Source organism: Colius striatus, chromosome 11 (assembly GCF_028858725.1).
Source record: "Colius striatus isolate bColStr4 chromosome 11, bColStr4.1.hap1, whole genome shotgun sequence".
Classification (NCBI taxonomy): Eukaryota; Metazoa; Chordata; class Aves; order Coliiformes; family Coliidae; genus Colius; species Colius striatus.
Window position 1 is genome coordinate 539,890 of NC_084769.1, and position 104,438 is coordinate 644,327.

Consider the following 104,438-nt stretch of genomic DNA (forward strand, 5'->3'; position numbering starts at 1 on the left):
GCATCATGGATTTCCAGCTTCACATCCCATCCCCTTCTACCAGCCTTGAGCTCCATGTTCAAGTCACTGCGCTCTCTGCACTTTGCCTCCTCCTCCCTCTCCCAACTCCGAGTCAGCCGCTTCCTTCACTCATCCTCCCCAGCCCCAAGGGGCTTCACAACAACAGACTGCTTCCACTTGGTTCTTCCTACCTTCAGGATCCCAGCAGGGGAATCTCTGCAGTAGAGCTGGATTTCCTCACAGAAAGTAATGTAAGCAAAAAATAGTTTTTCCACTGCATGGAAATCTTTCCCAAGCCTTTCTGAAGTTTCTTCTTACGCAGTAAGACAACGGCATCCATTCAGCATGGGACGCCTCAGCCTAACTGAAAACAAACCCCGTGCCTTTCTTTCAGTTGTGGCCCCTTTTCTTAGGATCATCTTCACTTCAGCTTTGCTATAATAATTTAAAAAAAACACAACAGAAAAAACCAGAAGAGAGCTTCTAGTATTTCAGTCAAAATTCACACAGTAAGCAAAGCTGTTAAGGCTTCTTGGCATGGAGGTACACGGCTAAAACTGGGTCAGACTGAAGTGTGATATTCCAATAAATCCCAAGTACATTTAGTGACTCTTCTTAGAAAGCATTTTATTGTCAGTAACAGAAATACAGTAAGACAGAAGGCACACAGCTTTTGATCATTTTACCACAGCGTGCTAAGTGCTATTTAGAATAGAAACTCACTTCTACATAAACACGGGTATTTCAGTGAGTATCTTAACATTTCCGTGGCTGCTGAATGATGTACATTCTTTTAGGCAGTGTGAACTTCTCCAAGGCAGGCTGTGGCTTTTGGTGAGACACCTGTAATGCTGCTGCATGAATTTTGTGGCTCATCTGTAACATTAAAGGGAGGGATAGAAAGAAAACCTGACTCCACAAAGCTTTCAAATTATCAAGATGCAAAACTCACGGTCACTGTACATTTAATTATAATTTATTTTTTTCAAGTGCTACTGGCCAGAATATCTTCAGTGAACTTGATTTCCCCTCCCCCTTCCTTTTTTCAGTAGTTCACAGAATGAGATATCAAGGTCAGGAAAGCAGAGCAAATAATCAGTATGCCAGAGTTCACAGGAAGCTGCTTCAAATTCTTATTTTCCCAGATTCATCATTATACTATCTAATTATCACTTTGTAAGCTACTGAGAAAGTTTCATGAGATCCTGGAAGCCAGTGGGAGAAGGAAATGGTAGGTCAGAGCAGGGAGGTGGACACAAGCGGAAGAGAAACAGGGTGAGTTGTATCTGTTCTCCTTAAACAGGTCTAAGCAAAAAGTCACGATCTGCATACTAAAGCTTTATATGCCATCTGTTGATGAAAGGCTTATGATGAAGTGATGCAACCGATGTTTTACCAAGCTCTGCCAACAAGGAACGCTTGCAGGCTTCAGAACCTAAACTGCTAGGTCTTCAGATTCAAAAGCTGCTTGTTCCAGCAGCTCTTGCAAAGCATAGGTGTAAGTCTGAACCAGCAGCCTGGCAAGAGACATTGGACAGTAGCTGCAGGAGCCATGATGGATAGAAGGGTCCATCAACAGCTCTGTGACACAGAACTCTGAATGATCTCGCAGTATTCCCAAGGGAGAAGGCAACATGATGCTTAGCTGACAGTAGCTGGAAACTCGCTTGCCATCTCGGTAGCCACGGTGCTCTTGCCAGTGACACTACCCACCTCCTAGAAGCTCTCTTCTCACTTCTCTGAGCTGAACCCTTACAGAAGTTAAAGCCATGTGCACACTGAGATAGGAAGCTAGGAGAGCGGGTTTTGCTCTGGGTTGTAATCCCAGCCGTGCCACAAACTTCCCGTGTCACTGACAATTCTTCCCTGCATTCCAATAGATGTAAATTGGCACATCACTTCAAGAGAAAGACATCTGAACACGTTGCTGTACTGCTCGGTAACAGCTGCGTGTAACTACCCTCGGGCTGCTTCATGTTAGACGGGAACACAGAGGGGAGGGAATGCAGAGCAAGGAGGGAAGGTAAGTTACTGCTCAGCCATTGTGCATTTTTGCCACACAGCCGCTAAAGCAGGGGCTCCTCTCGGGAGCACTCAGTGCTACGTAACAAACCTACAACTGTCAGATTCACTTGTTGATTTTCCCCCCCTACATTTGGCGTTATGGAGATACCCTGACAAGCACGTGTCCGGTTCTCTCAGATGTACTTACTTTGCTGAGCACTTCTGCCAGTGAGACGCACACGTTCTGAGTCCTTGGGAAACTGGCAACAGCACTGCAAAGCAAAACAACACAGTATTTTGCACTTCCAGTTTTCCAGTGTTTTGTCTGGTTTTCTTTGGTGGTGGTGCTTTTATCTTTTAGATTGATGATTACCTCAAAGTTGCCTTTTAACTATAACTTGCACAAGTTAATTTAAGAATTAACCTCTTCAGAGATAACGAGATGTCTTTGTTTTCAGCCTTCAGCCCATTAGCTATGAACTGCAACCATGGGGCAGGGGGAATAAGCCCTGCAGTGCAATACCTCTTTTCTTTTCCCGGAGGTTTAGCATTTCTCTCAAAAGGTCCATTTTCTTGCCGTTTAGAGACTCTCCTACCTCCAGCTTTGACTGCAAGAAGAACACACAATTTATATAAGAATTACATACTACATTATGTACACTTAGAGAAGAAAAAAGTACCTATGCCTCTTGTAATTGTTAAGAATGAGTAATCTTTCAGTAGTTAACTCTATGCTTCACTTTTAAAACACAGACATACACAGAAGTAAGCCAAAGAGATCCAACAACAAACTTCTGTGTCATGGCATACTCAAACCAGCTTCCAAATATGATGCTCTAGACGTCAGAGGGGTTTGGGTCACTGCTAAGTGTATGAAACCTCCACAATGTGTGATGTTCACGTGTATTCTTCCCCCACCAGTCTCTGATGTAACAGTTTCAACTTTTAAAAAGCAAAACGAAAGAAACACACCTCTAAACACTTGCAAGTTTTTGAAGGAAGTCACTAACAGCAACAAAGGTTTCACCATTTGCTCACAGCATTCAAGAACAAGCCTAACAAAATCCGTAGGAACCAGCTGCATGCTTGTACTTTCGTTCTAACAGGTTTAATTATATTTTATTAAGATATCTGCCAATCACAGAACCAATTAGCACTAATTACGCTACAGACAACCTACGAATAACAATTAAAAGTTGAGGCACGTCAGAAAATTCGTGAAGTTATCTAAAACACCTTGTTGAAAGAAGTACCTTCATCCTGTTCACCGGGGTGGTTTATGTTCTAAAACTGAGAGAGTAAGAAAGCACAAACTTGGTAGGCATTTACTCATCTTGCAGCAAGGTTCCTGTTCTTGTCATGGATAATCAAGACTAGAGTTTTCAAACTCAGGTATTCAGGGACAGGAGTGAACTGGAGGTGGAGAAAAGCGTCAAGAATTAATTACTCAGCTACAGAGCACGAGAAATCTATTTGGCCATTTTCAGGGGAGCAGATGTGTTCGACCTGTAACTAACACCCATTTTCTACCCGCTTTGACTACTTCATATTTCCTGGTTGCAGGCTTAGTTTTAGAAACGAGAATCCTTTTTCAGTCATGTTCAAAGCAACCTCACACCGCTGGAGTTCTGCAGTAGAGAGCAGAGAAGAGAGAGCTAGACTGAAGCAGATTGTTGTGGGAGTCTAGCTGCAAAATGAAAAGTCTGCTTTGAAACAGAAGTCAACCATTTCCAATCACCTACCACTAATGAGAACTGAGACTCTAAGTACCCTCAGCTCACAAGGTGTGAAACTCTTCCTTGTCTAAGTGGGAGATAAGAGACGACTTTAAACAGGAATGATAAACGACTTTAAAAACACCCCACACAACCAAAACCAACAAACAAAAAAAGCCACAAAAAATGGAATGTCTCAAAATCTTAAACTGATGTATTCGTAACTTCATGTTCCCTGTGTAACAAGTTCATCCGCAACACCAGTGTAAGTTATCCCAAGCCTTCTTCCACAGCTGGTTAGGTGCTGAGACTGTTCAGGAATGAGTCAAATGTGAACCCAAGTAAAATTCTGCAAGTAGGCAGAAACCCTGTAGCTGAAGCTGGTGACAGGGCTTTTGGTTTGGGAGCTTCACTAAGCACACGCGTGCAGGGCTGGTGATTTCTAAGCACAGGCATTTTTTGGTAGTTTTAGTGAAGAGATGCACACACACCAGCATTTAACACTGTGAAGCTTGGCAAAAGCACACAGCGGGTATCTGAGGTGTTGAGGGGTTTGGAAAGGACAGGGATACCCAAAAAGCTTTTCGTGTTACAACAGGAGGCGGGGAATCAGACTGGAATGCACACACACAAAGTTTCAGTAGGAAGACAACCAGTACCGATGCGCTGTTATTTGGCAGCACGTTCCTGATGAAGCACGCAGCAGAGGCTCCCCCCGGCCACCGCCCCCCACCTCCGGGCCGGCCGCCCCACCGCCGGGCGCCGCGGCCGCGCTTCTCCCGCAGAGCGTCTGGCCCCGGGCGGCGCCGGGAGAAAGGGACGGGGCGGCCCCGGCCGCTCGTCGCCCACCGGCCGCGTCCTCCCGAGCGCTGGCTGCCGGCGCCGCTCCGCCGCCCCTCAGGCCCCGCAGGTGAGGCAGAGGCGGCGCCGGCCCGTCCCGGCGGCTGCGGCGTCAGGCGCTACCGGGAGCTGCGTTCGCCGAGGACGGCCGCGCCCCCTCAGACACCCACCCGGTCCCGCACGGGGCTGGCGGCCGGCCTGGCCCGGCCGAGGCGCGGGCGCACCCGTCCCGCCGGAGGAGCCCCGTCCCGTACCTGCGGGCAGCCGCGATCCCCGGGGTGCGGAGCCGCGTCCCGGCGCCATGGCAGCACGAGGCGCGCGCCGCCGCCTCACGGCTCTGGGGCGGGGCGGGGCCGCGTGTGGGGGGCGGGGCGAGCTGGGGCTGGGCGGGGCGAGCTGGGGCGGGGCGGGGCCGCGTGGGGAGGGGCGGGGCGAGCTGGGGCGGGGCGGGGCGAGCTGGGGCTGGGCGGGGCGAGCTGGGGCGGGGCGAGCTGGGGCGGGGCGGGGCGAGCTGGGGCTGGGCGGGGCGAGCTGGGGCTGGGCGGGGCGAGCTGGGGCGGGGCGGGGCGAGCTGGGGCTGGGCGGGGCGAGCTGGGGCGGGGCGAGCTGGGGCGGGGCGGGGCGAGCTGGGGCGGGGCGAGCTGGGGCGGGGCGAGCTGGGGCGGGGCGAGCTGGGGCGGGGCGAGCTGGGGCGGGGCGGGGCGAGCTGGGGCGGGGCGAGCTGGGGCGGGGCGGGGCGAGCTGGGGCGGGGCGGGGCGAGCTGGGGCGGGGCGGGGCCGGGAGGGGCGGGGCGAACTGGGGCGGGGCGGGGCCGCGTGTGGGGGGCGGGGCGAGCTGGGGCTGGGCGGGGCGAGCTGGGGCGGGGCGGGGCGAGCTGGGGCGGGGCGGGGCGAGCTGGGGCGGGGCGGGGCGAGCTGGGGCGGGGCGGGGCGAGCTAGGGCGGGGCGGGGCGAGCTGGGGCTGGGCGGGGCGAGCTGGGGCGAGCTGGGGCGGGGCGGGGCGAGCTGGGGCTGGGCGGGGCGAGCTGGGGCTGGGCGGGGCGAGCTGGGGCGGGGCGGGGCGAGCTGGGGCTGGGCGGGGCGAGCTGGGGCGGGGCGGGGCGAGCTGGGGCTGGGCGGGGCGAGCTGGGGCGGGGCGGGGCGAGCTGGGGCGGGGCGGGGCGAGCTGGGGCGGGGCGAGCTGCGGCGCGTGCGGCGGGGCTGTGGCGCCGCCTGGCGGCCAGGGGCGGGATCCGCGCGTTTTACCAAACTCCTGCTGTTTCGCCCCAAAAGCGGCCTCAGCCCGACGCACGTCCCCGCGCTTTGCGAGCATAAACCGCTTTAAAGGTAACTATTGGCATCACCATCGCCGGCACCCCGAAGCGGGCCCCCGCCACGCTGGGCCCTCGTTCAGCCCCATTTCCACACGTAAAGGGAAATTAACCACAAATATCCTGCACAGAGGATTTTAATCAGCATAGCACCGAGACATAAGGTGTAAAAACACATCAATGAATGAGACCGACGAACCCAAAAGAAAGCTAACATAATTAACTGCGTAAATAGATATTCTACAGCATGAAAGACCCAAAATAGGGGTGTTGTCCCAGGTCTTGTTGCTCTTGATATTTAAACTACCTCAGATAGGACGCAAAACCAATTCAGTCATGCAGCAGTTTGCTGAAGCGACTGCTTCCTCCTTCTTTGAGGTTACTAGCAGAGTCAAAAAAGCAAATAACAAAGGACTATGACCTTTCCAGTCTATTACTTTGTTATCAGAGGCCAATTGAAATCTTCCTGGGATGATGAAATGCCAAATAAGTGTTTTTGGCTCAGGGAGCTTATCGTCTTTAGCAGGTTAAGGTCAACATTGATCCGCATTAGTTCCACATTGATCCTCCAACTGCGCTGACTCCAAAGGCTGGCAGAACAATGGTGAGAGGTCAGTGGCAGAACTGTTATTGCAAGAAACAAACTCCAGGTCAAGTAAATGGAAACTATTTTGTTATCTTAAGAGATGAAGACGTCTTCTAAGAAAAGAAAAAAATGGGGACCTGCTCAGCTGCGCCCCACAGTTAAGACCCAACTCGCTGCTTTTCCTGCGCTATTTCTCTCTTTGCCCTTTTGCAGTCAGGGGCTGAAGTAGCCCAACCAACTAAGGGAAAGTGAATTTGCCTTTTAATCTAAACCTGGGCAGTTCTGCTTATCTTTTCTCATTTCACTGATGCCAGCAGGCTATTTGGGAAGACTGAAAATGGAGGAAAAGTGCAATGATGGGGAATGGTAATGATAATGACAGACAGTATAAGGTTACCAGGCTCCACAGCACGAGAGACTGTGTGATTGAGTTACTTCATCAAATATTTTTATCGTAACACCTGCTGGAGGGGAACCTGCTTTAGCAGGAGGTTGGGCTGGAGGAGCTCCCAGGGCTCTGCCCACTCCCACCATCCTGGGACTCTGTGCTACAAACAGGAGCAGAATGCACTCAAAATGCAGGTGGCAGCTTCTATCAAAGCAAGATCATCTCAGTTGTCTTGGAAAGAGCATGGGGAGGAGCAGAGGAGTGACGGGAAGAAAACAGGATAGCGTTCTGAAATATCCTGGATTGCCTGTGTCGGATGTAAGAACCCGAGTGGAACGGACAAAAGCACCTCAGTCACACGTTGCTCTCCTGTGCCAGCACGACCAGCTCGGGATGGATGCACTGAGTAAGCCTGGGGAAACAGCCACAATGTTTGGATGTATTCAACCTGCTTAAAAACACGCACCCAGACTTCACATTCATGGTATTCATTTCCAAATATCACACAGAGAAAACCAAAACCCAGAAAGGAACGGGGAACAGCTTTCCATGGATAAGACTTCCATATTTATTGTTACTCCATGTGCATAGAAAATGGCAGTGACGTTTCCTATGAAGTAGGCAGGGAATGGGACAGGGCTGGAGATACTGGACTGGACTTTGTGCTTCAAAATTACACTTTTCGTTTTTAAAAGGTTTTGTTTTTTCTTTTAAAATTTATAACATTTTCTTGGATACTTTTTTTTTGTGCATGACGTTTCAAATCCCTTTACAATGACACACTGCATTACAAATGGATGGCACTTGAACCAAGGTGGCATTTCCATATTTACACCCACGAGAGAAATTTACAAGACGTAGTAGCGTACAATCCTGACACTGAGTAATAGCAATAAAACAAGGGCAGCCGTTTGATCTCTTCTGTACAAACTATCAGAACAAGACTTTTATTCACATTAAAAAAAACCCAAAAATCAGCTTTAATTTGCTCTGACCTACATGCTTCCCAAATTCACTTTGCTCAATCCTCAAACCTCTCATCACGTCGCCCACACCCTCATCAGACTACAGCAGCTACAAGTAATTATACCTAACACCTAAACAGAGCAAAGAAACATCCCTTTCAGGTTTTCTTCCTGACAATTCCTCACTCAAAGAAAAAGAACCAAAACCAAAACCAAACCTAAAATCTTCCTTGTTCCTTCTTTTATTTCACTTTCACATTCATCACTGAAACAAGAAATGGGGCCGTTCCGCTTCTCCTCGGGTGAGACGGGAGACACGCCGCTGCTTTTCCTCTGTGATGCTACACCCAGGAGTCGGGTGAACCTGGGTACTGTTCTGCTCTATAAGAAGATCGTCGGGTGGAATAAAAGTCTACATAATTTGTGGCTGATTTCAGTCCGTATGGTGTGGTGTAATCTGAAGCAGCAGGAAAGTGAACTCGGTCATCGAAGTACGGGTCTTCGTAGCTGTGGGGGGACTGCAAATACAACCGGTATGCGTCGTAGGTTTTTCTGTTGGTGTCGTCTTGGCTGTAGTACAATTGCTGATGCTGTCGGCAAAAGGACAGAAAAGTAAGCTTTCAAAATGTAATTAGCAGAGAAAATACTAATTGCTCAAACTTGCACACGTGATACAGAACGTTTCCCCGGCAAGCCAAGCGCGGCTCTGCCAATGATGACAGTTACGCAGGACTCACACCCCCAGGAAATGTACCTCACTTTTAAAATAGACTAAATAGGGGAAAACCCTCAGCCTGTCTGCACGTCTCCTCCTGCATTCACTGGGAAGAGAGCAGCCCTCCAAAGCAGTACTTGCAGAGCGTAAGGAGGAGAACCTGACCACACCTACTAACAAACCAAATTGTTACATCAGAAAAGTGCTCTTGGATCCTACCATGAGAACCCTCCAAAATACATGACTATAAAAAGAAAACATAAAGGTAATGAACTGACAATTGCTTATGTACTTGTAAGTACGGTACTGCCTGGTAACAATGATGCTGCAGATACACCGTACACAAGCACTCTGATACCACAGAGTATTCCCAGGCTCCCTTCAGCTCCACTGAACATTGCACCCTGGCGCTTCCCATCAATGTCTTTTAAAAACAAAACTTTGGAGTCACCTGTAGCCGCCTGTTTTGTTCTCTTGCTGGTGAGGAATAGGAACTGATGTAAATCGGTGAAGCTTTGCTAGAACCTGTGGGCAAACAGTTCATGGCATCAGCTTCAGTCTTTGTCCTTCCATCTGTAAGTCTGCTTGCTTCTACTTTACTTAGAAGAAATGACATAGCACTCAGACAATCAAGCCTGCAGATTCTAGTGTCTACTAATAATACAGCATAGTAACACCATAAGGGCAAATTTTGCCCCTCAGCAGCAGTCAAATGAAAACCAAGAGGCTTTTTTGTGTTGCTGTTTTTTGTCGTACAGATCAGTAACCTTTAAAAGAAGGAATTTCCTTCTCGTTACTCGTTGTCATCTCTATTGTTTCTTATCAGTGACTTGTGTCAAGCAGTAAGAAAGAAAAGTGAGATCAGGGAAAGGAGTAAATTGGTATAACTGAACAATTATGAACATAGTATTATTATAATATACAAGCACATACAGTGTATAACGTAAGAACGATATATGCAATGTGCATCATTAACCAATTTTCTGAGATAGGATTTTAAACCAAAATAAAAATGCCAAATGCCAGTGCATGAAAGGATCTTCCCTTACTCTGGTGATGTGCAGTTTCAAAGACAAGAGCAGAGAGCGCTGACCAACCTGCTCTGCTCCACACCCCCCAGTGTAATGAATAACAGCAGAGAGCAACATGAGGCAGTGACAAGGCTGCTGACACAGCTCACCACGTGACGTCTGTGTAAACTCCTCAGATAAGGAGTATTTATGTATTCCAGGTAAAAGTTCCCCTAACTGGTCTCTTACCAGTGTACATGTCTTTGTGTGCAATGACGTCGCCTTGGCTACTGTAATACTGCAACGCAGGTTGCGTCCTGTCGTATTCGGAGCGGGGTTCTCTGATTCCCAGCAGAGCCGGTGATGAGGACGTGCTGCCAACTGATGGAAAAAGAACTTACAACAAAGGCCTTTCCCACCTGTGACCTCCTCTTTGTTCTCTCCTCGTCCCTTCCTTCCTCGAGGATTAACAAAGGAGAGAGATTGGGTTTGGACAAAACCACCACCTTGTTCCTGGATGAAGAGCCCCAACGACAAAGCTGACAACAGGGTACCACAAGATTATACTTTTGTACTGTTACTGCTCTAGAATGCTTACAACTGGGAGAAAACTGAACACGGAACACAGTAAAACCAGAACAACAAAACCTTCTGGAACCGGTAACTGCAGTGTGCTGGTGTGTGGCATGAGTCAAGGCAACCTGCCTGTACGTTGCACTGCGGTGGCTGGGAGCACCTCTGGACATGAGAGACATGCTTTATCCCTCCTTAAGACACTACACATACACTTTCTGTGGGAAAATAAATCCCTGGTTGAGCCCTTGTTTCTCAAGCCAGACATGTACTAAAGGAATGTGTGAGGGTTGTTACTTTTATGTAAAGAGGTAATTAAACATTGCAGGAGCTGGTCCCTTGTTTCAGCGGTCGTGGCAGGTAGATATTTCTCGACTGACCTGACTGTATGACAGGTGACATCTGTTGATTAGCTGTTGATAAAGAAGGATGTGATTTGAATCTCTCTCGCTCTAGTGTCGACACTGGTGTAATAAAATGACTTTGATTCCATCCATCCTGTGGAGTGGCAAAAGGAAAAAAGCATCACACCAGCTCGCTTTTCATTAAGCTGTGTGTCTCTGCAGAACTGTCTCCAGCAGAGGCTGACTCTGTGAGGTACCTTTTTGTAAATGCTGCGGAGATCTCGGTATTGCCACAGCGTGTTCAGCACCTGGGCAGCCGCCTTCACAACCTTCAGGGATGACCTAAGGACGGAAAGAATATCACGTTACTAGAAAGTCATTAAATTCCACTTAAAAAGAACTATGTTCCTGAGCTCCATAATAGCCTACACCTTAATGCTGTGAAGCAAGCCAGGCCATCTCTCCAGGTCTCAGCAACGCCTGTCTGCATGGCCGGAGGGTGAATGCAGCTGTGTCAGCAGCCTCGCCAAAAGGCTGGTGCAGAACCTGCTTAAGCATCAGAATCATTTCCCTCTCCAGCCTAGAAATTTTCAGGTGGCCCACGTGAAGAATATAGACAGAAGGGCTGAAATAGCTACTGTCATTATCTGCAAGAATTAAACATCACAAAAAGAAACATGCTATTTAATGCATTTCATGACAACTAAGACTGCATACTTTAAATCATTGTCCAAAATCCCTAAATGTAGAAAAATAATAAAAGAGAGCTGTTGTTGCAAGTGTCTACATATCCTCACAGTGAGCTTTGTTCTCCGCTCTGTGTTGCACTACTGAAAACTTCTATTGGCTGGGAAAACACTTTTCCACTCTCCCAAAAGCAAGGCTAGAAAAATTGCTCTAGCTATTATTAAAACTAAAATCCTGGCATCTTGTTAAAGATCAGTGGTGGTAAGCAGGCAGCTGTACTGAAACAGTGACTTGCCATTAAACGGCACAGCGTGACATCTGTGTTAAACACACGCCTTTTCCTGCCACTGCGGAGATTCATCCAAATACGGTTTTTGAAAGAAAGGACTGAAAAAAAATTGCAGTTGACAGTGTTAATCAATGAGTAGGCACTTGTAATGTGTCCACAAGATTCCACATCTGCTGGGTGCACCCTGTTGCCTCACAGCTGTAAGTGCAGATGCAACTTTACACGTTGTCTCCACAGACCGAGGAAGTGATGTAAAGCATCACTGCGCTTTTATCTGCAGGTGAAATGAGTCTGTGTCCTTTAACAGAGGAAGTACTACAAATTGTAGCTACTGAAAATCTAGCACAGTTCCTTTTGGGCCAAAGGCTTTGTTAAAAAGGGGTATATTTCATTCACACTGACCAGCTTCTCTGAGAAGAGCTCCTCTTCGCTCCTTGGCCATCTGATCAGACACTGGGAACTGTGCAAGGCTGACTACATGCCCAACTCTGCTCTGCACAGGAAGGAGATCTGTGGCCCCTGGTTTACACCAGAGTCCTGCTGATGCGAGTGGTGTCTGTCATACTGCTGAGGGGTACGGAGCAGAGGCAGCTGAGCCCATCAGGCACCACTCGGGAGCTGCTCCGTGTTCCCGCTCCCTTGTGCTCAGGTTTCGTTACTACTGAACAAACACAGTGCCTGCTCAAGCCCAGTGCTGAACTCAGCTAACAAACCCCTGGCACAGGGGTTGGCACAGACACAGTTGAGGAAGTCTGCAGAGAGACAGGTCTTCTCCGCCAACACTCGCTTTGCAGTCCTATTTGAGAAAATCCCAGTGGCTGGGTGAACTGCTGGTCGGGCCAGGCTCTCCTTACAACCCAGCAAATGGCTGTGCTGGATAGAATATGCAGCTATAGCACACATCCTGACCGAGGTGCTAATGTACTCTGCCTCTGAAAAGCTCCAAGCATTCTAATAGTCTCTTAGGTGTTTAAGAGGAGACAGTTTCTTGTCCCCATGAATAGGATTACAGCACACAGCCGTAAAAGCCCCCCGAAAAGCTTTAGACAGAGAATACACTGCAAGAGAACAGTGGCACGGACTGCCTGTCTCCTCCCAGCACGAATCAGACTTTGTCAGTCACTCAGATCAGGACTGCAAAAGCAGATCCTTTTTTTTTTTTTCACTCAAAACCCCATTTCCCGCATTCTTCAGCATTTTAACTGGAACACTGAAACGGTTCAGGTGTGAACTGTGTTGCCTACTTGCCTGTCACCTCTGCCTTTCGTTATGTTCACCAGCTTCTCTATCCCTCCGGTGTCAGCGAGGGCCTTGGCGTTCTCCATGTTTTTGCTGGTGACCTCGTGCAGGGCGCAGCAGATGGCGGCCACGGTCTCGTCAGACAGGATGCTGGAGCCGTTGCCTCCCGGCAGCCGGTTCACCAGATCTCGCATGGCATATTTACCTACAGAAACCCACCGACACAGGCTAGTGAAAAAACACATGCTGGTACTTCAAGATTTGGAATTAAGGACTCACCACAAAACTGTACCTGCAAATAATGAAAAGAAGCTCAGGATCAAAGCCACGGAAACCTTCCCAGAGCTCACATTGCACACAGAGGCAAGAGAAACGAGAGATCCATTGCTGAGGTTTTCTTTCCCCTTTGGCTTAAAAATGTGACGAGTTTCGTTTTTGCATTAAAACTCTACCATTTGTAAACAGGAATGATTTGGAGACAGCAGAATCATTCAAGGAAAAAAGTGACACAGTTTATTCTGATGGAAGGAGTTGTGCACATTGCCGGGAGGGTTAAACAAATCCTTACAGCTACTGGGAATTTCTGCTTTCAGACATTCTGTTCACTCTATTTGTTACCCTTAACAGATCAGATCTCAGCTCGCTCAGATTTCAGTTAAGGACTGGTGCCCAGGAATTATCACACTGCAGACAAAAGACATTAACTAAAGCCAAGGTAATTTTTTCTCCTGCTTAGGCTGTGCTGTTAATGGAACGATTAATTGATTTTATTGAAGACATGTATTTGCACGTAACAGTGACTGACAAGCTTTACACAAAGCCATTAGCTGTCTATTTGCATAATGTGCCTGAGGGGGTAAAAAAAACCATGCAAAAAGGCTCAGCTTTTGAAATACATTGGAAAACCATCACCACCAATGCTGTGTGCAGCAGGGCCCTGTCCCTGACCGCCTTTCAGCAAGATCAGTGACACAGGTTTGCATGTACAAGGTCATATGGTGAGTTGCTGAAGTCCTTGGTCTCCCTCAGAGCTTGGACCATGTAAGCCCAGTATTCCTGCCCCTACCACTGTCAGGAAAGTTGCATAAAACAGATTATTAGCATGTAGTAATTATTTGTGACTTACTTCGTGACTCAATGTATTTTATACAAGGATTAGTTTCAGAGTGTCTGCACAGACCAGGACTCTTCCACAGTTAAGGCTTCGACAGGGAGAGGGATCAGGTGCAGGTGCATTCCTGAACTGGAAGTTCCAGCAGGAAGGGAAAAAACCCCTGATGAGAGACTCTCACCCACGTGTGACCTGTGCTAGAGTAGGATTTTCTCTTTCCTTACGTATGCAATATGTACACTGCAAGCAAACACGTCCTGAACATCCAAGATGGAGAAGCTTCAGAAGTGTGTAATGAAATTCTGTTTACCTTTTTGACAGTAATGATACTCTTATCCATGTAAGTAGCTGTTACACACTTATCCCACTAGGCTACAACATGGAAAATGCTTCTGTAACAAAGATGAAGCCTCTTTGGATAATGATATGTGTTAGTAGTGTTCATTTGCGCCACGGCAGCCTGCATCTGGGGGTGAGGCATGTTCAACATTTGCCACAGTAGGATGAGATTCCTCTTCAAGGCAGGAAAAACGTTTAGCTTTTTTTATAACTGCTAGATGAGAAAGGAACAGATCACACAGAATCACGGACTCTTGAGGGTTGGAAGGGACCTGCTTAAAGTATTAAATATCCAAACTGACAAAAAGGGAAACAGTAAGTTTTTCTAGCAAGCACCTTTGCTGATTACTTAGAACATCTATACTGCTCTGTATCTGGGGTTTTGTGGAGACATTTTACTAGGAGAAGACTTCTCCCCTCCCTAACCAGTACTATTGAATAATGTATTTACTGATCTCCTGGCAGAGTCTGATCCTCTTGTAGTCTGTAAGGGAGCCTGACACCCTCTGAGAAGGTTACCATTTAGCTCCAAGGAAGCAGAATTGTGTTTCCTACTATATTTTGCACTGACAGTTTCCTGCCCTGTTTAGTTTAGCTGAGGTGACTTCCATCCGTGGTAAAGAGACTGCTAAGCAAGATGGCTAAAGGCAAATTCAAACGTCAATATTACTCTGAAAAGCTGCTGCTGTCAAAATTATTCGCTTCTGTGACACAACTGACATGACAGAGTAAAATGAAGTCTGCTGTTTCTGCTGGTAGAACCTGATACCAGTATATTTGCAGTCCCAGGTCTGACACATGGGTGCTTCCTTCACTGCAGCTCTGTACTCACCAATAAGCTCCTTGTTCCGAACATCTAATGCCATGTTCCTTAAGGCGGTTGCCACGGAGGAGACAACTCTATCGTTATCCATTCTCAGCAGCTCCACAAGGATCGGCAGTCCTTTCTCTTTCCTCACAGCAGCTCGGATGTACGCTGCAAACTGCAACAGACCTCCCGTTACCCACAACCTGCTGCAGTGCTCTGACTGCAGTGCTCCCCTCCAGTGCGCTGGGGGACGCTTCCCAGAGAAGAGGTCACATGATAAACGCACACCCTTGCTACTGCTACAAAGAGCTGGCTCTCTCACTTTTGACCCGTTCCTCTTACAAAGCACTGTTTAAAGAAGGTAGTCTAACAGACAAAGTACCTTCCTAGATGACAAATTATTGAAAAAAAAAACAGTTTTGGGTTTGTTTTTTTTTTTAACCAGTTTTTTAATGGTCTAAAAAGTGTCACCTGTTTTCTACAAGCAAAGGAAGCCATGAACTTTCTTTTTAAATCTCTCTGTGATAAATACATAACATTAGTATTGTGTTCTCGTGTAGTGCTTTTGTAACATACTGTATTGCAAGGGCCACAAACAAGAATGCATGGAAATAACGCACAGCTAAAAGATGCTACAAGATTATTTTGACCTAATACTCACTGTAAGAAAGATTTTTCTCTTTATTTAAAGTAAATGGTGCCAATTCCAAGGCCAGTTTCTGTATTGCCCTTCTCTGTCGTTGCCTTCCAGTGTGGAAATAACATTGCTGCAGCACATCAGCACCAACAAGACACGCTGGGGAGAAATGCTCAGATGTGTTCTAGAATATTACCTGTTCCTTCCAAACACATTCCACTATCTACTGAAGCGACAGGAGGAAGAGCAGGAGTTGACTTACCTTCCAGTTGCCTGCAGAGAGGTTCTGGAGAGACCCTGCAGAGCCCTCCAGAGTGGCTGGGTTGGAGCTCTCTGCCAGAAGCGTGAGGTATGGCTTTACCACAGACGGGTGCCAGAGCATCTCCACCCCTTTGGGGGACTTGGAAAATCCCGGTATGGGGCCAACTCCATCCCACTGAGAAACAAACACACGTTGTGCCTGCATGAAACCGCTGTATTTTCATTCAACATACGATAGCTTTTCCTCAAGCTACGCACTCCTCCCCATCAGCAGCTCAACTGCAGCTGATATATTTGTGATACAAGGAAAAGGGCAAACCTGATCCTCCTGTGAAGTTTTTTTTTTCTTCTTCTTTTTTTTCCCCCAGCAACTTGGCTCTGAGTCTTTGCTAGGTGATTCTTTCCCTAACAAGTCATCCAGCTCATTGATTCCTAGCAGACGTGCCTGAGGTACCTCCAGTTCCAAACGGTAAGAAAGGTTTCTCAAGGTACACACGCAGTTTTCCACTGTCTGAAGCCAAACCAGAAAGATGTCATGAAACTAGTTACTTCCTTACAAAGTGATAAAGCAAACCAAACCAACAAAATAGAGGTGAAAAGGCATTTGGAGCACAAGCACTACATTCTAATTCTGGGCCTTGGGCACTGCTTTGTCTGTTTCTCTGGGAAAACTGCAATCTCCCTCCTAACATCCTCAAATGGGAAAATATTTATAACAGTAATCTCTACTATAGCAGCTTTTTTTTTTAGCATTTTAGTATATTTAATACTCCGAAAATGAAAAGCACGAGAGCTTATTGTTGCATTGCATTATGCAAGAGAATTTGATGTGCATCAGTAGACTGGCATGGGGAGTGAAGGCCAGTTGAGCTATGCACACCACAGTGCAGTATTACAGTACACAAACCCCAAAAGACCCCTTCAGACATACAGTTTAGCACTAAAGATCACCTAGATGAAATACACACACACCTTGCTGTCGTAATCTGATGTGTTCACACACGTGTGGATCACATACAGCAGTGAATCAACCAGCCCTTCACAAGACCTCATCTGCTTCCGAGCCTCCTCCCCTGCAGAGCTGAGGTTCCTGAGGGGTTGAAGTGATAAAGGAACACAGGGTATTCACCAACATATCACCATTCCATTAGACAATCTGCAGGCATTTTATATACAGCTGGTTGATAGCTGAGAAGTTAAAAGTAAACACACCATTTGGTGTAGCAACCCATCCCCAGGTTTTGTATGAGAAACTGGATCCAAAGCCACTGTTTCAAGCTAGCATCGACTCCCTGACAAAACTGGCCCCTAGCACAAGCCCCTTCACACAGCCTTTTCCATTACAAGCTCTTTCTTGTATGAGTGCTAATCTATGGTTTGTATGTGCTGCAGAACAAATTGCTGTGCTTGCCTCTGTTACAAATACCCTTTGTAAAGCTGGGTCCATTCGGTGATCTGTCCTGTGGTGTGGCCTCATCAGCCTTTGGGATGGTGCTACACAGACAGAAGTATAAACGTATAAACCAGAGTGCAGGGAAGGGAAAGCTCTGCTTTGGAACAAGCAGCAAAGGATGCAGACAAATATTTTCTTTCAAAGCCCTAGTGCAAAGCCTGCGGTTTCCCCCGTGCCTGCTGTGCACGGTGCCGGGCCTGAGAGCAGCTTTCTCTCGAGGCCATGTTTGGCCCGTGGCACGAGCACCGCCCGATGTTCTAACGCTGGGTACAACTCAGCATCTCGTAGAGCAACCCCATGAACAGTACTTTATGAAAGCATGTTGAAGTGTAGAAGCAATTCCAGTTCTGATTAAACACAGTGGCCTTAGTCTGTTGTTTAAGGGAATGCAATTTGAAATCTCATAAAACAACCTACAAATGAACAGAAATAGCTCATGTACTGCCCCTGGCCCTTGAATCCCATTCTCAGATATTTTAGATTTGCCTTTTATTATTCTGAATAATTTTTTCTTCTTACTGCTGCTTGAGAAATCCGTACAGTGAATAATCAAATGCCTGTTTCCTGATTCGTGTGCACACACAAACATAATTATTTACAATAAGGAATCACCAAATGCACATTTTTTAATTCCTTAATAATATTAGTTATCTGTACATGCAATACAAAACTTGCAGTAATTAACAGAGGAAAAGTGCAGTGATTCTAATGTTTAAAACAACCAGAATGTAACTACTAGCCATTACAGAGGGAACCTCTTAGTGACTGACTTTGTACTTTTCACATTTTTCTTACATGGAAAAAACCCCAAAAGGCAAAAGCTGCCTAAATGATAGAGCTGTATGTCATAAAATGCAACAACTCTTGCCCTAAAAGTTACAGAAATGATAAGAAGGATCTGTTGGGTAACATGATTACTCTGTAAACAGGAGTCTTGTGGAAGAGCAGGTTACCTCAGGCATCCCGTGGTGTTGCGGAGGACCAGGGAAGTCTGGAATTTGATTTTGTGGTCGTCATCGAAAGAAGAACTGTTCCACCCCGAATGAGGCACGATCACAGTGCTGGTTAGCGTTGACAGAGCATCTCTAATAATTGTCATCTTTACTGCATCGCAGGAGGACAAGTTCCAGAGAACTCCTTAGGAAAAGATTTCCATTGCAGTCAAGTCAGAAAGGGCTTGGCAAGCAAACACAAAGCAATATCAGCAATATCACTTCAAACAGGAGACAGATAATTTACCTATGCAAACCCAAAAGAAACAGAATCAGTCTGCAATGTAACCTTAATATTATTCCAACGATACCGGTCAATAGGTGTTCAGCAAAGTTGTCATTAAAAGATTCACCTTACAGACAGAAATAAGTATTTGTGAACACCAGAGCTGAATGTAGTGAGAAACCTTTGCTCTGTGCCTCTGGCTGCTGTGTAAGCTCTTTGATGGAAGAGCTGGAATGCAAGATGAGAATCAGAATAACCCCAATAGATCAGCAGCTGGGTGTCCCACCATACAGGGGGAAAAAAACGAGTGTATTGGTGAGTAAATGTTCTTTTCTTAAGGAAAGACACTCAGTAGAAACACACACTGACATACAGGAGATGTTCCCTTCTTTCTTTCCTGGAGTACAGATCATTCTGCTACCTGAGAGGAGAGTGAGAAATCCCCACTGCAGCACAGGAGTCTAGAGGCATGTTTCCTACAAGCACGCAGACTCATTCCCAAAACACTTTTCTATCTCTCTGAAACACGTGTGCCTGAAGCTCACTGTATCTCTAATGCTAATGGTCCTTCTTAGGTATCTGTTGGTCAATTCCAAACTGAGCACCTGTAAGGGGAAGAAACATCTGTTTCTGTTGTATGCCAGGCAACATGCCAAATCAGTGCAAGCTGATACAAACACGCCGTAGCTGACACTTCTGTTCCTAAAGAGCTCACTAGTGGAACTGCCAGGTTAATTCAGCACAAAACTTCCTCTAAAGCAAAAAATGAAAGGCCTTTAGTCATTTACAACTCACTAGAGTTTTACTGATGTGCACTGATTTGTGCCCCTGCAGCGGGGATGGAGTGGGGCACTGAAATGCCCTCTGTGAGCGTGTAACCTCATCCCTAGTGGCGTTTTCATCTGTGGCCTCATCAGCTCCAGCCAGTCATCAGGCTGAGATGAGAAGGTGTATTTGTCAGAAGAGATAAGGCACTCTGCCAAACTCTTCATCCTACTCAAAAAAAGGCATCAACATCTGACCTCCAAAGGGAGGTCTTCAACAACTCTGTAAGAAAGAGTTGTAGGAGAGGGAAGAAACAGATTGTTAGCCTGATTTATATGAAACTTGGAGTTATAAACTACTTCTTAAAAAGGCACATGGAAGAGACTTGGCAATATTCTCGAGAGTGTGACCATTTACATTGGAAATCTCTAGGACTTTGCAGCAGAAGTTAACAAAAAGGTCAGAAGAATATATAGGAGCAAAAACAAAGCAAAAAACCAAACCTATGGAGGTCATGGCTGAAAGATCATCAGTGTTTTGCAAACATGAAGTCTTGTTAAAAAGTGTTGAAACAATGCCAAGGCAGGCAGGCTGGCAGATAGGTGGCAGCCATGGCAGAGTTTCAGTCAAGGGCCCACGTGTATGATGTGTCAGGACTCTAGATGAGGCAGAACCTGGGAAGCCAGTATCCAAGACAGAGGAATGCAAGTTGAACAATGGAGAAGAGGAATTGTTTTGGCTTTTGTTCCCCAATGACAAACGTGGGGAGAAGGGCCCACACTGACATTACTGCTTTCTTGCACTGTACAGCTGGGACATCAGATACCAAAGTGCAGAGCTGAACATACATGAGCTAAGGTAAAAATCCTACAGAAACCTTCCTTCTCAAAACTCCAGTAAGAAGCCTGAAGTATTTTCCATTGGCCTGTTAGCCAAATGAAACTGTTACCAACCTTTTATCCTCTAGCAGAATTCTACACGTCTCTGCCCTGCAGAGTCCTCTTACGTGACGTTCAGATCCAAAAGTACGAGATCCGAAGCAAATTATCAGTAGAACTGTATATGCAAGTAAGATGCTAACCATGGCATTTAATCATCTTCTTCATACTAGATGATCTCTAAAGGTCCTTTCCAACCCTACCGTCCTATGATTCTGTGACTCATCATGAAACACAGCATAAAGCTCATCTAAATTCTCACCAGGTACTCACTCTAAATATTTCTCTCGCTACACTACTTTAGTAACTCTAAAGTAGCGCAGCTGTGCACACTCAGCAAAAACCACTGAACACCATTTCCACGAGGCCCCAATAAAATTGCTACTATAAACCATGTGCTTCTCAGTTTGACTAGATCTTGAACACTTGTTTCCTCAGAAACACATTGTGAGAGGCAAGACAGTGAATATTACAAGAGTTAACAAAACCACAAGTTTATAAGACAGTAAAAGTTTCTAATATAGCCACACAAAAATAACAAAGGAACACACCGTGTCTTTTTCTCTTCAGTAAAGTAATGAAGGGGGGCTCCATGTGGGGACATGCACACAAGGAGACTTCTGACTGTCTTCATTTCTAGTTAGGGCACAGGCAGACAAAGTATCGAATGCATGTGATTCCCAGAGATTCCTATTTCTGCAGTTTAGCTCACACACAAGGGTGACTTGGCTGTTTGAGTGCAGATTATAGCTGCTAACTTGGTCGTCCTCACATAAAACAATTTTCTTCAGCAGCTCACCCACCTATGAGACAGACCTCTTGGCAATTAGGCAATAATTATACAGTAACCTCTCACAAAGGTCAAAACACCCTCACAAACCTCTCTGCTGCCTTTTCTAAATCCAGGGCGTATTTACTGGATTGCTGTTGCTTCTATGGAAAGCAGAAAGAGCCCAAGCTTTGAGATGGGGTTGTTTTGATCATCTCCTTACACTGACTTCCACAAAGATAGCTAAAGAACTTTTAAACTCTAAAGTCTCGTTTTGTTGGAATCTAAACCAGGATATCTGTCTTTTTAAATGCAATGAAACTACATAACGATGGATTTAGAAACGTTACAGACAGTTTGCTGGTTGCATCAGTGCTGGAGAATCCAGATGTGGTTTCACTCAAATAAATAGCTTTTGAGCTATGGAACCGGAGTTATAGGCAAGACGGATACAAGGCCAAGTTTCATGTATGTCACAGGCGTGTAACTGTGGCATTAGCTGGGTAACAGCGGGAGGGCAGCCCTGCAGAAAGGGCCCTGGGGGTGCTGGCTGGCAGCAGGCAGGACAGGAGCCAGCAGCGTGCCCCGGCCCCGAGAGGGCAACCCGCAGCCCAGGCAGCAGCACGTGTGGCATCAGCGCCCGCGGCAGAGCCGGGTGTCCCACTGCACCGGCGCTGCTGCAGCCGCACCAACAGCCCTGGGCAAGCGGCTGGGCCCCGGGGCACAGGGACCGGAGCGGCCCTGAACGCGTCCAGATGACGGCAACGAAGCGGGCGAAGGGGCTGGAAGGAACGTCCCGGGAGGAGCAGCCGAGGATTTGGGGCTTGTCCAGTTTGGAGAGAAGGAGGCTGAAGAGCACCGTCACTGCTCTGCACGGCTTCCTCAGGGAGTGTGTGGAGAGGGAGCTGCTGAGCTCTTCTCCCCTGGATCCAGCGCAGGACGCCTGGGAGCAGCCAGAGGAGGGTCACACTGGACACGAGGAAGCATTTCCTTACCGAGGGTGGTCAGACCCTGGCACAGGCTTCCTGGGGAGACGGTCGATGCCCCAAGCCTGTTCGGGTTTAAGAAGCATTTGGACAGTGCCATAGTAAGATGCTTTAACTTCTGGTGAGCCCTGAAGTGGTCAGGCAGTTGGGCGAGATGGTCATTGTATGTCACTTGCCACTGAACTACTCTGTTCTGCTATCAGGGGTGTGCTTGTGTGTGATATACAGTTAAGTCATCAGTCCTCTGGATGGGGCAATGCGTTGACTGGTACTGGCTGAGCTCCTGGTCACCTTACAACAGAGCTCTTGACTCACTGGTGCAGAAGCTCTACAGATGGGAATTGTTTGACTGTCCTGAAGATCTCCCCCAGTCAGCTCTTGCTGTGTCTAGAGCTTTTCTTATGTTTTAATGTATTGATTAACATCACGGGTGAAGAATCTGGTTATTCCAGAGACTGCTCTATGCTGGTCCTGTTACAGAGCTGGCTAAATACTATACATAAAAGACACTTGTAAATAATCCATAGAAATGGCATCTGCAAAGGCAGTCATGTGAGACAGCTTTCTGAACACCATTACACTACATACAAAATGTCTCCCAGCTACCTTGCGCTGGCCAATGGCAATGAGTCATGGACACACCACAGGGATCTTGTAGGACCACGCAGCAGCTGGACAGAAGAATTCAGCAGAACAGCAGTTTCAGGAGTCCCAGGAAAAATTACAACAATGGATGATTTTTTCATCATGGTTTTGAGTGATTCTCAAAAACTGTTTATGGCTTCACCAAACTTTGCATTGTGCTACAATTACACACTCACATAAGCTGAAGTTTACTTATTCATCAGGTTTAACAGTTTATTACATAAAGCAAGCTGTTTTGAATACACAAGCAATTTCATACCATAAAGCTCTTCTGTGACTGTATGCCCTAGCTCAACAGAAGTACTTCACAAGTGACTAAGTGAGAAATCTCAATGCCTCACTGGCCTGTAGCTTTAAGTTTTTGAAGTTGCCTTTCACCCACCTTCTGATGCAAACTAGAAATTAGATCTCACGTAAACCTCCCCCTGGCCCTCAAACATTTGTTCTTAAAGCAAGTTATGAAAGAGAAAAATTCTATTTTGAGTCCCGGTGACTGTTAGCTACCTAACACATGCAGGAAAGCAGCGTGTTTGATTCTATGCCACGTAGCTTTGAAAACACTACTGTATGGCTATTGACAGAGAGGTAAATCTCTCAGCCTGGCTAAGTATGACTGCCTCTGACTATTTACTGGCTAACCTATAGCTCGTCAAAGAGCTGGAGCAGATGGGTGCTGTTTGGAATGCCAAGGTAGCAAAAGAGGATGCTCTCCGTACCCCGGCACTGCTGCACCCGTGCAGCTGTAGCCACAGCAGCCCTCACCAGAGACACAGCACCCAAGTTTGCCTTCAAAGGAGCACTCTGATTCCAAGCCTTGGGCAGAAACCAGAGGAGAATGGCCAGTGGCATCTTTTTGTTATGTGTGGGCACAATGGCACAGGCTGAATGGACCAGCAGAGGAAACCTCCCAGCTCAGTCTCACCAAGAAGCCTGTGAAACTTCTGCAAATATCAGCTTGTCCACGAAGATCAGCCTGGGAGTGCTCCAAGAGCAAATCCCTAGAGCTCCACTGAGTAGCTCTGTCAAAACCTGCCCAGAAGCTGGACTCCCAAGGAGGGAGCTTTATTAAACAATTAACAACTTATTACCCCTGTTATTACATGAAGGCAAAAGGCTTCACAAGGACACTTCATTTCTTAATTTGGGGCAATTCTTGAGCTACTTATTTAACAAAGTTTCACAGAGTGGAGCCATGTATCACACAGCTCGTTATGTTAAACACCAGAATGCAATCTGATTACCTGCAGAGTGCTCCTTGTAAGATAATTTGGACCAAATTTAGTGCCTAGGAGAAATAAACCCTGAAGATAAAAGCAGTTACAATTTGGGAAGTGTCCATTCAAAGATAAGAAAGAGGAGCTGGTACAATGCTGTATTAAGGTAAGGTCTCAGGTTCTGGGATTAGGGTGTAATTTTGAATGGCATTTAAATAGCAGTGACTATTTATTCCTTGTTGCTGTTGAGGTACATCTAAAAACAAGTTACAGTCAAAACTGTTACAGAATCATTTTGCCAAACACCAAAGAGATAGTTTGAAACAGAGGTTGAATTTCCAAAACACTACTTTTTAAAAGCCACTAGCTGCAACTTCCATCATTCTGAAGAATGGCCGACATCCCATCGACAAACAACTCTGTGTAGCAAGAGGAGTGCTAAGTCCACTTACCTACCTAAGCAGATCTCTATTGTCCCTAGCATCTCTGGGTTTGGATGGGGAGGAACTCCTGCTCGCTCCTCACGTTACATTTTAGTTTGTGTATAATGCAACTGATTGCTTTGGCTGGCCTCACGTTTCTTGCTTAGTCTGTGAGTGTACTCTAAAATACAGCAGAAAAGTTAGTGGTTGACATTGTCTAGAGGTGAGGAAAACCTGAGAAGAGAAGGCTAAAGTTCAAAAGGTATCAGCATGACCAAGCATGGGTAATTCTTAATGAAGGAAGGAAATCAGCAGTAACAGCATCAGGTGGGAAGAAAAACAAAAGAGGGCAAAGAAGAAAGGTCAGTAAGCTTTGCAGGAGAGATTACAATGCCAGGCAAAAGAGCTTTTGTGATTCTAATGACAAGTGGGTCTTTTTGTTTTCTTTTTTGATCAGGGATTGCCTGACCGATTTTTGCCTGAAATTCTGACCCTTTCAGCTCTCAGAGATGACCACGCTATAATAGCATTTCTGTTAACACCGTCCAAAATGATACCCAAAGCTGTGGCCAGTCACTCAAAATTATTAGATCACAGGAATGAAAATGAAAACAACATCTAAGGAAAATGTCTGCCTTCTCACAAACAACTTTTCCAGATGATATTTAATATTACTCAGTACAGAAAACACTCATCTGTCTGGCTCCCGAGTGAAACGTTCCAACTTGTGTAACTCCTTTAACCAAAGAGAAAACGCGTTAAACAACTAAGATGTGCGTACAAAAGGTACCGAAACACAAGCACTCATACCAACCTATGTAAACTACTTTGATGAGTCAGAATATGTTTTCCTCTAAAAAGGCTGGATAGGAAAGAAAAAAAACCCTGCAAATCATGTGGGAAGATGCAAGCAGGATAAAAACGCACAACAGATTAGTCAGAGGTGTAATTTAAGTTTGAAGGTGTAGATACACATCTTCTGTAAGACTGGGTCCCAACAAAGGCAATACAAAAATCCTCACAGCTTCAACAGGAGAATCGTGATGGAAAGTGTTTAGGTTTGTGCACTAGACCTTAAAACTGGTCTACAAACAGCAGCCCTGGCAGAGTCAGGTGAGTCCTTTAAGCTAGCTAACAGAAGTTACTCGCTCATGGTATTTTAGAATCCCCTCATCCCTTTCCTATCCTGTCCTGAAACCATTTTTGTAACTGATGTAACATCACAAATCAGGGTGTTGGACAACTGTCACACAGGTAGAACATGGACATGGTCCCAGGCAATCTGCTCTCCGTGACCCTGCTCATGCCGGGGACGTGGACAAGATGATGTCCAGAGGTCTCTTCCAACATCAACTACTCTGTGATTCTGTGAAGACACAGAATTGGTTTTTGCTGTAACCGCAAAAATAAAGTAGGCAAGATAAAGAATTCTGGTTAGAACTTTAGCCATTTTACTAACAGTTGCTGGAGTTACTTGAAGCTGTAAACTTAAGCAGAACTTTGGCTGCACCTTTCTCACTGCTCATCAAAAGTAAGCTGAGACCAAACGAGTTTGTTATCTTTAGCAGCTCTTCATGTACGACAGGCTAGAAACGTTTCTTAACTGAGAGAAGCAGCTGCATGGGAAATATCTCCTAACACCTCCTGGTCTCCAACATTTTCTCCACATGTACCGAGACAATTTCGTATCGATGGTTCTGATGTACAAAACGTTTGATGTTCACACACAATCCTCCTGCACTTGGAGCTATGGACACGTCTTCAGGTGACAAATTTGTGTTTTCCAATAGATATCAGCAACGTGTGGGAATAACTATAAAACACCTTCTCTCTGATTCAGCAGCTTTCAGTGTTGTAAGGGCTTTCTTTTGTTGGTTTGCTTCTACTGGAGCCAGGCTCAATGTTGAATTGGTTACATTATCGATGTAACTTAAGCAACTGTAATGGGATTCCAAAATAATCCATTGTGGTGCCTGTGTCTCCAGCCAACAGCCTGGGTTGTTTAAAGTCAAGTCTAAGTAATATTTGCTGGTTTGAGGTTTTTTAGGGAAAAAATGAGAAGAATCTACAGATAAAATTTCTGGATGGGAAAGAGAAAAGTATGATTTGCTCATTCCGTGCTGGATGGCTTTGTGCTCTGGGGTGTTGTGGGGGCTCCACTATCCACGAGACTCTGGCATCACCAGGGGCAATCTCTTCTATGTCCAGCTGTGGGTTTGTCATGCTTCATTTTGGCTTCGAATCTTAGCATTTTAAGGCACATTTTTCAGATCCTAGGTGAGTTTGCTGCAATGAGTTTTACTGCCACTGCTCACATCACACAGGGTAGCAGCTTTACTAAGAGTCCTTCAGCAGCTGCATCAGCCTGGTGGAAGCCCACTGCTGAACATGGATGATCATATGCTACCTCTGCAGGATTTACACTGTTGAGCACAGAGTACTTTGAACTGCATACAGAGCAGAACTGAGGTAAATGTTATAGTAACATGAATATGCATTTCAGGGTGCTTAGGTTGCAAAATGGTGTGGGACTTGCAGCTGTTTCTGTATCTTCTCAAAAGAAAAGCTGCAAAACCCCAGATCCCTTTTCCAAAACCACACTATCTACAACGCACCGTGTCAAGTGCTGCAAGAATGCAATCTCTCAGGAAGATGACATGGTGTATATACAACATCGTGCTGTGGACAGAGAACTGCATTTCTCAACTGAGCTGGCTGAGGTAGCACTAATATGAAGAAATTAACGATGAAGAATTGCCAGGGCCATCAACAATCACCTCTTTTCCCCTTAAGGACAGCGCTTTACTACACAGCAAAGCTAGTGATTAATTGTTACTGGAGTTTGTGCTCATTCTTCCTTCCTTCCAGCTCCCTCAAGTTCTGCACCATCAGTTTCTTGACCTTTCAGGGAGGAATGCTGTCAGAAACTCCACCATTTAGAAGAGTGGATCAGAGGTGTTTCTCTGGGGAAGGCATGGTTTGTGGCTCGTCTCTGCTGCTGAAGATTTGATGAGAATCAATAAATTACTCTATTAAGGTAGGCACCTAACTCACTTTCTCTGTAAAACTTGCAATGGTGGAGCATACCATTGCTCCTTACATTTTAACATACTAAAGGGCTGGTCTTGAGGGTCTCTTGAAAGTAGAATCAACTGTTAGAAAGTGCTCCTGGGTTCAAGACATTTTGATTTCTACCTCATAGGCAGTTTTCTGTTGTGTAAGAAACAAGATCCTGAAATTAACAGAGTCACTCCAGGCTGCAATTCCTGCAACACAGAAACGTAATGACAGCACAGAGCAGTGCATGTCCTTCACATCACTCTGGTAGGAAACAGAGCTCTTGGACACAGTCAGAAAGGCCTCAACAAGATTTCTGCTGCCTAATGCTGAAGATCTGCTGGAATGTGAAAAGCAGCAGCCTCTAGAAAATGCTGGTGCTGAGATAAAATGAAATGTGCCACAAAAATAGCAATTTCCCTTCTACAGGTTCTTTGACTGCAGAGAACAGCACAGCGAGGCTGCCAAGGGTCACAAAGATGATGAGAGGGCTGGAGCCCCTCTGCTGTGGAGACAGGCTGAGAGAGTTGGGGTTGTTCAGCCTGGAGAAGAGAAGGCTCCAGACAGACCTTAGAGCAGCCTCCAGTCCCTAAACAGCTGAGGCAGACTTTTGACAAGAACATGCAGTGACAGGACAAGGGGTATTGGCTTCAAACTGGAAGAGGGAAGAGGTTGTTCCCTGTGAGGGTGCTGAGGCCCTGGCACAGGCTGCCCAGAGAGGCTGTGGCTGCCCCATCCCTGAGAGTGCCCAAGTGCAGGTTGGATGGGGCCTGGAGCAACCTGGGCTGGTGGAAGGTGTCCCTGCCCATGGCAGGGGGTTAGAACAAGATGAGCTTTAAGGTCCCTTCCAACCCAAACTGTTCTAGGATTCTATGACTCATTTTAATATTATGAAAAGTGATTAGCAGATCTTATTTCTGAATAACCTATAGCCACTGAAAAGATGACTTGTTTCCTTCTAAGAACATTCTTGTGCATCTCTGCATTTCAGTCTTGTCATATCAGTCACTATTAATTAATTATAAACCCCAGTATTCACACTCTTAACTCCTCTAAAACATGTTTGTGCAATTAAACCCTCCCTCAGTGTGCTAGCTTTTCAAAGTTAATCTTCAGGTCATGTTCCCAGATAATTTCTGAGGTAAAAAGCTTGCTTTTGTCTAATTCCTCACAAATTTTATATAAATGAATTTATGTGAAAAGTATCCACACAGATTGCAAGAAATTTGTTATTCTGGTTTCACTTACCTGATCAAGTTTTCATCTATCTAACTGCATAAAAGGTACCCTGGATGAATTTCACTTGCAAGGACACCAGATACATGCATTTCCTTTCAAAGGCAATTGATGTTGGTAATAATGACAGTATAGTTCATTAAGGAAGAAAGGCCATCCCCAGGAAAAAGAAAAGCACTGCAGTTCAATAAGAAATGTTACACTGGAAAAACAATTTACATGAAAAATTGTTAACAAAAGAGCAGTACTGAATGGTGCTAACTTTAATCTAGGAATTAGACATACAGCACTTCCAGCAGTGCAGACTGAGAGCACTTTCTCTGTATTTGCGTTATCTGAATCTGGGAACACGTAGAGAACTGGGCACGGTTTGCTAGATCTAGTTCTGACATACGTGGGGTTTTTTAAATTGTGAAACAAATCACCATTGGATCTTTTGTTATTTATAGAAAGTATTTCTAAATCCCTGAGCTCCCAAAGTCTGCTGTGGATTCTTCTCAAGCATTCAGCACTGGGCTAACTCTAACAGAAGTCATTGCCACTTATCATGACTAATCAGAAGCCAATTACAGTAAACACATTTTGTTGTAGCTGTGTTAAAAGAAGGAGTCTCTTTTTCTGAACTAGTTGCCTTTAATTACAATTCAAATGAAACACGCCATGTATCAGAAAACTCTTGTTACGTAGCGATGATGTGCTGTCGCTCTTCGGAAAGTGAACAGCATGGGCGGGTGGTTTGGGTCGGGCTCTTTAATAGTGACTAAACACCTTCCATAATTAAGAATTTGACTTTGGCTTTGTCTGTGGAGCCATCCCTAGGTCCTTAAAAGCACAAGTAATTCAGATGCATAAAACATGCCTTTGCAGAGCAGCCAAGGCAGCTCATGTGCGATTCTGGTTGTAAGTCTTCCATTTACACAACTTAGGGAAAAAACTGTATCCTTCTAGAGAGAACAGGAACACTGCAGGTCATCTTAATGCTTGTTTATGTAGAAAGTACTGAAGGAAAAGAGCCAGTGAATGAACTGAAAGGCCTTGGATACGTTCTGTACTGAGTCCTTTCTCTACTTAATAACTTTTCTAAACAAGGAAATCACTTGGAAAGGCTCCCAGTAGGACACCTCTGTTATGTCTAACTTGAACACTCTTGTGCAGCTTTGCTTAGTACATAAGGAATTAAGTTTCATAGCTTAACAAAATCAAATGAGGGAGCTACCAAAGCCTGAAAAAGGAACTGTTTTTAAAAAGTCATAAGTACTTTTTTCTATCCTTTCATCTTTTTCGATCCTGTAAAACCTTCATAGACAAATCACTCTCTTATTAAGAAACCGCAGATGTATGCAGTACCCAACAAATCTCATCTTGTTTCCTTCAAGTTTTAGAACTGCAAATCATTTGTTATTCTGCACTTTCTCTCTTGGCACACCCAAGTTCCACATAGCTTCATGGGTTATAAGCTAAACCTGCTACCTCCTACTCCAGAGGCTAAGAGTGTGGCAGTCACTTGCATGACTCTGCTAGCAGCTGGGCACTGAGATGCTTCTAGAATTTGTATCCTTGCAATTTTCTGCCTGTGTTTTTCTAGCTTAACATAGTTTGGGTCCATCTTTTAAATTCTGCAAGATCCTATTTAGGACAGTTGTGAGCAGATAATTAAAAAAATGCCTGTAATTAAACAAACATTAGCAGTCAATAAAGAAACAAACACCTAACCGAGACTCAGCTGTGTATGTAGGAGAATCATACGATGGAAAATTTACCTTAAGTGCAGCTTTAGCACAACTACCTCAAGATTTATGTCTGCCAGTGAACTTGTACTTCTGTGCTAAAACCTTTAACTGTCGGCTATCAAAACAAGTGATTTTGTGTTCACAGAAAAATACCAGCACCCAATTAAAAATCCAGCTGATGTATTTGATTCCAGTCACTTACCAGTTATTACAGCCCTGGTCACTTCAGAAAAAAGAGAACCCAGCAGTATAGTTGTCTGCTTGTTTCTATTCAAAACTTACCTGTTACAAGCTCTTTTATTTCAGCATCAACCGATTTCCTCAACAGTCGCAAAAGGGCGGGTATCCCACCAACATTCTTCATTGCTATTTTGTTTTCATCAGTAGACTTTCCATAAACAAGGTTTCTCAGTGCACCACAAGCATTCTTCTGAACTTCCAGGACTCTGTGATCCAAGAGATCAACCAGGTGCTTGATTCCTCCTAGCCGACAGACCTAGAAGATGGAATGTTGGGAACATCAGCACTCTTTGGTTTCACCCATTTCACTCTACAGATTTAAAAGACTTTTATTTTTATCCAAACAGCACATTCCAGTCTACTTCAAGAAGAAATATTGTTGGTAAACTTTAATACTGTGATGTTACACTGCAGTGAATACTCCTGTGAACCACTCACGTCGTGTTAAGGAGGCTGAGGGGCATTCCCAGCCATCTGCCGTGCTCAGAGATGAATCGTCACTGTAAAGTTTTGTTTCCCAATAATGCAGGTTTTAAAAAAAAATCCCGTATCTCTGAATATGTTTCCAGGGAATATTGGAAATAAGAAGTTGCAAAGATTTGAGTGCCGACTTTTACGGTTAGTCACACACACATAAGGTCAGTTCAAGTCAGCACACGTGCAGTCCTACTGGCACATCTGAAGTTCTTCTGAAAAGAAGCATCGGCTGTGCAGGAAGTTCGGAAAACAAAAGGAAAGGTTTATGTTGTTTGCTTTAGGCAAGTTGGTTGCATTTGTTCTTCACCACATATTTTTCAGAACTGTGTTTTTAGGACTGTGTTGTAAGGCTGTGTTTTTAGGTCTCATTTTCATGTGGCACGTTGTTCAAAACAACTTACAGAAACGATAAAAAAGCAAAGTGTTTTCCCATTCTGCAGAACGTACTAAATAAGAAATATGTTAAGAAGTGGTATAATGTACAAGACCACAGGAGTTTTTAATTAAAAATCACCACCAAAAGGCTACAAAAATATTTTCTGTGAACTGTTTCAAAAACTATGAGTCATTTTGGAATATAAACTTGAGCTATTATAACCTTTTCAGGTATCATTTTAGCACAGCACAGCAATTCGTACTGTGAGCTGAGGGAGCCCTGGCCCAGGCTGCCCAGGGAGGGTGTGGAGGCTCCTTCTCGGGAGGTTTCCAAACCCACCTGGACACGTTCCTGTGTCCCCTGATCTAGGTGGGACCTGCTTTGGCAGGGGGTTGGACTGGATGATCTCTAAAGGTCCCTTCCAACCCCTCCCATTCTGTGATTGTCCATGGACTATGCCTAATGAGCCAGCACAGGATCTCTTTAAAACTCTGCTCCCACAGCAGCTAAAATACTGCTGCTCTGAGATGGAGATGCCATGGTGAGAGAGAGACACCCCATCATTCCTGAACACTGGAATGTGATTCCGGGCAAAATGGAAGAGACATGAAATGTAAACAGTCCTGCACAATTCCCTAGTTTGGCACGAGTAGCACCTTTAGAGGCCCCTTTTCTACTCTAACCTGTGTAATGATTAGTTTGGCAAGCCACGAGGCTATTTGAAATACATTAATGCGTATGAATTTTCATGGATTTTTGGCTAAAAAAGTTCAGAGTCTTTTACTGGCCATAACCCAAGGAGAATAAAATTGTTCCCAATGAAAACATAACAGATTTAGCCAAGTCATTTTAACTTGCTATTTTGAAAAACAGAATCTCCTATTGCATTCCTCCTATTGCAAACTCTGGTGGGTATCAAAACAGTTCATACCTTTCTCTGCACCCTAAACCAGCCAAATTGAAGAGGCTTGGAAAAAATACCCAGTTGAACTGCAAGATCTATGACCAACACTACATGTGATTTTTATCTGTCAAGTCACCTCTTAAAGTAGAATAAAAGAAATCAAATGAAAGAATGGTGGCTTGGAAATTTTTTAGCCTTCTGTTTAAAATGTGCAATTTTTCAAAAGGAAACTTATATTTGCACACCTAGATGTATCTGCCATGTAAGTAATAAATCTAGGGAACACAGTTTGGCATTAGACCAGTCACTGCTGTGCCGTAAGCCAACAGGAATCTGCACCTAGGGGCATTCAGTGGACTTGAAGCTTAAAGGTACCTGCCTGGCAAGAGTTCTGTAGCTAGGCAATGAATATTACTTTACAGACTGTCTGAAACAGATTACATTGAAGGCATATACTGCAGGATCCTATTAAAGAAATAAAAACTGAAGAGGTGTTCTTTTTCAGGGCAAATAATTCCTACTTCTGCCACTGAAGCAACAAATAACTGCTCATACTTTTCAATCTTGGATGTCAGTACAACAGGTCAAACATTACATCTACACCACACACCTGTAATCCAGGTACAAGCTGTGACTGACAACATCTGTACTCAAAACTTGATGAGGTACATCTTTTGTGTATATAATTCAAAATAAAACTGGACTAGAAATCCATTCTCGGGAGTTGTGTTTTGCCGAGCCATTGGCTATTTAGAAACACACCAGCTGATCCTAGTTTTAACAGGCAATTCAATTTGTAAATTTTTAAAGACCCATAATTCTTGTAAAATGATACATTCATGAACTAATATATCAGCTTTATGTGTACTTACAGGTATATATTAATTACTTGGAAAGTTAATGAGTTCAATCTTTTTAGTTTCATAGCTAAGTGAAACTGCAAAGATTCCTCCCCACAATATGGAGTTTCTTACACTTACCTTTAGGTTTTAGCAAGACAAGCATTCTAGTTCATTTTGCTAGGCTTTTAATATCCTTAATAGTCTAGTAAGTTAATCTGGTCTTTACCACAATCATAAAAGAAAAGCTTTAAATAATGAATGGAACTAGAAAAGCTTTCCTCAAATACGGCTTTACTGAATTTGTCACTGGAATAATTCTGATCCTTTTCTATTCCAAATGGGTCCTTGTGCTGGCCTCTGCTGTGCCTCCCTCCTTCAAAGGGAACATGAACTTCCCTATTGTCACCGATACCATCACGTTTTGCTGATCCCTACACAGCATCCCAATGCAAGGGACAGATGCTTACTCAGAGACTGAAAGCCTCATCAGGAATCACAGAAGGGTAGGAGTTGGAAGGGACCTTTAGAGATCATCCAGTACAACCCCCCTGCTAAAGCAGGTTCCCCTGGCTCAGGGGGCACAGGAACGTGTCCAGGTGGGTTTGGAAACCTCCTGAGAAGGAGCCTCCACACCCTCCCTGGGCAGCCTGGGCCTGGGCTCCCTCACCCTCATAGTGAAGAGGTTTTTCCTCAGGTGGAACTTTTTGCATTCTGTCTTTTGTCCATTACCCCTTGTCCTTTCACTGGACACTACAGAAAATACACATTGCCCCATCCTCTTGACATACACCTTTGAAATATTTAAAAGTATTAATGAGATTCCCCCCTCAGTCTCCTCCAAGCTGAACAGTCCCAGATCCCACCTCATGTGAAAGATGCTCCAGTCCCCTGATCATCTTGGTGTCCCTGCACTGGCCTCTCTCCAGCACTTCCCTGTCCCTCTGGAACTGGTGAGCCCAGAACTGGTCACAGGACTCCAGATAAGGCCTCACCAGGGCAGAGGAGAAGGGAAGAAGAACCTCCCTTGACCTGCTGCCCACACTCTTCTTGATGCCCCCAGGCTGCCATTGGCTTCTTGCCCACGAGGGCACATTGCTGGCTCATGGTCAGTTTATTATCAACCAGCACTCCTGGGTCTCTCTCTGCAGAGCTGCTCTCCAGCAGGTCACCTCAGCCTGTCCTGGTGCAGGGGGTTGTTCCTTCCCAGCTGCAGGACTCTGCCCTTGCCCTTGAACCTCAGGAGGTTCCTCTCTGCCCAACTCTCAAGCCGGTCAAGATCCCGCTGAATGGCAGCACAGACTCTGGGGAATCAGCCAGTCCTCCCAGTTTGGTGCCAGCAGGGAACTTGCTGAGGGTCCCTCTGTCCCCTCATCCAGGTGGTTGATGAAGATGTTGACCAAGACTGGCCCCAGAACTCATCCCTGTGGAACTCCACTGGCCACAAGTCTCCAACTCGATCACCACCCTCTGGGCTCTGTCATTCAGCCAGCTCTCCATCCACCTCACCTCCACTCATTCAAGCCACACTGCCTGAGCTTTCTGATGAGGATGTGATGGGAGACAGCGTCAAAAGCCTTGCTGAAGTCAAGGTAGATGACATCCGCTGTTTATTATTTGCAGGCAAATAATATCCCAAGAATTTCTAAATAAGTTGTCATACCCCTTATAAAACGGCAAGACTACCTTGCAAGTCTTGTCTACAACTTGTTATCACTGTGATCTTTATCAGAACAACACAGAATCACAATCACCATCTTTTCATTTGCCTTCTAGCAACAGTGATTCATGTTGGACTATCTTCTTATAAAAGCTGCGTCAATATTTTATTAACTTAAATAATATTTACACTGAAAACAGCAGATACACACATATGATATGAATGAAAAAGCAAATTCCTTCAAATCAATAGCTCAGGGCTCTTTTTGCAGAGCAGCTCTTCAAATGCAAAGAGTTTCTAGAAATTTGAACAATCTGAATTTACACTCAGCTGTATCCCTCCTCCACATCATATTGACGTTAATGCTATGCTCTGTGTATTTCTAGGGTTGGGTTTCCTTTCCTTAACAGCTCGCTCGTTCCCCAACATGCCCTATAATATCTCAATCAAACCTAATGGAAAGCCTTCCAGAGTTCTTGTTTTTTGTAGTCGCCTGTGATCAACAGGTGACACAAAAACAGGCTCTGGTAAACATACTTCACAGTTTTGCTAGATTACACAGCTTGAACATATTTTCATATCATTTCCATGCAGCCTCTTCTGACAGGCAAAATCTGTGTATGTGTGTCCAGTTACCCACACCTAGGCAGTTCAGTACTGTGACACATCTGGTACCACAGAAACACAAAAAGCTGCAAAACACTGTGTTGCACTGAACGAGAGGTCTAGTTTTCCTTTTCTAGCTTCCCCAGCAACAGAAGCACAGTACCTCCATTTTCACTTTGTTATCTCCGAAGCAGAGGTGCTGCAGGTAGGCAGCTGCGTTCGCCTGCACCGACGGGAACTGGTGTTGCAGCATGTGAATGACCTCAGGCAGTTCTGGATCTCGCCAAGCAAACTCCCTTCAGTTGATGAACATATTCAGGAGAAGACAATAGTTATAAATGCATGTTTATTTACTAAGTAGGATTACTAAAGCATCTTCAATGTTTTTCAACTAATCTGCTTTTGTCTGGAGTATCAGGGCTAAGAGGAAGAACAGGTGTATTAGAACTACGAGGCACGTCACCTTTTAGTCTTCCAACTGGAAAAGGACACTTTATATCCTGATTTCTTCCATTAGCTCAGCTGAAATTACACCCACTCAAACACTGCAACCTACATGAACCTCCCCAAACTTAAATATAAAATGCAATAGATACCCACTTAACAATGCTGCTCAGGAGCATGTCTTCCACACATTTCCTTCTGTGCTCAACACTCTTCCTAGTCCAAAGTCAATTACACTCCAACAAAAGCTGCGCAGCGTGAAATCTGATTGTCATGGTCAGATGCAGGAAGTTTGCATAATTTCAATTATTCAGGCATTGCAAACTCCAAATTGTTAAAACAAAATCTCCTTCATTGAACAAAATTATTTTGCACAGACAAATCCTGGAGAAGTCATTAAACTCATCTATGCCCAACTCAGATTTAGAAAGAGACTCGTTAACGCTCGCTGGGCTCTCTTCCTTCTGCATAGGAAGATTAGGGGTGGGGAGGGAATAGGATCTAAGTTATCCCATGCTCACAAATCTAAGTAATTTTTTTTAAACAAAGACATGTTCCAAGAGGTGTATTTGGGGAGCTGGTCAAAGGCTAATGCTGGACTGGCCATCTGGGTCAGTCACCAGAGATCGGCGTAGATCGGAGTATCTGAATGACTCATGATCGTGAAACTGGAACATGGGCAACAAAGTGCCACGCTTAGCCAAGGAATGTACTGACAATCTTATGATGGCAAAGGGGTGTGATTCTTGCAAGCAGAGGTGTACTTGCCTGGGGTCCTTCTGGATGCTGTCTATGGACGGGGAGCGCGTGGTGCCATCGTCGGCGGGCGCCGCGTGCTGCAGCCGGTGGTAGCTGGACTCTGACAGGCGATACTGCATTGACCTGTAGGGTTCCGCATAGGTAGCTGTTGTGTTCAGAGCATAATTATTTCTTTGGTATGTGAGTGTGCTACGCTGACTGGATGATCTTTGCAGATTTCCGACTCCTGGTATAAAATCAGTATTAAAACAAACTAGGTAACAAATGTCTATTGAAGAGAAGAGGCAGCACGTGGTTAAAAGTGTAAGAAAAGAACAATCAGCCTTAAAACATGTACATGTGGAAAGCTACAGGCAGACTGAAGGCAGAATTACTCAATGGCCCGGGGAAGGGAGAGAGGCTTAGTTACAGAACTAGAGGTTCAGTAGAAGCAGGCTTATGCCTCAGCTTGACTCAGCAAGTATTTAAAGAAAGGAATGCATCTTGTGCCATCAAGCAGAAATCAGGATGCAAAATGTTTTCAAGTTTTATAACAAAACTCAATTATTTGCAATAATGCCAACTGCACTGTAAAGAAAAAACAAAACTAAGTAAACACAGATTTGTAACGTTTACATGATATTTAACTTTTCCCAGCCACATGTACACTTTCCCTGACAAAAAAGCTAACGAGGAGATCTCAGAGATTAAGCTGATCCTTCCAAAAACAGGAACATGTCTCTTCCCAACTCAACAAAGCTGTTGTGGCAGCTTTTTTTTGGGTGTCCCTAAGTGACATGAGGGACACAAGTAAACAGAGAATCCAGTTTCTAGTTATCTTTCCTCGTTAGCACACCCTGACAAACTTCCAGGTTTCACATGTGTGAAAACACGACCTATGAATTGGACATCTCTCTATAATTATTTCTAGAGAGTTTCTTAGTTAAATCACTCTAATAATTTGAGAATTCTTGGAAGTTACCCCAGTATACAAATTATTATTCAACCTTAAAGAACAAACTGCACTGCAACATGTATTACAGTTCTCTGTACAATAACTGTTCTAGTATTAATCTAGTGCCTATGCACTTCATAGGAGACGAGTAGCTACTCTATGAAATACTACGGAAATATTTTAGTTTCAATATATGATCTTCACACACAGCATTTTAACGTCATCCTGTGTTGATAAGTTGAGTAAAAGCATTATTTTTCTGTGAAAGGTGTGGGAGGCAATTTCAATGTGCAAGCTATCATTTTACTGTCTTGACGAATAAAACAACCGTATGACAAACAATGTCACGTGTCATGGAACACGCTTTGCTTGGATGTACCTGAGTCTGTGAAGTCAAACAGCAGACAGTCTGCCCCTAAGATGACACTGATACACAAGCCAAGTATTTCTCACAAACATCACAAAAAAGGCTTTTTAATTCCTGTTGGTTAAGTCCTTCAAACCCAGTTTCTATCTCCACTAATTTCTAACACCTAGTTTTTCCTTTTACACTGGCGTTACCTCTCATCTGTGCTCTCCAATATAGCATGGGTTCCAGAAAATTTCCAGTAAGAAAATGAAGCAAGACTTAGGGAGTCAGTTAATGGAAGAGGCGAGGCCTGGCCCCTGCACCCACCTGAGCCCGTCCGGTACAGCGCTGCCTGGGAGCCCTGGTGCAGCTCAATTGTCCCGTGGTTCGGGCTGCGGTACACGGGGCTGTAATAAGTCCTGCCTTCATAGATAGGGGTGATGTGTAGGTCAGGAGATACAGCTGAGCGCAGTTCTTGTCCTAGCTGGCTGTGTTGACTAGCGTATGAACTCCTCAGGCCTAAAACCAAGAAGAGTGAAATATGTACATACCTCGTATCAATTCAAAACAATAAAGTTATCAAGCTTGAATCTTTCTTCTTTTAGCCCAGGACACGTGTTAGCTATTCCTACAGATGTAAAGATTTACTCATTAAACTGCCTTCCATTATTGCCTAATCCATACTTAACCACTTGTTGCCACAGCAGCATTTCTTTGATCAAAAATTTTGTCCATACCCTAACAAGTTTTCCAGCTCAATGTTTTGGTAGCATTTATAGTTGAAAGGCTAAACCATACAGAGTAAAAGCTAAGCCAGCATGTGCAGTTCACAGATTCTACAGGCATAAGGTGAGTTGTGAACCCGACAGCGATCCAGTGATGAAATAGGGCACAGTCTCAAAGGGTTCATAATCCTGAAAATGAAATGGTATGGATCAGTAACAGCAAAAGCCTTCGTGGCAGTGGCTGCAGAGACTTAAGCATATGGAGGAAAGTCTTAACAAAGGTTTAAATGGCCCATGATATGTCTGTGTGTGTGTGTATTATTTATATATGATACATATCTGTTGCTATGCTGCAGCTTTATGAGAGCATCTTTTTCACCTTTTGCTTTTCAGATGTACCTCTGGAGCTCCTTTTATTTTCCCTCTGTCCCATTTAACTTAAATTCCTCAGCAGTGGATCTCCTGCTCCCACTGTTGCAGTGCCAGACATTGAGATGGCTATAAAATAACATGCTGTCTAAGCCTGACTCTCATACTTGTTCATTACCTCCTTAATACTAAAAGCATTATATTTGAAGCATCTGTTTCTGAATCATTGATTCACTTCTCCAAAGATGTATCAGTTCATCTATTTAGAGAAGGTGATAGCCTCAAGCAGCAGTATTTGTCAAGCACCTTAATAATATTTTAAGAGCATAAGATTGCTGTTACATCAGGAATTATGCAGCCCACTGGACCACATTCATTTAAACTACTGAAGAGACACCACAACAAACTGATTCCCCTGCCACTCCCTTATCAAACTGGTAGATTACTAAGTCTTGCAAGCAAAGGTGAGGGAGAAGACACCTTACATCTTTTGCTGAGGAATGAGAATATATTTTGGGGTCTCCTGCAGTGTAACAGTTTAAAAGAAAAAAAAAGATGTTGCAGACTGTTCAAAAGAGCACACGGGTCTAACTGCAAAACCCCCTTGCCTGTGCTCATTTAGGTGGGACTCAGAACAAAACCAGTAATACACACACAACTTAAAATGTAAAGTTGTGGCATCTTAAGAACTGCCACTCAGGTTGATAGATTCTACCTTTTAGTGTTTAATTTTAAGATAATATTACAAAGGTTACCTTATATGCAAGTTGAAGTACTTTGAGATAGCCTAGAAATATGAGGGAAAAACGTCTATAAAGTTCTGTGGTAGTCAAGTTACGTATTTTAGGGAAGAACTAGACATAAAACTCGTTCTAGCCAGGTACCTTTGACTTTGAGTATAATCTACATATGCATTTAAAAGATCTTTTTCTTTGGAAACACTGAAATGCCTCTGTTTGGAAGACTGAGTTGCGCTTAGCTACTGAAAGCCTACGATTTAATGTAATGCATGGCTTGCTATCTAGTAATGTGAGAAAGGCAGTATTCACAGGGAACTCACAGAAGGTTGATACACAGTGTCTGACATCAGTATTTACAACTGATTGGACACATCCTCCACAGTGACGTCCTAGTGCTGCCACGTCTCATCCTTAGAACGACTGTAAGCATTGTTGGTTTCCTACAGCTGTGGGCTTGTGCCAAGTTTTAAGCCGTATCTTCACCTTTTTACTAACCTGTAAGGCTATCAGGACGAGGAGGGACCATTCTCTCGTATATATCATACTGCTGTCCATACTGTTCAATATCGTGAATGGCCCTTTGCAGCGTTGCTCCCAAATGCTGTGGAACCGCAGTCATGCCCGAACGCTTTGGGGAAGAAGATCCCAGCTGAGTTTGGGATGGAGAAGCTACTCTGGCTTGTACATCAGTAAGGGCAAGAGGAGAGCCAACTCGGGCTGCTGTTTGGTACTGGGAGGTGCCGCCGTTGGGGTTTGCCGTCTGCCTGGCTGTGATTGAGCCGACACGCCGCACCGCCGTGGGGGACGTGGGTCTCTGCGCGGCGTACGGGGACGCTGCCCGCTGCACGGGCAGAGTGGTGGATGAATAGGCGTGAGAAGAAAGCGATCTCTGCTCTGTGACTGATGGAGAGCCGTACCCGCTTCCCAGAGACGTTCGCAGCGACCCTCTTGAAGGGGAAATGCCTGTGCTGACCATGTATGAGGGAGACTGTGCTCTGGATGGCACTGAACTGACACGTCTCATGACTCGGTTGGGAGCAGTATTTACTGAAGACTGTTTAAAAACAGAAACGTTTATTACATTTAGGTCATGTAGTGGATACTCTTCTCCCCTAAGACAGAGAAGTCAATGAGAAATGCACACAATTTAACAACATATGGAGGCGGCTGAAGAGCAGCTTTTATCCTAAATACAATTCCTTCCAGTTCTCCTACAAAATAACTTTTGTCTCACCAGTATTTCTTAATAGATAAAATGGCAATTTAACATTAAAAAAGTACAGGCACACAACTACCACTCTCCTTTAAGTGCTATTTCTACATAAAGGCTAAATTCTAGGAGGTTTTGCCCAATATCACAACTGAATTTTAAGTGAGTGACGCTTCCTTGATATTCTATTAGCACTGTACTCTGCAGTCTGGAGTCCTCAGAAGTTTCACTTAATTTCAGCTGCAGTAAATGAATCAGATCACATGCATACTGATTTCAGTAAACAACTCTGTGTCTGCTGCAAGCCATTTCTGCTTTCCAACCAGTGAAGGTGTTAAATAAAAGCGTAATTTAATAACACTAATTCCAGCCTACGCAGAGGTAGGTCCATATATACAATTATTGTCTCTAAAACTGTGTGCCAGACAGTGCACAGAGGTCAAGTGGACTATTTTTAGCATACCTGGACTGACGTCTGCCCTTCAGCTCGCGAGCTTCTCACCAAATGGTTATTAGTGGTTCCAATAAGGGAATGCTGCTGTCTGCTTTCTGATTTGCTCAAGTTTTGGCTGTTATGGAAACTGCTTACTTCCTGGTAGCCACTGTCAGAATAAGAATTCATCTGCGTTGAACTTCTTGAGTTACCTACAGACCCTGCAGATATGAAGTCAGAGTAAGAAGCAAAGCATCAAACAACCTCAAACAAAATGTTATATATTTATTGTTACGTCCGTAATTGCATTATAATTTTGTACAGTCCATGCAGAAATATATGCTAGTATTTAAAAAGCACACAACAGACCCTCACTTTCATGAAGAGATGTCTGTTCTGGTGAGTAGAGGTTCCCTTGTTCTGGCTCTGTCCTAACGTCATAGGCATTGGTGTGAACACTCTCTGCCGCTCGGGGCTTGTTTGCACTAGTGGTGGGAGGATCTGAAAAAATGAATCAGTTAGATAAAGCCAATGTTTCACATCCAAGTTTCATGCAAACCCCGCATCACTTTCTCACACAGACTAATGAAGCACTTCTAACATACACAGAGCTCACTAGTAGACAGGTATCACGTACCAAACTAAATGAAAAGAGCATTCATACTAATGTCAGAGAATCTTGGTTCCCGTGGCTTCCATGTTCTGCAATTCTAAGTCTTCAAAGGTATGTTGCAACCGATTTTAATGACAAATGTAACTGGCTGCTTAGTGAGCATACGCTTCAGAGTAGAGGCATTGTGCAACTGTGCTGCAGTGCACAGAGAATAGCAATCACTTGTCTGAAGGTCCTATAATCTCAAGAGCTTCGAAGTAAAAGGTGGAGTTGGAACACTACTGAAATGTCAGATTTTAGAAAGCAATGTAAAAAATCAATACATGTTAGAAATGACAGGCAGTCAGCACTGTTACGTATCAGTAGCACATGCTTAGGTCAAAACCAGCTAGTAAAATTTGATGCTAATTAATTTACTATAATAGGAGTATAATGGCCAAATTCAATTAAGATTTAATAAGATGTGCTACTACACTTCCATTAATTTAATCATCAGTATGCCCAGAAATGATACAGAGAACAAACCCTGAAGTAACCCACTTCCACAGCTCCTGTTACAGTAACTTGGAAACAGATCATAAGGGACATCAGTGGGTATGACACACTCTTTACAGTGACATGCTTGTGAGCACCGGGACTTCTAAATGACAATTATATTCAAATTCAATATTTTGATGGTCAGTCCTTTTTGTTTCAATAACACAAGGCTCTCTTATTTTATTTACGTGATATCACGTGATACTAAACCAATGTCAAATGGAAAAATAATCAATTTTGGGAAAAAGAATAAGGTTCAATTGTGCAGTGCCATACAGATGTTCCTAAGACAGATGTCTGAACCAAAAACTTACATCCATCACTCATTTGCCATGAAGCAAATGCATTCACAATGCTAAGAAATAAAGACTGTTTAGGCTCTCTAACAGAGGCAAGAATGCACAATGAAATGAATTGTCTTTCTGTCTCTCTCTGCCACTATAAATCATGAGGAGATTGCCCTGGATAAAATAATAGCCTTTTTTATAAATGGCTGTTGATCTAATATTCTAAGCATCTGCAAAACAACATCATTTTATATTTCTGGTAAGAATTCTATATAGTTCTACTGATGTATAAAGCAATTACAGCTACAGTCACATCTTATCACATCATCTCCTGATGTTTTTGATATAAACTGCTACCCGCAGTCAGGGAAAAAAGGTGATTTAAGGGAGTTTTCATTCATCTTTAACCTTGGATTTTTCGGATTACTCTTGGTAAAGCATCATCTAGTGACACTTCTTCAGAACAAAGCTCAAGAGTGAATCTGAAGTAAAACTTACAATCACGCCATAATCACAACCTAAATGTAAATATTAACTGAAACGTGCATCAGAAAATTCTAAGCCAAAAAATATTTTTTCAAACATGCTCTCCTTCTGAGCAATGACTCCAGAAAAGCCTTACGTTAGATACATGAGGTGTGAGAAACACACATCTGGATTTATATTAATGCATACAGTATTTAGGTAGAAATACGATTTCTTGCCATATGTTTAAGTGACTTCTTAGCAGGGATGCGCACGGGAGATTTCTAAAGAAAAGAAACACACAAATGGGAGGAGAGAATTAAAGGATAAAATAAAAACATGAGCTGGATAGATGGAAGAAAGAAAGAGAGGAACTAGCGTAAAGTAAGGCAGAAAAACACACAATAGACGAAGAATAAGTTACAGGAAAAATCGGGGAGGAAAGAAATGGAATGCAACTGGATGAAAGAAATCAGTAAAACAGACTGAAGTCTGTCAGAAGGTATCTTTACAAGTTGTGAACTACCACTGGAACATTACAGAACCAGGGAAAATAACGTGATTAAAAAACCCAACCAAACGTATGTACAAAAGATGAAGTTTCACAGTGAAAGGATCAATAGAACTAATTTCTAAACTACTTGAAAAACAGATCTGACTTCTGTTTAAAAACATTGCTACAAAAAAATACCTGAAAAGCACTGCCATGACTAGTAAAATGTAAATGCCAAGACAAGCAGGATGTTGAGAATATTAGATTTAAAAGAAAGTGAGAAGCTAATGTGTGCCTCACCTCAGCTGAGGCTATACCATGACGGCAACTGAAACCACGCAAATGCAATTATGCGCAAGTTTAAGAGTTGAGTGTCTAGATAAAACAAAAAACAGGAAGGGGAAGGGAAAGGAGATAGTCCTAGAGACTTAATTACCTTAAATAGTCACAGTTATCATAATTATGAATATGCTTGAGTGAACAAGCAGAAAACTGCGATGAGCTACTCTCTGTGCAGCTCTTAAAAATGCATGCACTCATATATAAAGACACAACAGTAATGCTCTGCAGAACTTGGCTAATAAAACTTTTAATAAGCTACCTAAAATGCTAAGTGCCATTTTGATTACATTAGAGCATTTTTTGCTTAATATGACATTCTGTCAAGAGTACATGATTGCATTGGAAAAACAAGACCGGCGCAAAAAGTAATTCACAGGGAGTCAAGGTCCCATTTCAGTCCTGCTGAGTGGCTTTGACACTTTGACTTCTGCACATACACTTCATCTAAAGAGCTGATCATTGACCAACTCTTCAACATGAAGTATTTTAACTGATCCAAAATCCCTGACTAGTTAAATGCTCTGATCTGTGAAAGAGATTGCATTATTGCAAAGACACCTGAATGTCACTTTTAAGCTACAGTCGTATCCATTCCACCTAATATACTCAAGAGTAGATGCAGAAGTACAACAAGACAAATGTTTCTTGTTTTGGAAAGAAAGGTCAAGCTATCCTGAGATACAAAACCAGAAAAGGCACGCCCAGAAAACCTTCACTGTTGGAGATTTTCTCTGTTAAGTAAGAGTACCTGTTAAATCAGTTTTCAAGCTTAAAACTTAAAACAGTGTTTTTCATGATCCTCACCTGCCAAGGGGAAGACTCAGAAATATTCTTTAATTAATTGCAAAGGAGATCCAATGGTCACAACACATACAGAAATGCAAAGGCACAAAAAGGTGCAGGAAAAGGTACCTGCAACCACCTCCAAGGCAAAACAGACTTCTACAATAACAGAGGAACAGGCAACTTTATTCACGTGCAAGGAAAAGAATATTAACACCACACTATAGAAGAGATACTTGAAATCCACAGGTAGCATTGCTGCTAATGTTTAGATCACTCAAAAACGAGCAATGAATGCCAAGAAAGTGAAGTTGTTTGGGCTTAAAGGAAAATCTACACATAGAAGAGAATACCTGATGATCTCCAGGGAAATGACTTCTCAGTAGAGCTGCAGAAAGGAAAAGAAAAATGATCACAAAAATGAAACATGTGGCTAGTTTGGACTTATTTTAAAATTTTGAACCAAAGCATTCAAAAGTGTACAAAAAAGCCCTGCAGATGAAGTTCCAGTAGCCTGTGTAAACAATGCTCTGCAGCACGTTATACCTGACAACTAAACCAACGGCTACCCATTTTAATTTTGTATCATCCAGGGAGACTCTGCCTTGTAACTCACTGCACGGGAAATTACCAAGCACCATAAGGCATCTGCAGCAGGGCAGTGAGAGTGTGATTTATGACACACATCTCCTATTGAAGGTGTAACGACCTAAATAAAATAGCATACAGCAAATGTTCACAGCCATGTGTGTACGGGCAGCACCAAGCAAACCAGCCTCAAGACAGGAGCATTCGCCGGTCACGGCAGGGAACTCGGAACTGGAATTCAAGAGCAGTTTGCTGCTACATGGGAAGCAGTTTGAAAAAAGAAATGAACAGAAACATACCTACAATTTTTACTGTTATTTCATTTTCCAGTGAGAATTCTGATCTTTTGCATAAGTTAAACCACCTGACGCACCACAGCATCTACACCTCAAAGTGTAAATGGGTAACAGCTTTTACACTGCCAGGACTGAAGAGGTGCCTTAAGAAACAACTATTTCACAAGATCAAGCACGTGTTTAATATCTGTGTAAACCCCTACTTGTATTTTTCAGTAAGTACCTCATATCCGACTGTCATATCCATCTTGTTCCTTCTACAAAGCAATGTTCTTTCATGTGTTGATAATAGTACTGATGCAAAACTACCTTTGCAGACGTAAAATTAATCCATGACTTACTAAAAGTACACACATTTCCCCATAAAAATGTTATTTCCTCACTCTACATATACACTATCAGACTTTGACTATGAAATACTTTTTGCAATGGTTTTAAGCTGCTATTTTCTAAACAAAAAGCTAATTAAAACCAGGCAAGTCCCTCAGATTTGATGATGTTTAAATATCAGCAAGAAACTGTGATTTTGGGTAGGATGTATCTATTTCTAAATTAGCATTATTTATTTTACTTCTTTGTAACACAGCCACCAGTTACAAATAAATTTAGGTTTAACTGTGATACTTTAAGGATTGACCCTACAACAACTACTTCCCCCAAGACTCAGCTACTGTGGCCATGTGGTTTTTGTCCCTCCACCAGAGTGCAGAGTCAGGTGGATTAATTTAGACTACCTTTAGTGGTACAGTTTAAATTGGGATTTGAGCAAGCCCAGATTCTGCGTGACAGAACCTGCTAAGGCGTTTCAGGAAAAAAGGTCATAGCCTCCAGTTACCAGGAGGTAGTAAACAGCTACATATGGTTATTTCTTAAGCCACTGCAACTTTCTCCACAGGAGAACTTACTAAGTGAATGTGGTACAAGCAGTGCAGGTCTGTGAAAGAAACAGAACTCTCTGGAGTTCATAACTAGAGATCATTAAGTAGAAAGTCATTTCACTAACAAATTGGCTAAGAATTTGATTCCACTGCTTAAAAATCAGTGTGGTCAAATACTGCACTACCAAAGAGAAGCTGCTGCCATTCGCCAGTCATTGTGCTGTCTCTTCCTGACATTAGCATGTCACATATCTATAGGAAGCGCATATATGGTGCACTGCACTTCTAAAAATACTTACCTTTAGCCCACTATTATCCTTGAAAAAGAATTAGGTTAGTAGGGTAGACATGCAGAAACTGTATCTTCCTTTCAGAACAGCTTGGTACAGTGTATATAGTTTTCAGTTAAAGCAGAGGTAAATGTTTATTGCAGTGTAGTAGCTATTTTAAAATGCTATGCAAGGAAAGTATAGATAAAATACCAGACATAAGGTCATTTACATGGATTTTCCCTTCCCAATCTGCTTTGCAAGAGCAACAAAGAGTAAGTGAAATAAACCCAAAAGTCTACACTAAGTGTACATAAAATACATAAAGTGAAACTAATTCTCTAGTTAGTAACACAAATATTTGGTAACTGAAGATAAAGCATACACACAAACTCTGCTGAAGCTGTTAACTTTTCTTACTCCTCTAATTTTTTGTTTGTTTGGGTTTTTTTCTCATGTGTATTTCCTAAATGTCTGGATTATTTTCCTTTCTTTGTTTTGTTTTGGGGTTGCTTTGGGGTTTTGTTTGTTTGGTTTGGTCTGTGTTTTTTCCATCCCTTCCTTAATTTCACACCCTTTCTTTGCTGAACCTTTAGTTCAAAGCTGATGTCTTACACATGAAATTGAACCAGCTGCCAACCTGGAAAAAAGAAATCTAATAAATGAAAAAGGTTTCGTACTGTCACTTAGAGACTAAATGTACTAAGTATCACTGGTACCGTTTCACGCTCTTCAAGGGATAGTTCTCTGATAAACACTTTCCAGCTTTAGATTTCCAAGTTAGAAAAGAAGGTCAATGTTGCTCTCGTTAGATGGCTGTGACAGCCAAGGACTTGGCCACACTTCAGAGGGGGCCTGGCCAGTGGTGGTCACAGTCAGGCCTCTGGTAGCCCCTGTATATATTATAGGACAAGAAACTGTTTAAGCTGATTATCTTAGCAAGCATTCCATATGATTTAAGCAGCAGTGCCTGAAAGCAGTGATACCCATTGCCTGTCTCGAGTGCTTGAATATACCACTGCTTTCAGCAAAGAAAGGCAACAGCTGAAAAATTAAGTATCACTTATTAAATATTTCTAAACTAATGAGAAGCTGCAAAATGCTAAATATATAAATCTGTTGGAAATATATGTACTTCACACGTATTTATTTCATATTTTTATTCACCGCTTGACCAAGCTTTCACCACTGGAACACATCTGCTCTGCCAAGCACCCAGTAGCAAACGGTTTATTCACAGGGGTTTGTGCTTGCTGCGGCACTGGAGATGCCAGACAAAATTTAAGTGCCTGTTAACACTGCATGTATTGATTTACTTGTCCTTTACCTTTCATTTTAAACATCTACACCAAGAACACATTTACAATTATATACAGCATGAAGTCCTAGAGCTTTGAATGACTGTCAATTCTTGGTATAGGGGGATTTTTCTTGTAAAATAGCAGATCTTAAACTCCATAAACTCGTAACACACATTGCAAGCAAATGGCAACCATCAAGATCACAGAATCTCAAGGGTTGGAAGGGACCTTGAAAGATCATCTAGTCCAGCTCCCCTGCCAGAGCAGGACCACCTCAAGTCAGAATAACAAGATTTCATATTCTTGCTTTTCTTATTGATAAAGATTAGCTGAAGTTTTCACAAGTGTTTTAACTTTCAGTCTTCAACTTCTGTAATAGCTGTCTTTTTGATGTCACTAATATTCCTACTTCCTGTACCCACTTTGCTAGACACTGTACCAAGTGCCACAGTCATCTCGTGTCCCACATACAAAAACTAAACAGCTTTGCCACCAGGAGCCAGTGGTCCTATGACTTACTAGATGTTTTCAGCTGTCATAGGCAAGCACTAGTGCTCTCAGTCTGGATTTAGAAAGCTGCATCTGGAACAGTACAGCCAAATACGGTCACTCACACTGAAGGATGCTATTCCAGTTTGAAACTCAATGCTGAGAGGTGGTGAAGACTCCTAAGCCCTGCTAGCAGGCGGCCTGGCAGAAGAGCTGGGCATGGGCAACACCAGCTGTATGGCAGTTAGACCATACACAGCACTGTGGCAGTATCAGCACACTGCCCAGCACCAACACTTGCCTACTGGTAACACAAAACAGGATTTCAAGATGCAGGTTTCTGGCATGTTTCACTGGCTTTGGAAAAAATTAGTAGCTCTTAATTCATGCACTGTTTTAGCTAAACGATGCACCACAGTAACTACAGTGACACTCACCACCCTTTAGGTACCTCAGGCATTTTCAGAGGGTGACTGGTTAACATGAATCACCTGATCCACCACAATTGTCCACCAGAGACTTTAGGTCTCCTTGCATGAGTCTTCTCATGAACAGTCACCATAATTTAGCTGACACATGGTCACTGATGGCATCTCAATCTGTAGCGTGAAGCCAATGCACATTCACAGTAAAAACAATGAAACGACTTTGTACCCCAGTCTAGTATAGGGTAACATAATAAGTATTTATATAGGTAGCTGAAGTGAATATCAAATCATCAGTCTTCAATTTGTGATCAGAGCAACTCATCAGTAAGCTACATTTTTTTTTAGATCTGAACATCAGCAAGTTGCCTAACCCCCCCCGCCCTTCTCAGTTCTACTGGCATTCAAAGCTGTGATGGCATTCCAGAAAGGCTTCTGGTCTGGGTAAACAGAAAACAAAAATATGAACACTGAACCTATAAAAAGAAACTTTGCAAGTTTCACTCATTTTCAATGTTGACACGCAAAAGATAAGCACTTCTAAATGTGTACTTGAAATGAACAGTCCATGCTGCATCAGTGCCACAGATGAAGTGCCAAAAACATAGCACTCAGTGTCAGAGACTTGGACTGAGGTCTTCTGTATCTCAAGAGAAGTGCTTCTGATCACCCCCTCACTAAGCTAAACACCTTAAATCGCCTTATTAAATGATGCATTGACTGGCAATGTTGTGACTCTTTAGGCCCTAGATGTTATAATGCTTCCTCTAGTCACCTGTTAAACTTACTAGACAATATACAACCCATATTGCACACACATCACAAGTTGTGTGAACCACTATTGCAACTACCTATAAGCATGATTCTTACTGTATTTGCATTCCCAGGACTGCCTGAAGACCTGAAATAAGCAAGTAAGAAACTGTATAGATCAGAAGAAAACACATCAATAAAAACTTCTGTCTAACACGTAGGTACAGTCAAACAAATCCAAACCAGGCTGTGAAGATGTTACATAGACCAAAGGTTCTGTTCCTGTCTTCTCTTTCTCCCCCCACCCCCAACTAGGGAATTAGTAGAAATTAAAGATGAGAAAAAATAAGTTCATTTCCTAAAACAAATGTAAAGGAAGGGCATTTCAAAGTTCAAATAGTAAAGACAGAGGAAGAGACACTTATTGAGACTGTTTTACAAAACAGGAGAGCAAACCTAACACAGCCCATACTCAAGTTCTGAAATTAACGTCACAAGATATCATTACAGTCTGTATCAAACAATAAATGAAATGGACCCCAAGCTGTAATTCTCTGTAATATAGAGAACAGAAAGCTAAAGATTTATAATACACTAAGTAAGAACTGTAACCCCTACGACAATCACAGCATGGACCAATTTCCAACCAAAGGAGACTCCTTCACTCTGCAAGTGAGATGGGAACTTCCACCTCATGTTTAGCATCAGCAGTGTCAGTTGCCTTGATGACTGGTTATTTCATCTCACGTGGCAAGCCGTTCCTAGCTAGCTTCTAATGATGGAATTAGTCATCAATTCTTCTGAATTATTAAGATAAATGGACTCTTAATATCTGTGTCCAAAATAATCTTCCAAGAGCTCTGTGATGACCAACCAGGACATCATGATTTAAAATTGTTCATTACTTGGCTAAATTGTGTCAAACACATTTTAGCCCTGCTTTTACAGTACGTGGAAGCTCTGGAATGAAAATTAAGTACATCTTCTCTTTCTTATTTTAAATTTCAGGTAGTTACTGAGTTGAGGTTTTCTCCACATTTCTGCCTGTGTAATGTTAGTGTAAATGAAGAAATAAGTACTTTAAATTACCATGATTCCTCCCCTCCCTCTTCCCACCCCAAAAGCACATACTGACTGTAAAGATAATTTTTATGGGGCTTGTAATTTGCCATCTCGTTTTGGTGACATCATACACTGCAATATATGCAAGTAATTTCAAATATACCTTTTGGAAACACTGAAGTATTTGATACATCATACGAACAAAACGAAACTAGTTTCTGTAAGGATAATTACACCCAGAGCAGCTCACTCTGAACAGTCTTGTCGGGACAAACTTGCTGCTGCCTGCCATGGAATGCCCCGAGTGTGGGGCGGCACACAGCTGGAAGTTCTCTGTGCTCCTCCAGTGGAACAGAGCTTACAGAGCTTAACACAGGGGCATGCTGGCTTTCAAGCAAAACTACTGCTCTGTTTACACTCTTTTACACTCTGTTTACACTCAGATTTACACTCCCTGTTTACACTCACAGAAAGTTTACAGTCTCCAGCCACAGAGTGCAATGTTTTACTGAATCACTTTGGAATATTCTCTGCTCCTACAGAAAGCACACGCTGTATTCCAGTTGGTATTGGGAAAAGCAGAGGAAATAAATCATCCTAGTAGTAATGAAATACATTTAATTTCACAAAACTCAGAAGCTTCAGGTAGGCACACTATTCCTCAAACTGACCATTTATTACTTGAAGCGTTAAGTGTTTCACATTATTTCCTGCGCTGCCAGCAGGGCTTGCATGTGGGGAAGTCTATTGTGACGTACTTTTCTTCTGTTGAAGTGTTTGTGACAAGCTGCTATTCCGAGTGCAGTATTTTACAATGAGGTTAGTAGCCATGAGCTTTTTGGTTCCCAGCACCACTCAGTTTTGACCAGTTACACACGATAGATAACTCACAAGCATCCGACTTTAAGAGTCGTACACCCAACACCCACCTGAGATGTCAGGCAATGTGTTTTACACGGTGAGTCTGATGACTGACCCTCAATACGTATTAATATCTATCGGCATTGACAGATACTCCAACACATCTGGCAGCCCAGAACAGAATCCAACTGATTCACCTGGAAAGTTAGCTGCAGTGCTGGATCACTGTGTATGGGAAGCTGAACAGCCCAAATGGCTTCTTCACAGAAACCTGTGCATGTTATAGCAAGAAATGAAAGTAAGAAGGTACAACTGAAACCTCACATTGTTTTTCCCAGTTTCTTATCTCTGACCTTGCAGAGTGTAACGCAGGTAAAACATTTAATACCTACATGCAACACTAATAATGTATCATTATGAGAATAAATAATTCTAACAGGCAAGTAACCTACAGGCACATAAAAATAAAGCCATATGGGAATCCAAGGCTGCTGCTGCTGATCTAGTGCCGCTTTCTCCAGGCATCACACTACAGTTACTTAGGATCTGCCCAACTGTTCTGGATCTCATTTTTCACACTCCTTTTAAGAGAGCAAAACAGTCAACTACTTCTGTGTGTTGCTTACGCCAACAATAATAGTTGTAATACAGGTGGGCAACAAACAAACCTAAACTACAAGTGCCTTCTGTTTGTTTTGCTTTGTTCATGTGTACAAAGCAACACACACACTTCATAGGGACTACCAGTATGAACCACACTTCTGAAATGAGACCCTCTCAGGCACGCTCAAGTAGGTGGCAGATCACCAGTGCCTACCTCCAGATGGATTTATCCAGGTCTAAGTTTGCACAGCCTGCACTCCCTACTGTGCTGGTGTTTATGCTCACAGCCAGGAAGACAGTCTGAGAAGCTACACATACTAGCTGAAGAAGTTTAAGATGGTTTAAGGTATTGATGTTGCATTTCTCCCCTCCCTCACTAGCTGTTACCACAACTTCACTGGGCTGGTACTGTGCAACTGAGCAACAAGCTGACTCAAGAAGGGTGACTTGACTACACGCAGAACACTTTGAAGCCCAAATGCAGCCATGAAGACAGACATGTGCTGCTACAAAAGTAGATGTGACCTCACCTCGGTGTGTGTTTTGCAGAGCAGCACCACCTCCAGTTGCCAGTCAGCAGTAAGCCAGTGTGGACCAGGTAAATCAGAGGCACTGCCATCACCACTGAGGTCAACAAAATCTTCAACTGCACCTTTGAAATGAAATGCTCCCCAGTCTTTTAACCACAGCAAAGCATTGCTGATTTCCTCAGGGTCCGAAAACTTGAACAAAGGATAAAAGGGGGTACAGGACCAATCTCTCAACACAGCATTCAGTTTCCGAGCCTTTTCTCCATATCTTCTCCCTGTTTATTTCATTTCTTCTCAACCTTAGCAAAACATTTACACCACGAGTCTGGGGAAACACTGGTACCTTTCTATGGCTATCAGTTTTGCTGCCATGCTTCTGTCTGCTGTGGTCCGGCTCTAAGTGAGGGAATGAAGGCAAGCATGGAGTGTATTACAAAGTCACCTCGTCCAAGGAATACCTCAAAGTTTCTTAGACTAAAGTTCTCATGTCAGTAAGCACACTGTGAAATGACAGCTCAGATCAAGAGGTTTCACGTTTTCATGGAAACAACTCTGTCAGCTGGTACACTAGATTTTCACATATTTTTAAATAATCCCTCCATTTCTTAAGTTTTTGTAGAAACAACTTTACATTTAACTTGCAGAAATATTTATTGTGGCCACATGAGGAAACGTTTCAGAGTAATACCCAAGTTTACTGCTGAAAGAATATAGAAACAAACTAATTAAGGCAAGAAATAATAACGTTCAGAACATACTCTCTATGTACATGCCAACATGAAGTTTGCTGTAATGTGAAATGCAGGAATAAATGTTTCCTAAGAGAACACATTGTTGCTGAGGCTTTCAGATTATAGAGCCACTAATCATTTCATATGCTTGAGATGAATGAGTGCCCAAACACACGAGGGTTAAAAACTTTGCTAAGGAATAAAAAAAGGAAATAGTCAGAATATTACAGATGAAATGTTTAAAAAATGCTTTGCTACAGTTACCGTCATTGTATGTGAAATATATTAGGTATGTTTCATACTATTTAAATATGCTAAGACTGCACTGACAGCAAGACGTCCTCTGAAAACAAAAGCAACAACAGAAAGTACTTCAGAAAAGCTGGATGAAACTAGATAGTTAAAATTCAGGAAAAGCCCCGCTCTCTGGATTACTGCATTTAACTAGCACTGTTACTTTGATACAAATATGTGTAAGTCTACTGTATTTCTCTTTGGCTGAATCTTAAAAGCAAAATTCAACACATTCAAAGAGAAATTAAAGCTTTACATACACTCTATGGAAAATCTAATCCATTATTATAAAGGCCTCTTTAAACTGTCTCACACCTCTTTACAGCAAATCTGCATTTTTCATACTTCAGATATTCATGGAAGGTGAACAGCTACCAGTGAAGATGTATGTATGTAGGACACATGAACCACTAAAAGCCCTTTAATTTAATGGGACATATGAAAGTGAAGTCATCAGGACTTGTACCTTGTGCTGGCGATACTTGGTGATTCTGCTCCAAGCCTACATCTTTCTAGCTGATTAGCCACAATTTGCCTTTCCACCTCCAGTTCTCTGGTAAGTCTTTGAAATTGGAGCTCCTGAAATTTCAAAATAAAAAGAAAAGCATTCTTGATGTTAAAAAATGGGTGTGGATTAATTCCGAGTTGTTTCATCACAATAAAGTTTCTTGTTTTGACTCTTCTTTAGTGGAATAAGCTATTAGAAGACTAAAATGGGAATTTAATAGTTCTTTAAATCAGTGACTCATGCAAATACTGGTTGACCACCTGTTACAAAAAGAAATACACGTATAAACATTTGTGGACTTTATTCCTCCTGTAATTAAAATTATTGTGTCTCCTTATGTTGCCACAATCGAGCAAAATCAGTGCTTTTAAGGTCAGTCTTCAATTTCTTCTGTGAACGAGGCATACAGGAAGTTATTGCGTTCTAACCTTTCTAACTGCAAATGTTCAAATCCTAAGCTATGATACGTTCAGTCTTCTGCATTCAAAGTCTTAAAATTCATTATTTCAGACGTGCTGAGGGTAGAGATGTGCTATTTCACCTTTCCTGATTTCAGCTCTTGTTACAGTTCTTGGTCAAATGTACCAAACCCCAGCCTTTGTACAAGGCTTTTGGAAGATAATGCTCAGAAGACGACACAGGAAATACAAGTGCTGCACAGAATGTTTGTGTGTTATTAACAACTGGAAACATTTTCTATAAACCTGAAACTCTGTAATCTGTGCTATGCCACCAAGGGATATCAGTGATGTTTTCATCCACAGTCAGCTTATGTTAACCATAGAAAAGCATTCTATCAAGCAAGCGTAGGATTTATCAAACTGGCATTTCTACACCCCCTGAAGTTTAAGCAAACTCATAAATGCTATTTAAGACTAGGTGAAAACCTATATCTAACAATCTGATGGATACAAGTCAAACACAGCACATAGGTATTCCCTTAATTTTAAGAGCATGGTACTAAGTGTTTTTTCTTGAATGTAAATGAAGTGCTTGTACTACACTACATTAATGGTCCCAAAATGAGCTCTCTGTGTCTTGCAGTCTGAACACCTTTCTGCCTCCCACAGCGCAGTCCTGGAGGGATTCACTGCAGTGCAAAACGAGAAGTCAGAGTAACAACATAGTAAAAAGCTACCCTAAATCCAAGATTTACCTTGCAGAAGTCAGGATAAAGTTTTGCCTGCCAACACCACAATGAGATTATCTGCAAGAATCCCTCAACAGAAGGCTAATTAGCACCGACTTCATTAGGTAGGAATTAGAGGGAATTGTTGACATTTCAAACATTTCTCAGATTTCACTAATCAAACTGAACAAACACATCCTAATAATACTCCAAATATTGGCCAGCCAAACTGTTTGCCTCCAGGGTATGGACCTCACCCACTATTGCTTCCAGAGAACAAGACTGCGTTTTGCTCCTATCCCTCTACTAAGAACAGCTCAACAGAACAGAATACTCTGCAGTTGTGTTAGAATTAAACACGCAAGCCACGGGAGCAGTGGGAGGAAGATGTGGTCCTCAGCTTCTTCCTGGCCACCTCATACTGTCACACTTCAGCATTAGGAAAACTGAGCACAGTCAGTGCTCAGACATGAAAGAGCATCTTAGGACACACGCCTTAAACTTGGATATAGAATATAGATGAGTGTCTGAATATAGCTGACACATCCATCTGAAGCTGATTCACCAGCTGCCATTACGATGTCAGTGGAGAACGTCACGATGTAAAAAAAACCTCAGATGCTGAAGCTCTGTAATTTTTTAAGCAAGTGTCAGCAAGAAAAGCTTTTTCTATGATGTATTATATAGCAAGCAACAGACATAAATCATTAAAATATTGTTCTGCTTGTTTGCAGAAATAATATAAAACATTTACCCCGTGTTTAAAGCTGTTTCCTGTCCCTCACTTTAGAGTCAATATTTAAACAGCAACATCATTCACATAAACTATGAATTTGAACACGACTCAAACTGCCTACTGTTATTTACTGATCTTTTAATTACATGAATAAAATAAAACACATGCTAACCATTATTTCCTTCCATTCAACCAATCTCTAATAATTTGCCTTTCCATTACCAGAAGAAGCATTGAAGAAAATAACATTATTCCAGCAAACAGTCTTAATATATGCTATTCACCTGAGCTCCCTCTCCTCTTCCCTACCCTTTTCTGCATAGTCCTCAGCACCAGCTCACACGTATTTCTGCAGCAAGGCATTTTGTAAGTAAAGTTTTATCTCGAGGCAACTTCTGCCGTTTTGCATTCCAGAAGGAAAGAGTTAAATTACCAAATCCTACAAAAAGGTTGACATTGCCTAGAAAGTCTTTTTACAGGAAGTGAATCACTTAAAAAGGAACATGTAACAAAGGAAATGGGACACAGGACACGGAGGAAAACTCCAGTTCCAGCAGTTACAATGGCAGAAATTGGATGTGCAAAGGGGAAAATAAAACCTAGGCTCATCAACCCAGCTCGCATCTACAGGATCACAGCTCTTCAAACTACCTTGTCACACACTTCTGTCCTAAAGGAGGTTAAGAGATGAACCAGTTAATTGAGATCATCAGAAAAATCAATAGTGATTTACAAGTGTAAATCACCTACAGGTATAAAAGAGAAAAACCCCCACTGAAATAAAAAGAATGACCCACGCATGAGGAGTCTTCTCCAAAACACCATGGAAATGTAACAGCTATAGACAACACTATATTTTTTTCCAGTGTTGAAATAGAATTGAGGTAAAAAACAGAAAGTGGAAGATATGCCTTATTTTTCTAATTTTCTAATGTACTTTTGTTATACGGTATTAATAGGGATATGGTTTCCTTCCCATCCTCCCTGAGAACTTCTCATACTATATTCAGATTCTTCATTTGGAAAATAAAGGTCCACCCAACTCCAAGAACCACCTCACTGTCACGATTTTTCAAATATGATTGAGAGTGGCTTGGCAACTACATCTGCCAGTTCCTTCAGGACACTGAGATGTATTCCAGGAGGTCCCATGGACACATGTGTTAGGGTTCCTTAGGTAGCCTCGAATCTGATCTTCATTTGCAGTGGGAGAGATGTCGTTATCTGCCTTGAGGTTCAAAGATTAGAGAGATAGGAGAAGAGGATCCCATTGAAAAATTGAGACAAAAAGTTGAATTTTTAAAAACTAAGTTAATTTCACAAAAAGCATCATGGTAAGAAAAGGGAAGGACTCTTTTTCTGCTGATAATTCATTTTCTAACTTTAGCCACATACACTCTTAAACATGCAGTTTGGTCTCCACTGTGAAACTGTAAGCCTCATCTAGAAAATGACACAATTTGGTATTGAGCATCAGGACAGTGACAGAGATAGACATTTATGTTCTGGTTTCAGCTGGAATAAGGGTTTTTTTCCTAGTAGCTCATACACTGCTGTGTTTTGGATTTAGAATAACGTGGATAAGAAAGGTATATTTTAATTGCTGCTAAGCAGTATTTATACTAAGTCAAAGATTTTTCAGCTCTCCATCCTGTCTTGCCAGTAGAGGCTGGGAGAGCATAAGCAGCTGAGACAGGACACAGTCAGGACAGCTCACCCAAACTAGCCATGTGGACATGCCCTACCACAGGACATCATGCCCAGTACATGAACTGTGAGCAGTTGGCCAGGAAGATACTGTGGCTTGAGGATTGGCTGGGCACTGGTCAGCCTTCCTTTTCTGTCCCATTAAACTGTCTTTGTTTCAACCCATGAGTTTTCCTTTTATTTCCTCTCTAGTTGTCTCCTTCACCCCACTGCAGGGAGAAGCAAGCGAGTAGCTCTGTGGTGCTTAGCTGCTAGTTGGGGTTAAACCACAACAATTTAGTATTGGACTGTTTAGTGTGTGGCTTGTCCAACACAGTTCTTAATACAGATTTTTTTTTCTCCGAAACAATCCAGAATTGCAATATAAAATTGGTACAGGCAGTTGCAGAACATCCCAACTAACAAGTGGCCCATTTAAGAAAAAAATCCCTATTTTTTCCCCCCACACTGTGAAAATCCACAGCAGGTTAAAACAAAAGAACTGTACCTTCTGTTTTCTTTGGGAGTGGAAGAGGTGAACGCAACAAAAAAGGAACAACACTGCAATAAGTTTTATTTCCTTTATTTATAATACATTTAAAAAGCAAAATTTGATAGTATTCTATCAGAAAAGCTGTGCCAAGAGTAAAAAAACACCAAGCCATGTTTGGTCACAACTTCTGAGGTACTTGCATTGTTGATTTTGGACCAAGACTATCAGTTGTTTATTTACATTACTCATCATAACTTTTTTTTTTTTGTCAGCACCAAAATATAAAGTTGAAACCACAGTGCATTGAACTGCAAAGGTGTAAAATACACAGAACTAATTTGCCATTAAAAAAACCCCACCATTCTGATCCCCAGGGAGATCTCATGTATTTGTACAAATGCAAGCAAAGCAGAAAATAAATCTCCAGCTCTATTTTCTAGCCTTAGTAACGTTGTTACGTTTGCAGCCTGTGGTTCCGATGAGGTCAAAAAGTTCAGGTACTTTTCGAAACAGTGAGTGATGACTTTTGTGTGTCTCTTCATAAATTTGGTACCTGCAGTTACAGCTTACGTCTTAAACTCCTGTTCACAGGAAGGATCATTCCAGCAGTCATCTTCTTTAGTGCTGCAATACCTCCTATTTTAAGCTTATTTTAGCTTAAATCATCATATTATTACAGAAAACTAAGTCCTAATCAATTCTAAATAAGTGCATTGAACACCTTCATAGTCTACACTTAGATGACATTTTACACCACTCTGCTTGGATACCTACCACCACCACGTTTATCTATCAGACAGTACACTTAGGGGAGGAATCTATTAAAATTTGCTTTTCTAGCCAGCTTCTCTGAAAGCAGTGGGAGAGCACAATCCTCAAACAGGATGCTCCCATACAATGCTGGTTGCTAGCAACACAGAGAAGCTGCTGCTCTTGGCAAAAATCACAATGGATTTTTATAGTACTGGCTTGTGACAAAATGACATCACAGGAGTCAAATAAAATAATTAGTAAGCTTGTTTTCATTTGCAAGAGAACATCTGTATGTCAAGAACATACTAAAATTGTAGATATAGGTTATGACTATGCTGCCATACTGCATCAAAGGACCAAATCTTCTGAAACACACACAATGCAGTGTCTTGCACAGAGCTACTTTGTCAAAATTATCCAATATGTATCAAGGGGAAAAAATCACTCCTTTAATGCTATCCACCTGTTCAGCAGAACTACTTGACCACCTTATAAAACTAGTGGGTTTGCATTCATAACCTAAATTCCACTGCAAAACCACAGACCATATTTCCTAACACGACGCTGGAAAAAACGTCAGCTCCAAGACAATTGCATTTAAGGAACAGGAAGCATACACATGGCTCCAAAAAGAGGAAAAAAGCAACTTGCTTTGGAAAGGTAATCACAGGCTGCAGGCAGACAAGCTACCATGAGTAAAAGCAAAACCCATCAAATTTTAGAGCTGTGTCATTTCCCTTTGAAGGCTGAAGCTTCTGGAGGAGGGACAAACCCTGCATGAGGTGTCAATGTTGCAGGGTATACCCAGGTGACCAACAACAAGCTCTCGGTCACTTGGTAAGCTCTGTAGGCCAAGTGGTAATTTGTCTGCAACAACATTGATCTCACTCCAGATGACACTTGAAGGTCTTCACTGCCACAAGATGCACATGAGACAAGCTATAGCAATCCTGAAAACAAAATACTCCTTCCATTTGAAAGCTGAGTACCTCTGACAGGCTTGTGGCACTCCGCCAAGCAAATACAATTGCCAACACGCTATGCCTGGGTTATTAACAGCAAAATCTGAAAGTAGGTATGTAATGGGAATGGAATGTGTATGACTGACCATGGAGACTGTCATTCTCCTGTTTCAGGCTTTGGACAATCAAAGAAGGTTTAGAGGCTATTCTGTGCTTTCTATCTGCACCCTATTATGATACAATCTTGCAGAGATATATCTTCCTTTTTTTTTAAAGAGGTTACTCCTCAGTAACATGGATGAGAATTAACAGCCATGTTGAAAAATAACAGCAACTTTCTCTGTTCGGAAACAGAAATTTGAAAACTCTGACGAAACACAGGCAACTTAAAGCTTTAAACAAATGCTGGTCCTATTGGCTCAGTGAAAGTTTTCTGGTGACAACTGCAAGAATCAGCAGCAATGGCACAAGCAGTGAAGATAGCTCACAAACTCGTTTTGCATGGTATATGTCTGGCTAGTCAGACCAGGATTAGGCAATTGAGACATCTGAGAAAGATGACGACATTGACAGTGATGCATTTCTTGTAGCTTCTTGGCTGCAACCAGTTCTCAATGGTTGCTGTGGCAGAAGACCTCATGTCAAGTTGTACCAACACTGGGATACGCCAAGTTGTTGCAATTGCCCAATGTCATGGTCTTTGTCAAATGCTTTGATGGTAATTGTAAGCTGAACTACGAAATGTTTTCCTAACCACCAAAATGTTGCCACTTGAACCATTCAGTTGAGCCTCTTCCAGTAGTTCCAGCTGACAATCTAAGAAATCACAGTCTACATTTCAGAGGAATACTTATACCTTGCATTTACTATTTCTCATCCAACTGCAACATACAGGACAGAGCCCCAAAACTCCCATTGCCTGTAAAAGCTCGGCGCTCAAGAAAAGGCTATGACATTTTGGACATGGTTATGACACAAATACACAATCAAGGGGAGAACAAACAAGTTCATCTATACCTTTTTCACATTTACCTCCTGCATAGAAACGTGCAGAGTTCTAAGTGTTTCCACTTTCTGTAATTCAGAGCTATATCAAGCAACGGACTACTTCACACTACATTGAATACTGTGTTTTCCCAACATGAATATCATCCTGTAGTAACTTAACGTTTAAATTCCCTACCAGAATCTATCAAAAAACACCCCTGTACTTCTAGTTAAGTATATTACATCAACCCTACCATCTTCTGTTAAAAATGAACTTCACCTATGCACACAACTGCATTTGCATGCTTTCACTATCTCAGTATCTTCCAAAATAGAAGACAAAGGATAAAGCATTGGACAGCATTAAGAGATTCACAGATTACAGGATGCGGAATGACTGATCACATTTACTCTGTATTCAACAGCATCAGACCATTAAAGCCCTTAATACTTCTACGCCTGCACTGTTCAATAGTCTGGTAAAAGTTTAGTGCTGCTCTAGCTGATGAGGGATCAAAATCCAAGCAATTCATAGGAGCCTACTCTCAGTCAGCCGTAGAAAGGCGGGATGCCGCTTGCGGTATCCGCTGAGCACGTTTGAGCAGCATCTTCTGTGGAAACTGTTACAATGTCAGGTTTCTTAAAGGTGCTGCTGAAGCAAGTATACTGTTCTGCCAGCCAGCAATCAGAGTTCAGGTGCTGATGAGTAGATAGGCCGGTAATCTAAACGTGTTACAAAAGGTATAAATACTCCAGAATATTTCAGAGGTACCCACGGTTCTAGGCTTTCTTTTCCAAGGGAAGCTTCTCCTCAGAAGCCTTTCTATGCTAGAAAGAAAAGTTACATTCCATACTTTCATACAAATAGAGGAGTACATATAGACAGAATTTGCATTAGGGAAATGAGGTCATTGTTTCATCTGAGACAGGAGTGACATATAGTTTGTCCTAGAGTAAGAGTCTTGGGAAGCAGACTTCTCAGACTTGATTCACCGCAACTGGAAATGCCACAGTAAACGTCAAAGTTCTAAGATAAAATAAGGAAGAATGACCTGTGCAGTTGAACACAATATTAAGAAAGTTGTGGAAAAAAACAGCAGTTCTTCCAGTCATTCAGAAAACATTCACCAAGATTTTTGTTTCACTCAAGCAAAACTTGGAAGTCTGTTAAGTAAAAACCGTCTTCATTTCAGAAGAGATATTTATCTAGTTAATTGATCACTAGATGCAAATCAGGATTTCAAAGCAAGACTGTTCGGTCTTTGTGCCTAGTTACTGAAAGTGTATTTAGTGAGTCTTTGTTCAGGTATCTTCTTGAAATGACATGCCTACACAGTACGTGATATAAAGCACCACATATCTGAACTGGAAAGAAATGAAAATAGGGTCATTCTGGTAAAGATGGTTCTAAACATGCAATAGTAATATTTTCTTCCTGTATGGAGAACTCATTCTTTCCTCCATTTCCATCTGAAAAACCTAGGTTTTTGCTTCCCCCCATCCTGCTACTAATCCCATAAAACCCATCAAGAACTATGTACTTGTACTTAATCAATAAAAAAAGAAAAAGTGAAGTGCGAGCTAAGTATATGATATGGTTCAATACCGTTATACAGAAAGAAGTGTTCAACAGGAGTGAATACTTCTGGGAAAACACTGAGGAAAACTCATTATTCATCCAAAAGCATATCCAATCATTCTTAATCTATTTTATACTTACAAATGCAAAGGTGAAAAGTTGTCCATCTTTAGGTGGCAAAACCAACTAGACCAAAGAAGAGAGAAACTAAAAGAAACCTGCCTCTGCTGCAAACGCTTCTTCTTAGCAAAGAAATTAAAACCAGCATATTCAATTTACTTTTGAAAACTGGATGGTTGGGTAGTTATTCCTGTGAGACCTTTTCTCTCAGTCCAATCATGGAAAACTAACATGCTAAACAGGAAATTCACAGTTCCGAATGATCCCGTTTAATCTTGCCATTAGAGCAGCAATTCATTCCAAATTCATCAGTGTGCAGCTTGCAATGTAAAACAGCAGTGACTCCACATACTCATCTGGTGTGGCTGGCAACTAGCTGCCCCTAGATTCCAACACCCTGAAAAGTTACTGTTGTGATGTTGCCCCTACAATTCTTAACAACTTATTTTAGTATGAAAACACTCAATTCACTTTTAATATGGATAGGAGACTCCCTACAGAACTCAACTAAACATTTACCCACATACTCCTCAGGATTCAGAAACATAGACACTTGTATTTTAATGCTTCAGTTTTATTTAGAATCCCTTCCAGCATTTCCTAAGATACTTCTGTCCCTTATGGTATGGAAAATTTGTAACAGCTTAGAAGTGAAATAAATGTTTTGGAAAACCCCACAAACTACCTTCAACTCAAGGCCACAGAAAACAACCCCCTCTCCAAACAAATAACGCCCCCAAAAAACCAAAACCAACACAATCAATCACCAAACCTCCTACAAGAGGGGAAAAAAAAGACCAAAGAAGTTTCAGCTTTGTTTCAGTTAGCCTTAATGTTTCAGAAAGGAATTCCTCTGCTGGAGCTGACCTGTAAGGGTCAGTCCTTCCTCCATCCTCCGCCAACCAAAGCCAGTAGTGGGTGTGGTGGCAAGGACATTATTTATACTAATGACAGATGTGTTTTCCCATTAAAACAAAACTTGAGCTTTGTCAGAAAAGCACAAAGCTGTAGTAAACTACATTTCTTCACACATTACCCTTGTTCCATACATATTATTCTATAACACTAAAAGTGAATTGAAATGTTTCTTTCCTAAAATACAACCAGTCTGACAATTTTGTCCCAAAAAGAGATTGTTCAGAGCTCAGGAGACACAAAAGTTGCTTTAAACTCATTTGGGTCATAGGAAAAAGAAACAAATAGCTTATTTAAAGGGGCTTGTAGGGTTCATAGACTAATTAGTACTACTTTATATATAATCATATCTATGCCATGATGGTACAAAGCTTAACAAAGTAATTCAAGACATTTATTTACCTAGTTGAGAACTACGGTGGTAATTTTTAAAGTTTTCATTAGGTTCAAACATTGCACATGTTGAAAGGTAATATTAAAGGCTTTTTTGAATTGTGCTTCCACTGTAATAAGTGTTTCTGAAGTAATGACATTAAGGTGTGGCAACTGTTTTATGAATACAGACCTACTGCAAATAGAGAGAGATTCCTGTATTAAAGGAAGCTTGGCCACAGCAAGCAGTGTAGTAGTTTCTGTTCAAGCTCAATAAAGTAAATATCTGCACTGGAAAATATTCTGCTCTGGGCTTCCTGCCATACAGGAAGGGTGTTGAATGTGTTGGTGTCCATAATTATTATTAACAGAAAAAAATATCAGAAAGCAACAGTTCAGTTCTTAATTCTTTCATGTTACTATTTTCAAGAATTAATTATAATTTGCACCTCCTATCCCCTTCTACTCACTGTAGTAAGTCCACACATTTTGAAGTCAGGCTGTAGCTCTGGAGTTTACGTGTCACTAACTGTTAAACACAACACTTATTTTCCTTTTTCTTTTCATCAGAATTAGGTTGCTCAGCAGTTCACATATTTAATAGCCACCTTATGAGTGGAATGGGAAGGAGGTTTTAACCCCCTCTGTAAAATTTAAAAGTATTCCATTTTTTCTTCAAGAACAACATCACCACAAAAAATCAATACAAACATTTCTTGGGTGGGAAAAGGAATGTTAGCAAATGTCTTTTTACTGTACACTTATGTACCAAGCTATTATAGACATTGTTATCATAATTGTATGTTCAGTTGAAGCAATCACTATTGCAAACTGCACAAAAGCAATTCTGGACAGTAACTACGGCAGTAAGATCTCTGGCTGGTGATCACCAGCAATTACACTACTGACATTTATTGCATCGCTTCTGCCATTATGAGCATGATCTTGGTAAACTGCAAAATAGATGGACCAACTTAAAATCACCACAAAACGTAATCAAATGAGTTCTAATTGACATTTGTGATAAGCTGACACAGAGCAAACTGTCTCAGATGATGGTAAGGGACTTACAGATCACTGTAACTCAGATGACTGTGATCATTCAATTCGATAGCCTCCAACATTAGTAATTGGAAGACGTGACCTGTTTTAATATCACTAAGAAATTACTGGGGTTACTATCTTCTTAAAACACTTTTAAACTATTAACTTAGGCATGAAAATAAAGAACCCAAATTTGTCATCCTGCAGAAAGCTTTCATTTAAGAAGGAGGTTCTAGGAGTACAAACTCTGCTGATATCTAGACAAGATGATCTAATTGTCACCTTTTTTTAATATTAATATGGACAATATATGAGAACTAATACATCAAGTGTTTGCATTTGGAATTAGTTTCTTGAACCGAATACTGATTTATCTTAAAAGAAGTTCTGAAACAGACAGCAGAGCAGATTCACTCTGAAATTCAGATGCTGCAGTTTATGCATTAAGCCAAGTGAGATGCTATTTCGAGTTCTGACAATGAAAGACAAATTATGTTTCTCTGTGCTGCTTTTTTTAAAAAACAATCCAAATAAGTGGTTTTTTTTGTAAAACTGCTTTTTATTTGACCTTAATGAACTCAGATTGAAGTTGGTTTTGAACACAATTTTAGTTTCCATGTAGTGACAATCATGAGGACACACGTCCATAAACGTGTTGCAGACTTAAAACAAGTTACTACCTTGGTATTGATAAAAGAAACCAAATTCACAGTTTAAAACTCATTCTTTTAACAAAACACAATCAATCATACCAAATCTTTATGTGCAAACTCCTGTAACACTGCACACAATTTTGCAGAGTGTACAAAAAGGACTGGTTCTCAACACTGCATCAATTCTATCCTAGCTTTTCTTTTTCAAACAAGCTTTCACTCCTAGTTTGATTTACAACAACAGTGAGTACATTCCAGGGGATATGGAATACCATAATGATTCTTCTGTTCAATGCAATTAAACAAACCCTTTTTATTCAGATTCTAACACTCTGATTTACAAAATATACCATATGAAAGTTGGGGAACACATTTCAGAAATAATGATTTTTGTTTTCTGGCAATGCCAAGCAGACAAGGGTTAACTGTACAACACATACTGCACTTCTAAAGAGCTGATAGCAAGGTATGTACCTGTTCCTTTACGGAAGCTAAAATGGTAGTGGCAGTAGTCTCGGGTTCCATGCCTGGGCCTGTTGAAGCTTCCTGTGTTGTCTGTGGCAGCCCTTCTTCCACCATTGGGGTTTGCTCAGGGGCTGGCATTTTGCCTGAAATAACAATATTTGAAAATAGGTTACATTTTCATAGAATCATAGAATGGAAGGGGCTGATTAAGAGATTGCCCAGTCCAACCCCCTGGCTAAAGCAGGTCCACCTAGGTCAGGGGGCACAGGATCGTGTCCAGGTCGGTTTGGAAACCTCCCAAGGAGGCACCTCCACACCCTCCCTGAGCAGCCTGGAACAGGGCTCCCTCATCTGAACAGTGAAATAGTTTTTCCTGATGTTTAAATGGAACTTTGTGTTCCAGCTTCTTTCCCTTACCCCTTGTCCTCTCACTAGGTACAACAGAAAAAATGATACCCCAACTTCCTGACATTCATTTAGATATTTGTAACTATGAATGAGATCCCCATCGAGCCAGTTACATTTAAAATGGAAGTTTTCAAAATTAGAAATTATCTTGTCTTTCTCCCCAAACCTTTTAAAACTCTCAGCTTTGCTGCTACGACCGTGCTTCAACTTCCCAACTTAAAATCAGAATCGCACACAGAACACAAGAGGCAGGGAAAAGCAAGCAGGGCACATGACACGTAAAGATTGGTTTTAAAATAGCATTTTGTGGTAGTTTCTAAAAGTAGCAAAGTCCAAGATACATGAAAAATACTAATGTTAACCTTAAAACACTAATGACTACCCAGAATCAGTAAAACTTGACCACATGTGCCATTTTTAGCATGGGAGAATGATGTGCAACAGTAGTATGCGTTGCTCTTAGGAACAAACCATGGAAGAGACTAATTATGGCAATAAAAAGTTAATGGCAATAATGATTCCAGTGTTCTTTTTGCAGAAGAGGAAACTAAAACATTAAAGTTAAACCAATTGCCCTTGGCTATGGATAGCGTGGCAGGGACTAACAGGATTAGTGCTCAAAACTCCCAAGCTGCATTATCATGGAGGCAGCACGCTAACAGCCCCAGTGTATTGTAAAAAGCAATTCATTTGTTTAGCAGAAGCTACTACTAACTAATATTACAGAGATAGTTATGACGTGTGTTTAATACTTTGAAAATAGCAAGTATGTGGTGTTCATGTAGCTTCTGCACATATGTCATGCTTCAACTTTCTTCAGAAAAAAGAAATCAAAGCTCAAAGTAGTCAACATTTTATGTTGGATTTTCAGAACAAGCAAGATCCATATTCCTAAAGACAAATATAGCAGCTTCCTTCCCTTTATTTCACAAAGATCGAGGGGCAGCAATCACTGCAAATAGGCTCCAAGGCTAGGAACAAACCCTTAAGACCTCTCAGTTTTGACCTCTTTTAACCACGACCATTCCTCCTCCATCATCTTCCTTTTAAATGATGAATTCACATAAAACTGTGCACACACTGCTCTGGACAATGTATGGACTGAGTGGCTGCTGTAAAGCTTAATGTTTCCTAATTTGGTTGGAAGAGTAGTTGACCCATGGTCACAAATCCCAGACAAAGCGCCATACTAGTTACTACGAAAAGAATTAAACTCTATCCTAGCCAAAACATGTCATCGTGGTCATACCTCTAAATTCCCAGTTCTTTCCAAAGACTTAACTACAGTTAACAAAAGGTAAGTTATGAGATACTGCACTGATTTCAGAGTTTTAGGGTATTTATTGCATCAAGAGACTTCTTTAAGACATATGGGGAAGAAAATCATAGCTTTTTTCTAATTTACTTTAAAGAAACTTGACTTTCTGAAGTTTGCATCTATGATGTGTCACAAAGTACTACAAAAGGTTAGTGCAGATTCCTTACAAGTGACCACTTTCAAAGTAACTGTCTAAATGAATGCTCACAAATCAGTCGACTAAAACTCCTATAAATCTATGATAGAAGCACAGATGTAAGACCATCTCAATTTGGCTTTCCATAGTTTTATGTCCCATTCTCTTCTCACCTCAACCCTGTGAAATAATGTGAAATGTCTACCCGGATTAGTTGGAAAGTAATTTGTCTGAACAGAAAGCATACCCAAAACTCAGTCTCTAATAATAATTCTGAGATGAAACCCAAATAAACTAATTATTAATGATGTCAGCGGTAAATGTGCATCTATCTCCTTGCAAAGAGATGTTATTAGAGAGATATACTCTTCCACACAGGCAGTTACCTTAACTGCTGTTCTTTCAGTTCACATATTCCTTGGCAAAGTTACTGATTTCCTAATCTCAACATCAAGATTAGACAACTGTTGGCATTGATCCTACAAACACTTACCATACATACTTAAGCTAACACAGAGGAATACGCTCCTTCACCTCAACCCACTGTGTAGTCAGGCAGTTGCAAGGTGCACAAGCCCGGATGACGAGGTGCAGGAGAGCTCTTTTAATTCTCAAATTGCTCTTGCACATTAAAGACACCAAGACCTATGTAGTCAGAATGAATAACTGAGAAAACGTCTTTTATTGTTCTGCTGCTCTGTGCAATGCATTTCAGAATACTTTATTCACATCTTAAAATTACTAAATAAAAGTTTGCAGATGCATGTATAGCAAAGAAGGCATGAGAACTGGAAGGTGTAAATGGTCTGAGATTAACTTTTGGCAAATGTTGCAGAACTACAGACTTGTGAACAGTCTAAAACTGTTCTAGTATGGCTCAAACACACCATGTAAGACCCTTTGAGACTTTTGCGGGAGACTAGCAGCAGAGAAAGAATTTGCTACTGCTTTGTGTGGATTTTTGTCTCATTTGAAGTATGTACTTTAAATGGTTTTTTTTCAGATAATTTAAATGCTTCATCTTGTAGCACACAGAAAATTCTTAACACCTGTTCTGAATTTTGCAATTCTCTGTTTAACAGTAAAGGAGACAGGCAGTGACAATCTAGCTCTAGGCTGCCCTGCAGTGCATTTCCAAACTAGAGGCAAGTCTGCAAGGAAAATAAAGCTGCTCGATTGAATGCCTCTAGTCTGGAACATCTTACACAAATTCTGAACACAGCATCTTTTCCATCCTCTCTACCGTGAAGGCTCACTCAAATGGTTCCATGAAACCATGCAGCAAGTCGGACCAGAGCAAAGCACACCATCAGAAAGCACTAGTGTTCAATCCAACAAGTGTACATCAGAGACCATCTCTTCAGGCAACTGCAGGGATTTGCTCGAGTAAACCACATTTGAACAGCCACTTTAACTATGTCTTTAGAGAATACCTATCGTCTCCACCATGAACAATTAGCTTGTTTTCATCTAGCATGCAAAAGCACCAACTCCTAAAAACCTCACAGATGTTCTCCTTTTGAACAAATGCAGCAGACTCCTTGGCACCTCAGCACTGATGATGGGGCAGATTCATCAGTTTTCTTTAGTAGCTTGCCAATGCTGGCTTTCCTACTGGTCCTCTAAGCACGCAGTGAGGTTATAGGTTGCCAAAACGGGTAATACTTCCTTTGTAGCTGATCAAATGGTTGAACAGCTGCAAAACAAATAGGTCCTGTGAGTTCATCTGACACAAAGCTGTTTTCTTCTAAACCAGACAATCTTGCAGTCATATAGTCACCAATGTAAGGAAGGAACAAGAACACACAGTTGAAGATCTATAAGAAATCACTAGACTGAGCATAGTAAACCATGCTTTAATTCTTCATTACTGTTAGTTTCTACTCCCCAGCTTTCACTGTTCTTCCTGTCATTTTCTCAAAAGATATTCAGACAGTTTTGCCAGCACTGAGTAATCCCTCTGCTTGTAGCACAGACCCAGGGAGCAGCCAGGCCTTTCCCATTTCCCTGCACATCAGCATAAGTGGTCCTTTTCCACAGCTTCCTACCTGTCTTCATATCGCTTTTGCTTTCCTTACACAGGTTATTCTCTCCCTCCTTACTGACACTCCCTGGTTCTGAGCCTGTACTGGGTACCTGAAGCCAGTAACAACAGTCACCAGAGTAATTTGGGCTGAAGAGGTAATATAATTCTTAAGAACACTGTCAGCTAGGATAGGATAGATCGTATTTATTTCATGAGGGAAACATGAGAAAAAACAGAGTAACATCTCATCTCTAAAAATCCTATTTATCTATCTGCAAGATTAACTCAGCAACAGGAGCAAATCATAAATGACATGGAGTAATATTCATTAAGACAGAAGAAAAAAGCTCCAATAAGCTAAAAATCACCTTGCTGAGTTACATGCTATTTACTATACGATTAAGTTATTCTTATAAATCTACACTTAAGCAACATGGCTCTCTGTCTAACATTCTTTTTTTCATCCTTTACAGTATACATGAAAGTCAAAATCAAAACAAGACTTACCACGTTTCTACAGGCTTTAGATGAAAACAAGATAGAAATGTAGCTGATTATTTGGGTTACTTCAGACATGTCTGTACGGTTCTGGGTATGAGTAGGTCCCATTAGTTCCATACTGCTGCTACAAGGTCAAGGTGTTGCTCACCTACAAACTGGCAGTGATTCATATTCCCAAGCTTTGTGCAACCGAGTGACTGAACTAACTCTGTATTAGGTCTACCAGCTATGAAAAGACAGCAGATGACAATTTATCGACTTGCAAAGATGGAGTAAGCAATTAAAAAATGGCTAATCTGAAAGACAGCTCAAATGTTTACATGGAAAACAGGTTTTAAAACTTCCTGACACAGTAAGCCAAGATACTTCAGATATCATACTATAGGCCAAACACTGTCGGATTTATGAACATCAGTAGTGCAGAAATTTTGCTCATGTGGACTTAAGGAAGTAAATATATTATCTGAGAAAAACATGGAAGAAACCGACTTCCATAAAGACAGGATAAAAGACATCTGCCCAGTTGTGCAGACTGAGTCTCACAGTACCGCAACTGACATGCAATTGACCTGCTGCCTGAGCAATGCAGGAGGTGAATTCAACAACCTCAATGCTAAATTTAGCACCTTCCTCGTGCCTTTTTATTTACAAAATATGTTTTTCCTCTCTCAAAAAATTTCAATCCATGTGGGTTCAAAAGGGATTTGGTGTGATGTCACCTTTAAAATGCTAAAAGTTATTACCCCAGCTTTTGGATTAATGTATTTTCATTACAGCTCCTAGCAAAAGACTGCATTTTTTTTTGGCCAACGGCTACATAAACTCCACTCTAGTGAGCAGGAAAGATCCGACATCCGCAAATATCTAGTTGTAACATGCTCATGAAATTAATATTTTTTATAGCTTTCAAAATAAACATTCCCCAGCAGAAATCAGACAGGTATAGCAAGACAACCATTTTGAATAAAGGCATTTACTGTCTCACCCTTTAAGGCCTTAGGCACCATTTGTAGCTCACCTAAAAAAAAAGGGAGAATCTTTACCATTTGAAAGATGTCTGGAGAGTGTTTGTGCTTCACAGATGTATGAGGTACCACAAACTAACTGGCAATATGGAGAGTTTTCAGTAGTTCAAGTCAGTACGGCTCCGTGCCTTAAAGACAAGGCAAACGGCAGACCCCAAATCTGAACCTTTCCTTTGGATCACCTCAAGTCCATTTTGCTGTTTGGTCAATATATCCGAATCCACTACCATTTGAAACAACCTCATCTGAGCACAGTGCTCAAAACCAGTTTTTCAGACTAGCAAACAAACAACAGATTTATCTCAGGGGATAAAGTTCAGCCTCATCCTAGTGCAGACTGAGGGGGAGGAGAGAGATGTAGCATCACAGAAGGATTTTAGATTTTACAAACACTGTCAAGCGACAAAGACATTCATCCATTATTCATTCAACTGTTCATAGAAGAATAAATTCTTAGTCTGGTGTTGGAATACTCTCAATTAACTTAAGGTATCAAGTAATTCAGAATTCATGTCACAGAACAACGTAACTTAAAAATTGTAACGGGGAGTAACAGCAGTGCATGTGTGCTGTGCGGTGCTGCTGCCAAATGCTTGCCAAGTCTAGGAGCTCCACATGACACTTCTCAATCTCCCACCCAAAAAACTCCTACAAACAAGAAGCGGGAGTTAAACTGAGAATAACTGCGAGCAAAGCATTGAATGGTTTGGGTTGGAAGGGACCTCAAAGATCATCTAGTTCTAACCCAACGTCCATGGGTAGGAACATCAGTAAAAGTATCAACACTACCAAGCACAAAAATAGCTGTAGCTGCTATTCAATTTCCACTTAGATTTTCTCTTAGCCTTATAAAATTATTACTGACACATTATATATTATTGTTTAATACAAGGCACACTAACTGCAGACAGATGTATTTCATCTGAAAGCACTATAAAACCAGATTTATTTTGTCTGTATGTACAAAAGCATGCTTCCCTATTTTGTCATACAGGATATTGGGAAAAAAATGATATCATTTTAATCATTAGGGAAAAAAATGTTTAACAACCACAACCGCTATTTAAATGGTCAGATGAAGAGCTACAGCCTTCCTAGATCCTCCTGCTTTGCCACTGCATGTTTCTGAGGGACATGCTGTGACATACAGCACTGAGATGCTCTGGAACTAAACACTACCAACCACTTGATGCATCCTGACTCTTCAGAACAACCAGACTAGATCAGTGGTGTGATTCCACTTACCACACAGATTCACATGTTTTTACTGACACTGCAGCCTCTGTATCTGCATAGAGAACAGTGGTTCAGGAACGAATGACCAATGCGCAGCAGCTTAGATCACAGAATCTCAAGGGTTGGAAGGGATCTCGAAGGATCACCCAGTGCAACCCCCCTGCCAGAGCAGCACCACCTAGAGTAGGGCACACAGGAACTCATCCAGCTGGGTTAGAATAGCTCCAGAGAAGGAGGCTCCACAGCCCATCTGGGCAGCCCCTGCCAGTGCTCCCTCACCTCAACAGGGAAGAAATTATTCCTTGTGTCTCTTTGGAACCTCTTCTGTTCCAGCTTGTCCCCATTGCCCTTTGTCCTATCACTGACCATCACTGAGAAGAGTCTGGCTCCATCCTCCTCACACCCACCCTTTATGTATTTGTAAATATGAATGAGGTCACCCCTCAGGCTCCTCCAAGCTGAAGAGCCCCAGCTCCCTCAGCCTTTCATTAAAAAAAAAAAAAATTGAGTTTAGCAGGGAGAAAAATCTAACTATGCTCTCACAAAATTTAGAAACTGATGATGTTGAAACTCCTGCTTTTACTAGGGAAACATTTATAAGTTCTTTAGTACAACCTATGGCTGTCCCTGCCAACTGACTAGTATGGAAATGTCAAATTCTCGTATACCATAAGGACAGACTGGGATTATTACTTTTCTCTAGTACACATGTCTATGGATTACCAAAAAGTTTTACTAAAATGAAGTTTTATAAATTAAACTGAGTTTACTCTTCAGTTTGCTTCGAAACAGAGCTGCACAGCAAAACTCTTTCGTTTTTGCCAACAGTGCTCTACATGCAAACTTCTATATTCAAGCAAATGGAGCTCTACCGATGTGCAACTAGAAGCTAAAAACCAAAAGGTTGCATGTAGTGGCAAACTCCAAATGAATTAGACAAGCATCTATCTTTTGAGACCAAAAATATTAACACTTCAATCAGTTCCCCAATCTCCACAAAATAAGGGGTATCATTTGTATTATTTTTTTCTGGGGTATATTTGACTTTGTTTACCCTTAAAAACTTACAAGCACTGGTAGTAGGATTACACATAACTCTATAGAGTAGAGAATTTAGTATTTCTGCTAACACTTAATAAAGAGATGAAGAGCTGTGTAGCACCAAAACTTACAAGTGACATTACCATTAGAGATCAAAGACATATGAGTAACTTGAGACGAAACATACATCCAGGTGAAAGAACCAACACTGGTAAATACAAAACTGCATCAACTATTCCCATCCAAGAGAACCACATGCCTTCTCATAGCAGGAGGGGGATGACAGAAGCTAACTATAAGACACACTTAGGTTAAAATGTTTGGGTAGGCACAAAGACTTTTTGCAGGAGTGCCATAAGGGGAATATGTCAGGTCAATGGTACATTAAATAGCATCAATAATTTTCACCAGACTCTGAAATCGATGCCCACAGTGCAAAATGCAGACAAATCAGTACACAGCAATAAGAAAATTCAGATGGATATAAAACTATATACTGAAAGAATGAAGATTAAGTGTGGAAATGGTCAAGAAGGGAAACAAATACTGAATGATGGCAAACAGCTCAGGTTTCTTACTGATGCTCCATTAAAACAAGAAGAAACTGGCAGGCCAGTATTCACAGGCTTCCTGTGGGGTTCATGTACTGCATCTTTATGCAGCACTCTAGGATGATGCTAAGGTGTGATTTTCTTCTCTTGGTGAAAAACATTTCTTCCTGTAAAATCTGCCACAGGCATACAATTTTGTTGTGAGATGGCAATATTTTGCATCAAAGTTTACCAGCTGGAGATGCAATTTAGATAGCTTTCCTCCCTCAGTTCCTGGAAAACCTGAAAATATGACTCAAATGTATTTTAAAAGCTCAAATCCAAAGTTTCAAAGGAATCTCAAATCCTGGTCACAACAGCATTATTCTTATTTATATCTTTTAATTCCCTGTCTCAAGTGGACTTCTAACAAGCAGGCAAAATATGAGAGAAGAGATAACTAGTGTAACTTGTTACAAAGATGTGATCAAAGCTGTAGTTAATAGTTCACTTGCATCCAAAGGCTTCAGAGGGGCTCCGTCACAGGTACCGTGCCCAGACACGGTTACTTGGGATAAGGAATGAAAGCCAGCACCACCATCAGCATTTTGTAGATGATGGCTAGGGCAGGAGAGGGAATGCATGTATCATTCAGGGGTAGGGCCAGCATTAGGAGATCCTGAACTGCAGAAAAATCTAAAAAGAAATGCCAAGCTCAAAAGCTATTGAAACCAACCCTAACTGAAGGTTGAAGCTTGTCTGTCCATCCTGGTGACACCTACTGACTTTGTATCATCTCCACGTGCATAATCCTGCTTTGGCTATATTCAAGTTCACTCAGGCTACAGAGACGATCCAAGTCGTGCACTAAAACAGGAACAAGTGCAGTACAGAAGACAACTAGCAAGATAACAGCTCTGTTGAAAACAAAATGACGTTGGGGTGCCTCTAATCAGAGCACACTTGCCTGTAACAAAAAAAAAAAGAAGAAGAAAGGTACCCCATTTATCATACCTGCTTATTTTCCATTTCTCACAGCACTGAAATGCACAATCTTTCAGTCTACTTAGCTAAAGAAGTATATCCAATTTCGTGCACCCAGTTTCAAGCTGGATCAATTGAAAAGTCACACAGAATGCTAGGTGCTGGAAGAGACCTCCTGACATCTAGTTCAACTCCCCTGCGTCAGCAGAGAGCAACTGAAGTCATACAAATTTTATGTTGGGGTTGCCTACAAAACAGAGACTAAGGGGAAAAGTGAAAACAGCCGGAACACTGAAGTCATGGCGGGAAAGACAAAACAATAATCGAACATAATAGCTAAAAGCTACTGCTATCTTCTCCCTGGGTACGAGCCAATATCAGTGACATGAATTATTTAAGTGTTCCTGTTTCCCTCAAATGGGATACCAGGGTGCTCTTCCCCGCTTCTAACTCAAACAAACTTTATTTTTTAGATATGTTCGTAACTACAGATAATAGAAAAAAAATAAGTGTTTGCAGTTCAGATTTGGATTAATGACAATTAATGCTGATATATGTAATTAAGCAACTCTACCACCAAGAGTTACAAACATAACCTATAATTTTCACTGTGCTTCAACATGAAGCTCAAAACGAGTGGTTTAAAATACAGCTATCAAAAGCAAATCTTCTCAGTAACATGAAGCAGTTGAAAAGTTACACAATTTTAAGTCTTAAAAAGCCCAAGACAATTACTGTTTTAGGGGATTTCCACTTTCAAAATAGAGAAAGCCTGCTCTTGCTTGCACTGTGCAAGTCCAGAAAAATGTCAATATAACAACTCAGGAAATACACTCACGGATGACAACAGCAGAAAAGAATGCACCTCTAGAACTTGCAAGACTGCTATTTCATATAATGCTTAAACAGTAATTGTAGTTAGAGGCATATCTTTCCACTTTTAGAATGCCTTACTTAAGCTTTATAAAAATACAATTTCAGATAGCTGATACTGAACTGAACTTTGTGAGCATTGTGAAGTAAGGAAGAGGAAGCAGCTGAGCACCGGTCAGGAAAAGCACCCAGAGCCAAGTAAAGCCTGAACACCCTTCAGCAGAATGAAGTACTACAACCAAATCTATTTGAAAGGGAGGAATCAACACGCTTATTGCTATACCACAGGAATTGAAAATACTTGTTACACTCATTATATACGGTATCTAAAAATGAAACATTTCTCCAAGGTGCTTTAAATAAGTTACTAGTTATCTTTTCAGTATCACAGTCAGCCGGATAAGTTACAGACGTTAACAGGATATGTATCCAATTGCATTTTTTGCCTTTATTTGTGAGACACACCTCTTTAAGAAATTTTAAATGGAGCTTTTCAACAAAGGCACAGAAGAAGTTCTACAGAGGGTTTAACTTTTTCCTTTTTTACCCAGTAAATGCTCTATTAGTTCAGTTCTCATACGATCAGACAGGTAAAGCTGCAAACACCAGAGTCAATGTTAACATGGCCAGCACAGGAGGGGCAAATTAGACTAAAAATATATATATCTCACACTTCTCTCACTTGAAGGAAGTGTAGAACATCCCACTTGTTTTGTCAAAAAAAAAAAGCACAATAAAAACTTAATACAAAATGTCTGCATGTAATTATTTCCTCACATGAAATGTCACTGACATTGCTTCCTTGCACTGGTTAGAGTCTGTAAAATGTTTCTCTACAGTAACACTGCTGGTTAACTTCCAGAACTCTCAACACACCTTCTGATGAACACTGTTAACATTTTTATGTTTTAAAAAACTTCAGAGAGGTTATTAATGCAGAGTTCAGACTAACACGCCCAAACATGGCAAGGTAAACACACACACATACACTCACATACTACCTGGTCTTGTTTTTATCTGGTTTTAATGCTGTTGCTGCTTGTCAACATCCTCTTGCCAAGCCACAGGAAGGATATGCCCAATAACTTAAATCAGATACATGGAATAAGCCAGCAGTCCCATAACTCATCATTTATGGTCATAAAAGCTAGCATTTACTTGCAACTGAACTGATGAGAGTAACATTCTCATGCTGTTCTGGAGAGTTTCTGCCCTCAGTCTAGCAGGACAGCACACAGGGATCTGAGCAATGCTGGCATTCAAGGCAGGCCAGCCACCACCAAAGAAAGCATCTGTGTCTGGTGCAGTGAAATGCAGACACAGAAGAACTACACAAGCATGATAACCTGGTCCAGGACAAGCTTCACTTCATCCCAGGAGGATTATCCTGCCCACAGATGGCTGTTGCTGCAGTGTTCCCAGTGCCAGGGACAGCAGGAGGGCTCCGCACCATGCTGCCAGGCACGCCTGTGCTTCAGGGGTCAGGCCTGTCTCCACAGCTGAGACTGATACCAGGGAGCCAGCCCTCATCCAAGAGAAGCCAGTCTGACATTCTTTCAAACCCAAGGTCATCACCACTCCTATCTTCAATAGGAACTAGAAATAGAAAGTGTTTAAACAAAGGAAAACATAGTACAACTGACAAAAGCTCTGACACGAGGCTGCTTACTTGTTCTATACCTGTCACCAACAAACGTCTCAGTCTGTAGAACTCATTATCCCCAGATTAGTCTTCATTAAATAAAAACACTTTATTCACCTGAACAGCAATACGAGCTTCAAGGTTTCATGCCGAATTCTGAAGAACTGATGATCTAACCTCTCTGATGACCTATTTGCAAAAGATGGAAAGACTTGTGTCCATGCCGAGTACAGCATGCTCAAAGCTACAAATTCTAAACAAGTCTTCCTTAACAGAAGAGACTTACAATTCATCAGTTCGAAACTGAATCCTTCGGTGAATTCTAAGACCCATTGACCAAAGGGAAATTAAAAAGATAGGAATAGTCGTGCTTTTAACTTCAGAGGGAAGACATCTCTCTGGATAGTATGATATCTGTAACTGGTGTGCCTTCCTATCAAAAAGGACAAAGCTTACAGCATAACCATTAACACTTTTTAGTGAATCTCCAGTAGCAGACAATAGACAGTTGTTAGTTGTGGTGTCTCAAACTTTGGGGTGGAATCTCTATTAGGAACAAGTGCCACTGTAAACCTGGTCCTGTAAGACCTAGCTTTTCTAGACATCGATTGATGTATGAATAATCATCACAATGGTGAGGCACAGGTATTCATTTAATGGATATGGTGATGAAAGAGCAATTAAACCAACAAAAAGCTTACTGAACAAACTTGAGCTTAAAAGACAAACAGAAAAAAATACCAGTTGCTGAAATAGCCAAGGACCACATTGTTACAGACTGGTTTAAAGTTTAAATGGAAAGATAATTCAGGTAGGCAAGCATGTAACTGTAGTTGTTGATTTGAGAAGAATAACTCTTATGAAACAGAAAACAGTGTAGTGAAATCAACCAGTTGAGCACAGGAGAGTTGTTTGATGCTAGTGATACCAAACACATCTGTATCTATCCAAAGCAGGGGAAGGGATGACACACAGAAGCATGCAGTGTATGTCTAAGCCAACAGTTACTGACTTGAGAAGTATACCTACTTTAAGAGAGAGAAGTGAAAAAGAGCACCCTAAGGGGAGTGTCCATGAATTTTGAGAACTGTTGTTTTCCAAGTCAAACAACAACAGAATTATGCGAAAATTTCAATCAAGCCAAGCAAGACTTGCTAAAACACCAAAGACATTCCACAGCTAACAAAAACATTCTTCTGTAGAGAAAACACTGTCAGGTAATACCCTTCCAGGTTCCCAAGACAGAATAACCTAAACAAAGCCTCTGTTTTCAAATGATTATGAATCTGTACTTAGCATATTCAAGGGAAGACAAAAAAGTAGTGTTAAGCTTCATCTGAAAAGAAGTTTCTCCATTCAGAATTTCCTTGTGATTGACCATGTTCAAAACCATCAAAACAGCCAGCTTTCAAATGTCTTCCAAATCTAAGGGTGCTTTGGCAGGCAAAAAGGGCTTGGGGCATTAAGCAGGTACATTATTAAGCAAGACCTTGAGGAATTACTTTTGCTGCTCTCCTTTTACCCAGATAGTGACCAATGAAAGTTCCTGTAACGGGCAATAAGGTAACCACAAAGAATAAACTGATGAGAAGAATATGGACTTACTGGCTGCTCCTGTGACATGGCCACAGTAGAATACATCAAAACTGCGCTTCCAGCAGAGATTGTGAAGTGTTGCTTCTATTACAACAAAATTCAAGCTAACACAGTGCCTGGTACAGGTCTTGTTTCTCACATTTGCAGCTGGTTGTGCTGGTCTGACTGAACTCAAAGGCTGTCATGATGATAAAGGGACCAAGCCCTCCCTTTTGACAGAAAACCTTACAAAACAGAGACTGAGGAGAATTGTTTTCTGTGAATGGTTAGGAGTAAAAATGAGGATAAGGAGAAATTAGAGGGAAGACCAAATTGTAAATGACCACAAAGAAATTTGTATCTGTAACTATAAATGAGAAAGCTTCTCAGTATAATGGGCATCTTGGAAAAGAACAAGAAATACTCTGAATGGATCATTTGACAAAAATATTTACTGGTAGCTGTTTTCTTCACTGTTTTAATTTCACTGTTAAGATCCTTAGGGCAAATTCCTACCACACTGGTATTTTAAAAGTTATTATTTATTTTTAGATATTTATTTACTCTTATTCATACAAATAACATCACATCTACCATAAAGGAAGTCAAGTTACTTCCATCACAGTTAAAACAGCAGAAAGCAGCCAGCTCTTCTGGGATGTATTTACAGTCAGTATTGTTTTGATTCACATCCTGCTGGAATCTTTGTAACTGGAAAATGTTAAGGTCAAATCAAGGTGATTTGCTTGCTTTCCTTCAGTATCTGAACTTATTAATAATCAAAGCTATTACTACATTTAGCATTGTCCCATAGCACTCTAACAAGGCCAAGGCCATCCAGACATCCTCAGGATATTTAGAATCACGTCTTTAGGCTCCACCACATTTAAAGGTACAATTTGACACTGGAAAACAATTAGTCCAAGCCACTGCACTTCCTTCTGCAAGTTTTATGGCGGAACTTCATGATGTGGTTTAAATTCACCCTGGCATTAAATGGGGATCTGACCCTGTCTTGTAGTTTACAGCTAGGTGAGGTGGTCAAGGCCATAGCTGCTCTAATCAATCCAAAACATGTAGCAAAGGAGAAAATCTACACAATTGTAGACAGACAATGATAAATGACAATTTACTTGGGGGAGATGCTGAATGTCCCCTATCCAAGTAAATCTGCATATCATTCTATTTGAAGACAACATACAAACCTATACACAAATCCTATACTGCAGAAAGTTAGAACCATAGAATTGTTTTCATTGGGAAAGACCTTTAAGACCATCAAATCCAGCCCCTCCCCTCATGTGCCATTGCCATCACCAACCCACAGACCTCAACACCTCAGCTCCACGGCTTTGCAGATCTCCAGGGATGGGGACTTCTCCACCTCCCTGGGCAGCCTGGGACAGGGGCTGACAACCCTCTCAGGGAAGAAGCTCTCCCTCAGCTCCAAACTCAACCTCCTCTGGTGCAACTTGAGGTAATTTCCTCTTGTCCTGTCATCCATTACTGGGTAGAAGAGACCAACCCCCACCTCACTACAACCCGCTTTCAGATAGTTGTAGAGAGTGGCGATAACTCTGTGCAACACAGAATCGTAGAATGGTAGGGTTGGAAGGGACCTTTAGAGATCGTCTAGTCCAACCCCCATAACAAGTACTTCATTTCAGTCAGCTACAGGCTACCTTTGAGTCAGGAGAGAGAAGCTAAAGCCATCTCCATGAGATCCTAGGGAAAGAGTAGAAAAGGAGTTCAGGCAGCAGTATATCCCCTTCCTCCCACATGTTTAAGTTTGCCCATCTAAAGGTTTGGAAGTGAGACAGATACATCAAATATTTTGAAAGAAAGTCTAAACAGGCAGGTCGTTGTTTGCCACACAGACAACAATAACATGCTTTCACTGATTGCCTGCTTATGTGTGTCATTGAACTTGGGGGGAAAATATTTGCTTAGCAACATACAGACCCAATTATTAAGCTCCATGAGAAGTATGACATATTGAAAAAGTTATCTGGTTAGGGTCAGTAAGTTCTTCACTTTGTACTAAAAAAACCTATACAAGAACACTTTCAACTGTTGGACTTTAAGAGGAAATATTTCTGAGCTGCTATTCTGATCACAACTGCAACACAAGGAGGTGCTGCTGTAAGTTTTCATGCAGTGACACTCTTCTAAAGTGTCATTAACCCCATCTTCCATTCACAAGGGAAAGATAATGTTTATGCTTGAAAATGCAGAAAGTGTCTGGATAGCAAGATACTGTGTTTTCATAATACTCAATCATAACACACAAGTTTGAGAACAAACAATTTAGAAAGATATTATTCAGTAAATGCCAGGAAAAAAAGCCCTAATACCAAGAAGTTGAGGACTCACAGGTGTTCTTTAAAGCAACCAAACCTGCAATTTACAATCAATCTCCTAGAGAAATGTCTGTAGTGGTGACCCTACATATGTTTATTTTATTGTTTGTATTGATGCATCCTGACGTGAATTTCCACACAAACTAACTAGTCTGCAAACCTGATATTTTTCCATCAACTGTTCTTAACCTGTACCCATAGGGCCAATAATAGTAACTAACAAACGATCTTTTAATCAAATGGTCCTACTGAAATGGATACAATTTGAACACGTAAAAATAACATCACACGGTCTGCAATGCTACACATTATTTTCAACTTCCTCTAACAAAAATTCTCAGCAATATTACCACAGCAAGATATTTTTGTTGTGTTGCCTGTGATGCTACGAGATGAGGGGGAAAATGAAAAACTCTGGAAAAATTACAGTAACTTATCTTTGCTATCTAAAACAAAGACGGATTGTATCTTCCTTTTATGTTTCAAATTTCAGTCCTTCTGAAATGGATCGATAAACATTTATACCACAGAATAAATCAATATAATAGTAATAAAAGACAATAATATATTGTAAAATACTGCATCGAACCATGTCACCAAAACAGCACTTGCTCAAATTCAAGTAAAGCTTTCTAAACTAAACTGATGAAGTATACACTTCTCAAAAGCAGGTAATATGTGATTTAAGGTATCTTGTTTTTCATCTATTACAGTAAAAAGAAATCTAGTCATAATGAATATCAATAAATACATTATGTTTAGTAAAAAGCATTATCTTCCTACACTGTGCAAGTAAATTTCCAGGCTCCATTAAGTGTAAGAGCAACTGTCTCAAGGACAGTGGTCTCCCTGCTGTTTTCCAAGTACTCAGAGTTGGAGAAAATAAAACTCAATAGCTCATACAAATCTGATCCCTGTATTCAGTCTGCCTTGCTATTTCAACAACATATTTTAAGTTACTGAGTGTTTCTGGGGTGGGGTTTTTTGTAATTGGTGGATTTTTTGTTTTATTTTCTATTTCAGTGTCAGCACTTCAATTAGTGAACCTACCATGTTGGTTAAAAACAAACTCTGTGTTCCACAACATTGCTAAAAAACTCTCTCAGTATTGGAAGATTGATTACATCAGCCTGAAGAAAAAAGCATCCCAGAATAAGCAGCAGTCTCAACCAGAAATTCAGAACTTCCTTAAAAAATGTCAAGTGTTTGAACCACAGTATGATTTCCTATCAGTCCTTCTGTTCTGTAAAGAATTCTGAGCAATGATTTTTAAAGAGTCTTCGAGAAAAAAAATGTATTGAATTAGCGAAACCTCACAAATGTCAGTGTATGCTGCTACTGTGATTTATGCTAAGGAACTATGGCAAAACGAAGAACACTTAGTAATTTTTTTTGATTGGATAGTCCAAATAGCACAAAGCAAATAGGCTCAGATCTGTGAGATGTGTCTATCTCAAATGTCTGGGTTCAAGGTCTTTTTCACCTTGTTTGAAACAAAAACATTCCCAGAAACAAGTAATGTACTGTATAAATCATCCCACATGCCAATATTTCCTGTTTCAGCTAGAACATGGCACTGATTACTTTCATCACATCAGTTCCGAGGACAAAACTTGATATGAAGGATATAGAGCAGCAACAGATGGTGAATTCTGCTAGTGTGTCCTCGATTAAGGCTGCATCAAATAATGCAGACCAACAACTCAGCATTATTACTGGATCACAAGCACCCTGGATAGAGGTATGTATTACAAAAACTCACGTCCTTGGTACTTTCTCCTCCACTTCTTTCAACTATCTGACCAAGTTTGGCCTGTGTTGGTAAGCTCTACGTAGAATGGATTTCCCTCCACTTCATAGAAAGTCACATCAGTTTGGAGTTTGGGCACTATTACAGTACAAATGAAATCTCCTTTCATGATATATTATCATTTTGGTACTCGTCTTGTTTCTTAAGAACAAAATTTGGCAAGTTGGATTTTTAAATGAAAACCAGATGGAAATATTAAGTCTATTTAAGACTTCTCTCCCTATTTATCTTTAGATGCAAAAGTTGAGAAGGAACCTGCATAAGACAATGAGCAAACTGTGACACAAGCACACCCGTGCACAGAATGTCTCCAATTAACACCCCAGCACTTCAGTTGTCCTGAGCCCTTGAAATCCATCACATTACATCAGCTTGGTTTTGGTTTTGTTAAAAATATGAAACACTTCATTTTTAAGCATGTCACACGGATATGGAAGTTAAGGAGTTACCATTTGTCTGAAATTGGTTTGGAGATCAGTTAATTTTTCTTATTTTTCCTTAACTGGCATTATAACAAAAGCTGCCACAACAAAGTACAAGTTAATGCTAAGTGGAGCTGGTGAATTTCAGCATGCTAAGTAAGGTGTATCGGTACTAGCATTGCATGCACAAATCAATCCAGGACGAAATATCTGGGCGTTTGCATCCTGCGCTTATATTTCTTTGAGTTTTCCCTTGGAAGCTGAATGCAAGTGGGGAGTCTGCCACCTGACCCAGCTGCACACACACCTTGGGGAGCTTTCATAAGCCCCCCTACTCTCATTAACAGGCTCATGGGAGCCACTGCAAGTTTAGTAGTTTTCACCAATCAGGTTTACCTTCATGATAACAAGTGCACAAATGCTCAGTTCGGGTGGTACACATCAACAGAAAATTCTGCCAATAAAAGAAAACAAAGAACAGGTTTTTTTAATTGAAAGGACTTCCTTTAGGAGTGCTCAGGACTCATCGCCTGGAGCTGCCTTTCTGGGCAGGAAGAGCACAGAAACGCGTAACAAAACGGAAAGTTTCCTGTTCACGTTATGTTTAAGCAGAGATGGTGTAAGTAAAATCACTGAAAGCAAACTGACACACAGATTAGATGTTTTTTATTTGAGTACATGTAATGTAAATGCTTTTGGGTGCATTTGTTTAAAAAGTTAAAAGGACAGCACAGGTGATAGTCAAAGGCTTTCCACACCTCCTGTATACCATCATCAGGTTAAGAAGGCAAAGAGAAGAAAAGTTCCTGACATTCGTGCAAACAAATAGAAATCCAGATTTTTTCTAGCATTTCTTCCCTGCTCCTTACATCCGAGCCTCAGCTGAGAAAAGGCAACATGTGGCATCACAAACCCCAGCTCCTCCAGATCTCTGCTGCTTCTTCCCCTGCCTGGCACTAGAAAAACTGCTTCTACTTTCTTGACTTCAGCTCGTTCATCTCCTTCCAGGACATTGTCTCACTCCTACTGCCTCTGGAGATGGCTCCAGCTAAGCTCAGGACATTTACTGGACTGAACCAACACTGCCCAGTGCCACTCCTGCTGCATGTAGTCCAGCTGCCAGCTAGCACAAGTACTGTCCAGACAAACGAATGCCACTAGAGCTTTCCCACTTACTGCTCCAAGATGTACCTCGGTCATAAGAGAACGTGGACCCAGCATTCCTAAGTCCCATTTACAAATTCAACAAACAATAAAGGGTATCTAATTATACAGCCTACACAGTATCTATGAACCACCTGCTCTGCAGATCCAATAGCTAAAGGGAAATATTATTCATTGCCCACAATTACCACCCCACGGCTGCATAAACAGTAAATACATTAAAAATCCCCCTATTGAGCTGTGATGTAGAAAGCAAGTTTCAGCTTGTACACCTTCAAAGGACTTCCAATAGATTCCTTTTTTCTCTTTAATAATGAATTAATCACAATACCAATCAGAATATTAGATTACCTATAATATTGCTTTAAGGGCCACAAAACCCCACTACATTTCAGTTAGAACACAAGTCTTTTTTAAGCAAAAATAGGGGTGTGGGGGAAGAAGTCTTAATTATTCCTTAAAGAATGACCTATCACCCTTGAGCAAAGTAATCATTAAGAGTTTATTTTCTCCACTAGAATAAAGGCATAGTTAAAATGGTTTTTAAAGGGCATTATACAGGAAGTTAACTGGCCTTCAGTTTCTAGGTAAGAAACCAGGTAAGTTTCTAGGTAGTGATATTGTCTTCAGTTACCTGTAAAAGTGGGATGCAATTAAAAGGACTAGAAAGTTAAAGATAGCCATAGAAATTGTCCCCATCTCAGTTCAGTCAAAGCATCTGTATTCACCATTCTCTGCTGACTCAAGAGGAGGAGAGGCAAGGCAGGCAGCAAACTGGCTGAGCTGGTTCACAGAGTCCTGCTTTTCCAGCCGCCATGGATACACTGCTCTTCAGGAAGCGAGGGCTGACTCATGGAGCCGATCCTGAAAGCAGGACAAGCCTGTGCTGGAGTCACCTCCTTGACCCTGTGACACATGCCCACTCCTCCACAGAGCGCAGCCAGACTGGAAAGGCACGTCCTTTCTGCTTTTAGCAGCTCAGAGAGCAATTAAATCCCTGCAAGACACGACTCAGCTTTCTCCATAAGCCTTTCATTTTAATGACAGTGTTGAGGATTTCAGTATTAAAACATACATATATTAACCTACTGTGAAACTGAAGGAGTCGTTCCTTCTTCCTGGAATGCACGTGTCTCCCCTTGCCTTGGAAGACAAAAGAGTGAGGTACTAAGGGCAGAGAGGTGAAGAGGCAGTGAGTGGGAAGGGAGCAAAGGTCTGAACATAGGTGCCAGCTGCAAAGATTTTAACTGACAAGAAGCTGTGATTTTATTCCATGCAAACAAAGCTTTGGGGATGTCACCAGAGGCAGTTTTTGGCTGTCCTCACACATCTCTCCTTCTCCCCATCAACCTCTCCCTGAGCAGAATAAATGAATATTTCGTTTGGATAAAAATAACACAAAAAGTTATCCAACAAACTAGGACATACCAGAGACCTTAGGAAACAGCTGGGAATGAGAAAAGCTACCAATCATGCCCAGAGAACAACCTGGTGCTGACAGTATTCCAGCTCCTTTTGAACATTCCTCAGGTGTGGTTCTGGTGTAGGAACAGAGTGCAGATGGCAGGGAAAAGGGCTGTTTCTATGGGCTTTCCATCTCTGCTCAGCTGCTGTTGAGTATTTACTCGTCATAGTCACCATTGTCAGCAAGATTTGCAATCAAGACAGAAATAGTGGCAAGCAAAATTTACAAGCCATGCCCAAAACTCATTTCAGGTGGTTTTCTGCTCACTTGTCCATAAAGCTATGCCAGCTTAATTCCCCCTACCACCCCCTCCAATCAGAAAATTTTGAACCAGTTCAGTTTACTTGTGGAGTGACAGTACATGGCATGTTCACAACAATTTGCCACCTTGATTTTGACCAGAAGAAAAAAACCAAACGAACCCACACAAACCTAACAACTGCTGAAAACTCCAGAATTTTGAACCACATCAACACAAGTTACTCTGGAGAAATAAACTTCATTTTTATACTAGGTGGTAAAACACCTTCGTTTTGCACCAACTCCTACAAGTTGTTTCCCACTAAATTCTGGCAAATGAAGCTACTGCTTTGCACTCCTTGGGGCTGAGCCCGCAGGGAAAGGAAGGCACTAACAGGTTGCCTACCAAGCAGGGTCCCAGGTCACCCTCTGGGTTTCCCTGCCACCACCAAGTTGGTGTATTATTTGTAAGAGCCTGTCTGCTTATGGGGACTGCTCTGGTTAACTAAGTGGCAAATAGCTTACAAGGAGTGCAGTTTCTCATGTAGAGGACTCCAATTTTAACCTAGGCTCATCAATTTGACTCAAAATGCTAAGAAAATCAACGAGAGCAATATGAAATATGTATGACAACAGGCTCATCCGTAGTTTTTTCCAGACAAGTATCACAAGTTCTGCTTGCCTTTCAGAGGTCTTTGCTATACCACATAACAACAGCTATGTTCTGTAACAAACCAAGTTATCCTTGATTACACTTACAACAACTTTGTTAAGTTTATTGGGATCCCCAAAGTAGGCAGATCAAATAATCAATCATATAAACTCTTACAGAACGTGCTCATTTTCAGCATCACGGCTAAGAAAAAAACCCAACAAAATCAAGACAGTACTCACAGAGTACTGTCCTACCTTTTGGAACTGCTTTAGCTTTACATCTCTTATAAATGTGTTGAAGCAATCTACATGAAGTGAAGCAAATGCACATAACATTCTTACTCATGTTTCTTTATTTATTAATTTCTAGGTGGCCCTGCTGTGACAGAGGGGTTGGACTAGATGATCTTTCAAGGTCCCTGCCAACCCTTAAGATTCTGTAATATGCAGATAGTTTCTTCCCCTGCAAAGGCATGAAGATTTCCTATACTGAACATCTGACAGCTTACAGACCAAGATTTCTATTTTTACACAGCACATTCTATCATTTAACATAGAAAATACCCACAAATTCATTATAGATGGTATTTTGCTAGTACATAAAGCTGCTGTAAGTTTCCCTGTTTACATTGTGTCACTGAATTCATCTGTTCATTACAAAAGGATACCAGATTATTATTTAAAAAAGCAAACAAAGGGTGTGTCATTGTCAACATGTTAAGAAAAATCTGAACAAATTCTCCTCTCTTAGAGAAAACTACTCTCACGAAGTTTGCTGTGTTTTACAGCAGAACTACTATGATTATTACTATGATTATCCTTAATACCTGACAAAATGAAAGGAAGATATCCAGCACTTTTAATGGAAAAGGCCCATGAGCTCTTCTACCTTGACTAAAAAGCCTCATAGCAACTTATTTCAGTATGAAGACAGGACCTTACATCCAATTTAAACAAACCGAGAAAGTTACTGCAATCTGTCTTTCCAAGACAGGCTACATTCATCTGCATGTAATATGGTAATATTTAACTGAGGCAGTACAGCATGTCAGCATCAACAATAAGCCTTTGCCCCCAAAACACACTCCTCCCACTTTAAATGTGATAACACCAAACTAAATTAATGTATCTCCATAGACTGAAGTAGAATATTTAGCAGGTCCTCATATTTTTATCTTAGTATATTATTTGGCATTTACTTCAAAAAAACAGTTAAATATTAAAGGACAAAATGGTATCCTCCTTGTCTTCTAGTCACTAAAGTCCAAGTTACCAAAAACGGAGAATGCTGAAAAAACTGAAAAGCTGGTTAATGAAACATTACTGCAAGTCTAACCACACCTTTCCCTTCAAACAGTCGACTCTTGAAGCAATGACTAATGTCAAATTAACACGGAGCAGAAGGTTAGTTTAAAAAAAAAAAAAAAAAGCAGCACAAAGGTCTAGGGCCACAGCTCCAGCACTTCAGAAACACCCAGTCCTCTGGTCAAACGCGAAGGGAAAAGGACCGGAGAGGACTCAATGCCTAAACTATGTTCTCTTTCTACACCCAATTACAATCACACAAGCATAATTTCTCGCAAAAACAGTGTCAGCGTTAATTTTATTCTTCCATGACTTCATTTCCCAGCTGTCCGAGCTTCAGACACGGTAGTTGCATTCAGTAACACGTACCTACAGATCGGCTTACACCTTTTGTCAGGCCGCTGCAGAGTGCCTGAGGCACAGGAAAGCCTGCTTCATTACGACAGGTAAAGTCCTTCAGCCAGCAAATGCCCACGCGTGCCACGGCACTCACCTGGATACGCTCAAATCGTGCATTTGAGCTACTTCTTTCCTACTCGCTTTCATTTTATTAAGAGGGGGACCAATCTGCAAAAAGTTACTAGCTTCAGTAGTCGTGCTCCCCCTGGGTGGGGACTGAGGGTCCTCAGCCCGCTTCCGCTATTCGGCTGCTGTTTAGCGATCACTCAAAGGTTCAAAAAAATTCCCACGTTTAAACCACGTTCAAGGCACAAGGCGACGGGAGTCGGCCCCGAACGAGGGGCGCAGGCAGCCCGGCACGGGAACGTCGTGTTCGCGGCGGCCCGCCGCTCGCCGGGCACTCGGCCCGGGGCCGCCCCGCCGCGCTGCCGGCAGAGCCCGGCACGGTGCCGCCACCCGCGCAGCCCGCCCTGCCGACACCCGCGATCTCCCAAAGTTTCCGCCACGCCGCCCCCCGGCTACGCGGCGCTGCGGCCGCGGTACGGCGCGCTGCGCGCTCCGGCGGGGCGGCCCTGCCCGCTGCGGCTCGGCGCGGCTCCCGGCTGCAGAGCCGCGCATCGCCCCGCGCAGCCGCGCATCCACCGCGTGCTCGGCCCGCGGAGAGCCGGCGGGCCCGGCGGGGAGGCGGGCTGCGCCGGGCTGAACACGGCGGCTCCGAGCTCCGCGCTCCCGACCCGCGGCTGCCGCGGGGCCGGCCGCGATCCTCGCCGCGGGCTCTCAAGCCCGGCCCGACCCGCGCGCACCTGCCCCCGCGGCTCCCGCCCGCTCCCGCGTTCCGCCGCCGCCAGAGCGCCCAGCGCAGGAGCCCGGGGCAGGGGCCGGCCGGCAGCACCTCCGCCCGCAGGGCCCGCGCGGAGCGGCCAGGCGTGAGGCGGCGCGGCACCGCAGCCGCGGAAGGCACACCGCAGATCCACCCGCGCAGGAGGAGCCCAGCCCGGGTGGCCCCGCGGGCCGGCCGCCGGAGGCGGCGGCTGCTCGGCCCTGCTGCCCCGGCCCCCCGGCGGGCTCCTCCGCCTCGCCCGCGCGGCGCCGCAACCTCCCCCAGCCGTCAGCCACTCACCGTGCGGAGGGAGGCGGCGGCGGCGCGGCCGGCCCCGCTGAGCGCGCCGGCGGGCCGCGGCGGGCCCTAGCCCGGGGTCTCCATGGTGGCGGTGGCGGTACCGGCGCCGCTCAGCCCCGCCGCCCGCTCCGCCTGGCCCCGCTCCGCCCCGCGCGCGACGTCACCCAGGGCCCGGCCCTGCGCCCGCGCCCATTGGCCACACGCCGCACAGGGTGGCTCTCCATTGGCTGCTGCCTCGCGTTAAACCCGCCAATGGCGGCCTGACTTGAGGTTGCTATGGTTACCGATGCTGTGAGGCAGCGCGGTGGCAGCTGCCGCCGTGCTCTCGGTGCGCCGCGCGGCGGGGCAGCGGCGGCGGGACGGGGCGCTCCTGGCAACGGCGCGCGGGAGGACGCGGCCGTCCCGCGGCGGGAGAGGGCTGCTGGGCCCCGAGCGAGGCCTCAGCGCCGGGAGGCTCCCCCGGCGCCGCCGCGGATCCCGCTGGCCTCCGTGCGGTGAGTGTCCGCGCGCGGCGCGGGAGCGGGCGGAGCGCCGGTGGCTGCAGCCACCGGTTGCAAAATGGCAGCTGAGGGGGTGTCCGCGCGTGCCGTGGGGCGGCTGCTGGGGTCCCCGTTCCCCCGCCACCGGCCGGGCCCTGCTGGCGGGGCTCCCGCCGCGAGGGTCGTCTCGGCCGCCAGCCGTTGGGAGTGCCGCCTGCCCCGCCGAAGGTGGCCTTGGCGGCCTTCAGGGACGGCTGCGGGAGCAGGAGCGGGAGCTGGCTGCACTTCGCGCTCTCCGGTGGCTTCTTGAGGCCTGTAGAGAACCAGAAAGGCGCGTCCTGCGGCATGGGCAATGCAGGCGTCCCGGCAGGACGCACAGCCCTCAGCTCTGCTCGGAGCCTGACGGGTGAAGTTAAGGCGCTTTGTAAATATTTCCTGCCGTGTTTTAAAATCTCGGCGTTTTGGAGCTTCCAGTACTGGTCTGGCTGTTTACGGTGTAGAGAGTTGTAGATGGAGACAAGAAAAGCCAACGTATCTGAAGATGGTATAAAACGCTGTAAAAACAAGGGTTTGGTGTGAAAGGGGTGTGTGTGAAATGCTTAGTCTTCTTTTTGAGTCGTGTCACCGTTCTGAATACAAATCCTCCCTGCGTTTCTCTGTCTTTTCTGATTGGTACCATTTGCTCTCGGTCCAGTGCTGTCACAGTTGATAGGACGCTTGCCACTTCATTGACTAATATCATAATGATGTTGAGACAGTTTGTTTTGTCGCAACAGAAGTTCAAAGAATTAAAAATAACATTTTGAGGTTCTGTCAGATTTGCAAATATGACTTCCAGTGAAGAACAGCTATTTCATTCTAGCTGGTATTAGTCAGACAGTTGTAGCTTTTTTAATTAGTTTTGGCACTCAGAGCAGCCGATACATTATCTGACTGCTGCGGATCCCAGGCCATTAGTTCCCACCCATCTATCACTGTACTGAGCCCAATGTTATGGAAAGGCATCTCATTTCAACATTCCAATGCAAAGAGCTGCATGCTATAGTGATTGTGTTGATTTCTTATTCCATTCACTGATAGTAGCCTTTGTCAAAGAGGTGTCAATTTCAGGATCAGCAATAAACAAGTACTGTTTCTTTTTAGTAAGTGTCTTCAGGATGTGGCTTGAAAGTAATGTGATCTGTTCATTCTCAGCATCACTTGGAAAGCAGCGGTTCTGTGATGCAAATCTTATAAAACTATAACGGCATACTTTCTTTCTGAAACTTCCTGGTTTCTTATCAGCCCAGAATCTGATCTCCTAAAATGATTTGTGTTTGTTTTCCAGCTTTTCTAGAGGAGCAGTTTAGTTAACAGGTATTTGGTGACTGTTTTGTTACTGTTGTGCTCCGTCAGTATTTCAAGTCATTAATATGTTTTTCTGCTTCACTTTATCTATTATGGAACCATCCAAATGGTAGTTTTTGGTTTGGGGTTTTTTTTGTATTCCATAAGTGTTCACAGTCCTTGCAGAAAACCAGCATCCCTAACTTTAATGTTAGTGATTATTTCTCTATTTGCAAGATTACTGAGTTTTTCTCATGTGATATAAGCTCTTGGGCACTGTGGCTAGAAAGTGGGAATTATTGGCACAGAATGATTATTCCTTGGACTGGTGGAATTATGATGATAAATATCAGTCTCAAAAATGGTGTTGCCTTTGTTTAGCTTTTCCTTTATTTTTGGAAATCTTTAGTGTTACTTGTTTTTGGGAAAATCTCTTGCAGGTACTGAAATTACAAAGGTTTGGAAAAAAAATAACCGGGGAAGAGCAGTGCTCATGGCAGGCTAATTGAACAAAGGAGAAGCTGTTTGTACAGGGGAAATTATTTAGATGTCTGGGTTTCTCAGTGTGATATGTTCTTGAAGCACCTATGAAGAAGAGCTGTATATATATAAACTACACTAGCTGACTTCTGCCTGAAGTTCATTAAGAAATGCTTACACAAATTGGTTTGTCAGAGGAGCTGTGGGGAGACCACCTGCAACAGTGGGTCAGTGAAGATGCCTCTTTAAAGAAACAAATGTCTTTCCCACATCAGAGTGGTCATCTGGTGGCAGAGGCCATCATTAATTGAGGGCCTTTGAGTGTCCCCATCCAAAGTAAGGCACCTGAGCATCAGCCCTCCTGCTTGCACTGGTTTACCTTGCAGGCTGGTCTGTCCCTAGGCTGTGAGCTCTGTAACCTGAGTTTCTCTTGTCATTAATTTCCTTTTAGTCTCCTGAATATCTGTTCTGAAGTATTTTCTACTGACATCCCAGTCCTTTCCTCCTTCCTTTTGTTACACCCCTAGGAACACATTTTCTGATTACAGTTTTCATAGAAGAAAAGTAGAGCTTAATGCAAAGATGTTTCTTTTGTAAAATCTTGCAGCTTTTAGGTTATAATCAGAAAGCTATGTGTTAACTGATGGCATTAGTCCCATGGGACCTTCCTTTCTACTTGCACAGTTTTGGGGGAGGTTTTTTGTTTGGGTTTTTTAAATGTGTGCTAGTTCTCTTAGAAATACTATTATTTGCTTCCTCTTGTATATTTGTGTGGTATCAAGAACAAATAATATCGACCCAGGCTTTACAAAATACTTAGCTGCATTTAAGGTCACACCTGCAGCTATGTGCTGTGTTGCATCCAGACTACAATGGCTGTTACCTTACAGAACAGAGTCCTCAGGAGGAAATCTAAATGCGTGCAAAGAAGATTGGCACAAAAAGTGTTAATGCAGATAAACAGACAAATATTTTTCTTGCACAGCTTTGAATGATCTGTATGGATAATATAACTTTGTTCTGAAATAAAACTTGAGTGACGAAAACACAGCATTATTTAATTTCCGTACAGGTTCAGTTTGAGCTGTGCCTTGTCTGGCTCTGGGTGCCACCTGTTAGAGAAAGAATGCATTCTCTTAAGTTACCAAGCCGATAGTTTATTTATTTTTCCACGTGAAATTAAGTGTTCTAGTTATATACAGCCAAGAAGGGTTTTATTCATTTAGCAGTTATAATGCAGGTTCAAACCAGGAATATTATTTCATTGGTGCTATTAAACAAAGAAATCCTAAATGGAAAGATTACTTCTCTCAGTCCTTTTCTGCACTGTTAGCTCTAATCTCCTTGTTCAGGTGAATCAGATCTCTTTTTGGTTTTAAAAAGAGAAAATACTATATTGCTTTTTTATGGGTGGCTGAAGTGCTTGTTTCCAGAACTGATGGACCTTAAGAGATAATGAAATTGCAATATTTTGTTCTACTAATATCAATCTCTTAATAGAGTCTCAAGCTACTGCTTTGTCTTTGTTTTTCATTGATAGGAAAAAAGTCATCAGGGCAAAGCCCTGGTACTATGTTTTAACACAAGGAACGTTTATTCTATGGTACTTTTCTGTTAGAACATCTTAACTTCTGTTGTACTAAATGAATAATGCAGATGTGAGCATTTATTTGATGGCAGAGCAATGGCAAGTTGCTCACTGCACTGTTACAGATATCTTGCTTTCTACATGGGCTAGTGAACAAGCAGGTATGTGTTACAAGTCAGAAGGCTAAAGATTGGTTTAATTAAATATTTGCTATTTCTTAAGGAATGGAAAAAGTTGTAGGGTGCTATAAGGGATAACTCAGACTCACATCTTCCAAAAACTCTATAAATTAATATATTGAATCATATAGTTTAATTCACTACTTCTTGTCATACATAGAGGAAGCTACATGGAATGTTGATTAAAAAAATATGTAATAAAAATCTTAAATTTCTTATGTTCAGACCCAAAAGTCTGTAAATGATGCCTTGGGGTATTTGACTTCAGCTCAGAAAAGCAGGATTCTATCCAGGATTGCCCACACACATGCCAGGAATTGCCCAGAGAGGTTGTGGTTGCCCCATCCCTGGAAGTGTCCAAGGGCAGGTTGGATGGGGCCTGGAGCAACCTGGGCTAGTGGAAGGTGTCTCTGCCCATGGCAGGGAGTTGGAACAAGATGAGCTTTAAAGTCCCATCCAACCCAGCCCCTCTGATGATAATTACTGAAAACACCAAACCGTCTACTTGTTTCGTCCTCTCTTTGAAATTGCCAAGCATGCTGTCTGCATCTGGCTGACTTTGAAGGAGTTGTATTTGGTCAGTGAAGATGGATTGTTCATGTTTTGTTCAAAACAATGTAACAAAATGCCATCTGACTCACTTGATTTGAGGTTGCAGGGTGAACACGAGGGGCTAATTTCCTACCCTTTTAATGTCAACTTATCAACTTTTAAATAATTTATTTTGTTTGCCTGTTGCATTTTTTTTCCTATATGAAGTGTTTAAGTGTATTTTTTCTTGGATTTACTGCTTGGAATATCCAAAGAACAGAGGAGGAATAGTAGTTCCCTTATACTGTGCAAATACTCAGAAGGCAGATGAGCTATCCACCCCCCTGCAGTGTGACGGAGCTTTCCACAAGGCTGATTGTTTTAAGTGTTACTCAAATTGATCTTCCTACTTTGGATTAAGTTTTACTTAATGAGGAACTAAGGAGATTATCATAGACAAAAAGGACTATGTCTGTTTTGGGAACACACAATTTCTGATACTTGACTTTACTTCAATCAGATCCATAATTCTTTCTTTAGGGAATGCAAATTCAAATGGTAATCAAACTGTGGGACTTCCCTAGCAACTGTTTTGACAGTGAATGATAGAAGTATTATGCTGTGTATTTTCTTCCTGGGGAAAGGATTGACTGCTGCAAGATTAAAACATTCTGGATGAGTGCCATTTTCAGATAGTTAGTTGGACTAGAAGAAGAGAATGGATCTGATTAAAGGATAAAGATTGTTATTTGTTTGTTGTTTTACTCTATGCAGTACAATGGGAGTGATTCTCTGCCTCTTTTCTCTAACAATAATTAGGATCCCACCGTTCCAACAACTGCATGTTAATATTCCTCTTCTTTGAATTGAAAAATGCAGTAGCTAGGCAATTAACATTTCCTTTAAACTTTAAAATCTAGGAAAAACTTTTCTATGAGATATTTAAGAAATTTCCAGAAATTCAAAAGAGAGCACTGAAAAAAGGGGAATTTTATGTTTGGTGTTCTATGTTGGGCTGTCTTAAGAAATATCTGTCCTAATCTATAATCAAAGTGCCCATTGGTGTTGTAGTCAAAGTTTCCAATGAAGTCAGTGCTTCATTTCTGGTTTTTAAGTGTGTGTACCCACTAGCAATCGACTTGAATCACTGACAGGACCGGGACATCTGTTGTTCTGAAATCAGGCGACCTTAGTTAGCACAAAATGTGAGTAGCTATTAAACTGTCATTGACTATGCTGTTAAATTGCGTTTCATGTAGAGTTGGTTTGGCTTCACATTATTGATTTTACATTTAATAATCTGAGTGATTTAAAACATGTACAAAAAGTTTCACTTTAAATAGTGTATCCGGATCATTAAACATTGTGCTGCCCTGCCCAATAATTTTGCCCTTCTGTTGATTAGCAGCAGTTTAGCTGAGAGGAAAATATGACATTCATGACCCGAATCTGCAAAGTTATATGTATGCAAATGACTTGCTGCATTGAGGCAGTGTAATCTAGGCTCCTTTAAAGTTAGTGGTTAAACTCATTAGGAGTACTCACGCTGTGGAACTGGGACCTTAGTTAAGCCTGAATAGTCACCAGCAGCAATGTGTGACAGAATGTGATGGGCAGACAGCAGGCTTTGCTTGCTTCAGAAGTGCTGACTAACACTTGCAGAGTTCAATTTCTATTTATTTGAAAGGGAGTGGGATCTTGCCTTAATATTTGGTATTCCCATATTTCAGAATATACTTAATTCATACACCTCGGGCACAACTGTTTACATTAAAAATGCCCTGAAGAGTTGAATTGGAGGTATAATCTTTTTAGAGTCATATTTATTATTCCTAAAAGAACTGTGAATTGTAGTGAAATACCAAATTATCGAAAAAAGGAGGAGAGGATTGGTAAACCTTGTGCTTTTTACTGTTACTAAAAAGTTTAATCATGACTAGTTGTAGATATAGTTAATTTAGCATTCTTGGGGAACACTTTTGTATGTACTAAAGGCTTCTGTTTGCTGTGTTTCATCTTTTGTACTTCTCTCTAAGATGTCTCAAGACTTCAACCTGAGGCTTTAGTAAAGTCGAACAAAGCCTTGAAGCAGGATATCTTAATTCAGGCTTAGATGAACTTTTATAGTATTGAAGAGGTTTTTAGATGTATTGACATTAAGACAAAAATGAATTTAACTTGCAGTGCTGTTATTTTAATTAGTATATTTTTTAGTTACTGAAGATAAAATACAGATTTATACAGATCTTACCCTTTCTGAAACCATATTGATGTTCGATTTCAGTGTTTTAGTGAAGTCATAAGGTTCAATTTGTGGTAACAGAAAATAATGCCTGTTAAAAGGCTGAGATCAAATACAAATGTATTACATAACTGTGGAAGAAAGAGATGTTTAGACTGGAAGGGAGTAGGCACTTATTTAATCAAACACAGTAGCCCTAAAGTTACAGAAGATGGCCAGTAATTTGGTTTTTTGCATCAATTCTGTTCCTGCAGATGTACTCTTCTGCTTTCTTTTCAAAGCAGCTGAAGCTAAGGTGAATGTGTGAGGTTTTGTTAAAATACTGATATCATATCTGAAACATGTCAGTAGGAAGAAGAGATATTAACAGTTTGCCAAAGGGATAAATAAATTGGAGGGAGTAGTTGCGCTGATAATGATCTTCCTAGTTAGCTGTAGTTAAGTTTCAAAAATGACAGCATTTCTTGTGTTGGATGAAGCTCATCATTTAAGTCTGGGCAGATGGACCCAGATTAGAATGATGATTCCCAAAATGTGTAATACTGGAGACTGACACTACCATGGCAGCTGGGCAGGCAAGGGTAATAAGAGGTTTTAGCAGACAGAAGTGGGTACAATGGATCAAGTCTTCTTAAAGGTTTTGAGTACTCCCAATTTTTTACCAATAAGTTATTTTGCCTTCATAGAGGGTTAGATGAGAGCCCCCACATAGTACACTTTCCAAGTTTATCAATAGTAGTAGTAGTAGTGCTAGTATGGGCAGAAACCATACAAAGCAGGCAGAAGGAAGGCTGCCTGACCACAGCAGAGGAAGAGAGTTTCTTTTAAGCCTCTGAGAGGTTAGATAGATGCTTTGCTGGAAGGGCCAATGTTATATGACACAAAGCCTTAACAGCTTTCCAAGTTCCACTTGGGATCAGCATGCACAGTGCAGCATGTCCTAGCCGCTTTGGATCAAAGCCATATGGAGGGCTCTGTGGAGATGTTAGTACCTCCTAATGCTGTTTCCCCAGGAGTTCTTTTGCTTTATTGTCTGACTACACTGGGGCAGAGCCAGGAGAGGGAACACAGGTGGATTTTTTTAAAAAATGTTTTTGAGTTATTGGATAAAGTGTTTTGGTTTAAAAACTCAAATAACATATCTCATTTTAAAGAAGGGAGAGTCCTGTTCTCTTTCATGAATGATACCCAGATTTCCTTGGGGATGTGTTGTAAAGAGTATTTAAAAAGTTTCAACGACAAGTTGTCTACCTCTGAATTTTTTTTCTTAATCTTTCTGGTCACAAATATTTACTACATTGGCCAACTTTCTGGATAGTAGTTTTGGTTCAAACTATATTTTATGCATCTTAATAAACTAACTGCTACAAAAAGGTGCAGAAGCAAGCCAATTCCTAATTAAAAGATACTAGAAGTACCAGAGCAATAAAAGTGAAGTTATTTTTGTTCTAAGGAGTACTACTTACTGAATAACCTTCCTTTAAAAAATAAATATGTGAATTAAAGTTATTCTGTTGCAATCTGTCAAGGTGAAGAACTCTAAGGCAGTGAATTCTTACTGAAATTTATATTTCTACTTTTAGGTAGAAATTTTAGGTTAAAAACCACATGGATCAATGGAGAAAACCATCAACTGTAACTCATTAACTCTGCTCGAGCAGCTGCAAACCTTTAAAAATTAATATATTCTATCATCAAATGTGAAGTCTGGGTTCTAAGATGCAATCTTCACTCAGAGCAAAGTTTGAATTGAAGTTGACAGAGCCTTGCAGGGTAGAGCTTGAACAAGTGCCCCCAGAATTAACCCACTGCTGTCAACTATATTTGGCATCTTTAAACATACAAATAATTTATTTTTTTTAAATGTCATTATGATATAAATATACCAAGCCTCATCCTAAATTAATTTCATTTCCCATTTGTAATACCGATTCCACAACTAGGCAAAATACTAACAGGTTTCAGAATCTACTGAGAACATTGACACTGTGGAAGTTACCAATTCATTGCTTTAAGTGGAGAAAGACTGAATCAACAGTGTGAATGTGCTAACCTTTTTCTTCCTTTCTTTTTTTGCCTTGACTTTTTGGGGAGTGTGTTGACTTTGAGATAGAACTGAGAATTTGTTTACAGATGAGTATTGAATTGTAAAATACCCATTAATCTTTCAAAAGGGGAATGAACTCCCCCATATATTGTCATACTTTCTTTCTCTCCTGTATCTTTAATTTCAGTCTTTGACATTCAGTGTTGCTTCTGACCAATTGCTATTGTTAGTTACTTTCAGAAAAAAAAAATGAAACGTTCCCTTTATTGCTAATGAGTGGTCACTCCTGGGTGGAGAGAGATGAGATTTAGATTTTGGTGGTTTTGGTTTCGTGCAGTGGACAGTTTCACAGCATTGTTAAGTAACACTGAAGAATATGCATGCGGAAGCATGAGAAGTGTCCCTCTTTATAAATGAGTGTTCAATATTTTCTCCTTGGTTTCATCCTGGAATATTCACTGTAAAACATCTGATAGTCATGATTTTTCTTTGCCTTGTACTTACATAGTTAGTGTGTACTGGATGAATAGCCAACTTGGAGCCACAAAACAGCAGTGTGTGTATATGTAGTGTGTACTGTTGTGATTGTAATTTCATCTTCACTTACCATTTGTTTGCAGTAACAGTGGAAGCTCATTCATGAAACTGTTGTCCATCTAGGTCAGATTTTTACACTTTAGCTATTGTTGATTCTGCAATGCAGAATGTCATTGTGAAGTAACATAGCTCACAGCAAAGTGCAACACTAAGTTTATTTGTTTGCAGTCACATATTTTTATTTGACTTGATGACAGAGTAGTTCTCTTTGCATTGTGTCTGCTGCTCTTCCTTCTCTCCTTGTTGCATTGTGCCGTCTTTGGAATTTGTATGGATAAACTGGTTTGACTTGCTAGAACAGCAGAGAAGTAACTCCACAAGACACAAATTAACAGATATTGCTGGTCTGTTTACTGTGTTGATACTTACTGTGGAACCAGACGTATGTCAAAGGAGTGACAAAGTGTATGGAATTTTGTCTGTGGGAAACTTAATTTCTAAAAAGCAAAGTATGCCTTAAAAACTGACCTTACTTTTGGGTCAATAGGATTGTTATATTTTGAAAAGCACAAGGTGAAGAATGGGTGATCTATGTGACAGTACGTCAGATTCATCAAGGAAATAGTTCTCTTTTTCTCAGCTGCTAGATGATATGAGGCCCATGAAAACTGTCTTAAAATGAAAGGTGAACTTGTAGAATTTCCAGATAATTAAATTTTTAGTAAGATGTGCCCTTTCTCCTCAGAAAAAAAACCCAAATTTTTGAATGTGTTTTTAGACTGCATCCACAATGTTGCAATATTCAAAACATCTGTTTGTTTCTTAACAGGTATAAAAAACCCATAAAAAATAGAAATGAGTGAAGCAGCCTATGGAACATCCCTTTCAACTCATAGGACTCGTGATGTAGGTATGTGTGCTATCGTGTGCAAACTTTTGTCACAGCATAGAATGAAGCTACTTCTGAAATATTCTTTGTAATAAATAGCTGCATAGGGAAGTTGCTGTAGCATTCTTGTCATAGAATCATAAAATAGTTTGGGCTGGAAGGAACCTTCAAAGATCTAGTCCAACACCCCTGCTGTGGGCAGGGACATCTTCCACTAGCCCAGGCTGCTGAAAGCTCTGTCCAACCTGCCCTTAGGCACTCCCAGAGATGAGGCATACACAACTTCTCTAGGCAACTTCTGCCAGGGCTTCACCACCCTTGTAAAAAAAATTCTTCCTTATATCCATGCAAAATCTTTTCTCATTCAGTTTAAAGCGATTTCCCCTTGTCCTGTTGCTGCAGGCCCTTGCAAAATGTTTCTGTCTTTCTTATGATCCCAGTCTCTTTATTGAAAGGCTGTATTTAGGTCTCCCTGGAATCTTCCTATCTCCAGGCTGAACAACCCCAACTCTCTCAACCTGTCTTAGTAGAAGAGATGTAGAAGCTCTGACCATTTCCATGGTCTCCTCTGGACCTGCTCTGTCAGGTCTCTGTCTATCTTGCACTGGGGACTGCAGAGCTGGATGTAGTGCCCCAGGTTGGGGTCTGACGAGAGCGCAGTAAATGGGGAGAATAATCTTCCTTGATTAGAACTGGAGATTCATAAGGTTCAAAAATACAGGCTAAAGAAAAAAGTGTATTGTAAGCAAAGACACAAATTATTTGTGGTTAGCAGTTTGAAAATTCAACCTTTCACGCCTTTTCATTCTTTTAATAGATGTGAGGGACATTACTGAGTTAGTGAAGTTTTCTAAGGAAGTACCTCAGGTCCCTACTTTGTCTTGCATTAGTTCCATATGTAGCTATGTATGTTTACATGTTTATATAAAACTTTGAGGTGTGTACAAAATATCAGACTATGTTGCTAACTTAAAGTTGTGATGTTTAGAGAAAACTCTAAGGCTTCCCAACACTGCTGCAAGCTTTTCTTTGTTTAGAAAGGCAACATAGTAACAACTTTTAATTTAGGTTCAGCCAAGTTTAGCCTTTTTAAGTAAATAGCTCCTCTCTGTTTATTCACTGCTTTCAGAAATGTTTCTCTGTGGTTAGAACAGGATAAAGCAACACAGCCAAAGAAAAACAATGCTTTTCCCTGTTCTTTTGTAACAAAGAAGATTACATGAATTTGTTTTTTGACAACGTCTTTTACCCTTGGTACACTGTGTTAAGGAATGAAGCTAGCATAGAGAAAAGCAGAGGGCCAAAAGCCAGGGATGAGTGAGAGCTGTCAAACAGAGACAGCTGTAATGTCATGGAGTAATTTAAGGAGATGACAATGCTGACATCAAAGAATACTAGTCAGAATATTGCAGTTCTGAGCACCATACTCAGAATTTCTGCCCCTGGATATCTGTACCACAATTCAGAACAAGTGGTGTCAGAGATTAGGAGCTCCTTCAGATCAGGAATTACAAGTTGGAGGGGCACAGCTAAAAGCTGACTCTAGCATGAGGACTTTGTGGAGGCTCCTTCTCTGGAGGCTTTCAAAACCTGCCTGGATGCATTCCTGTGTGACCTGATCTAGGCAGAGCTGCCTGAGCAGGGGGGTTGAACTAAATAATCTTTAGAAACCCCTTCCAACTCTTACCATTCTATGATTCTATATGTGTAGGATGTATGTAGAGTACTTCCAAAAATGCTGACATTAGGTACTTAACAGGTCTCTGAGCAGATGCAACAGGTACTGAAGGGAAAGATTTAGATCTTCATCTAAAGAAGAGAGCACCTCACCTTTGTTCTTACTCCGTGGTGGTTTAACCCTGGCTATGTGCCAGCTGTCCACCAAAGCTGTTCTATCATTTCCTCTCCTAAACTGGTCAGGAGAGAGAAACAGGACAAAAGGCTCACAGGTTAAGAATAGGACAGGGAGAACATCCAGAAATTATCATCACAGGAAAAACAGACTTGGGGACAATTTGTTTGATTTATTATCAATCAGAATGTAGAAGGGTAGTGAGAAATAAAACCAGAATCTTAAAACATCTCCCCCAACACCTCTCTTTTTCCCGTGTCTCTACCTACTCCCTGCCATTAGAGCATAGGGTCAGGGAATGGAGGTTATGGTCATTTCATCACAGATAGTCTCTGCTGCTGCTTTCTTTCAGGGAAGGATTCCTCACACTTCACCTACTGCAGCATGAGGTGTCTCCCACAGGAGACAGTCTCCCATGAATGTCTCCCATGTGAGTCCTTCCCACAGGGTGGAGTTCTTCACAAACTGTTCCAATGTGGTTTCCTTCCATGGGCGGAGGTCCTTCAGGAACAAACTGCTCCAGGATGGGTCCCCCATGGAGTCACAAGTCCTGCCAGCAAATCTGGTCTGGCATGAGCTCCTCTCTCAACAGGGTTACAGGTTCTGCCAGGAACTTGCTCCAGTGTGGGCTTCACATGGGGTCAGTCTTCCTTGGGCATCCACCAGCTCCAATGTGACTACCCCTGTAGTCAATCCCCTGCTACCAAAACTTGGCCATGCAAGCCCACTGCAGATTCTTACCTGTATCATAGTACACTATTCTGAAATTAACTAAGGATCTCTGATGCTGTAACTTCACACTATCATGCCTGTCAAAGATCATGAGATTCACAAGCACCATACCAAGGAGTTGTACTTAATGACTTCTATCAGTAGTTAACATTATTTAGTACTACTATTTAACAGTTATTGATTCTTTTCTAATGAATATGATAGGATATATCTGCTAACTTACCTGCCAGGTCCTCCCAGACATTTGCCTGCAGGAAGCCTGAGTTAGACATGTTATGGAATTGCTTTAATGTCCTTCCATGCCCAGCTGCTTGTGTGTGTGGATACTGTTGTTACTGGCTGAAATGACGCCCAGTAGACTAGAAGTGGTTGTAAGCCTTTGGGAGCAGTAATGAGGGAGTAATAGGCTTAAGAGGAAGAACTGAATAAGTGGCTTTTTAGAGGTTTTGGCAACAGAATTTCTTTGGAAGTGGAATGATGTTCCACAATCTCTGCTGCACAATGTTATAAGAGGTCGTAGAAGGAAGGAAGAAAATCTTCATACAAAATCTTGCTGACTTAGGGATGAGAACTTTAAATTTGGGTTGATGGGAACAAAATCCTATCAATCCAAAGGGAAAAAGCTGCCTAAAGACCTAAAAACTAGGAGAAAGGAGATTATTCATACTAAGCTCATTGGGGGGATAAAATGGAAGAAATTAGTGGATCAAACTACTGAATGTTTTTTGTGTGAAGTGTATAGAGAATAAAAGAGTAGTCATAATGCAAGATCAAAGCTGTAACCTGATTAGCGTAACGCTGATTTGGTGGAATAATTCACATGTTGAGAAGATTAGTGTAGAAGAAAGCAGACTTGACAAGCAGGAGGAAGGCAGGAAGCTTCCTTTATGTGGGTGGTGTATCCTCTCAAGCTTAGAGAGTGGAAACTGCAATGGGATTGTCCATGGAAACTGTAGATGGTGATTAGAGGGGAAGGAGGACACAGTTCTGTTTTGATGGGA

The 104,438-nt window shown here is 42.0% G+C and overlaps 2 protein-coding genes across 8 annotated transcripts; both read right to left on the reverse strand.

The window, feature by feature from the left end:
- Positions 1-637: 637 nt before the first annotated feature.
- Positions 638-4,901, reverse strand: DAPL1 (death associated protein like 1). The gene is made up of 4 exons (XM_062005194.1): positions 4,814-4,901; positions 2,528-2,612; positions 2,213-2,276; positions 638-876 (listed from the first exon to the last, which is right to left on the reverse strand). The coding sequence occupies exons 1-4, from the start codon at positions 4,860-4,862 to the stop codon at positions 757-759; spliced, it is 318 nt and encodes a 105-aa protein (XP_061861178.1). The 5' UTR covers positions 4,863-4,901; the 3' UTR covers positions 638-756.
- A 2,486-nt stretch (positions 4,902-7,387) lies between these two features.
- On the reverse strand, positions 7,388-90,652 carry PKP4 (plakophilin 4). Of its 7 annotated transcripts, none has more exons than XM_062004588.1 (22): positions 90,556-90,652; positions 66,331-66,464; positions 54,386-54,498; positions 45,193-45,227; positions 41,695-41,820; positions 41,350-41,540; positions 40,172-40,730; positions 38,170-38,361; positions 36,569-36,785; positions 35,520-35,652; positions 30,537-30,750; positions 18,228-18,411; positions 16,794-16,911; positions 16,141-16,332; positions 15,823-15,996; positions 14,948-15,098; positions 12,675-12,870; positions 10,708-10,792; positions 10,487-10,604; positions 9,783-9,914; positions 8,975-9,048; positions 7,388-8,398 (listed from the first exon to the last, which is right to left on the reverse strand). In XM_062004588.1, exons 2-22 carry the CDS (start codon positions 66,457-66,459, stop codon positions 8,150-8,152), a joined length of 3,582 nt encoding a protein of 1,193 aa, XP_061860572.1. In that variant the 5' UTR covers positions 66,460-66,464; positions 90,556-90,652; the 3' UTR covers positions 7,388-8,149. The 7 variants fall into 7 exon arrangements, with proteins under 7 accessions (XP_061860572.1, XP_061860573.1, XP_061860570.1 ...); XM_062004589.1 differs by having other exon boundaries at positions 36,569-36,704; positions 41,689-41,820; XM_062004586.1 differs by having other exon boundaries at positions 41,689-41,820.
- Between the last annotated feature and the right edge of the window lie 13,786 nt (positions 90,653-104,438).

Bases quoted from the DNA above. Each gene is read 5' to 3' on its own strand.
- PKP4 (XM_062004586.1), bottom strand. From the start codon at position 66,459: ATGCCAGCCCCTGAGCAAACCCCAATGGTGGAAGAAGGGCTGCCACAG. The intron at 40,731-41,349 runs GTATGCTAAAAA...GTTTTTAAACAG, and splicing joins AAGGGCAGACGTCAGTCCAG to TCTTCAGTAAATACTGCTCC. The intron at 9,049-9,782 runs GTAAGAGACCAG...GTTTGCCCACAG, and splicing joins ACACAAAGACATGTACACTG to GTTCTAGCAAAGCTTCACCG.
- DAPL1 (XM_062005194.1), bottom strand. From the start codon at position 4,862: ATGGCGCCGGGACGCGGCTCCGCACCCCGGGGATCGCGGCTGCCCGCA. The intron at 2,613-4,813 runs GTACGGGACGGG...TTCTTCTTGCAG, and splicing joins GGGATCGCGGCTGCCCGCAG to TCAAAGCTGGAGGTAGGAGA. The intron at 877-2,212 runs GTAAGTACATCT...TTAATGTTACAG, and splicing joins TGGCAGAAGTGCTCAGCAAA to ATGAGCCACAAAATTCATGC.